This window comes from Emericellopsis atlantica (assembly GCF_019669845.1).
Source record: "Emericellopsis atlantica unplaced genomic scaffold F5Z01scaffold_14, whole genome shotgun sequence".
NCBI lineage: Eukaryota > Fungi > Ascomycota > Sordariomycetes > Hypocreales > Bionectriaceae > Emericellopsis > Emericellopsis atlantica.
In genome coordinates, this window is record NW_025764716.1 from 1 (window position 1) to 123,061 (window position 123,061).

Below are 123,061 nucleotides of genomic sequence, written 5' to 3' on the forward strand. Positions count from 1 at the left end.
CCCTAACCCTAACCCTAACCCTAACCCTAACCCTAACCCTAACCCTAACCCTAACCCTAACCCTAACCCTAACCCTAACCCTAACCCTAACCCTAGCTAAATATTATTATAAAAGAGATAATTATTAAGGCTCTATTTATATATTCTTAATTATATAAACCTATCCTCTTAGAGCCTTTTTCTCTAATTTCTTATATTCTAGGTCGTCTACCTCCGGTTTTATTAATTTCGGGTTCTTACTTTTCTAATATTACTTTTTCACTACTAACGGTAGAATCTCAATCGAGCCTAGCCCCGCTGTAAGGTGGGCTCATCATCACACGTTTCTACCCCGCGTCCTCGAGCTACACGCGAGACGAGCTCACTATGCAAACACAATTCCCGATGCGCGAAACAGAGCCCCGCCTGCATTCCAGTCCATGTGCTCCAATCCCGCCGCACTCTACGTTAGTGTGGAAGCACGCCATATTGCACTTCAAGTCTACACTGTAGCCCTACCGCTCGCGCTAGAGCAGAAGAGTCTGGACCATGATCAGCCCGGCGATCTTGTCCTTAGCGACCGCCGGGTCCTGTACGTCGCCCTGGACCGAGATACCATAGTTTTGTTGGGAGACGTGGCTACGGCAAGAGTGATGCAACTGGTACACTGGTTCCGTCTTCATGACCTTTCCGGCGGCTTACCGGTGGGGTTACGGCGCTTTTGTACGAGCGCGGGACATTTCGCTCATAACCACGGGGCGGCGATGCTACGGATCATAGGACAGCAGCTGTTCTCCGACGTCGACTACTTCGCATTGTCGATTGGTAGTGCCGCTATGGCGACGGCGCCTCCTGCCTCGTGGTCGGGCGGGCGATGTTACCTGCGTGAGCTTCAAGATCAGGTGGAGGCACAGGAGGATAACGGGGATTATAGGGAATTTCTGAACGGGATAAGCCGGCAGTTCAGACAGGGGAATGGTTGGATGAGGATAGGCAGAAACGAAATGAGGATTGTCAGTGTATGTTTCGAGAACGGGTGGTAGAAATAGTGGCAAGAAGACTAGAGGCAGTTCAAGGGCACAGCTGAATCGCGCGATGAACGCTGCATGGGCCTTTATCGTCCTGAAATCACCTGCTTCGAATAGTCGTGGGGACGGGAAAGGACGGCTTAGACACCACGACGGTATTACAGGAATGTCCGTGTGTATCGGTGCTGCACTTTCACTGGAAGCGAATCACCCTCGATTAGAGGAGCTTACTTATAAATTCTACACCTCTTATGACTTACATAAACACTTTCGCCCACGGTATCTTAACCGCTTGTCTAACGATGCTTAGCCACGGTGTGAGGTGAATGACTTGGAATTAAAATATAAGACATATTTATAGAGCCACGCATTACTAGTACACAGTACTATGTTCCCGGTTCTCGTGGGTTAGAACAGACTTAAGTAATATTTTACTTTACTAAGTATTATCTATCTATATATTCGTTATTTTATAATATCTTTCCGACTATCACGTTAGTAGTTAAGATATATTAAAGTTAAGACACGTCGGCCTTTTATTATAGTTAGGACCTATTAAGTCTATACTATGTATTATTAGGCAGACTTAAAGGCTATTCTCTAAATTTCCCGAGTTATATTTACTGCGGCTAAGGCGGCGCTGGCTAATAAGTAATCCAAAGGCGAGTTCAGTATAATACTACCGACGCCTAGGGCGTAGCCTTCTTCTCACCGATCTACGGACTCAGTTGCCTTAAACGGTGTACTTCCGGTTAAGATTAACTTTCCCGGGACTTTCCTTTTAGAGATTCGGATTTAACCGATACATAGTCGCGCCAATCAGGCAGTTAATCTAATTAATTAATAAACACATACCGAGGGGTAAGAGGCGACATCTTATCCTTGTCGTTAGTCATGGCGTAATTATATAAGAAACAAAGGGAAGTGGCACGTTAGAAAACAAGAGGGACCTTCGCGTATATGTTAGAGCTCCGAGAAGACCTTAACTTTTAGCGAGATGTCGTCAAACATTCGAAACGCACTCCTCATTGTGGCTACGGCTGCCAGCTTCTTCACTATTTTTGGTCAGGCTACAACCGTCGCTCCAGCATCCAAGCTAAACGGCATCACGATTCCCCATTCTGATAACGTTCGGGGTTACATCAACCTGCCAACGGAATTGCCTGGCGATCCTACTGTGAAAGTTAGCTGGAAGTCATCTCATCCAGATATCGTTTCGGATCGGCCGGATGGAAAGATCGCCGCTGGTGTTGTTCACCGACCTCCTCCGGGAGCCAAGCCGGCGGGAGTAAAGTTGACAGCTTGTGTTGATGAACATCACGACCACAATGCCTGCCGCGATTTTCACCTGCGGATCCAGCCTTCTGTTGAGCTGGCTGAGTTCACGCGCTACGGTATGGCCAACTTTGCCAGATCAAACTCCAACTCCGGCCAGCAAGTCTTCTTTGCCACGAGCGAAGCCAATGAAGCCACTACCTGGCACGAAACTAAGAACGGCGCGGCGACCCTTATCTCCCCGAAAGGCATGCACGCGACCCGCGATCCTGTTATTGTCCGTTCTCCAGAAGGCGACCGATTCTTCCTTGTGGCGACGGATCTCAACGTCGACAATGTGGATTACGGTTGGAAGAACTGGGACTGGGCACAGAGTGGTGCGAGCCGCTATATCGAGGTGTGGGAGTCTGATGACCTGAGGAATTGGTCTGAGCAGCGACACGTGTTGGTGGCGCCTGAGGAGGCGGGTATGACCTATGCTCCCGAGGCGATTTGGGATCCCGAGATTGGGGAGTATGTCGTGTACTGGACATCAAGCATGTATCCGAAAGGGACATACTACACCCCGAACAAGGAGGACCCTAATGGCCGATATCCCCTCACTGGAGGTCAGACGCTGTACGCCACAACTCGCGACTTCATCAGCTTCAGCCCTGCAAAAGTCATGTCTGGGCGCCCAGGCCACGGCACTCTCGACCCAGTGATTATCCCTGACGAACACGGATACTATCAGCGCATTGTCAGCGATCGCAATTCCACAGGCGTGAACCTGACTTGGTACGGCATGCCATGCTCCTCCGAAGATCTCTACCAGGAACGATCTCGCTCCATCCTTGCTCCTGGAGCCGAATGGGAGCTCATCGACACCTGCATCACTCACAAGACCATGAACACAACTTACGCTGAAGGACCTCTCGTCGTGAAGGCCAACCTGCGAGACCCCCGCGGCAAGGGCTATTACATGTACGCTGATCAGAAATGGGCGGGTTCGCCATCTGGACAACCCATGGAGCAGCAATACCACCCATACTGGACAAACGATGTCGGCCAGCCAGATTGGCAACCAATTGACTGGACTAGAAAGCCAAACTACAACGAAGCAAATGGCGTAATCCGCCACGGTCACATCTGGGCCATTACTACCGCTGAGCACGCCGCCCTTCGCGGTGCAGATCTCAAATCAATCTCCCTCACACCGCCTACGAAGACGACTTACAAGGTTGGCGAGCCCTTGGATCTAAATGGATTAAAGGTGTCTGTAGAGTACTTGGATGGAGTTGTGGATAACGAAGTTATGGAAGGCTACGGAGGTTACTCTGTAAAGGGGTATAACCCGAATAGGCTAGGAAAGCAGAATGTCGAGGTTGTATATAGGGTTGTGGATGTCGTGAAGAACGCAAAGTTCAACGTCGTGGTGGTCAAGGGGTGCAAGTCGCCTGAGGGATTATGAAAGAAGCTATTAAGGACGTGGATCTCGCAAAAGCCGCTCGTGAGCTTACTCACCCCGACGATAGTCTACCTCACCTTGAATTATTATCGCATGTGGCGAACTCTCTCGTACTTTCGGAATCAGTATTCCCCTTCACCCCCCTTGGGCTGCGCGACATAGAGATTGCCTGGTCTTCGTGGAAATTCTCATCTCGAGCACCAGCGACAAGCTCCGCCACACGTGGTCTCCTGGCTTGCCGGAAGTCACTCCACAGGTTTTTGCAAGCCGTCCGAGAAGTGACGACGTAGATAACGGCGTTCCAGAACCCCTGCAGCGGCAGGACAAAGGCGCTCATGATCTCTAGCGTCGGCAAAGTCCTAGGATGCACAAAGGAGTAGACACGATTGGCGCTGGAAGGGAGCCAAGTGATGAGCAGCGCGGTAAAGAAAAGTATGGCGCACTTTGTGTATGCCCATGAGGCGGTATTCACTTCGTGGTTCCTTCGCCTTGCTGAACCGACTATGGCGCCCGATGGTGTGGTAGTTTTTGAGGGTTGCGAAGGAGTAACCCCCGATTGTATGTGGGATTGAGGACCGCCAGTAGCAACTGCAACTGTATAACCTCTCGAAGCAACTTCGGGGCCCAGGGAAGACGTGCTTTGCGAAGGCAAGATGTCGGGATGCCCGGCTTCCGTGGAAGACACCGTTATTTCTGTCGTCTTAAGATTGGTCATTGTCTCTGCGTGGGCCACGGAGACAGGGTCTGAACTGGACGGACTGAACTCGTGCAATTGCTTGTGCTTGTAGTAAATGGTGCGACCGGCGCGGACATAGATAAACATGGTTGCAAGAATGAGGATCCTAGTTGTGTTAGTGTGATACTAAGCGGTAGCATCTTGTAGTGTTATTTTACTTACCACACGGGTGCATAGAATGTTACAATGCGCAAAATATTCCATTCCGTTGTCACCCAGCACCAGAGAGTTGCGTCTCCATAGACGCGATTGCCTTCGCGGGCTCCCAGGAAGATATAGACAAGGGCTGGGATCAAGGGAACGCCATAGCAAACAACCATATAGGGGATCTCCATTCTGCGAAGACGTTGTGCATCAAATCTGTAGTAGAAGGTGAGGTAGACGTTGATTGCCATGGCTAGAGTCCAGAAGGCATCTGCGGGCATGAACCTATTCATTTCACAGCGTTAGTGCTATGGTCCTTGTATGCGAACCTGCCTCGAAGGCGATGGAGTAACTTACATTTGAATCAAAAAAGCCTGGAACTGGCAGCCAACTGAGTTTGGCGATCTAGTATATGTGCGCGACATGAGGGTGCCGACATTGGTCAACATGTTGCCAAAGCTAGCGTAAAACACGAGGCGGTTGACAGGCTTGTGAAAGCTTCTGGACATGCAGAAGGTGACGATGACGAAGATGGATCCCACAAGCGATACGGCCGAGCAGGCTCTCTCAATGCTGCTGACAGCCTCGAGCTGTGTCTCGGTGAGCCCACCGGGCATGGTGCTTGTTTAATGACTGTCGACTGGTGAGGTTCTCGAGGATTGGTGTGCAATTGTCGATTTAGGACGCGACTGGCCACATACAGGCAAACTATGCGGTTCAGTTGCAAAACACAGAAATAAAAAAAGCAAAGAATAATTTGCAGAAATCATCACAGAAACAAATCTCCACGTTGCCTATATGTAGAGGTTAGTCAAGGGGTTGATTTTACCGCAGTTCAAAACAAGGGGCATAAAGGCGATCCAGAGCGGTGGGCCTTGAGGGTGGTGGGGGGATAGTGAGCTAACATGCAGGCTAAGAGGCGAGCAACCAGGGTCGTGGGGATTGGCGGTCGAGCTGAACAGCCACCGGGTCCAGGAACGTGTCATGACTCGGTGACTGGAGATTACCTCCGGCAATCTACTGCCTGCAACCCAAAGCTGGCCCCCTATACCGCCGACGTCTCCTGCTTCGGCTTGTGTGCAATGTGCATCCATCACTTCCATAGTTTCCTAACGCAGCGTGCCTTAATCCGTATTGTATTTCTGCACAAGAAAAGCCCTTATGTCGAAGATCGGATAGTGTACCTCGTGTAGTTAACGTTTTTATGGATCTTCACCTACAGTAGCCCAGCTAAGCCGCTATTCCCCGCAATGTCAAGAAGCAGACCACAGGGCTTGGCCGGGGGTGCCAAGAGTTCCAGATGTGTCCCGTGGGCCCGTGGCGCCTGTCCCCCGCAAGTAATTACTCGATGTAGACGATCTCAATGCAGCCAACGTCGCTAGCTGGTTCTCGAGTAATGAAGAAAAAAGTCTTCATTATTACAGCAGACGTCTCATTTCCTGTGTTATCATGTGCCTAACAGTCGCGCACTTAGAGACATCTCTCTTAGCTATCATAAGGCGAACCCCTTCATTTTGAGGGGCCGAGGCTCGACCCCTGTAGGAGGCGACTCATATGGCGTCTAGGAGGGAAATGACCCAACAGGGGAGAGCGAGGAGAGGTGGGCGGTCACATAACTCGCAGAGCTTGATTAGAACTCCGAAATTCATTTTGCCTGTTTTCCACGTCTATGTGGGTGTGGAGTGGGCTTAGTGATTTCAGTCTTTATCAGGGTCTACCGTGCCTGACATCAAATTACCCGCAACTCCCACAGGACCGCAGTTTGAACGAGGACTGGGCCAGGTGCGATTTTTGAGTGCTTGCTAGATTGATAATCGTGTTGAGCTTTTCGCGGCTGCCCTGCGTGGTGCGCATGCAACATGAGCCATACATCTCGGGTGCAGCGGACCCAATACTAGACTGGGGTCGAAGAAAGGTGTTGTCGAGCCAAGACTAATGATTATTATATTTTTCTATGCTTCAACCACATTTATGGTATATTTCCAGATCTTGAAGGGTACATGTACTTGTTGTCCCAGCCTTGCAGCTCCATTTCTCAAGGATAACGAAATCGTGACGTCAAGTAATATCTAGGCTCTATCACTACGCTGCCCCCTCTCGTACCCGAGAACATTTGACCCTACGCTGTCTGACCCTTCCACTGCCTGATTCGTATCAAAATCCTTTGCTCCGCGTAGTTACGTGCGACCCCATACCATGTCCAACCTTCTCAGCGGTCGCTGTGTCTGCGACAAGGTCCAGTTCATTGTAAAACTGGGCCCGTCAGACGAGCCCAGGACGACCCTATGTCATTGTTCCAGCTGCAAGAGGGCTTTCGGGACGAACTTTGGGCTTACCACTAAGGCAAGAGACACTGAGCCTCTGCATCCTATCGTGTTCCGCAGTGCTGATACGGAATGAAGATTCCCCTGCAAGCCTTTAGCTACTCCTGTGGCGAGATCAAGACGTTTAAGCAGGACAACGGTGTGACGCGGGAGTTCTGTGCGGAGTGTGGCACACACCTTTGCGAATATGGGGTGTGTAGCCTGGCCTTACAGGTATCAGACTTTGCACTGACAGGTTGCAGGAGCGAGCCGCGGATAAGTTCCGCTATATCCTTTGGGGAGTATTCGATCAAAGGGAAAAGGTTCCCCCGAAGGGCGAGTTCTTCTGCTCCCAGCGGGAGAACTGGATGCCAGAAATCCCAGGTATGACTACATTCCTGGCTGCACGGTGGTCGGATGCTAACGGCATTGAAGGAACCTTTCGCAAGAACGAAATCATTGAATAACGGGACTATTTGTACAAAGCATGGAACTTTGGGGCACTACATCAAGCCACTGGATTCTGGGTGGGATCCATTAGTCACACGTTGTGAACGGTCAGACGCGTTATAGCAAGGCTTTTTCTTAACAGGAGCCTGTTGAACCCAAATTCTCCTCCAACTATTAACACGCTTTGTTGACAGTCCATTACCGACGACGTCGAACCCTTTACTAATCACCTTGCTTCTCTGCTCAGTCAAAGATGTTCGAAGACAAGGCCACTCCACCCAGGGTTATTATTATGGTACTTTTCGGCAAAGAAATCCAGGAGCGTGACTATCGGATTGGTCTTGGGATCCTGGTCACTGTCCCGTAACCTCTGCAACCTCTCCCGCTGGCCGACGATCTCGAAGACAAGTCCCGCAGAAGGGAGTGCAGGCAGCACATCTTCGGTCCAGCGTCCCATCGTCGGGTTCTGCACGTGGTAAACGACGTCAGGGCAGTCTCTGCGCTCAAAATATCCATCGATCTTTGACCCCGGCTCTGCTAGCCTAGTGAGCTCTAGCACTACTTGCGCAGAAAGATCGACCGGCAACCAGGAGGGCGTCTCTTGAAGCACTGGAAGAGCTCCTATGGTAACAGTTACCCGGAAAATCAGGGGGATGGCTTGAGTTTCGTTTCACTTGCCTAGGACTGAGTCGCCCACAATCTGACCAGAACGCAAAACACGCACCTCCATGCCGGTACCCACTGTCGCAGCCTTGACGATGTGTTCAGCAACCCATTAGCTCCGTGCATAGCCTATATTCTGAGCATGCGCAGGATCCTACACCAACTTCCTGGCTATTCGAGCTGGAGAAGGGGTATGAGCGGCAACGGAGATTGAAGAGATGGATTTCAGGCAGGCAGGCCAAGCGAACGGGACCGACAAGCAGAGATCGAGGAGGTGGCGAAGACCAGCATTGTGCTGCGTTTCAAAATTGCGGACAGAAAAAGTGAAGTTGACCGCCCAGGCAAAGTGAATGACTGACGAGACTAAAGAGCTCAGTGCTTCAAAAACTGTACAACCGAGACCAAGATCGGCACAGCTCAGGTCTGAGGGGATGGTCGTGAACTTAGCAGACGTATGGGTAGAAGCATGGCCAGACTCTACCAGAGATGAGATAATGCGACCATGGGCGGGAGACGCCACGGTCGGCCAGTGACTGGAGGACGCGCTCCTTGGCCGACTCAGGCGATGGAGCGCGGACTAGGCAGTAGGCATGCTGTATGTGCGGCATGGACAATAGCTGTGACAGAACATGAGCCCCAAAAGAGCCAGTGGCACCAGTTCAGACCTCAGCATACCAGGGTAGTCAAAGCCATACGCAGACAGGACATGTGTTTACTTACAACAACCTCGCCGTCTGGTGCCGGGGTCGAACTACGCGAAGACTGAGTACTTAGCAACGAGCTCCCGTACAATATCCTCGTCGGTTACCGGCTCAAGCGGTGAACCTTTCCCAAGTGAAACCAGGTACGCCGCTAGTTGAGTGATTGATGCTTGGATGTTCGAAGGCAACATTCTATCCGAGAACGTTGTCAGCGAGGTCGAGCTCGCGCATCAAGTGCACCCGAGCGGTGATGGCCTGCAGCGAATCCATACCAGCTGCGAAGAAGTCCGTGTTCGCTCATAGACCCTGCACCACCGACGCGCGCTCCAAGAGTAGCTTACCTAGGTACTCCTGTAGAGTAGGGATCTCAAGCACCAAGCGGTCGCCCTTGCATAGTGACTCGAATCTCTTGTAGATATTGTCTATGGTATATGTAGTCGGTAAGTAGTTATAACTCGGGGCGCGGCTGACGGTGCTTTTGTCGATACGTGTGTACTCGGTGCTGTACGGTAAGATCTAAATTATATCGCGAGATAAATAACTAAATAGTTTCAGTACGCTTGTGAGCAGCGGTGTGCTCGCTTAAAATAAAAAGGAAACTACGTAAGAGTATATAAATACTAAGTACTAAATAGACCTAAACTAAAAAATTCTCGCTTATATATTATTTAAATAAAATAAAGAAATATAAAAAGTTTCTTTATTATATTAAAGGGAATAATAATAAAATAAAAAAATAATTATAGCCGCTATACTATTATTAAGCTTAAAAAATAAAAGCTATTATTATTATAGAAAGTCGCCTTATATAACCTTAGTAATTAAGAATAATTATGTTACTAGATACTAAGGCTATTATAAGGAACCTCTATATATAATAATAATATAATAATATAAAGTATTAATGTTTTATAAATTACTAAAAGAATATTATAAAATACTTAAATAAATTATTCATTACGTTTATAAACGCGCTTATTTTATAACTAAGTATTATTATAAAATAATATAAAATATATATTATAAAGATAATATAAATTAAGTATAATAAAGAAATACTGATAAATTAAGATAATAAAATATAAGGTTCTATATAAATAATAATAATATAATAATTATAAATAATAAATGATTATATTTTTATACTAAATAATAAAAACCCTTAGGCCTAATTATACTAATTATATCTTATATATATTATATTTCTTTCTTAAGTTACATCTTTTATATATTATTTATAATTATTATTAAAATAGAATTATTTTTTTAAAATTATATTTAATAAAACTTTATTAATTAAATAAAAATTAAGAATATTATAAATTTAAAAAAAGAAAATTATTTATTTTAATAAATTAAATAACTTTAAATGAAATAATATACTATTTAAGATAAATTTAAAAAATAATATATTAAATTAATTAAATTAAATAATATATAAGAACTAATATTATTTATATATTAAAATAGATTAAGATAAAAATCTTTTTAACTTTATAAATATCTTATAGCTATATTAAATATATTCCTTATATTATATACTAAATATTATATAATTATATAATATTTATTATTTATCAATAAATATATATATCCCTTAAGAGAAAGAACTTAATTTAAAAAAGGAATTATAACTTTATTTAGTAGGACGATTAGTAAGAAAGTTAAGGGGCACGTGAGCGGCTCAAGCGGTAGTATAACTGGTCGCAACTCTTTTTAACCTTTCTCTCTTTTACTCTTCCCCCTCCTACACCTTCACGTCGTGATGCCGTATCGTAGCCACGGCTGTCTTCGCTGCCGTCAGCGACGTGTAAAGGTTAGTTTCAGCGCGCGAAACTCCCAGTCGTACCACGAATGTCTTTGCTAACACGTAATTGCAGTGCGATGAGGCCAGGCCATCATGTCAGCGGTGTGTCGCACGGCAAGAGGTTTGCGTCGGGTATAGGGACGACAGCGATCTGACTTTCCATGACGAAACCACTAAAGTAGTGCAAAGGTACAAACACCTCGACGATAGTTCTTTGCCTCAAGTTGCCATCCCTCGCCGCGCTTCCGTGGGGCATCCCATCTCACGCTCAACATTCCGTGTCCACAATCGCTCATTTCCGCCTGAGCCTGGGTTCAGTGACTCAGTGAAACACCACGACCAAAACGACCTTGACAATCAGCTTGCATTAGACTTCATGGATAATTTTATTATCCGTCCATGCGACGAATCTTCCACTCCCGGCTTTCTCGAACACCTCCCGAGCCTGTTCAATGAAGTGAACGTGAAGGGACGGTACGCGCTACGGTGGGCCGTTCAAGCCGCTGCTTTCGCGAATTTATCGGGGAGAGGTGGGAGTGGACACTTCGAAACGAAAGCGCTTGAATCTTACGGACACTCCCTTGTGGCTCTTGAAAGGTCGCTGGCCAAACAGGGTAAACAGCCGGACGACTACGACTTAATGACCGTCGTGATGCTTGACATCTTCGAGGTATGCTGCACCGCTGTTTGCGAACTGTCTTCCCAGAGTACTGAATGAATTTCAAGTCGCTGTTTCTCCCTGATGAGACCCTTCGCGGGTCTCACGCGCAGGGCATGGCCCATATTCTGAGGCTCCGAGGTCATCATCAGTTCTACGAACCGCGTGCCTGGGGGCTGTTTCGCCTCGCCCATCATCGGCTGGTATGTGGCAGTGCCCTTGGGATGAGTACAAGCATATTGACATTCTTCTCTCCACAGCAAAAAGAGAGGTTGGCAAAACATTTCAGTCCCCTACCAGAATCTCAGGATTGGATAAATGCACTAGATGATGATGCTTCATTCTCTCGCCTCGAGAAAGGCGCTTTGCGGATATCTGAGGTCTGTGTTAAAGCAAGAATGTTACTCCAGCAGCTTACTTCCTATACTTCTTCGTCTGAAGAGGTATTACAACTCGTTCGCGAGATGTACTGCCTTGACCAAGAGGTCTCTGAATGGCGCCGACGGCCTGAATGGTCGTTTAAAACAGTCTCGCGCAGTGAAATATCTAGCGAGGCTGAAGTTTCAAACCACTTGCCCGAGAGGGTAGAGATTCACCGCGATATCTGGATGGCTTACGAATGGAACTACCACCGCACTGCGCGGTTGATACTTCACCAACAGCTTCTTCAATGCCTCGAGAAGTTAGCAAGTAGCTCCAGCACCATTGAGTCGGGACACCTTGACAGTCAGATTGCGTGTTGGATGGAGAGATCAGTCTCAACCATTCATACTCTCGCCGATCAGGTCCTCGCCACGGTCCCTCAGAGCCTGGGCAATGTCAATTCTTTGGGACAATACAGACGCAACCGGACAGCTCAATCAAGCCATCGGGCCATCGGGGCATATCTCTTGTTATGGCCAATCAGGGTCATTGGCAGCGAGACTAGCAGGGCAGCCGAACGTCAAATTCGGAGTGCGGTGGTTGTATTAGACGGAATTCGAGAGCATACGGGCATGAAATCACACCTCGGTACATTATCCACCAACATAGCAAATATATAACTACTGCGCTCTCTGATCCTAGCCTTCTGAAGGTGGATGTCTTTCTTCTTAGAGGAGAGTGCCTTCCAATAGTTCTCCATCCTTCATCATAATCTTTTCCGAAGCTATCATAACGAATCCCAGCCGGCAAACTTCCTGCGTCTTGTTGATCCACTGGTGATTGACTCCCTGCTGTACGATAAACTCTCCCGCCTTGGCGGTCCTCTCCTCGCCGCTTTCCAACTTCAGTACGACTTGGCCGCTTAAAACGACACAGTAGTCGATGCTCACGGTCCGGTGCATGGGTGAGCTGTCACCGGCCTGTAGATCCGTGATGCAGAATATGACGCCCTTCTCAGGGCAGCGGGGAATCTGAGGCGCGAACGCTTTGATCGGTGCCAGGTTGTTAACAGGGACCGACTGGCGAGTGTCGAGCACTGTGAAGACAGTCCGGCCTGGCCCCATGGGTGCGAAGGGTGCTAGTTCGTCTTCAGGGGCGAAGACGGAGGTCCCGTCTTCCTTATGAATGGTGCGTATGAGACGGGTGCTAGACATCATTGCAAGATCTTGAGGCTTGTTGTTGATGGTAGACGTTGGCGTTGTGATTCAGCGAGAACAGAGTCTAGAAGGTGTATAGTCGTACGAAGTTTGTTTGTAGCTGTTGGAGAAGATATAGACAAAAGTAGTGTGCCTGACTGAGGGAACAGAGGATTTATATACTTCGAGAACCTCTGACATTCAAATCCTCTCTTTCGGCTTTGCGTTGAATTACCACGAGGTTCTGGTTGACGCTGCGTCGGTGACAAGCGACTGTCTTGCGAGCAGGGATGTTCGCGGCGCTAACCAGCTTCGGAAACAGCCACGAGAGGCCCAGTCTGACTCTGACAGTCTGACAAACAGAAGAACTCAGCGCTTATCGGCCTAGTTTATCCGTAGCTTGAATTTTTTCAAGCCAATAGAAGGGAGCCCTTATCAAACAATCTTACGTTAGAATCCAACGCAGCAACGCCGAGCACCCCGAAGTTGCGGTGATTGTAGCTACGTTCATCGGGGCCCAGCCTGCCCCCGCAACATGAGTCGTAAACAAGCGACTTTTGCAGCTCAACAACTCTTACAAACAACCAGCCCGAGCTGGTCTCAGCGAACCCCATGGCGTCACTTGCACCTGACGCAGAACCCGTTGCAAGAAGGGACCTGGGGACTGCGACGTCGAGCCGCGGCCAGGCTGTCGATCCTGTATTCGTGAGGCAGAAGCGCAAACAGGTTGCCAGAGCATGCGATGAATGCCGCGCCTGCCGCATCAAGTGCGACAGCGGCCGCCCTTGTGCGAATTGCTCAAGAAAATCACGCGTGTGCAGCAATGGCACTCGGGAGAGACCTTCGGCGTTGGCGATTGCAGAGAAGAAGATCAATGATTTGGAGTCCAACATCCGTCAGCTTCGCCAAGAATTGGAACACGAGCGAGCAAAGACAGCCCAGCGAAAGCCTCTGACTCCATCTTCAAGCTCAACGTCACAAGAAAGCAGCGGCGCAGCTGAGGACTCTTGTTTGGCACCGAAGCGTGCTTTCAACTATGGCGTCTCCCTTCGGCCCCCGAGATCGTCCAACGACTCTTGGTTTGGCCCGTCATGTCTCTACTATTTCATCACTCGCTTGGCGCAGCCCCTTGGCCTGATGTCGCAGCCATCTACCTCTCTGGAGGGCCTGTTGACGATGCCAAGCGCAGCCGATACCTCAAAGCTGGTTGGAGAAAAGGGACCACACGATGGCCCTGAGGATACAGCCCAGCTGGTGGAGTCAATGACACTCGGGGGTTGGAACTCGATGCAGGAGCAGTATTTCATTGACCGTTACTGGGAGGGCTACCACACTGCGTACATGCCCATCATCGATGAAGCGGAGTTCAAGGCGCATCACCAGTCTCTGTGGTCAGCTTCTGGGGGCGCTCGCAAGCCATCTGCTCTGGTCGACATTGTCGTCGCTGTCTGCATGCAGCTTGGCGACCCGACTTCGAATGCTAGCAACGGGGAGATGAATTTGACACGGACGGATGGCGCAATGGCCGGCCGCCGGTACTATCGTCGCTGCCAGGCGCTACTAACCTACGAGATGGAGAGTCCCTCGCTTGCGACTCTGCAGTGTCGCTTACTCTCTGCCTTGTATGTCTGCGCCGGTTCGTTCCACAACATGATGGATGCCTGTGTCGCCCTGGCCGTGAGGACAGCTTATGTTCTTAAGCTGCACCTTGATCCGCCCGAATCAATGTCTCCCAAGGAGAAGGAGAAGAGGCGGCGCCTGTGGTGGGCTACCTATCTTCTGGAGACTAAGATTGCAACAAAGCTGGGACGGCCGTTCTCCATCGACGATGGTCATGCAATGCCCCAATTGCCCAGAGATGACATGGAAGCCGCTGCGCTCTCTGGCTCCCTCTTTGCTCCGATCGGACCTAACGAGACTTGGCTCAGCTTCAACAGGCACCATATTGCACTGTACAAAGACGTCAGACAGGCGCACATTGCCTTTTTCAACACTTGTGCGACAGTGAGTGAGAGTCAATCAATCTGGGACAATGCTGGTACCCTGGAAGTCTGCGCCAGAACTCTTATCCCGCATAGGAAGCGGTTGCGGGAGTGGAGGGACTCTGTGCCCAGTGCTCTGCGACAGAAACGTCGTGATGGTGGCGTCGCGCTGTCGACCGATGGCACGGCCATTCTGCTGGAGCCGTTTGCACCACTTTGGCTCCAGCGACAACGCTTGCTTCTCGAACTCGCCTACCATCATTTGAGCATCAACATGCTCCGCCCTCTGGTCTCTTTTTCCTCCAGGCCTCAAATTGGCGGGCACGCGGAAGCATTGGCCAACGACTGCGCATCTCATGCTATTGCATTTACAAGGATCGTACATCAAGTTCTCACAACCGAAGAAACGCTCACGGGCTGGCACGAAACCTTCCATTGGCAATGGAACGCAACGATAACACTTGTGGGATGTCTACTTGCGAAGCACAACTGGCCAAGTCCCGACCTGCCAAGGGAGGCTAGGCATGCTGTCGACCTGGCGGCGGTGGTCTGTGAAGAATTCGCAAAAACGTTTGCAGTCGCCCGCCGTGCCGCGAAAACCATCCGCGAGCTCTGCATCAAGATTGACGCGCTGGCATTACAGCCAGACAAAGTTCCACGACTTGAGAGCGAAGCAGCCGCAATGGAGAAAACCACGAATGCCGCGATAGCTGTACCAACGTCAGGCGAAGTCGTCTTTGATGTTGGGACTTCTGTCACTGGGGCTTGTTTCAACTGCCATGAAAATCCAATCATTCACAATGGTCCAGCTCCTGAACAGGACTTGTTCGACATTGTCTTGTCGGTTGACTTCTGGAACGATATGGATGTATGGTGGCCTGATTCCACAATGGAGATGTGAGCCAATGCTCGAAGTTGATAAACATATAGTAATCCACGGAGTCTATAATTATTCTATCAAAATCCATTAGTATGGCACTTCTCTATTGAGTCTGGACTTCGCACAAGTGGCTGCGGCTGCAAGTCTGCCAAGGCTCGGGAGGGAAGATGTGTCGCAATCGCATGCATCGTGAGGACATGAAGGCGTGGATAAGTGGGTGTTTGACTACCCGGGACGACAGTGGACACCCCTCACTTTCACACAGACATAGAAGGTTATACTATAAGGCTAGCTTATAAATAGTGAAACATGAGCTCACAGAGCTTGTCGGTTCTATTTTGCTCAATGGACAGGCTGCCTCCACAATTTAAACACCAAGTTATCCAATGAGGCAGGAGCTGGAGTCTCTTAAGCCTGTTTGAGGTTGTCTTAGAGAGTGTTGAAGACATCGACAACTGCTCTAGCAGTGGAAGCTGCGCTAGCGGGATTTTGGCCGGTGACAAGACGGCCATCAATAACGTGAAAGTCATCCCAGATACCCGGCGAGCGCTTGTCTAGCAAAGAGTCAGTTTACAATATTAAATCAGTATTTACACGGAGAGACTTACACTCCGCTCCAAGCTTCTCGGCGAGCTCCTCGACCATATCCTGACCCCAGCTCCGGAGCTCAGCCATGATACCCATCGTGTTCTCGGCCTCGGTTGTGAAACCAGTTATCTTCTTGCCCTTGATAAGAGGCTCGTTGGTTGCGAGGTCGAGGACATTGGAAAAGATTGCGGGCCCGTGACAAACAGAAGCGACAATGCCGCCGTTTGCCCAGATCTCGGATGCAATTCTCTGCAGGTTGCTTGCAGTAGGATAGTCGATGAGGGCAGCGTGACCAGCAGAGGCGTAGAAAACACCATACTTGGAGCCATCGAGCTCGGAAGCTCTAGGCATATTGTCAAGCTTCTGGCGGAAGTCACTGCTTTTGTCATTCCACATTTCCAAATCCTCCCCGTTGAGGAAATCAGGCTGCTGGGAGAGCCAGTCGGGAGTGTAAGAGCCAGACTCAGAGGCGAAGTCGACCACAAAGCCAGCGGCGGTGAGGACCTTGAAAGGATGGAGGGCTTCGCTAATGAAAAGGCCGGTCGTTTCCTTGCCTTGGAAGAGAGTGGCTGAAGCGGAGGTGACGCTGATCAGGGCTCGGCGAGCTGGAGACATGTTGGGAGATGTATGTAGGGGGGCAAGTGAGGTAATAAATAGTGAGACAAGAGGAGTTTAATGAACCAGGCTGGAGCAAATGAGGCGATGTTAAGATCAGTTTGCTAGTTCGTAGACTTGAATGTAAGCTTTGGTGTAGTTTGCGATGATTGTGAAAGTTGCGGATGAGAGAGCACTGTTTAATGATGTGGGATAAAGCTGGGTATAAATACGCAATGCTCATGATCGGAGCCTCCGGACATTGTCCAATACGTAGACAGGCTCAGGTCGATCCCACAAGGCGTCATGTTCCATCCAAACCGGACTTATCCCCGAAAGGTCTTACAACGCTACGTTTAAGAGACCTAGAACATGCCGCGAGAACATGCTGGGTTAGTGTTAGATGCTCAGAATAACTCGGAGTAGTAGCCCAGAAGACAGCGGCTGAGGAGTAGTCCCGATTGGCCCGAAGCTGTGTAGACCCATAATTAGCACGGGAGGGGCCGAGCCAGACTCGGAATACTCCGTGCGGGGTTCGGGCCGTGCGGTCCACAGACTACGGAGTGTCAAACGAACGGAGTGTACACGGAGCTGGGCTCTGTTTGCAGTTACGGACTGAGGCTTCCCAGTCTCATCTACGAGTCCTTCCTTAGGACTAACATTCCTCGCATTTGTAATAGTGCAGATTGTATTTGGAATAAGCTGACGTTTTGCTTCTATATAAGATACGAGTAGAAAAGATCACTGTCTCCTCCACATTCTAACCTCTAAGCCATCTTGCCTAGGGAAAAAACTATTCACAACCTTCCACTCTTCGTCGGTAGCTAGCTCAAAATCATATAACGTAATCAGCGTGGCCAGGACTTTGTAAGTTTGGAAAAGCCCCATGTGCTTTCCAATACAAAGGCGACTTCCCGCACCAAATGACAAATCAGCCTTGTTCATGCGGGTCAAGCGGACCTGGAACTCTTCCTCCGATTCACCCGCTTGCTCATCTCTAAGCCAGCGCTCAGGCCGGAAGACATCCGCATCCTCTCCGTAGAAGTCCTTGTTCCGGTTGGTAATGTAAGGGTTCATGCCGACAACCGTGCCGTCAGGCAAGTAGTCACCATTGGGCAGGCTGCAGCCCCCGCGTGGCACATACCGTTCAAGCGTCATGACGACGCCGGGGAGAATCCTCAAAGCCTCGCGAACCACGGCGTCAATGTATGGTATCGCTCGGACTTCTTTGTATGGAGGGGGTAGCCTGCCACGGAAACCGGCGGCGAGAACCTCGTCCGTCAACCGCCGCCAGACAAGAGGATGCTTCAGCGAGTAGTATAGGGCGCTGCGGATTGTGATAGCAGTAGTGTCAGCACCCGCAATCATATTGACCATGAGCCAGGAGACAATTTGACCGTCGTCGACATTATCAGGGTCTGCCTTCTTTGCTTCGATGAACTTGTCTAGGAAATCAGGGGTGCTCTGGTCGTGAGTGTCCTTATCCTTGCCTAAGCTGCGGTCGATGAGATGCTGGACCGATATACCAGTGATGACGTTGAAGCCCGGTGGCCCCATCCGGTAGACGGGATTCTTGTCAAAGACCCGGTCCAAGAAAGGCATCGTGCCCACGATAGAGAAGTAGTCCATGGCCTTGTTAGCGTTGTAGAGCGTGCCGTTGAAGTCTTCTCCCTTGTCTAGATAGCCGATGGGTTGCGAGAATGTCACCGCCCCTACAACGTCCCAAGTGTCTAAGTCTGGTCAGCCACTTGTCCACCCCTAGGTGAAGACAGCAAAACACACAGTAGAGGATCCACCTTCCTAGATTGAATGCTTTGTGGGTGTGAGGCGCGTCGATGAACCTCTTCTCTAGCTCAAAGCACAGTTTATCAATCACCTTGTCCATGTGTGGCTCGAGCGAGGTGGTCGCAGACGGGGAGTAGTGCTTCGCAATGGGTTTGCGTTCTTTGGCATGCTTGGCTGGATCTGTCTGGCTGAATAGATTCAGGACTATTTGCCCATTTACGAGAGCGCTACTGCCGTGGTAGAATTCGGTCTAATGCCACCATGTTAGCCTTTTGGCCAAGTCTGGACTGGATCTCAAAGTACCTTCGGCCAATCACCCTTTGTATTGTAGATTGTATGGATCAGCTCGGGCATGTCAATGTCGATGATGTGTGGCGCGATTCGAACGATTGGGCCATGCTTGTCGTGAAGCTGCTTAAGTTTCCGGTGGGAGTCGCCCGTGGACACCTGGTAGAGGTACCAAAGCCTCGTCCATCCTGGTGAAGAAGTACTGAATTAGCTTGAGCCATGGAATATTGTGGATTTGGGAATATGAGGCACGAGAGGTCCGGGAGGATCCATGCAGTGTCCGGATTAAAATCAGACAAACTCAATGGAAAATGAATAGCGCTGTAAGCGGCCACTGGGGAGGGAGAGAAGAAGTCAACTACTCACGCGCGAGAATTGGTCCTGGATACTTCCTCAAATGTGACGAGATGTACGAGAACAGCGACCACAGGCAATAGGTTCCTAGAGGAAGCAGAAGGAACGTGAACGCTGACAAGCCCGCGGGGAGAGTTTCAGACAAACTATCCATGTTGATTGAGGTAGGAAGTGACTTTGAATGTTACACGATGATTGAACATGTGCCTCGGAAGAGATAATTAGGAAAAAAATAAGTGCTCAAGTCCAATGGGAGGGGGTAGAACAAGCCAGCAGCAGCTCTACGTTTAATCACTTATCACTCCACTCCCGTGAACCCTGTGACGGTGTGATCTGTTGGCCTCGATCGATTGAAATAGCTTACCATGGGGTCTGGCCCGCCCATAACTGCCTTGAAAGCCACATCGTGATTTGTTGGGCTAACAAGCTGGGGGCTGGAAGTCCGGTTTAATGGTCCGCCTGCAAGTGCAGACCATCCCACCCACAGCTACCTTGCAGCGGCCACGTCTGGGCGTACCAAGAGCGACAACAGACGGTTGCTGTCGGCGATTCTTTCCTAGTCACGATCGATGAATTACGCGATTTCCGTCCCGCAAGCTCTGTAATTGTCTTCATCCGTATATGGAGTCAGCATCGATTTCAAGGCTTGTTATTCACCCCAATGACTCGACTAAGCAACCGAATAAGACATGTCGGAGCAGCAAACTGACAGGGTCCCATGCATGCTGCCAGCCCATAGGAACAAACCGCGGCGCAGGGATATGATAAGCGAGTGCAACTGCCTGAACCCTGTCCTTCGCTAATTAAAGGCCTAGAAGATATAACAGATCATACAAGGCCAAACAGTCACAGTGATTAATTTCGCTCACCGAAACATGTCCCTTGTACGTACGTCTGATCCCTCAGAAGAACCCGAAGACTATTGTCGACAAGAGGCGACACTTTGCCAAATAAGAGTAAGGTATATAACGAAGGTCTTGAGCAGTTCTATGCTGTCTATACTGCCAGATAATCTGTTATTCATCAACACCTCCCTCTTTCCATCGGAGACAGTCGCCACTTGAGTATAACTTCCGGCTATGATGCCTTCTAGTCAGGGACCGACGGCGCTCATCGTCATGTGGACGCTAACGGCTGTCACACTAATGTTCGTTCTTCTCCGCGTATATACCAGGCAATTCGTCATTCATATGTTTGGTGCCGACGACATTGCCTATATTATCGCTGGGGTACGTGTTTTGAACATATCTTGGGATTTCAATTACAATCGGACTGACTCCCTGTTTTACTTAGTTATTTTTGCTTCTGTATACATCGTTCTTCCAAGTGGCGCTTAATTTCGGCTTTGGTCAGTCAATTAGCGTGCTAGAGCTCGAAAATATTGCACTGGCCATTAAATGGGAAATGGTTGGACAGACGTTTGCGGTCCTGGGCATGGCGATATCAAAGGTCTCGCTCGGCCTCTTCCTGCTGAGGCTTATGGTCCAGCAGTGGCACAGAATCGTGATCTGGGCTGTCATGCTCAGCTTGTTTGGATGTTCGGTCCTTACGGCTGTGGTATTTTGGATCCAACGCGTTCCTGTGGAGGCAATTTATGACCCCCGTTTGAAAACCCCGGAAGCCTGCACAATCCCTATCACACCATTTGCAGTGATGCTCGGAGGTAAGCTGGTTTCTGCTTGTCGATGATTCGTTCCGTTGCGACATGTCTTTGCTAATCATGAGTCCTTCGCGAACAGTCTGGTGTATCGTTGCGGATTTCTTCTTCGCCATCTTCCCTGCAATAGTGATTTGGGGTCTCAATATGAAGAAGAAGAAGAAAATTATCATTGCTTCTAGCATGAGTCTCGGTGTCTTGTATGCCATCCTTTTCTGTGGTTTTACCTACAGACCAGCTGATTCTCACTAACTTCTCCAAGGGCTGGTGTCGCTGGTATTATCCGCACATACGAAGTGGCCGTTGGCTTTACAGCAAACTACACCGGTAGGAGTTGAATCACTCGCACCTATTTCGGTCCCGTTTCTAACACTTGAGCCTATTGCAGAAGACACTGTCTCCTTGATCATTTGGTCTGCCGTCGAGATGTGCGTTACCATGATATGCATTGGTATTCCGATTCTTCGCCCACTATATCGCCGCATCAGGTATGGATCCCGTTCATCAACCCGCGAAGGTTCGTACCAGAGGCAACGCGAAGACAGCAGCCTTGGTCCATACGAGCTGGGTGGTATGACATGGGCGCCTGGCAAGGGCAGGCCCTCGGCTCACGAATCGAAGTTGGGCATCCGTACCCAAATTATCACAGACATCCAAACCTCGAACGGCAATAACAGTGACGAGCATATCCTCTCTTCGGTAGAACGGCGCAACCTCAGATCTGGCAACGTAGTGCAGCCGAATAGGATCCAGGTGAAGGACGACGTGAAGGTAGAGTGGAACGATAGATAGCAAGTGCTATTGGTGTCGGGTTTCGGGGTTTTCATGAGAACAGAACATAATCAATGCGCGGACGATTGACTGAAACCGCTTGTGTGCTTGGTTTTGCGGTCACGAGATACAGAGGCCTCAATTTGTCAATTGACAGGAAGGCGACACCACTCAATTCAATTTATACCTACTAATCAGACTCTCAGAAACGGAATTAAGCTCTAGCTATCAATTAACCTTGCCGGTTTTTATGCCCCCTTAATATTACGTTAATTATTGGGAAATAAAGTACACTATCCCATGGGTCTAGGGTGACTGTGTGAGCCGCTCGGTAAGGCAGATGCCATAGGGTTGCATTCACGATTAGCCGTCGGTAAATACATAATGATCCTCGCAATAACCCAGCTTCCCCGCATTCCCATTATCCCATGTTTATTATAGCGTGCTTCGTGCACACTGCAGCCCCGCGAAGACACTCAAATTGTTGATCCGCACCAATGGATCGTGTTACTGACCTTGAGGATAAAGGCCGATGTATGGCATTGATCGTCAACTCGATGATCTTGTGTTCACCGAAGTTAGGCTAATCCCAGCGATGTGCGTGGTGAATTTCAGCCTAAATCACGAGTTACTGAGACGAGGATACGCAGACTTAGCTTTGGCAAACACGGCGTACTCTTGCGGCCGTATAAAAGAGCACTGATCTCCCGAATCCACCAGAGCTCTAATACTACACAAGGCAAGACGTATGTCTGCGCTACCGTCGACATGTTTTCACGATTGTCACCCTCGCTATTGGTCTCATTTCTGTTGCACTTGGGCATCATGTCCGCTCAGCAGAACCGGATTCGGACATTTCCAGATTGCGTGAACGGTCCACTTGCGTCCCATGCGATATGTGATATCTCGAGGTCGCCCCCAGAAAGAGCTGCTGCTCTTGTGGCTTTGATGGAACCCGAAGAAAAGCTCGAGAATCTGATCAGGTGCGAAATACGAGCGTTCCATAGTTCGTGTCATGTCTGAAACTCTGAACTAACACCCTTTTTTGCAATAGTCAGTCCAATGGATCCACGCGACTCGAATTACCTTTCTACAACTGGTGGAACGAGGCATTATACGGTGTAGCCTACGCACCTGGTATCCGTTTTGCGGATTCGGGCCCCTTCAGCAGCGCTACATCCTTCCCCGTGCCCGTTCTGTTGGCTGCCAGCTTTGATGATGACCTCATAGAAGATGTCGGGACAATCATCGGAACGGAAGCCCGCGCGTGGGGAAATGCCGGGTACTCAGGTGTCGACTTCTGGACCCCAAACGTCAACCCTTTCAAGGATCCCCGGTGGGGACGTGGCTCGGAGACCCCGGGCGAGGATGTGCTGCGCGTCAAGCGCTACGCGGAACGTATTCTTCGAGGTCTCGAGGGCACCGAAGAAGAGAGACGCATCATTGCAACTTGCAAGCACTATGCTGGCAATGACTTTGAAGACTGGAACGGGACCACGAGACATGACTTCAACGCCATTATCTCCCCTCAAGACATGGCTGAGTACTATCTGGCACCTTTCCAGACTTGTGCTCGTGATGCCAAGTGTGGTAGTCTCATGTGCGCCTACAATGCGGTCAATGGTGTCCCCTCGTGTGCCAGCTCATACTTACTCGAGGACATCCTGCGCGAGCATTGGGGCTGGACAGAGCACAACAACTATGTCACCAGCGATTGCGAAGCCGTTCTCGATGTTTTTGCGAATCATAAGTATGCAGAGACTAATGCGGAGGGCACAGTTCTCTGCTTCAAGGCGGGAATGGATACATCATGCGAATACACATCCTCTTCTGATATTCCTGGTGCCTGGAGCCAAGGTCTCCTCGATGAGGACACTGTGGACCGCGCTCTCGGTCGCTTGTATGAGGGTCTCATCCGAGCAGGGTACTTTGATGGCAAGGCGTCGATGTGGTCCGACCTGTCATGGGAGGATGTCAACACACCCCGCGCGCAAGAACTCGCGCTCCAAGCAGCAACCGAGGGAATTGTGTTGCTCAAAAACGACGGCACGCTTCCCCTCAACCTTGAACAAGATACGACAGTTGCTATGATTGGTTTCTGGGCTGAAGATGCGTCCAAGTTGCAAGGGGGCTACAACGGCCGCGCCCCATTCCTCAACTCGCCTGTTGATGCCGCGCGCGAGATGGGACTCAACATCAACGTGGCTGGCGGCCCCATTCTGGAGGACGTGAGCGCACCTGACAACTGGACAGTGTCAGCTCTTGACGCAACTGAAGACGCTGATTACATCGTGTACTTTGGCGGTTTCGACACATCTCTCGCTGGCGAAACCCTTGATCGCACTCACCTTGACTGGGCCCCCGCTCAAGCTGCTCTCATCAGAGACCTTGGAGCTCTTGGGAAACCTCTCATCATTGTTCAGCTTGGAGACCAGTTAGATGATTCCGAGTTTTTGGATGCCGACTGGGTGAGCAGCATATTTTGGGCATCATGGCCCGGACAAGATGGTGGGACTGCTATTATGAACCTCATCACCGGAGAAGCCAGCCCTGCCGGTCGACTTCTCGTCACGATGTTCCCATCCAACTACACCGACATTATCCCAATGACCGACATGAGCCTTCGCCCAACAAATGGTTTGCCCGGGCGCACATACCGCTGGTATCCGACCCCTGTGAGGCCCTTTGGCTATGGTCTGCACTATACTGAGTTTGACGCTTCTTTTGTGTCGTTGTGCAACTCGACTCTTGACATTCAGTCACTGGTCTTTGGTTGCGACGACGAGCATCTCGACATGTGTCCACTTCCATCCATCCCCATACGCGTGACAAACAGCGGCGAGCGGACCTCTGACTTTGTTGCGCTCATGTATGTTAAGTCTGAGAACGGGCCCGAGCCGCATCCAATCAAGACGCTGTCAGCATACAGTCGACTGCAGGAGATCAAGGCGGGTGAGACAAGACGGGCGCGCCTTGGTTGGAAGCTCGCCAATCTTGCTCGTGTGGATGAGCAGGGTAACACTGTGCTATATCCAGGAACCTACACTCTTATGCTTGACGAACCGGCACAGGCTAGCATTGAAATCAAACTCACTGGTGAGGAGGCCATTTTGGACGACTGGCCGGCGGACCCTGGAGTCTAAGTGCGTCTTGCGAGTCCTGGGCGCATCACCGACTTGCTGGCAGAGAGACTGCAAACGGACTACGAGGGCTATGCGGACAGAAAATTACAAATGTCAAGGACATGAGACAAATGGCTCTGCATTTCGTGTGGTGGATTGACGAATAACCCCCTTGTTGCAGCAAACCTCCAAGCTTGCCGTGTTAGAGATCGTAGCCAAGGTCGCGGAGAAAAAACGATATTAAGGTTAATACCAAACATCTGTCAGCCCTTCTGAAACATTAAGTGTAAAGTTATGTCTATATTTTGACTTCTACGGGTGGGGTTGGGTTGCACCTGTTTCATCTTCAAGTTCAAGACCCCGCGTGTTTTGGCTCTCAATTTCGCAGCGCCCCCTATCACAACTGACAGGTCTATTTTAAGACCACGCGCAGTGCTTTAATACACCCGCCTGGTAGGCAATACCTAGAACCATAAGTTTCGCCAACAGTACCCCTTTATATCCTCAACTTCTATTCAAGTCACCAACAAAACCAAAGAGTCACTTGTATACTCTACAACGAACCCCGTACACTGTTCTATCGAAGATGCTCATCCCACGACACATCCCTCACCGCCACGGCATCTTCCAAGGTGCCAAACACACAAATCCACGCCGTCTCATGCTCACAAGTCCCACGGTTCTCTTTTTCCCTGGGATCTCTCTGGCTCAGGAAGATGACGATGACCCGACGTCGTCGGCAGGACAACTCTCCGAGCCCTTCATCGACCAAGTCACTGGTCTCCAAATGGAGCGCTTCTTTGGTGCGCGGACATCTTTTGGATTTGCTTTCGCTCTGCCCGAGGCTCAATCTGCAGTAGGCAGTCCTGCGTCTTTCATCGGCCAACTTTCCTTTCCACTTGTCGATGGACAAGGCTGGGGAGCGTTTGGATTGACTGGAGACATGGAAGGAAATTTCATCCTCGCGGCCTGGCCCGATGGGAATGGTGGTGTCATGGCTTCATTCCGACAGGCTACCGACGAGGACAATCCTCCCGAGGTCTCTGGTGGCTTCAGCGTCAGGCCACTACCTGATGGTGTCTCTGTTAACGCGACATCACTTGTCTACACGTTCCTGTATGAGAATTGCCTTGACAGTACACTAGGCCTTCAGCTTCAAGCGACAGGTGAAGATGCTGTCATGGGTTGGGCTCTTTCACAACGCCCTCCTAGAGGAGATCCATCGGATCCGGGAGCATTCTTAGGGTTTCATGAGAAGGGGTTTGGGCCGTTCACAGCAAGGCTGGGTCAGGCGCGAGTTGCTGGATTCGACGCTGTCGCGTCTGGGGCGTTAGGCGCTGTTCAGGACTCTGGAAATGCTGTTCCGGCAGTGCCAGGGGTTTTCGAGGATGACAGCGGTGATGAAGCGAGTGGCGACGAAGATGAGGCAGGCGGCGAGAGCGGCGATGAAAGCGACTCTGACGATGACGACTGATCTATATATTCGGGGTCAATGTTCAGAAGACGTCAGGGCATTATTGATTCATTTCACGACGCAATCTATAGGCTAGGCGAGCTCTGCTTCAATAATACTTTCAACCGCCTCCACAGTCTTCCAGATTTTAATAATGCGAAGGCCGGCTTCTTGGAAGAGCTTATCCCATTCCTTCTCTGTCCTCTCCTTCGCGGACAAGCAAGCCATGACAGTAATGTCTGATACAGTCACGAGTGGTGAAGGATTGAGCGTGCTGATCAAACTCTCGTGCACCAGAATCAGGGAATACCCTGTTTCCATGGCACCGGGTATGTTCTTCAAGACCTGAATCACTTCTGGATCTGCCCAATCATGGAGAACATTATGCATAAAATAGGCTCGGGCTCCCTTGACCAGCTGGGGCTGGAAGAAGTCGTGTGGTTGCACCGAGATGTGTCCAACGGGCTTCATATCTTTGAGGATGTCTGGCACGTCCTGTAGAATGAGGCTACCTTGGGGCGCATCCGGATGCCGGACGTTGAATTTGGTGAGGTCATGGCCTTTTCCACCGCCCATATCTACAACGAGGGCACCGTCAGGCTTGGCGCCTTGGGCCAGAGAGTCTGTCGGAAACACGTCCGGCCATGGTGTGAGGTTGTACTTTGAGTGGCACTTTATTGCGTCGTTGAAGGAATTTCGCAACTCTGCATTGGTGCCGACGTCCTCGAAAAAGCTAGAGCTCTTCCCGGTCATGTACTGCCAATTGCTGCTGACGACGTCTGTGGGGTTCTTGAAACCATTCTCCCCAAGAAAGTACGGCAACGTGCGGAACATGGCGACATTGAGGTTTTTGTAAAACTCCCCATACATAGATGGGAAGGCGGGATCAGAAACAAGCTTCTCGACCCAAGGCGTTGTTGCGTATTTATCCTCGCCTACTTCGACAATGAGATGCTGTCCGGATATCTGTCGCATCATACGCTCTGCCGTCACCGGTCAGCTTAATTGCTCGTTAACGATGCAGATGGTGGCTAACGCGGTAGACTCACTAATGAGAATTTCGACGGCATTTACGAGCTCAGCCAGGTTTCCAGCTTTGGCAGGCCTGCCTCCAATTTTAATCCATTTTGCGAAGATGCCAGCATCAATCAGCGTCTTAATGGATGCGTTTGTCGCTCCATTGACCCAATTCTGCTCCCAGGCTATATCCCACGGGGATTAGACCTTTCGAAGAGCCTGAAAAAGGGCATTTCTCACCCCGGACTCTCTCTGATTCGGTTGTGAAAGATTCAGGAGTGAGACTTTCTAGGCTGCCCACCAGCTGATCCGGTGATGCCATGGCGAAGACGTCACGGCATAAGATAGTAGGATCTGGACGCAGTAGCAGCGGGAGAACCTCTTGATAGCCCGGATTGAATCGCCCGGAAGATGTAGGAGGAGCATATGTTTTTTTCCTACTGGGGAAGAAACAATATTGTTGACTTAGTTCTGCCTGACGCCACAGATGCGGCATTATCAGCCCCTTGCAAGGGGGTCGGGGCCTGGGGGCCTCGGGGCGACTACCATCCATACAGGGAACAGATACACACGGCAGACATCGGATACGAGCAACTGCTAGTCCAAGAGGATGGATAATAATTAAATACTATATTTTGTCTCTGCGACTGTAAGGACTGCATATATACAAGGTAAGCTACCGGATTGACCTCGCGACCCGAGACTTGTTTGACCTTTGTGTCCGTCGTAGGTGGAAATCCCAGAGCTGCATAATTGATACCAACCCCTCCTCTTGCCACATGGATCTGTTTATCTTTACTAGGCACACATTATTACCGAGGCCGCTGTGGACGGGACGGCTCAGGACGTGGGCGCACCTGAATCCTGATCTGGCAAGCATGCATGTTTACGTACGGATAGCAGGGAATGCGATCATACAGCACAGCACGCACGGCTGGGGCCTGGTCCCGTATCTTGGGGTTTTTGAGACTAGGACTCGGGAGCATTCATTCATTGCCCAACAGACATGATTGACTTTTGACATCAATCCCCTGAGCACAGCAGCAGTGATCAAGTTTGTTTTTGAATGTTTTGTCTCCCTAGAATAATATATAAAGCAGCTCGAGATCGCTTATCTCCTAGTCTAGGATTTCCTCGACGGGCGGACAACATTTCCACTCATTGACGGCCCGCACGGTCGCCCGAAATGGATCTGTGGACAATTGATGATCATGGCATCGTGGCCGACAGAGCTTGTTGGGCGATATTTGCTGTCACTACAGGTTAGTGGGACACATAACTCACAAAAGACTACATCCAGTTTGGTTAACAGACACACTTGATAGTTATCGTCGCTCTGCGAATCTAGTGCCGGGTCGCCCACGGACACAATACATCGGGGACCGGGTTGGACGACTACATCACCGTGCTCTGTAACGTCGTGCTTCTCATCGCCTGTGTTTTCGTCACTATTGGTTCTCACCAAGGGCCCGGCAAACGAGGCGCCGCACTCGACCTAGCCAAATTCCCCGAAGCCCTGAGGTGGAACGTTATTATTTCTTCAGTTCCCATCTGGGTCTTCTCGTTGCCCAAATTTGCAATCGTCGCCATCATCAAGCGCAACCTCAACTACGGAACGAAAACAACCATATTGTTCTAGTGCTTAGCCATCACGTCGCAGGCGTCTATTCTGGCCACTTCGGTCTGGTGGTGTGAGCAATGCGACCCTGTCGAGTTTGGTTGGGACAAGACAATCGTGGGAGGTGAATGCGCAGACATCAATGTTCTAGCCGACCTGGGCTATCTCACATCGGCCTACTCAGCATTTCTCGATCTCTTTTTCGCCCTATACTCCATCCCTTTCATCAAAGGCTCAACATGGGCCTGAGGAAGCGCATCGCAGTGTCGATCGCACTAGGCTTGAGCACCCTGGTGTTTATCGTCTTTATATACAAGCTGGCCATATTCGACCAACTATTTGAGCAGCTGGCTCTGGACCCGACTTGTGAGTTCACAGGATTTATTAATCCACCTTGGGCTAGCTTGCGAGATCCGGTCCCGTATCTCGACATATTAGGCGTCGATGAAGGCTGCATTCTCATCATATGCGCCTCTCTGCCCACCTTGGGCCGTCAGGCACGGGCAACCAAGGGTAAGTTGAGTTCCACAGTCGGGGGGTCGAGCCGCCTCGTCCCCGGCGAAAGTGGCCATGCTGGGAGTAACTGGTCAAAACCAAAAGGCCACAAACTCGGCAACGACGATGCAGAGGGCGTCTCCAATATGCATTCCAGCGTTGGACATTCCCCTGGTTCAAGTGTCGACTCGGCACAAGATCCCACAAGGAATTCACAAAACAACGGAGTTTACCCTACAGACCGAAGAAGGACCTACCAAAACAACTATATAAATGCCGTAGGAGTAAGGCGCTGCTTGCCATCGTTTCGAATGTATATCTTTGCCACCCAAGTCATTTATTTATTCCCCCAAGTATGTGTTGCAATAACATGTATTTAATGATGCATAAATTCAAATGTCTCAGCGGTTGCCGGTTTGACTGGTTTTTTGCAGCACGATTCTACAGTAGACTAATAATCAGCTCACAAAGCGTTAAGGAAGAATAACCACTTATCACTACTATATAAATCACAAGAACACCGAATGTCTTAAGTGGTTTCAATGTTTAACGAACATTAGTCTAGTAATAGCTTAGAGCGTCAGCGTATATAAAGGACAAAATATACGAAGCGACATTAAATCAAATATAAAACATGCATTCCAATTATTAGACACAGTATCTTCCGCGCCTCGTCTCTCAGACACGCTAATTATGGCTCCAATTCCTAGTCCTTCAATGCTCAAAGCTCACCACTTTCCTTTGTTTTCTTCGATCCAGGCTCGAAAGTCCTTGATAGACGGGTACACCTTGCGACATTGCTCCACGTCGCCGCCGTAGCCACTCTCCCCAAACCAGCGAAACATGTCGCCCGCGGTATCCCTGAGCACCAGCTTCACCGCATTTGCTATCACGCAAGGGCCGATGGGCATGGGCTGGCCAGTCACCTCCTTGAAAGTAGCGTCGGCTTCGGACTGCGTCAGCTCATCTCCAGCGATCGTGATCGCAGATCCGGCATGGCCAGTGGGATCAAGAAAGCTGCTGGCAGCAAACCAGCCAATGTCAGCCGTGGCGACGAACTGGAGTTTCTTGGGGCCGAGCTGCTCCCACATGCGGGTGAATCCTCTTCCATGGATGTCAGGAGTCAGATTCTCAAAGAAGGTGACGGGGCGCAGGATCGTGTAGGTCATTCTCTGCGGGCTGAGCGTCGCCTGCGCGATGAGATGTTTCTCGATGTTGTACTTGGCCGCAAAGTTCTTGACGGTGGTCGGGTCGAAGTGGGACTTTTCGGGGCCGCCACGGTCGCCAGAAGAGTAGACAAAGTGCTGGACGCCGTGTGAGACAGCGGCATCGACCATGGCCTTGCCGGATCGTTCTTCGTCGTCGGAGTTAACTTGGACGCTGAAGACACCCCAGACGGGACCGACCTTGGCGAAGATGGCTGGAATATCGGAAAAGCTGCCCTCGACCACTGACACGCCGGGGAGGGAAGCTAGCTTTTTCGCCCCATTGCTGGTGCTGTCGCGGGTCACGCCAATGATGTTGAACGAGGAGGCTTGCTCGCAGGCGAGTATGCTGGCAACAACAGCGCCGCCCTGCTTGCCCGTGGCGCCCGTGATGAGGAGATTTTTCCGTGGAGATGAAGACATCGTGGGATGAATGTCAGTAAGTGATCGGTTCTGGTGTATCGATGAACAGGTTTGTTTGAACAGCGTGTTTTCTGGTTCGATTCTGTAGTCGTGGTCCCTTCTTAGGTTATTATATACAGACGCCTGTACGTAGTACGTATGGGTTCCTGAATCGCGTCGCGTCGCAATCGAATCTGCTGCGAGCCTTCTATGCGAAAGCGAGGCGCGTAATCAACAAATCCTCAATCCAGAGCTAAGCAGCGAGGCGGACAATTGCGCCGCACGCGCATGCGGAGCGATCGCTATCCCCTGTGATAATGAGGACGGCGTTGAGATTGTCCCGACAAAAAGTTGTGCAATCAGGCATTGTGATTTACGAATCGCCATGGGGAGGAGCTGCGAGAACGCCAACAGATACCGCGATGCGAATGCGAGGCGGCGGCGGCAAATCGGCAACGGCAGTCACGTCGCGTTTCAGCTGGCAGTCAATGTCGCCCGCTCGAATGAGTTAGAACTTGGCCCGCCAAAGCTCCTCACCAAAAGGACTAGCCTCATGCAAATGTCGTAATGGTCACTCCTTGTAGGAAGACGTCGGTCGATATGGATGGAGCTAAATTCACCTGACTGTACTGGAGTCGCCGCGTGAGATAAACATGAAATAGGTTATGGGTCAACAATCAGAAAAACACAGGCGGCTTATCCAGTGATTCCAGCCCCCAACAATCGACCGGATAGTGGACACGGCCTAATAATAGTACATAATTACCCCGCCCCCGGCCTCTAAGTTAATGGCTCCAGTGAGTCCACTCCCTATAACAGGCTGGCGGCAGATCCCGTCCCGCTGTCCTACTCTCCATGTCCCTGACTCCCTGTACTTGGATAATACGTAAATGCAATCAAGTTACACTGTTACACAGCGTCAAAACAGCCAGGCCTCAAAACTCCGTCAACACTCACGTCCCTCATTCCCGTGTCACGATGGCGGATGCGGGGAAGAGCACTGCTTCAGTGGCAGGGGAGCCTGAACCTGGGTCCAACTCCAGCCCCATCTGGAAAGCAGCTCTGGAGAGATACTTCGCAGAGACTCGGAGAGGAGGCATCAATGAGGCTGCAATCGAAAATGATCTCTGGGTCGTTCAAACGCCCGAAGAACTCCTCAGCCGGATTGAAACCACCGTCCCGTGTGATACTCAGTCATCAGCAACCTGGTCCAGGGCTCTCGCCGATCTGAAACCAGTACTGCTGGGGCTAAGTGATTTCGCAGCTCTTATTGCGTGGGCACTCGGCTTGGACAGCAAGGTGGCCGTGATACTCTAGGGCTCGATTCGGCTCATGATGATGGTAAGTTGTTTCCTGACGATGAAAGTACGCCCTTCCTGTCCTTGCGGAGCTTGTGGAGATGTTGAGCGAGCTGCAGCGCACTCTGCCTCGCATTCAAAAGTACGAAAAGGAGCTGCCAATGACATCCACTCTAGAAGGCGCTTTGCTCGACATGTATAGCGAGATCATCGTCTTCTGCGCCTACGCCGTAACATTCTTTCGCAACAATCCCAACATCGGGCGAAGTCCCAGTGCTTGGTCTCGGTTTAATCAAGACTTCGCCCAAACGAAAAGAAATCTGGAGAGGTATTCCAGGCGGGTAGATGAGGTTGCGGACATGATACGATTGTCTCGCGAATCAACAACGGCAGCGACAGTGGCCACTATCCGGAACACTAAGCTGCCGGAAGAACTTCCAGCCATCAACCTCCCATGCCACAGCGTCCCACACGGGCTGAACTTGCGGTTCTTCGGACGAGATGATGCCATAGACGTTTTGAGGGAAACTTTGAGCCCAGAGCAAGACAGGCACGAAATGCGAGCCATAGCAATGCATGGTATCGGTGGCGTGGGCAAGACACAACTAGCCCTGCAGTATGCCAATAAGTCTTTGGGGATGTATGAAATTATTATTTGGGTTCCGTCGGAATCACAAATCAAGTTCACACAGGCCCTCTCAGCTTTCAAAATCAAGCTAGGACTGATCGACGATAAGGAGCAAAGGGACGGGAGCCATGCCATACAGCGGCTCAAGGATTGGCTCAACACATCAAACAAGGACTTCTTGATGATCTTTGACAATGTCAACGACACACGAATTCTGGACCAAATTTGGCCTGCGACTCCACGTGCCTCGGTGATCATTACTACACGGTCACCCTCTGTGGCATCACGGCGCGCAAACAAAAGCTTCCGCCTGGAAAGCTTCGGCCTTGAGTCAGGGGCAGAAGCTATATACGCACTTTCAGGGAAGCAACCGTCCGGGGAAGACGACAAGGCTGCGGCTTTGGAGCTCTGCCGCCTACTAGGCGGACTGCCTCTGGCGCTGGCGCAGGTTGCTTCTTTCATCGCAGATAGGGACTTTTCATTCAGCGAGTCCATGGTGCTATTCAACCAGTCAGCGGAGAAGGTGTTCGCTCGGTCCCCCATATTGGATGAATACCAGCACACAGTCACCACAGTCTGGAACCTCTCGTTGGAACAACTATCGCCGCAAGCTAGAATCATGCACAACCTGTTAGCATTCTTCGACCCGGACCATATTGCCGAAAGCCTCATAAGTAAGACAAAGACACGATTTAATGACCCCGCATGGGAGTTCATCTTGGATGATTTTGAGTGGGCTCTTCTTGTTCCTGAAAGCGCCCGCGTCTGCTAACATGGGCAGGTTCAGTGATGCCGTGGCCGAGCTTACAAGAAGCTCCCTTATTACTAGATTGTCTCCCTCAAAAGCTTTGTCAATGCACCGCTTGGTGCAGCAGACTGTCTTCGCCCGTTTGTTAGCGGATGAAAAATTGCTTTATCTAGATCGTGTGATCGAAATACTCTCCTCAGCCTTCCCGAACACGTGGAACCGCCGTGGACCATACCAAGGACATGGCTACGAGACATGGGAGACTTGTGGAGCAGTGCTTCCCCATATCAGTCGGTTGATAGGTTTGGTGAGCGATCACGGTCTTCGCCCTAGTAATGCTGGCCTCTGGGCCGAGCTCGTCTTCCGAGCCGGCACGTATGGCTCTCTACACCACTACTTACATGGCTCTCCTTGCTGACTTCAAAAACAGGTATCTTTGGGAAAAGGACCAGCCATACCTCGCCCAAGTCTTTCTAGAGTTTGGGTTGCGCATTGACATTGGCGAATCGCACCCAGTTTCAGCGCAAGCACAGCGAATTCTGGGCCACATATGCCTCGACATAGCTCAACCACATGCTGCTCTTAGTGCATATAGCAAGACACTTTCACTCCGCCTGATGACCGAAAAGGCTGATTCTCCGCCTATCGCAGACATCTATGATTCTATTGCATGCAGCTATACTGAGATCCGCAACATGCCAAAAGCGTTTGAGTACGTTGAACGAACGACTGCGATTCACCTCGCGCACGATCCAGCGCACATGGCGCGCACAGAGGCGATTCGGGCGATGGCCTTTTTACGTGACAATCGACCCTCAGAGGCACTTTGTGCGCTACACAAGTGCTGGGAACTTCAAAATCTCTCTCAAGAGGATGTTGAAAGTTCCCGCTATCCTAAGCATAGTGGCGACATTATGCTCCTGGCCAGAATTCTCTGGGCACTCGGCCAGAGGTCTACCGGTCGAGAACTTGCTTCTCGAGCGGTGGACGCAAGTTCTCGACCGGTGGACATTCGCCGGGGTGTTTTCGGATAAAACGGTAGCCCTAGGGTGGCAGACTCCATGTTCCACCTTGCATTGATGCTGAACGAAGAGGAAGAACAATTGCTGTCCGCTAAGCTTCTGCGCGACATAACAAAAATCGACTCTAGCGTTCAAGAAACCAAACCACACCAAGCTCGAGCCTTCTGGTTTCTTGCAAAGTTTGAAGAGCAAATTGGAACTCCCCGGAATCTGTGCGACGAGATAAAATCCAATGCCAAAAGAATCAAGGACGCGCTGAAACAGAGTGAGGCAGGGCAGGATAATAGCGATAAGGCGTATATGAGCCTTGTAGGGTGGATGCTATGGTAAACAGCTTATAAGCCCATTATTTTAGTGTGTCTAGCTATATTTCCCTTTCCCAGAGAGTCCCGGCCGTGTAGTCCACAACGATTGCCTTCTCTATGATATCTCTAGCGCTTTTCACAAAAGGTTAGTGTGTTGTAATAATCGTTGCTCACTGTAGCGACTTTAGCAGGCGCAGATATCCTCGTGCCACGCAGGTCCTAATCTTGGACTTTGAGTTATTAAGTAGTGTGGTTTCAGCTAAGGCAATTCTCTGTACCTAGAGCTATTTTGGCTACCTACGTAAGGTATTCTTAAATACGTGTGCTCCTTAATTAGTAAAAAGTCCTTATTTCTTGACTCAGACTGGCGTGTTCGGTCGCGAATTGACCTGCGAGTAATGTTAGCTCGTACCATCATGTCTCTCAGTCCAAGGTGATAACTTGCCTTTGTAACGAACGGGCTTTCCTTGTTCTTCTTGATCGCCTTTTTGCGCGCAATGCTCCTGAGTTCGGCACTAGAAAACACACCCGAGCTGGGTTTGTGTCTTCCACCAATGCTACGTCCACCACAGCGTCAACACAGCCGTTGCACAATGTGCGTATCCCAGAGCGTACAAAGTCCCGCAGTTGCTGAACAGAGCCATGCCGTTTGAGGGTCTTGTAACGGCCCCAATCGGTCAGTAAGGCGGCACGGATGAATCCTAGGGTGATGCCAACCCGGTGCTTTGCCTCCTTCGCGGTCTTGACACCGGGTTGTCTTCTGAACTCTACCGTTCCGCACGTTGTCGTAAGATTTCCGAAGTTCCAGGACACGTATCTTTGACTCGTCATTACCTCCAACTGCACGTGCTGCTTCGATCTTTGCTCGTCAAACAATTGAAACAAAGGCGTCCAGCCCAAGGTGGGAACATCTTTAAATCTTTGTCGGAGCTTGGCAGGACTTGCCAACCCTGTGAAGCTTGATTCTGCGTAGGGATTGTTCTTCCTGTCGGCGGGTACGATTTTGGTGACAGCCTCATCGTAGTAGGAGATGGCTTTTAGTATTTGTTTGACTTCTGGCAGCTGGTACCTGAGTTCAGGAGTCGTGCCTGGAGAGACATGAACATGCATGGAGCAACCAGTGGTCAAGTGGATTTTCCATCTGCTGTGCGAGAAGAATGGTCGCACGTGGTAGCTCCGAACCAGCCGTGGCCGCCGGAGAGTCGCGCAGGGGCTGTCGACTATTACGCCAGAGCTATGAGTGCACCAAAGCGGCGGTTTGCTGTCGTGGTCGACAACGACAGAGGCTATCCGCTCAGCCTGGGGACACTGCGCGCGTTGGCGAATCTGGATGATGTGCCGCCAAAGGTCACCGCGTGGAGGACGAAAGGGGGACCCCTTGAGCCGGAGAATGAGCTGCGCATAGTTTACATCAGTAAAGCAGAGAAAGATTTGCTGAAAACGCGCCTCAACGGCGTCGAGGGGATTGTCTGGGTCCCAGGCGACAATGACACAGCTGAGCTCATACCAAAGGTCGCCATCCGGGCATTATCGGTCTATCCTGGCTGGGAGAATGAGAAATGAACAAATCGAATGGAGTCTGTAGGATAATGCTTATGTCGCTGCCATTGTGTTACGACCCAGCATGCGACCGCATGCGCCTCTCACGTGCACCCCACTTTTTCCTCCAATCATACCACCACGTATAAAGTATGGCTCGCGACCTCACCGTGAGCCTACGCTCTAATATCAACGCATGGCTCACTAGATCACAACGCTCCCGTGAGCCCTTACTTTCACAAACTAGTATATAAGAAGCTACGCTTTACTATAGTTAGTCTTTACCTAGCTCCTTAGCTATTAATATAATTATCTACGTAAGATCCACTATCTCGCATATAGACTATAACCCGACTACTTAAGTTAACGATATCCTAGTATACTTAGTTCAAACCTAACTTCTATTCTATCTACCCGGTAGCTAGTCTAGACCCGAACGTTATATATTAATAGCTCTTATTTAATATACTACCGTGTTAAGTACTTAAGTAATACGATACTATAGCCGATATAGAGAATAATAACGCTAGGGACCTTAGCGAGACGATTAAGCCTAAGTTACCTAGACCGTTCGATAGCAACCTAGGATAACTAAAGGGGTTCTTAACTTAGCTTAAGATATACTATCGACTATTCCTTACTAAGCTCGCCGATAATATAGATAAGATCCTTCACGTAGGAATATATCTCACCGGCACGGCCTTAGCATAGTTCGAACCACGTATAAGGGATTTTATAGAGACTACGGCTAACCTCTAAGACGACGAAACTCAAGCTATATTCGCAAGCTTCGAAGGTTTCGAGAATACTATTAAGGACGTCTTCGGGAATATAGATAAGAACCGGGTTAATATTAAGACCCTACGAACCCTAAAGCAAACGGGATCCGCTACGGACTATATATTAAAGTTTCGATAATTATCTAATAGACTCGGATAGGACGATAAACCCCTTATAACCTACTTCTTCAACGGTCTTAAGTTAGAAGTTTAGGAGTAGCTCTACGACAAAGATATACCTAATTCCCTCACGGAATATATTACAAACGCGATTAGGATCGATAACCGACTATACCTAAAGCATAAGATATTAGGAAAAAGGAGAAATATAAACTAATCGTACCCGAACTTTAGAGGCAATAATAACGGAGGACGTCGCTACTAACTAAACCAAGGACGCCCCCGATAGTAGAATATAGTATAGGCATATACGACAAACCTAGGACCTATAGACCTAGACGCTATATAACGATAACTCGCCGCGATAGATAATAATAAGAAAAACTCAACCTGCCATAACTACGGCAAGCTAGGATATTAGAAGCGCGAGTGCCACTTACTAAAGAAGGGGCGAAGCTAGGGCTAGAGACTAATGCCTGAAGGTAAGCTAAAGTAACTAAATATAACTAGGTCCGGCTACGATACGAAGTACCTAAGCTAGTCTAGGGTGCTATGCCCTAACTAAGTAGCTAACACGGAAAAAATACTAAAGAAGGTTAATAAATAACCTATGAACTAACTAGTAGCGCACGAAGCCCTATACTAGTTAGGATACTATAATAATAACTACTATACCTACAAAAGCAGTAAGGAGGAATCGGGATAGTTTCTAAAAGCCCCGAAGGCAAGGACCCTTACTATTATATAGAAAATCACTATAACCCCTAAGGATAGCGATAATTCGGGAAGCGATATAACCAATACCCTAGACTACGAAAAAAAACTACTATAGAAGAAAAGGATACTCGAGACTAACCTACTACACGGACGAGCAACCCCACGAGAATAAATAAAAGTAGCGATAGATCGATACGACCCCCTACCGCAAGGAGAAGACCTCTAGATAGTTATCCCCGCTTAGACACTAGACGGAGGAATTAACTAGGTAATAGACCGAAGAATAATCTTAGGAGACGACCCACGTATATACCTAGATACGCTAAAACACTACGAACTCTTATAGATCTCTTATATATATTACTTTTACAGAATATATATACCTAATAAAGGAAGGTATTAAGTCTACCCGATTAAGGGACCAGCTACCCGCGTTATTAACGACCTATACGAAAAGCATAAAGTAGAGTTCTACGAGTATATATACGCAGAATCTAGCATAGGATATATAATACTAAGGTAATTAGTAAAATACCCCGAAATATACGCACGAGACTAGAAGACATAGCGTAAATATTAGTTAGTAGACTATCCACGACACGTAAAGGCAAAGGTATTCGATTAGCATAGAACCAGGGAATAAAAGGAAATAGAAGAGCTCCGACAACACGAGAATACCGTAAAAGCATTGCTCGGCATTAAGGTAGTTAAGAGTAAGGAATACGCCTTAAGCTACGGGCAAGGGTATAAGGGATACGAGAAGCACCCTAACGGCATAAGATTACTACTAGACCCTACCGAACAAGCGGATCGAGACTATATTAACTAAGGCAAGACAAACCGCGAAAAATATACTAGAGCGAGAGAAACGCTACGCCTACGATATAGGATCGGGGCACGAGAATACCTTATTCCGCAAGGAAAAGCATACACGTAGTATATTATATATAGGCATTACGAAAGATACATATTAGACTACGGAGTCTACTACTACGGGTGCGTATATTACCCGTGCGAAGAGGAAGGGAAACGATACCCCTCGACGTACCTAGAGTCGTACGGTAGTAACTACGCATACGACCCTAAGGATAATAATATCGATATAGAATACTACCCGTTAAAAAACTATTAACGTCGCTTATAGAAAGGGCATAGGACGACGAAGGAAACCTAAAGACCCTCTACTCCGTAGAGATAGATAGAGGATAGAAAACGGTTTTAGAAGTCTAGATTAACGGATATTACTTACGAGTACTATTAGACAATAGGGCAATAGGCAACTATATCTCACTAGCAGTGGTTAACCGATACATACTACCATAGAATCACAAAACTCGGATATACAAGCTTTTTAATATCGAAGGACAAAGCTTCGATTATAATAGTAGAACTATCGACCGCGAGACCGATTATCTCGACGCAACGATATAAGGATACTATAAGATAATCGTCTTCGATATTATAGACTTATATAAATACGATATAATACTAGGTCACCTATAGTTAACGAGAAGTAATCCGGTAGTCGATTAGCGCACTAGCTAGTTAGCGTGGATAGACACGATAACGCGATAATTACTATTTAACCAGAAGAAAGCGAATATTCGCGACGACTTAGCCTCTAAAGGACCTTTACCGAAGGATATAAGCGAGCCGAAGTAGGCAAAAGCCATAGTACTAACCGAGAAGGCTATATAACCGGGTATACGATATAAATAAGGAAAACGAATCCTCGCTAATATTATACAAAAGATATTTAAGGCAAACCAAGCTATATAAGAAGAAAGAAAGAAGAAACCTATAATAGAAGAAGAACGAATAAAGAATATACCGCTAGAATACCGAAAGTATAGTAGGTTATTCAAGGAAACCCTCGAAATAGGTATTCCGTAATATAGTTAGTAGGATCACGAAATCTATCTCAAAACTAGAACCTCGACTAAGTTCCACAAGCTCTATAACCTTAACGAGAAGTAACTTAAAATATTATAAGAATATATCGACGAAATACTTAAGAAAGGCTATATTCGAACCTCTACCTCGGAAGTAGGATATCCCGTTATATTCGTGCTAAAAAAGAATAAGAAGCTACGACTAGTCATAGACTATCGGTAGCTTAATAACATTACGATCAAAGATAGGACACCCCTGCCGCTTATTAACAAACTCAAGGACAGACTTCACGGCAAGAACTAGTTCACCGCTCTTAACCTAAAAGGAGCCTATAACCTAATCCGTATAAAGAAAGGAGACGAATAGAAGATAGCTTTTCGCACTAAGTTCGGTCTATTCGAGTATTTAGTAATGCTATTTAGCCTTACTAATGCTCTAGCTACCTTCTAACGAATAATTAATAACATACTTAGGGAGTACCTGGATATCTTCGTTATAGTATACCTAGACGATATTCTAATCTTCTCGGAAAACCTTAAAGAATATAAGAAATACGTCCACTAGGTACTAAAAACACTTTAAGATACGAACCTCTTAATTAACCTAGAAAAGAGCGCGTTTTATATACAAGAAACCGTCTTCCTCGGATATACAATCCGACCAAACGAAATCCTAATAGAATAAACAAAGATTAACGTAGTTAAAAAATAGCCTATACTAACAACGCTTAAGGAAGTATAAGCGTTCGTGGGATTTACGAACTATTATCGACACTTTATACGCGACTTTACGAAAATCGCAGCACTACTCACGGGACTTACTAAGGGAAAAGGAGAATTTAAGTAGGAAACGGAGTAATAAAAAGCATTCGAAGGATTGCGAGACACCATACTATCGAATATAGTACTTACAACCTACGACCCTAAAAGACCACTCGAATTAGAAACGGACATATCGGACTACGCTATAGGAGCACAAATTAGTCAACGGGACGATAATAGTAACGTGCGACTAATTACATTCTTCTCGAAGAAACTCCACGGTACGGAACTAAACTACCCCATTTACGATAAGGAATTCCTAGTAATTATCGCAGCTATTAAGGAATTTAAGCATTATATACTAGGAACGAAGTTCACTACTAAAGTTTATACCGATCACTAAAATATCTCCTACTTCGCGATAATATAAGAACTTAGCGCACGATAAACAAGATACGCTAAATTCTTAGCCGACTACGATATTAAAATTATCTATCGGAAAGGTTCGGAAAATAGCAGAGTAGATATACTTAGCCGCCGACTAGACTACGATACCGAAGTACTAAAAGCTAAGGGCTAGATACTTTAATAAAATAACAAAAGAAACTACGTATAAATAACACTTAACCTCCTTATATTTAGAGTAGAAGCAGATACTATATACTACGATAAAATACTAGAATAAGTATTAAAATATAAAGAAGAAATACCTAACGACTACGCGATAGAAATAGGAAAAGGACCTACTAGGAATAGACTGCTCTAGATACTACCGCCGCTACGCGATAAAATCTTAATTAATATTCATACGCATCCCACGGTAGGATATTAAGGAGTTAGAAAGACTCTTAAACGAATACGACGAATATACGACTACTAAGGAATTAAGGCAGACGTCGCACGTATCGTCGGACAATATAAAGATTATGCGCGCAGTAAGGCTACACGGTATAAGCTATACGGAGAATTAAAGCCACTACTAGTACCTTTAAAGCCATAGGAATCGATAGCCTTCGATTATATTACGAAGCTACCTAAATCTAAGGAACTAGGATCTAACGTCGAATACGATAGTATATTCGTTATTACGGACCGGATAAGTAAATTTAGATATTTCCTACTATACTAAGAAGCAACGGATATAGAAATACTCGTATATATAATACTTAAATATATCGTGGCTAACCACGGCCTTCTAGAAGAAATCATTTCGGATCGAGGAACGATATTTACCTCGAAGTTCTAGCAAGTATTAATAGCTTAGCTTAGGACCAAATACAAGCTTAGTATAGCTTACTACCTACAAACGGATAGATAGATAGAAAGATTAAATTAGATATTAGAATAGTACTTACGGTGCTATATTAGCTATAAGCAAGACGATTAGGTCTCGAAGTTACTACTCGCCTAACTCGCCTATAATAGCGCACCTACGGAATTAACTAAAATCTCACTATTTTACGCGAACTACGGATACAAACCCGAGTTCGGCAATAAAACACCAAGGGATAGACCTCTTGCTAAAAAAGCTATGCTTAAAGTAGATTAATTACGCTTACTATATAAACACATAAAGAAACAGCTCGAATTCGTACGTATACGAATATCGAAGTACTATAATTAGAAAAGATCGAAGGGACCGATCTTTCGGAGGGGAGATATAGTCTACCTACTACGTAAAAATTTTATAATAACTCGACCTTTACCGAAGCTCGATCATAAAAAACTTAGACTATTTAAAATTAACGAAATTATCTTAGACACTAACTATAAACTTTTACTACCCTTAAGTATAAGGATACACCTAGTTTTTTATATTTTATTACTCGAAAAGGCACCGTAAAACGCAAAAATAAACTACGAACTAGAAGTTCTCGAAGAACTCTACGAACTAGAACGGATACTCGATAAATAAACTATCGACGGAGAAGTTAAGTACCTTATTAAATAGAAGGGCTATATAAATAACGAAAATATATAGGAACCCGCTAAATATCTTAAGGATTATCGGCACCTCGTGAAGAACTACTACTAGTAGCTCTAGCTCTAGATAAAAAGACTACGTCCGTAAAATCATCACCTAAACCCAAGGACGACTAGTTAGGATTATTAGGAAGACCTAAGAACCTTAGGTTATTCTTAATCTAGTACTTATAACTATCTAAAATAGGAATAGCTTTAGCGGGAGCTATAGACCCCGAGTTATCCCGCTCATCCTCCTTAAGACCGGCTAAACTACGGCGAACGGAGTCGTTAATACGCTCTTTTATACGGCGGCGAATCTTCCGTATCCGCGTCAAACGACCAATAGCGGCCGCGAGCTTAGTTTAAAGACGAAGGAGAGCCTCTTTAGCTTTCTCTTCGTCCTTCTCAAGCTTCTCACGCTATTCAAGCAAACGATTTACTAAAGAAGGTTAGGAAAAGGAGCAAGAAAAGAACAAATATATATATAAAGACGCTACAAACGTCCCGTCGCAAGGACGACCGCGACGAACATACTCGCTATATTTCGAAGACCTATTATTAAAACGATAAGGCTTCTGATTCTTAAAATAATAGGTGCACGGCATGTCTACGTTAGCACTATCACAAGCAATAGCGTAAGCAAGCTTTAGGCGTTCGCGAGTCTTTCGAGCAACGTTAGAAGAGCGACTAGATATAGCGTTAGCATATATAAGAAATAATAAAGGAGAAGGAATTAATAGGACTCACGAGTATAGACTAACGATTAGTTTTAATTGATTCTAGGGGCAGAATCTCGGGAGGGGAGATATTATATTACGACCTAGCATACGACCGTATACGCCTCTCACGTGCACCCTACTTTTTCCTCTAATTATACCACCACGTATAAAGTATAGCTCGCGACCTTACCGTGAGCCTACGCTCTAATATTAACGCATAGCTTACTAGATCACGACGCTCCCGTAAGCCCTTACTTTCACAAACTAGTATATAGGAAGCTACGCTTTACTATAGTCAGTCTCTACCTAGCTCCTTAGCTATCAATATAATTATCTACGCAAGATCTACTATCTCGCACATAGACTATAACCCGACTGCTTAAGTCAACGATATCCTAGTGTACTCAGTTCAAACCCGACTTCTATTCTATCTACCCGGTAGCTAGTCTAGACCCGAACGTCACACATTGTCGTTGCCTCCTCCACGCTTATTTTACCGGCCTTTCACGTACGTCCTCGCGGAACCATCAGGCATGTACGAAGCGCATCTCGCCCAATCAGGGCAGGTGAACCCTGAATAGCCGCTCATGCAGCTTCACCCTCGATTCCTTGGACGCTTGGACTTGGGGAATGGCTTGGGAAACGTGATTCTGGTAAGGTAGGCGCCGTGGCTGCATCGAACCCTTTCAGCTCTACGTTCAGAAGCTATTGCCAACTTGCTTCGTAGCATTGGGCTTTGTAGTCAGCCTAACGAGGCTAATTTGCTTGTCAGCATAAAGTCGCAATATCATCCTCGGTATCTCATGTAGCGCATGCGATCCAGCGGCTGACAGTACCAGTTCCATTATATATAGCTCGGAAACTCCATTAACCAACGGCCCAAGACGACGAGCAAGCCGTCTCCGCCACCTGGGAAAAGTTCCTTGGGATCGACGCACCGGAGAACGAGCAGTATTCAACAGATACACAGAGCTTTCTTGGAAGGACATCCTTTGACGCAATCGGGGAGCTTTTCCTTCCAATTCCACATCATTGACATATGGAGCCCAGTTTCCCCCTCGCGGTCCCTCCGGCCTGCCGCGACTGCGGAAAACCTTGCAAGCTCTACCATGCCAGGAGCACAGGGCGTCCGTACTACGCCTGCCGCCGTTGGGATGAGAGCGACTATCACCCGAAGTCTGTCTTTGCTTGCTTCGACGACTCGACCGGCGTATCCAGCGCCAATCCACCCTGCTACTGCGAGTACAGCAGTCGGCGAACCAAGAGAAACAACGGCGATTCACACTTCTTTTCCTGCCCCATCGGCAAGTGCAGCTATATTGTGTCTGATGACACGACAGAAAGTAGCGCCGATGAGAGTGACTCGAAATATACCACCATGTCATTGAGCACAGCTCTAAGAACCACAGCGAGCCCCGAACCCGGCTGGCTTTTCGGGCGCCCCCAATCGAACACGTCTCAGCCCAGCAGGGCGTTCACACTTGTGTCCTCCCCCTTGATCACAGCATCCTCCACACAGTCTGGTGCCTTTGCCGCCGATGATGTCTTCCGCGCCCCGGCTCCGGCTTCAACCGTACAGGGATCCATAGTGCCGGCGCCCACGGCTCCGCCCAGCGGACCCACGACCGATATGCCATCCAGGTTCGGAGCTACAGCTACTGTTTTCGGATCCCCTGCCGACGAATACGCGACACAATCCAGTATTCCTGCGGGCGGCCTCTCCGGGTCTGCGCCGGTCGTGTCGACAAGCCCGTCCACCACTCCCCAACTCCAGCCAACGTTCGTCTTTTCTTCGCCAACCACAGCGCCGACGTCACAATCCAATATCATCACCAGCGGACTCTCGGGGCTCTCACTTCCAGAATCTGCCAACAAGTGCACTATTCCGCCGACTACAGCAAGCCCACCACAACCCGCCGCGATGGTCGGCTTCACGCTCCCAGCAACTGCCACAGGAAGTCGCAGTGAGTGTGCGGCGGCTTCTCTGCCCAAATCCCCGCAAACTTCAATCGTCCCACTCGATAACAGTGGTGATCTTGGCGACACCTGTGAACCGATGAAGCTAGTTGTGCAGCCGCGACGATCTGTTTGTGAAAGCAAGTTTGACGAGAAAATGACCAGGTCGCGCAGGTCGCCGTTGTGCTGTTGCATGATGTAAGTCTGTTCGGTGCTATATACTTTATCATCAACGGATGAGAATTTGCTCTCGATATTGGATTCGAGCATTCCTCGTTCAGTTTGTTCGCAATGTTAGCCCAGGATTTTAAACACTTCTCTATTTCAACTAGACCACAATCGAACAATAGCTGCTACAAAATATCAGTATACGTACTGGAGCGGCACAACGTGCTTATATCTTGATCGAGTCTCGACAATATGTCGACATACAGTAGCTCTAGGGTAAGCACCAGATCTTAGTCGTAACATCCTGTAACTACCACCCGTTAGTCGCTTTAGGGCGGAATTCAGCTAGGGGGGGGCTTGTCGAGCAGCTGTCCTAGTTCAGCTTCGGCGTGCTAAAATATTCATAAGATTTTAGTGTAAAATAATTCCCATGACCTGGTTATAACCTGCACCACAACTAGGAAGTGCTTGGCGGCTGCCAACCTAACGCTAATTAGCGAAAGTACCAGTTCCATTGACAGGGCAGCCGCGGCATCCATCTGGTTTCTGTCGACATCCAATCGCATTACATAGGAGTGCTGTTTCCAATGTCTTACTCACTTGATGCCCATTATCCCGAGCCCATCACGAGGCGGTTCTTGCACAGCTCCGGCTCCCTCGACCAAACTCCGGGGCTAGTCCTGGGGTCCGGGCTCCGGACTCCGTACGGCCCCATTTATTAGCGGCGCTACTACCGGCGCATCATAATGTGTAGATCCGCGGTCAATAACTTGTTGGACGTGTACTTTGGCATGTGCCTGGTTCCTCGACCGCACTAGGATGTTCAATTGATTTCGCAGCATCGCCGTTGGCTCTCCCGACCTCCATCGGCTGCTTGAACTGTCGCATGAACGCTTCTAGACTTAGCCGGCAGACACTGGTAATTGCTATCTGGGTCAAAGACTGAAAGGAGCCAGACACTAGCCCAGACGATCTATCCCACACTCGCAGAAAAGGGGTGAAAAAAAAATATAGTGATTATAAATACAAACGACCGAAGTTGTGTATCCAAAAACTTGACAGAGTAACGTTCATCTCCGACTTGCAATTGCGTCGAGCCCGGAGTTGTCCGGAGTTGCGGAGACAAGGCGTAGATTCCACTGTCCTATACGGAGTAAGCAACGCGATGATTACTAAAGCCATGCTTGTATATATTACGTAGCGGTGCTGTTCGACGCCTTTCACTCCATGACGCAACACAATTTCGCGACAACGTTATATCGCCTTCTACCTCCAATCAGCCCTCTGTTGTGCGACGCAGCTCTGAACTTCCAATACCACGGCGACCCTACTACCCGCCACCCCTCCAGAAGCTAGGAATGAAGACCATTGGTGTTTTTCCTGCCTCCGGTGGCCTTGGAGGCAGCACGGCCACTCATCTGCTCAAGCATGTGCCGGGAGATCAAGTGACCTTGATTGCCCGCTACCCTGACAAGACAGGTTCCATTCCCGGGGCGGACAAAGCATGCATCAGACAAGCATCGTACGAATCGTCTCCAACGGAGTTGGAAGCAGCTTTTCGAGGGTTAGAGGTTCTTTTTCTCATATCCTACCCCAGCCACGTGCGGGACTATCGCGTCAAGGTCCAGCTGCCCGCCATAGACGCAGCACACAGGGCCGGGGTGAAGCACATACTTTATTCATCTCTCGGTTTTGCGCTACCTGACGAGAAGGAAAGCCTGGCCGAAGTCATGCTGGCCCATCTCGAGAGCGAGGAGCATCTGCGAAAGATTGCTGCGGAAGACCCTGCTTTTACATGGACAAGCGTCCGGGAAGGCCTCTACCACGAGTCGTTCCCCATTTACACGTCTTTCTGGTCTTTGCAAGCCCCAACTGATGAGATATGCATCCCCCACAACGGGGGTGGACCGGGGATCAGCTGGGTCAAGCGTGACGAACTCGGCGAGGCCACCGCCAAACTCATTACACAGTATGCTTCATTGCCGTCGGCAACGTCCTGGCCCCATATCAACAACATCGTCTCTCTCACTGGCCCGCGCGAGCTGACGCTTGCCGACACTGTGCAAATTCTTGGGAAAACGGTTGGAAGGTCGGTTCGCATTCGGGAGGTAGGCTTCGATGAGTGGATTGCTCAACCCCAGATTCTGGAATATTTCGGCGACAAGGAAAATGCAAAGACATGGGCCACGGCGTGGGATGCGATTCGCGCTGGGGAGACAGCGTTTGTTAGCTCCACGTTGGAACAATTACTCGGGAGGAAGCCTCAGGAATTTGATGTAGCGATCCAGGAAATGGCTCGTAGCTGAAGCTGATGATCATGTCAAATGTTGGCGTTTCTGAATGGAAGGAAAATGGGCATACGCGTATTTTATTGATTTTATAGAGGAGATCATCTTGCCGCCATCATTAACGTACATGCTTGCTCTAAATCAGCGGACACAGCCTCGCTGGCTCAATACTTACACTGCCACTGTCCTGTCCTGTCCTGTGGCTTGGGTGACCACCTCAGTGCAGCTTGTGATACGCTGTGCATGTCTCAGGGCGGCTGCCTGCCACGTCACAAGGCAGACGCAACTACATGTACATGTACGAAAGTGCATTCTAGGCTTTGGGCCCTGGCGTTTGCTTATATAAATACAGGCGAATCCCGGTCTTCGACTGTGAATCGCAATTGCACGTTCGTTCATGCCATAACCAACATACCCCCTCCTAGCCGATAACAACATGGCCGCATGAGACTTTGGTCGTTGTAACCACCAACGTGCCTGAAGCAAGTATGGTAGCCTTTTCATTCGGTAGCTTCGGCGACATCATTGCCCTCGTCGAGCTGGCTTCCAAGCTTCACGATGCCATCAATAGCGCAGGCAGCATTGCCAAGGAGCTTGAGGATTCAAAAAAAGAACTGCATTCCTTTCTGTATATTTGTAACTCAATTGAGAAAAGTGTCGAAAATGGCGTAACAATCCACCAAGACGACCTCGTCATGTTCAAGGTCTTGACCGACAACTGTCGAGAATGTTTGCAGAACTTCGAGAAGTACCTAGCTCGTTTTGACGATTCAAGGCAACTCGTCCGGCTCGCACGTCGGGCTCAGCTCAGTATGTCGAAAAAGGAAGAGATCAACCAGTTCCAGAGCAGAATGCGCGGCTTTGTGGCGGCTCTCGGCATCATACAGACGAGATATTGCTCGAGGGAGATCACAGCACAAATTAGCAGATCGCTGGACGAGCCATGGGATCAAAAACCGATGAAATTTCAGGACGCGCTGGGTCGTCGATATCCAGTTCCATTGGAGGTTTGCGGTACTTTCAAAGTGAGCCCTTGGACGAGTTGTCCCCTTTTCGTGCCATCAACGATACTTATCCTGGTATTAGGGCTTCATGAACTTCCTCCAATTCGCTTTTAAGAGCAACCCAATTCTTCATGCCGCAGTCCAGCAGTGTCAGATCTGGCTGTTCACTCCGGCCAACTCCAATCCCGGTCTGTGGTACATTGTTCTCAAGGATGACTGGAAGCACATCAGCAAGCCCGGGGTGCGACTAGGCATGTCCTTCGCCACCCAGCCCGAAGAGCAAAGCGGTGCATGCCAAGATCCATGGAGGGGGGTTTCAGCTACGGCACAAACGGACGCTTTTCAGGCTAGCCCCACGGCCAACGTCAACAGCCTCGGCGGTCGGCTGATGCTGGATGAAGACACAATTAAGGGTGTCAAGTTTGGTGAGCCCCTGCCACCTTGGGCGACGTACGACCCAAAGACAAATTTCAAGCTACTGTGAGAACACTAATAACACCGCTTCTGGTCTGGTATCAGTGGTAGAGAACATACATACTAACTGCCCAGTAGAAGCTCTCCATCATCTCGGCAACGCGTACCAAAGCCAATCCGCCCCGTCCCTCGCTCGCTTCAGGTTGCTCGATGCGCCTTCCAAAGCAACTGGCACTCATCGCACCCCGTCGCCACCATCGCCGAAGACCAAGACCAAGCCCAAGCCCAAGCCCTGGGACCTAAGCGGATGCGTATGCCCACGCATTCGCATTCCGTTCGTTACAGCTGGATCAAACGATCCGCAAAACATCCACATCCACGATTTGGTATGTCTCAACTGAAAGGTGCTACGTAAGCCGACGACGTGAAAACTATCAGTATTGGAGGAAATGGTGTTGCGCGACGAGTGGGATGTATCTTGCACGCTGGGCAGGTGTGTGTATAAATATTGGTCCAAGGACGTAATGGTGTTGCAGTCACGGCGGGAAGGATCATGGTAGTCAATGTATGTTTTGGCATGGCGCTAAATAGGTACCGAAGCACCATCGATGAAATTATCCAGCATACATACATTAGAAGTAAACGTCAACATCCGACCTTAAAACAGCAGAGCAACCAGGGCAGGCATAGCCAGAGCCATACCGACCTTGACCGAGCCAGCCGCACCAGCGGCAGGCTGAGTGGGCGTGACAGCAGGGGGGGAAACCCAGGTAGTAGGGGCGTGAGGGGTGGTCACGCTGGTCCATGTGCTGTTGACAGCAGGCTGAGTCCAGGTCTGAGGAATCTCGGTGGTGGGAACCTGGGGGATCTCAGTGGGGACCTCAGGAACCTCAGTGGTAGGGGCCTCAGGGGCCTCGCTGGTAGGAGCCTCGGGGACCTGGGGGGTGGTAGGCGTGGTGAGAACGGAGACTTGCGAGGTCGGGCTCTCAATGGGGCCGGTAGGGCCGGTAGGGGCAGGGACAGGGACAGAGGGAACGCCGGTAGGCTCAGGCATGTCCACAGTGCCGGTCTCGACGGGGCAGACAGTCGTGGAGTCCGTGATGGTGACGGTGGGCACGATGGGTGTCGTGTGGTCCTTGGGGGGCGTGTAGGTGCTGGTCGTGGGCTTGCAAGGAACGACAGTCGTCAGAGTCTCGGTGATGGTGTGGACAGGCTTCTTGGTCTTGGACGAGGTAGTAGGCTCGGCCGTCTGCTCAACAGGGCAGACAGTGACGGAGGAGATGATGGTCGAGGTGACAATCTTCTGGGTCTCGGAGGCAGGGCAGTTGGGCACCGAGGCGTGGCAGCTGGTGATTGTGTAGACCTTGGTGGTGGTGGCGGTGCTGGTGACGAGACCGTCGCTGGTGATGGTGGCGTTGGCAGCGGGCGTGGCAGAGGCAGAAACGGAAGCAGAGCCGGACGCGGAAGCAGAGCCAGAGCCAGAGGGCGTGGCAAAGTCAGCCTCAGAGTCAGAGCCAGAGGGGATAGCCTCAGTTGGCTCGTCCTCGACAGCAGGGCGCAAGAATTCACCAACAGTGCCACGGTCCTCGCGGCAGATCTCCAGGCCGAGGTTCTTGGCCAGAATGACAGTCACCTCGGGAGCAAGGCTGATGTCGAGGATGTCGAGGACCGAAGCATAGACGTCAACACCAACGCCGAGGCTGAGGACAAAGTCATTGGTGACGGAGACGAGGCAGTCGCTGGTCTCGACGAGAGTGATGGTGTGCGACAGGAGGTCGGCCCAGATGGCAATCTCGGCACCAGCGTCAAGGACATCGAGACCGAGCAGATCAATGCCAGCGCCAACGACAATGTGCGAACGGAGACGGAGGCCGAGCTGCACCTCGATCTCAGCAGACAGGTCAACCTCGGCGCCAACACCGACGGGCAGGGCCTTGGTCAGCTGACCCTCGAGGTTGGTGTTGACAACCTCCTTGGTGAGAACCGAGATGTCGAGGTAGTCGCCCTCTTGGAATGAAACGTAGAAGCCAGCAGACAGGTCGACAGCAGCGTTGACGCCGACAATCAGGTCGAGGGCAAAGGCAGCGCCGAGCTGAAGCTCGAGAAGGCCAGCATCGACGGACAGCTCGGGGGAGGAGACGAGCTCCACGGTCTGGTACACGGCAGCGGAAGCCGAGAGGTCGAGCTCAAAGTAGGCCTTGACGCCGGCGAGGTCGAGGCGAAGGGTGGGCTCCTTGACAAAGTCCTCCAGAGCCTGGATGGAAATATCGCCCTCGACCTGAGCCTCCTTGAGGTTGAGTCCGAAGGAGATGGCGGCGTCGGTCTCAGTCTCGGCGGCAACGAGACTACAGACTATGGTTAGTTCATGTCTTCATGCCATTCCGGATGCTCCTACCCGTCGAAGAGGACCTCGTTGTCCCAGCTGGAGCCGCAGTCAAAGGTAGCGGGAGACTGGCTGACACCACCGAGAAGGCCAGGGAGATGCGCGTGAGCGGCACCGACAAGGCCAGCCACAGCTGGCGCGAGGCGGGAGAAATGCATGTTGCAAAGGAATCAGCGAAAGACGATATCTGTAAAGAGTGGCTGGAGTCAGAAGATCTCCAAAGAGCTGCTGGCGATGAGCAATGAATGAGTGACTGCTGAACCTTGTGTTGGGATGAGAAGAGAAGGAGAGGACGCAAGAATGGACGTTCATGGGCGTCCTTTTAGTCTGTTAACCATCGTGGACGTGCGCATCCCCGTCAATCAGGAGCTTGACCAGGCTCGAGATGAATCCTCAGGGGCTGTCACATTGACAGCGCGGATCAGTTGTTAGCGACCGTCAACTCCGTCTCGAGGCCCTTGATGATTGGACACATGACGACCTTTCCCAAATCGTAGCAAATGACCACCGGGCATTTCTGGACCAAGGCTTAGCATGTTGGCGGTGCAGAGTGCAGACGCGTCCTCTCGTTGAGGCTTGTGGGCTGTAATTACCGGAGCTAGGTGCGGTGGTCAATGACTAGCCAAGACACGCCTCCCGTCGGCGATATCAACATCATCCACGAGTCTCGTCGGGTCACGAATCTTGTGCGATATCTGCGCGGCTCAGTGCTTGGCTCGATTCACGCGCTTCTCATGGAACTATTGACGGTCGAATTCAGCCCGGGGAATAGCCTAGATTCGATCCCAGTGAGGCTCTTTGTCGTTGATCCTGTTGGTCATTGCGTGCGCTGAGTCCACGGATTAAAAGCCCCCGGAGGCTTGAAGAGCTTGCGAGGCTCTCTGCACTCGGCAGATGAACCCCTGTTGAGTGGGAATAATGTCCGGGGTGAAGTGGGCGATCCCAATTTTCGGTCCCTTGGCAGCCATTCATAGTTGCGGACGAGATGGGCGTCTCTTGTTATCTCTGACTTGTCACAATGCTTGACAGGACCATGTGGGGAACTGCCCAGCTAATCAATCTTGTCTTCTCTCGACCGCAGTCGTTGCAATAACGGTGAGCTTCTTCTTAGCCTTGCCGAAGGCTGCGTCTGAGACCCTCTATAAACATCCTATTTCCGCAGCTTTCATTGCGCCCGAGGAAACAATGAAATTCGGCTGCGACCGTCACTCATCTTGGGCATCGATTTCGAATGCGCAATCTGACTGCGCCATGGCCCACGAGGCACCATCGCGATTTTGGTCTGGTCAGTGCCACATTGCCAAATGGACATGCCACGAATCCCTGTGCGACTGGGAATTGGTTGCAGAGTCGTGGACCATCGCGTCCGGTCGCTCCACGAGTCCACGACCCCTGAGTGACCGAGTCGTGCCTACCCGGGAAGGGCCGTCCATCAACGCCATGAATTCGACAATTCTGTCAACTGCCGTTGAAAGCCTGATTGACAGGTAGCACAAGGTCAAAAGTCGTCTAGTCGCAGACCAGGGAGACTCACTGTTGCCGATAAGGTTCTACAAAGTCTGTTTGCACTATCTGTGTGTTGCTTGGTGAACACTGGCGACCGGTTTGAACGCACCAGTCCCATCCACTGACGAGGGCCGATGACAGGTTTTCCTGGTTCACATACTCATAATCAGCGTGATTGTGTTTGTTCCGTGGTGTCCAAGGTTTGGGACCTCGTCATCTGCTCTCCAAAGATGCATATATTGTACCCAGTGCTGAAGGGAGTTCCCAGCCTTTTGGCATCTCAGATCCCAGGTCAAACGACAGTAAGCACCTACCAAATCAACAACAATCACAATAACATAGACAATAATCCATCGAAATGGAGCAAGTCGGACCCAACCACTACAAGTTCAGCGTTGCTGGCACTGGCTCCGCGAAGAAGATTCGTGAGCAGATGAAGAAGGACTCCGATAGGCAGTGGAAGGAGGAACAGGAGAGGAAGAAGCAAGAAGGCTCATCCAAGGATGCACCAGAGTCCAAGGAGGGAAAGGAACCCTCCAAGTGAGCCACGATATTCAGCAAGGCCAACGACACCTGTCAAGACGAGGATGAAATCAACTTCATCCTGGAGCAGGCGGCATCAGTCCGTATCAACGAGGAGAGACGAATCATGAAACAATGATGATTAATTAGTTTCTTCCATGCCATCTATTTGTATAAATGCCCCATCGTAATGCAGTGTCGCCATCGCGTACTCCTTTTGTCGTGATAAACCCGATTATGCCGATCCAGTAACGCCAAAAGCCGAGCGATCCTCTCGGCTGACTGTCATACACAATATACATTAAGTTAAAGACTCCAGTCGGTTTCGCCTAGTTGTCAGTTCATTCCCGCTTGACGCTGTCGGTTGACGTTTCTTCGGAAGGTTCCTCGGTGGGCTGTGGCAGAGTGTCTGAAGGCCGTTCTGCGGCGTCGACGAATGTATCTTCAGGCTGAGCAGCTTGTTGAGGGGGCGTTGATGGCAGAGAAGCCTGGGAAGGGTCAGGGGGATTCGTCTCCTCTGTGACCGGAGCCTCGGCCTCTGCAGCCATGTCGGTCGTCTCAGTACTGTCGTGTAGCTTCTCATCCTCAACTTTTCCTGGGCTGACTGGGGCTGGCTCAACCGCAGGAGCCTGTTCATGACTCGGCCTTGGACTCTTCTCGACGTCAAGGCCTAACACGTTCTGTCCACAAGGTACGACCCCGCCACCGATTCTGGCCCAGAACATTTGCTCTCTCAGGCGAACGCTTTCCTCCCAGGCCGCCTTCTCTTGGTCGTCGTCGTCCGCTCTCCAGTGACCGTCCTTGATCATGCGCAGGAAGCTAAGAAAGTCACATGTTGATCGCACACGGTTCAGACAGTACCGGCACAATGGATATCGTTGCGCTGATTCCTGCTCGCTGGTCCGAAAACGGTGGTTGCGAAGGTAGCGAGGATCTTTCCTCGACTCTCCGCACAGCGAACAAGGGTTGAACTGAGGTTTGGTGATGCTCATTAAGAATGAATTGCCCGCATGCGTGGTGACAGGGTCCACGACGAGTGAACCGTCGGCAATTGCGCTGATCACAGATCGACGTGCCAACCATGACAAGCCAGGGGCCGCATCGAGCCGCAAGGTAGGTTCAATATCCTCGGCCAGCGCACGCTTGAAGAACTTGGTGTCTCGCAGGTTCACGACGGGCGCCGTAGGTGACCCATTGCTAAAGGTCGAAACGGGCGTATTCGGGGACTGCGGCGCACTATTGACGTAATTCCCAGCTGCCATGCTGAAAGTCGTGGCTGCAGAGCTGTTGGTAGGCTGCGCATTCGCAGAATTGCTGCCGAGTCCCAGCGACGGCAGGTTCAGTCCACCCAAGGAACCAGACGAGACTCTGCTTCCCGTCGCTTTCCTGGAGAGCCTCGCAAGGCTGACAAAGTCGTCGTATGCGATAACATCTGTCCTTAGGACGGGCTGGATAAGATGGCTGAAGCTCATGGGGTGTGCCGGCAACACACCATCAGTGTCCGGAGAGGCAGTGGGCATGTCGCCGCCCTGGCCATCGTCATCGCGTACGTCGAACCTCGCGAGTGCAGGCGACGGAGGAGCCGTGTTGGTGTTCGTCTGGTCGTCTCGGTCCGATGTCATCGTCTCCATGACCACCTTCAACTCGGTGAGCTGATCCTGTTGCGACTTGAGCAATCCTTCCGAATCCGCCAATTGAGCCTTCAGCTGGTCGTTCTTTCGTTGCAGGGCATCGTGGTCCCGTTGCGCCTCTTCCTTTGCGCGGATCACCATTTTGTTTGCCTCCTCAAACAGGGCCGCTGTCAAATTCTCCAGCTCTTGCTCAATCTTCTTCTTGGCCCGCTCCGTTTCCAGCCGTTGCGCTCGCTCTTCGGCAACTTGTGCATGCAACGCCTTCTTCTCCACGTCGGTAGCGCTACGGCGAACCCAGACGTCGCCGGCCAGAACTTCGCGCTGCGACGCGTTCTGAGCCTCCAAATCCTTGATGCGGTCGGTGGCAGCCTCCAATTCGTGCCTCGTTGAGGCTAGCCGATCGTCCAGCGTCGTCTGGTGGTTGATCGCGTTTATCAGCTTTGTGCTGAGCGCGGTGACCTCTTCGTTGATATTGGGCTCGCGATTCGGTGTAATTGGTCCCCCGTCAATGACAGGCGTCATGGCGCGGCTTCGCGGGTCGGGTATTGTGCTCATGTCGTCAAAGTAGTTGTGCGTGGATCTTAGCGCCGATGTCGACGGCGCTTTGACGGGGAGTCGTCGGCGTGGTACGTCGAGACCGTCATTTGATGATGCAAGAGGCGAATCGGTAGAAGGCGCGGAGGTCGATACGGCGGCAGTGGACATGGAGCGAAAATGGCCACTGTACGGGCGGGTTGGAGGCTGTGCCCAGCCGGCAACGTGTATTAGGCTGGTGAAGATGTTAGCGGCGCCCATGAGAGGATGAAGCCGAGAGAGAGGCGCTTGTGAAGAATCTGGTGAAGCCCTCTTTCGACGAATATGTTGTGTGGGTGCGGAACTGAGACATGCTACACCGTGGCGTCATGGAGGAGAAACCATGTACGACGTGGCAAGTCAGATCCCGAGACAAACTCAAACGCAGCGCAGCGCAGCAAAAAGATGATCAAGGGTGAGACATACGAGTCCATTTCGAGGCAGTGCGAGGCTGTAGGACACCAGCCAGCAGCCCGAGTGTTGCGGCAAGTCGCAAATTGAAGATGTTGCTTTGTGGCAATGGGTTGACCCCGTCTCGACGGTATCGGTAGGTTCGGCTCGAAATGATGCGCTCGCTTTGGTAGCAGGAACCTCGGGTTTGCTCACCCAGCGAGTTCAATTCGAATAATGGGAGATTTCGATGGAGGAGGACTGCGCCAGGTCAGATGGTGACAATAATGGCGCGTCGCCGCGGTCGGATGTCGATTGTGGATGGAGGAAGCGAGAGCAAGCAGGTCTATGCAGATGCGGGAAGGATTCCAGATCTAGGTTCAGCTAAAGATCCCACTCAATAACTTTCCAACCATCACGATAAGTATCGAGTAGTCTTTTGGCGCCTCGCGCTTGGCCTCCCTCGTAGAGAATGCAACAAGAATGATGGACAGTCCAGACCAATAATGAATAGAGGTCGAGGTCCAGTCGTCGAAGAGGACCACAGGCGATGGATGGTGAGCCAGAAGCAAGACCAAGAGGGGGCGGGCGCTTAGCTCGTGTTCGCTCCTCCCCTTTGTTGCGCAAAGTTCGGGTACCTTGGCGACGACGTGGGCGGAAAGTCTGGAGTGCGATCATGGCGAATCCGGCAAGGCGCACGCCGCGACCCGCTTATCCGTTCTTGTTCAAGATTCTGCCCAATCAACGTGCCTCGTGCGTGTCGAATGAGGTCAGTGTACTCGATTACCCGGGGACTCAACAACAGGGTCTGGAAATGACGATGACGACCAGAAGTTAGTCACTGTCACCACTGACATCAATAATTTACTAGTTAGTTCATTATCTTGCTTTTTTGACTAACTCCAATGGGTGCAGATATGTGAACAGCAACAGCGCGTGGCAATCATGTCGCAATGTTAATTGAACACCGGCAGAGTGAAGGTCGGACTGTACTCACTCGACAAAGTCGCTCGCGCTGGTGCGTCTTGGCGAGCAACGTCCTCATCAGGGGTGGTGCCAATGTTGAGCAACAATTACAGCATCTAGGCTTTAAGCATGATAGACATGTTGAAGGCTACACAGGGGGAAGGGCTGCACCTTACACTATAATTATATAAATTACTAACCTATAGGTGGCTAGATTCTGCTCACCAGCGCTAGCGACTTGTCGAGTGAATACTATATATATGCCTGACAATGCTATTCTAGCATGTTTACATGCGAAAGCATTTTTCCCACAACGGGAATAACAAGAAGAGAAAGAAATTGGTATCTGGAACTGCATGTACACCGGACCTAAGAAACCCAAGTTGAAAAAGTTGTGACTTTGAGATCCTCATATCCAACGGATCAATCCTCCTTCCAATCCCCAAACTCAGGCTCGCCGTATGGGTTCCACTCCTGGCCAGGATAACTAGTGGCACTCATCTTCGGCACGTCGCCCTCGGGGTCGTAGAAGATTTTCTCTTCTTGCGAATTCAGTCGCAGAGTGCGCATGCGTGCGTCCGCCGTGTCCTCGAGCTCCATCATAGGAGGATCATCCCTCTTGGCTTGCTCAGCGTCCTTGACAGAGGTCACAGGCACCTTGTGGCCGCTCATTGCCGATCCCGACATGGAGTTGTCCGAAGCGCCAGTTCTGTTCTGATCCAGTCGAGGTGTTGCGTCGTAAATGTTCTCCTCGTCCACCTTGTTCGACTTGGCCACATCAACGTTGAGATCCTTGGTATTCCGTTCATGCTGGTTGACAATGTCAGCATCAGGGCTTATGGAGACCGGCCTGGTGATTTCAGAGGTGTTGCCAGGGGTTGTAGAAGAGATTTGACTGCCCTCACGCGAGGGTTCCTGTGTATTCAGGCTCCTGTTGCTGGACTGGGGCTGCAGGTGATGACCAAACTGAGGCTGGCCAGGTGGCAATAGTCGTTGTCCGGAGCCGCCCATGACTCCTGACTCGACACTGCGGCCGCCATCGGTCATGATTGTGTCATGGCGCAGAGCTGGCGGACGCTGAAGAGAGTCCCGTTGCTGCACAGCCTCAATGGGGACCTCATCGGGTGTTCGAGCTGGTGTAGACGTACTTGGGGTAATGCCACCTTGGATGGGGAGATTGAAGCTACCATTATCAGGGGGCGAGCCAGTGGCCGCGCTGTGGCGACGTTGATCCTGGCTCTGAACTTGCTGGGGGACCAGAGTATCGTTGTGAATCGTAGACTGCTGAGTCTGCCCTATCTGCTGGACAGGCACCTGTCTCCCATACGGGGCAGCGGGCGGCTCATTGAAAGCGTGTGACGCTGAAGCCGGAGCTTGTCCTTGATAAAGCATTTGCTGGTGTTGCAATTGAGGCTGGTGACCCTGCAGATACTGCTGCTCTTGGGGAGAGAAATGGCCTTGGGGCTGCATAGGGCCACGCGAGACGTGATAGTTGGTGGGGGCTACCATACCCTCGCCATGAACGGCAGTATAGCCCTGAGGAATAGGCACGTGGTCATACTGCGGCTCTGATGGGCGGTGCGTAGCCTGCTGGGTATGGTGCATGGCCATTTGCTGACCATACGAACCATGGTGAGGTGCGTGGCTGGGTTGAGGCGGTCTATGCTGGGGAGCAGTATAATGGGTCTGCCCGGGCTGCCCAGGAAGAGGATCCGGAGCGTGTTGCTGTTGTTGAACATACTGACCCCCTTGGCGGTACTGCTGGGGTTGCTGATAGAATTGAGGAGGACCAGCGTTAGGAGGCGGCCCCGGCTGACCTCGGCCCTGCTGGGTGTACTGTCCGTACGCGTTGTGAGGCGCAAACGGATGCTGCGCCGATGGTGGAAATCCTTGAGCTTGTTGCACAGGACTAGGTCTCCACTGGGGCTGCTGTGATGGCTGTCCGGTCTTTGGTGGTGGAGGCGGCGGGTTCTCGCTTGGCTTGGCCACTTTCTTCAAGGCACCAAGCAACTTCCCGCCGGTCGAGGGCTTGCCAGGCTGTGACTGGGCTGGCTTTGGCTGGCCGTTCTGGGGCGCGGGTTGACCCATTGCAGACATGCGGGCCTTCCATCCCTGTTTCTCGGGCTTGGGCTGGTCAGCAGCCTCGGTATTGAGCTGCTGCTGGCTGGGCTGTGATGTGATGGTTGCCATCTGGCTAGACACGCGGTTCTTCCAACCCTTCAGTTTCGACTCGCTGCCGGCAGTTGGCTGCACAGGCTGCTGTCCAGAGAAGGGCAGGCTTTGGGGTGGCATTCCCTGCTGCTGTTGGCTCGGGACCTTGCCCTGCCGATTAGGCGCCTGCATCCGCTGTGTCTGGGGAGGATATCCAGATTGCTGAGGCCCTGGCCCACCAGGCTGGCCATACGGTGCCTGGTTGCTGAACTGAGGCTGCTGGGGCGCGCCTTGCTGTCCACGTTGAAAATATTGTTGCTGGGGGCCTTGAGATGGGCCCTGAGGTTGCCGCGGCTGCTGGAAGGGTTGTTGGGGAAGTGTTTGGCCCAGGCTTTGCCTTGAGCCAGGCTGGCGTAGCGCATCAGATGGTCCATTGGTAGGCAGAGCGCCTGCTGGAGATGGCGACAGCTTCGTTGCATGCTGTGCCGGAGTAGGGGATGTCTGGTGCCCGGCAGGAGGAGGGGGTGGCCGGAAGCCCATTGGTGATTGAGGTTGAGAGCCCGGTTGCTGGACAAGTGCCGAGACAACCCTCTCCCGTGCAGGTGATCCATTGTGGGCGGATGGCGGCACAGCTTCCATGTGTACAGGAGTGCTCCCACGTGACGGAACAGACGTCGCCTGTGGGACGGGCTTCCGGAGTGAGACGTTCCGACCAAATTGCAATGACGGTGGCTGGCCAGAGTCCGGTCTTGTGTGTTCCTGGTATCCGGATCCCCTGCCGTCTTGGATGAGGGTATTATTGGGTGCAGCGCCTTCGGCTGGCAGGGTAGTCGCAGACGACTGTCCTGGGCCATTCGGTGGTGCCATTGATGACAGCAAGGCGCTCGCATGAGGAGTTGGCAAACGTTTGACGGGAGAAGTTGGCGTGGCCTGGGGGTCGTCCACCGTTCGCTGCGACAAAGATCGCTTCACGCTGCCCTCGGTTACCGAAGCACGGTTGCCTTGCTCAGTAGTGACGGACCCTACAGGCGAAACCATTGATGCTCTGGATACCTCATCCTGGCCTGCGTAGCCAGTGACGGAGGGACCCGCAGAGTGCACAGAGTTGCGTTGCTGGTTCTGATGTCCCATCAGCCCAATTGAAGGTGCGCCAACAGGTGATCCTGCGCGGCCATTGTTGCCGTATGCTGCTGGGTCTTGCAGCGAGTGAGAAGGCTGGTACTCGATGGGCGACGAGGGACCGTGAGCTGCTGACTGCTGGGCAAGAGGAGATGGGCGAGCAGGTAGAGTCTGGGTAATGAACTGCCTAGACGCTCGTGAACCAGCGTCCATCGAGTTGCCTCGGTCAGCGGGGCCTTGCGAGGAGCCGGGCGGTCCCATGAGACCTTGTCCATCGCCGTGCAGTGATCTGGGTGGACCAGCGTATGGCCCTGGTTGCTCTGGCTGTCCTGTTTTCGAGGAAGATCGATTGCTCCCCCAGAGATAGTTCATGGCTCCTGTGAAAGAACCTCTCCTACCTTGTCGGTCGCCTTCGGCGTCTGGACCAGATGGCGGCACCATTGTCTGAGAGCCAGTCGAGTCAACCGTGTTGCTGCGGTCCCTCGTCCGGGAAGGTGGTGGTTGAAGGGATTGGTGGCTCATCGCACCGGGGGCCTGAGGCTGAGGTAGCTGGTTCATGGAGGAAAAGCTCGAGTGAGATGTGCTGGGCTTTGCATGTTCTTGACTCGGTCTGTGTAGCTTGCCCGCAAGGCCAGCAGCCTTGTCAGCAAAGCCGGAAAACCGCTTCTTCGGGGGTCCTATGCTTGAAGTCTCATTACCAGTGGTGCTGCTTGAGTCAACAGCAACGTCGGAAGTGGACGCACGATTGATACCAGGGAGACCGCCAGGGATGTACTTTTGCTGCGCAGCGGACACCCGACCCGCCGCAGATCCCAAGAGTGACTTCTTTTTCTCGGACTGTGGCGTACCCGTCTGCGCTCTCTCCGGTGGCTGCATGGTCTCCTGCGTTGCTGGACGGTGGTGATCTCCAACGCGAGGCTCATTGACCGCATCATGTGAGGGTCGCTGTTTCAGACTGGGCAATAAACTCGAGCGCTTCTTCTTGGGCTCCTCTGATGGGTGCTGTGCTTGGACGCTGGCATGAGACCCGACTGGCTGCTGTCCATTGGCGGGAGTGCTCTGCTCGGCGAGGGAACTGCGACGCTCGTTCGACTTGGCACCGGACAGGCGATCGCCTAGACCCTTGAAGATGTTGGACGACTTCCTGCGGCCCTCGCTTGGTGCAGGACTACCCTCGAGCCCGGCCCTGGAACAGTGTTGCGCAGGGTCGACTTGGTTGAGTGTCTGGTAGGGTCCCTGCATCGGGGGCGACGTGGGTTGGCCACCAGAGTCGGCGCGGTCACGCTGCTGCTGGTTTGTAGGTCTGAAGAGGTCCGGATAACGTCGAGCCGATGACGGAGGCACATCTGATGATCTTCCACGGGGTGGGTGCGGTGAAGGCGTCGGCAGCTGCTGCTGCGGCTGCTGCTGCTGCTGAGACCCCGAGGCAGGGGATGAAGGAGACATGGGCAAGGTGCCGCCCGTTTCTTTCTCGAGAGAGCCATAGGTGACCTGCTGCTGTGAGCTGCCGGTGCCTGCCCGACGTCTGGCGACCTGCAATGGTTCACTCAAGTGGCTCTCCTCGAGTTGCCATCCTGAAGGCGGCTGCGGACTGGCATCAGGCTGGCCGGGCGATTGCTGGGGTTGTGAAGTAGCCTGGCGTGGTGCGCCGGTGTTGGGATCGGCTGGCAGTGGTTGTTGGCCCTGTGGATGCTGATAAAAACGCATAGGCTCTTTGCTTATGCTTATGGAACTGCGACCAGTGCGGTTGGTGCCTTCTTGCCCGACGAGAGTCGCGTTACTGTCGACGCCAACGGAGCGATGAGTGGCCTCTTCAATCGGCTGTGTGGAGGCGCTGACAGGAGTCTGATGGGCAATGGTGCCATCTTGAGATTGGTAGGGCTGAGTCTGACTTTGAGGGTGAGGGTGAGGTTGAGGTTGATGAGCTGGAGCTTGGTGAGGCTGGGCAGGCGAGTCGCGTCCAGGAGCAGCAGACTCGTCTTGCTGCTGACCATCGGCCGTGATAAATGCAGCCAGGCCAAATGACGAGTTTCTTCGCAACGGCGGCAGTCCCTTGAAGGACGAGTGGCGCTGGGCATCCGGCCTCGCGTCTGATTGCGGTTGCGACGCCATGCCAGTGCCAATGCGACGACCCTCAGCAGCAGCCTGTCCAGCGACAGATTTTGGAGAGAGACATGGAGCGACGCGCGCGTCAGAGCCAGCGACAATGTCTTGCGCGGCAGTGGCCTGGCCCTGGCGGGGAACGAGCACCCAATCCGCTTCGCTCAATGGCATCTGCCCTGCCTCAGTTGCTGCTGAGCCTGCTGGCACTGGCAGCCGTTCTGGGTCTGGATCTGGGCCTTGGCCGGGCCCCCCCACAACGTGCTCATTTCCATTTGGGTGCGGAGGATTCCTCAGCCCTGGCGCAGGCGCAGGAGCCACGTCAATTTGGGAGAGCGAAATGGGGTCATTGCTTGTGTCTTTGCGTTCGTTTGTTATCGTCGTCGCCGTCGTCGCTGTCGGGGGCGCAGACAACCCTCCAGGCCAAAGGTCGCCTTGTCCACCAACGTCCAGAGGGGACACACGCGGTGGCTCCGCTAGTCGCGGCGGCTCGGTATTTAGCGACAGTCTCGGACCTCCACTAGCAGATCTCGTATCGGCCCCAGCAGCGCCGGACGACGGCACCGGGTGGGAGCTCGTGTTCTCGCGGGACTTGGGCCCCAGGCTAAACGCCCACGACATTCGACGGTCGCTCTTCGATAGGCCCTGGGGCGGTGGCTGCTCGGGCTTTCGGTCCACCGGCGGCGGAGAGTGTTCACCCTATTTAAATCCAAGCTGGTCAGCCCTACTGGTCTTCACCGTGTCATCATGTAGCTCATGAGGGTTGTTGGTCTGTAGAAAGGGAAAAGTGTCTCATGCATTCCTATCTTTCACGCCCTGCCCCGATCATCATTAGGCCCAAAACAAATGCAAGAAAAGAAAATTCTGTCTTGACCAACCGTCAAGTGCAAGCCGACGAGAGTACTTCTGTCCGGTCCAATGCGTACGTGGGCGTGTGTGTGAGATGGGCATATGGGAAAGCGACTGTGTCAGTGTGTTTGCATCAGTGAAATACCTTGTCCCCTGTGCCACGAAGCTTGCTCTTCCCTTTGCTGAACAGCCCCTTGCCCATTTTCCCGGCCGAGTGCATCAACTCCTTGCCCTTGGTGCCGATCTGGTTACCTGAGCCCCCAAAGGCGCTTCCGGCAGCTTGTTGAGCTTGCATCGGGAAGCCAGCGAGGCGTGACCGTGTTGAGCCTCCTGGTGCCGATCCAGCAGACGGTGTGTTGGCATTTGCATTCAGGTATTGCTGGTAATAGGGTTGCTGTGCAGAGGGCGTAGGCCCTGGAGCGGCCGACGCATTTGCAGGCGACGGTGGCGCGGCCATGGCCCCCGAGTAGGAGCCGTTGGCATTGGCATGCTCGGCGTGTTCATTCTTGAGCGTCGCGAGCCAGTTGCTCAAGCCCGATTCCTGGTTCGCAAAGATGCTGCGAGACTCCTCGTACTTGGCGATGCGGTCTTGCGAGCTGGCCATGTTCATAATCTCGCGAAAGGTGAGCGTCGGCTGGCTTGGGACACCACCAGCAGCCGGCGCATGAGCATCGCCTGTCGCCAAATCGCGCGCTGCCGATGGAGGTTGCACGTCGAGGGGAGAGGCACCTTGCCCTGGACCGTTGCCTGCAAGAGGCGTGGCGTCCCGGTTGCTCAAGTCAGAGACAGGCGAGGGCGGTCCGCCTGGCGCATGAGAGGAACTGGCGAGCGAGACCTGGTGCGAGATGGAAGGTTCTCCCGACACAATCTTAATAGTCGGTGACGCAGGATTCACGGCTGGCTGCCCGGTCCCAGCTTGTGCAGGGACTGGGCTGTCTTGCATACTGGGTTGCGGCGCGGCTGCAGTTGGTGTGGTGTCTTTGGGGGGCGCGGCTGGCTGCTGCGCCCGCGCCTCCTCCGCTTCCCACGAGAAACGTCGCCGTAGTCCAGCATCCGAGCCGGGCTGGCTCGACTCGGGGCTCATGGGAGCGAATTGCTGACTGGCGGGTGACGCCTCATATGCTGGAGGCTGAGAGACACGTACTGGCTGGTACGCAGGAGCGGGATCAGCGACAGGAGGCGGACTCGAAGTCGGCTCTGGGACCTTTGTGTCCACGGACGTAGCGCCAGCAGCAGTCTCGTGGGCAGCAGGCGCTTCAGGCACGGCGTCAAGAGTCGGCTTGCGCTGAATGCCGTCGTTGGCGTCGCCTGTCTCGTTCCAATAGTCGTCATAAGCACTCAACGCGTAGCTGCTTTCACGGCCGGTGGCGGAAGCTGGCGGCTCGTGCTTCTCGTCTGGGTGTTCATGATGGGGACTGAGTCCTCCAGGCGTAAGGGACCGCATAATTTCATCGCTCAACACGTCACTCTCCTTGAGAGGTGAAGACGTCGTGGAATCATGGGTCTGCTGCCTGCCCAGTGACTGAGGCTCGTAGTCTGACGGAGTGTACTCTGGCTTCCTAGGGTGCAGAGGCTCGGTTGGAGGGATTCCGCTGGTTGGTTTTCCGCTCGGGGGCTCTGTCGATCCTGCTGGGACAGTGGCAGATTCATGCGAGCTTGGTATGTGCAGAGGTGGAAGTGTCGCGGCGTCTGTTCGCACGCGATCTGGCTCCTCGGACGACACTTTGTTAGACGAAATTGTGGAGGCACTCTCCTCATGTTCACGGACTGATGGGACAGCATCAGCGCCGGGCTCTGCTGCGGAAGGCACTCCATCTTGGTCATTCTTCTGGGGCACATCACTCGCCGAAGCCTGCTCAGGTTCGGTGGCATGATCCGTTAAAGAGGTTGGAGAAAACGCGGTTGCGCCAAGGCCTGACCCTGGGGTCGTGTCAGAGTGATTCTTGGCCACAGGCGCAGTCGTCGGGCCCGTGCTCAGCGGTGCTGGCGAAGGCTCCCGCTCTTCTTGAACGACTGGCTCCCTCGGTAGCGACAGCTCTGAGCCACTCGAAAACATGTCCACGCCAAAGGCACTCAGACGTGCCACGTTGGGCAGCTGGGGGCTGACCGAAACGCGTTTCCCATCCTGCGCGAGATCTTCCCGTGGGTCGGGTATGGTCTCGTCACCGTGGACGCGTGGTGCTTCGTGTTGCTTCGCCTCAGGGAGCTGAGACGTTGTTGGCGCGGTCTCCCGCTCGTTCTTCTCGCTGGGGACCGGCGCGTCTGTCGCAGCGGATATGCCCACCTCGGGGCGCTCGTACGCGGGCTTCGTGGGCGCTTGCGGCTGCTGGAGGATCGGCGCCTGCGGTGCTCGTCCAGCCCCGGGGATCCTCGATTCAGATGGTAACCTCGTGCCACCGACTGGTGCTGGTCGAGGAGCTGGCAAAGGCACCTCCGGTGAGTCGGGCTCGTCTTCCGATTCGGGGGCGCCCCAGTCGTCGCCGTCGTAGTTTTGCACTTTCGCCTCGACCCATTTCCGTGTCTTCTTCCTATTGATGTTGACTGCGTAAGAGGAGGGCGTGCTGGGCGACCTGGAGACGATTAGCTGAGATGGGCAAATTGGAATTCCGGGGACGCACATGACAGACTGGCCTTGGTTAGGCGCTTGATTAGAGGAACCTTCCATCAGTTCTGCGTCACGGCTTCGCAGGGTGCCATGCGACCATGTCCCCCTCTTGGACAGAACCAGTGCTGGAAGTCGGCTGACCGAGGGACGCGCGCCGTCGGGTTGATCGCTGGGGGGTGGCGCACAAGTTGAATGAGTGGCAACAGGACAAAGCAAATTATGTGTAGAACGCGATGATTGATGGGAAGCAACAAGTGTACGGAAGCGAAGATAGAAATGTCCTTGTGATTACGACCAGACGAGGGCAATCCTCAGGGAAGCTTCCTCGGGTCGGCTCGTTGGACTGAGTGATGGAACAATTTCCAGCGTCGCGCAGCTCGCTGGGGCCACTGTAGCAGGCCTTATCAGAGGAAAGGCGATCGATGTATCTTCTCGCGTACACAATGCAGCAAGGTACTTGTCGCGCCCTAGATCCTGCTAGCAACCGGGCGGGGGTCGAGGCGCGAATGCGTGGCGCAGCGCTCCCGTCAGCCGCTCGATCTCCAATGATGACATTCGCGATCCCAATTGCGGATGAGGTGAGCCAAATTTAACTTGGGTGCGGATCCTGCAGTTCCAGGCCTGCTACTATAATTAATTCGGCGGAAGTCATCACTTCCACCGTGCAGAATCTTAGAGCCTAGACGCGAACGCAGAGTTGTGGCACAAGCATCAGTGGTCAATAACAAGTAGGAATCCCAGGTTTATTAGTAGACTTGAGATTTGTCCCTGGGAGCCGATCAGATGTCAGCCTTCGTCACTAAGAATGGTGCGAATCGTTGGTCTGGAATATGCGATTGATGGTGGTTTATATTGCGTCTGCGGCGGAGAAAACACAGTGTCGTAAAATATAATTACGCGAGCTCTGACCCCTCTAGGAGTCAACACAACAAATAGTGATAGAAAGATCCATTGAAACACATTATATTGTTTCTTCATAGATAATTATAAAAGCAGCGTCCAGCGTTCCTCCAGCTCCTCCTTGTGGTCGCATTCTGTGTGGTGCAGGGTAGCCTGTTTTAGAGCACGCCACAGTGGCTGAGGCCGCGCATGAGGCTGCGACATACGTTCCCAGAAACCACGTTTGCGACAGATTGGCCTCAACAACCCTGTCTTCTTCAACCACTCGCTAATACTTGCTCCTCCCCGTTAAACCGTCGAAATCTTCCTCAAAGGAGCCAGAACAACCGCCAGAAGTCGCGCGCCAACAGAAATCGAACCCTGGTTCCTCAGCATTCGCACGAAAGCCCTCGCTGCCATCCATCCCCTGAGTCGTCAGTGGCGCAATCGCCTCAAGCGCCAACGCCTCGAGCCCCCCTGGGAACGTCGATTGTCATTTCGCAGCCTACACAATATATCAACGTAATACACGCGCTGGTCGCACCAGAACCATGGCCGTCGCGTCGATACAAGATCGAACCTCCGAGTTCAAGTCAGTCCTCGCCCAGGCGCAGCGTCGGCAGGCGAACTCGAAGCCCAGCTCGCAGAAGCGGTCCCTCCTCACAGAGCAGCAAAAAGCGGACGCGAGCGGCGATGGACGCCCGAGAAAGTCAGACTTTGCCAGGAAGGCGGCCGATATTGGGAGGGGCATCTCGGCGACGATGGGCAAGTTGCAAAAGTTGGCACAGCGTACGTGGACGAGCACGTCATGATGGAAACGGAGGCACGAGTATTGCTAACAATGGCAGTGGCAAAACGCCGCACAATGTTCGACGACCGGCCGGTCGAAATCAACGAGCTCACCTTTGTCATCAAGCAAGATCTCTCGTCGCTGAACCAGCAGATTGGCGAGTTACAAGCATTCACCCGCCAGAGCCGACCCAACGCCGACCAGGAAAGCGAGCACAACAAGAACGTGGTGTACCTCTTGCAGGGCAAACTCACCGACGTGTCGGTCAACTTCAAGGACGTCCTCGAGGCGCGCACCAAGAACATACAAGCCTCGCGCTCGCGGACGGAGAACTTTGTCTCGTCGGTATCGCAGCACACACAGCCGACCTTGCAACAGAATGCGTCGCCCTTGTACGGCACGCCGAACCGCGCGTCACCAGCCCCGGCGAACGACACGCTGTCGTTGAACCCGGTGAGCGACCAGCAGATGCTGATCATGGAGGAGGGCCAGACATCGAATTCCTACATTCAGCAGCGAGGCGAGGCGATTGAGGCTATTGAGAAGACGATCAGCGAGCTTGGCGGTATTTTCGGCCAGCTGGCGACCATGGTGTCCGAGCAGAGCGAGATGATCCAGCGGATCGACGCAAACACAGAGGACGTCGTGGACAATGTGGACGGCGCGCAGCGGGAGCTGTTGAAGTACTGGTCCCGGGTGTCCAGCAACAGATGGCTGATTGCGAAAATGTTTGGCGTTCTCATGATTTTCTTCCTGTGAGTATCTCCATGACCTTGTCTTCGGGCTTCTGGACTGTTTGCTGACGATCATGACACAGACTTTGGGTTTTGGTCTCTGGTTAGACGAACGATGACTTGGCGCGCGCGTAAATGAACATTGCGTGCTCTGACGGCACCTCCTTTGTCTGAAAGCCCGTCGCTGCGGCTCGGCCGACATGCAGGCCCATGCATATACCACCTAGATTAATTCATGGCAACATTCACTTGTCGAAGTCATCGTCATCTCGCATTGACCCCAGACAATAGCCTTTTCGATTGCATAGCTGGTACACAGGCCAGAGGTTTGCAAAAGGCTGTAAAATGGTCAGCCCTGTCCTATACTGATTACAGAGATCTACCTCACTTGTCAGGCACTGGACTGCGAGGTATAGCCAATGCGTTGCAAAGATCGCCCAAGATGGCATCCCTCGCCGAGAAGCCACTTGTCAATCGGGCCAAAGCCACCCCGACAGTCGGTTTAATTCCTCCGTGGAGAGCATCACCCCACAGGGCCCCCCACCAACGTAACTCGTGCCATCTTTACCCGCTGGTGATGGACTCGGCTGGCGGGGGAATACTTGGGGGCGGAGGAAGTGCTTAATTGTGGTATAAGAGCGCGTCTGCCTGGGGTCGCAAACAGTCTTGCCCCTAGCTGCTCTCTGCTTTATACTCCAGACTATTGACTCTGCTCTCTTTACTCACAATGGCTGACAAGACATTCAAACTCAACACCGGGGCGGACATCCCAGCCTTCGGTCTTGGTAGGTCACTTCCCTCACAGACACTGTAGAACGTGAGCTGACAAGGCAAGGCACATGGCAGGGTGAGCCCGGCAAGGTCAAGACCGCCGTTTCGCACGCGCTCAAGTCGGGTTACAAGCTCATCGACGCGGCGTACTGCTACGGCAACGAGGATGAGGTGGGCGCTGGGTTGGCGGACGCCTTCGCCTCGGGCATCAAGCGCGAGGACGTCTTTGTCATGACCAAGGTCTGGGCCACATACAACACCCGCATCGGTCTCGGTCTCGAAAAGTCGCTCAAGGCGCTTGGTCTGGACTATGTCGATCTCTACCTCATCCACTGGCCCCTGCTGCTGAACCCAGACGGCAACGACGACCGGTTCCCCAAGAAGGAGGATGGATCGCGCGACGTGATCCACTCGTTTGACCATCGCGAGGCGTGGAAGGAGATGGAGAAGTTGGTCGAGACGGGTAAAGTCAAGGCCATTGGCGTGTGCAACTACTCCAAGCGCTACCTGGAGGAGCTGCTCCCCGTGGCCAAGATCGTGCCGGCGATCAACCAGCTTGAGAACCACCCCTGGCTGCCGCAGACGGAGATTGTCGACCTCTGCCACGAGAAGGGCATCCACGTCGTTGCGTACTCGCCGCTCGGCAGCACTGGCTCCCCGCTGGCGAGTGCGGAGCCCGTCGTCAAGCTGGCCGAGAAGAAGGGCGTGTCGCCGTACACCATTCTCCTGAGCCACCATGGTGAGTTTGGGCAAGGCCTTTGTATGGAAAAGAGTCAAGCTAACAGAGACCTAGTGTCCCGTGGCCACACTGTGCTGGCCAAGTCTGTGAACCCCGACCGCATCGACGCCAACAAGAACCTTGTGGCTCTCGAAAAGGACGAGCTGAAGCTGCTGGACGACTATTCGGCCGACATTGTGGCCAAGAAGGAGTGGAAGCGCTACGTATACCCGCCCTTTGGCGTAGAATTTGGGTTCCCCGACAAGTCATAGACAGCGTTCTCTACAAAAGCAATAGACTCTTTTCGATGCTCTTGGCATTTGTCAATTATATGCGACTCAAGATTATGCCAGTTTCCCTCAGCTGGCGTCACTACCGGACAAAAAGATGTATGGTAGCTTCTATGACATGTCCACCACGACCTTGAGGACCAGATTCCCCTCGTCGTCCTTGACCTTGCCAGCCATGGCAAAGGCCTCATTAATCTTGTCCATGCCCTTGAACCGCTGTGTCACCATTTTCGTGAGATCCGGCATCGCCTTGGGCGGATTCGACAGCATGGCGATGACCTCCTTGTAGGTGTTCGCGTAGCGAAAAACACCCACCAAGTCGACTTCGCGCAGGGCGGCCGCCGAGATGGGCAGGGTCAGGACGGGTGTGCCCATGCCGATGATCATGATCCTGCCGCCAGGTTTGGTCGCGTAGATGGACGCCTGCAGGCACGTCTCGACACCGGTGCATTCGTAGACGGCGCCCACCTCGCCCACCTTCTCGCCCCTGATCTCTGCGTCCCCGACGAGCCCAGCGACCTCCTTGGCGTATTTTAGCTTGTCCTCGACGGTCTCCGGCCTCGCCATGGGCACGACGACGCTCACATCGGCAAAGCCGTTGTTCACTGCAAAGTCCAACCGGTCCTTGTTGATATCCGCAATGACAATCTTCTCGTGGCCGGCTGCCCGCGACACGGCTGCGACGAGAAGACCCACGGCACCAGCGCCCAGCACGAGTAACGTAGTGGAAGGATCGAGCGCAGCACGATTGCGCGCATGCATCGCCACGGAGAGGGGTTCCATCAACGCGCCAAGGTCGAGTGAGAGAGCGGGAGGCAGCTTGTGACACCATCTTGCGGGGTGGTTGATCTTTTCCTGTAGTGTGCCCTGCGCGTGAGGGTTTGCCTTGGCCGAGCTCCTAAACTTCATGCCTCTGCAGATGTTGTACCGTCCCGAAGAGCAGTACTCGCATTTCTCACATGACAGGCCTACTTCGAGAGCGACGCGGTCCCCGACGGCGAGGTCTGTGACTGAGGCACCTGTAGCCACGACTGTGCCGGCAGACTCGTGGCCCAGGGTGAGGGGCTCGCGCACGATAATGTCGCCATTGCGGTAGTGGTTGAAGTAGTGGAGGTCAGAGCCGCAGAGACCTGTAGACTGGACTGCGATCTGGACCTCGTCATGAGCCGGCGTGGGCAGCTCGCGTGTTTCCTATGGTGATCAGCGCATCGTCGAGATCAGGACTGGCCAAGGGCCCAGGGGAGCCGTACTTGGCGAAGGTCTTTGGCGCCGTGAAGAACGGACGCGGCGACTTGAGTACATGTAGTAGACATGATGGCGACTCGTTGGTGAAGGAGTATGGAGGTCTTGCTGTCCAGGCGAGCTCAGAGTGAAAGCGAGAGCAAGTTGGCGAGGTTGACACGGAGCATGAAGCCCGCCACCTCGATGGGTGATACCCCGAGAGCGATGAACCACCCCACCTGGAATAAAGTAAATTAGCAGCTCCAACGGTCAACCCCACAGAGGAGATGGATATTTCTTCGCTCAAGCTTGGTCGTCATTCACGGATCTCTCGCTTGAGCAGTTGAGGGGCATCGCCGACGATTGCCTCATTCGGACTGGGCGGCACGTCTCCAGCGAGCGCGGGGCAGCATTTACCGAGAGAACCCCCACCATCATATTCCCCCAACGTCCAGCGTGAGCTTGTTGAAGACTGAATGCGAATCTTGACTGTAATCATCTGTGCAGACCTTCATCAGACTTGCCTTCGAGGTGCTTGAAACCGCGCATCATGAGTCTCTTCAGCTTAAAAGACCACACAGCCCTCGTCACGGGAGGCACCCGGGGCATTGGCCAGGCCGTCGCGCTGGCCCTCGCCGAAGCCGGAGCTGACATTCTCCTTGTCCAGGTGCGTCTGTCCGTTCTCAGGAGATAGATGGTCATCACCTATCCTGTTCTGATCTGACTTGATCTGACCCCAATCCAGCGCGATACGTCCAACACAAAGACCAAGGAGCAGATTGAAGCTCTAGGGCGCAAGGCAACAATCTACACCTGTGAGCTGTCCTCGCCGGAATCTGTCGCCTCGCTCGTCCCCAAGGTCCTTGCCGATGGTCACGAGATTCGTATTCTGGTGACCTGCGCTGGGATCCAGCGACGTCACCCCGCCGATGTGTTTCCCGACAGCGACTTCAACGAGGTCATGCAAGTCAACCTCAACTCCGTCTTCACAATGTGCCGGGACATTGGCGCACACATGCTCACGCTGGAACCTTCCCCCGTGACGGGTCGCAAGGGCTCCATCATCAACTTTGCCTCGCTGCTCACCTTTCAAGGCGGCCTCAACGTCCCAGCCTACGCTGCCTCCAAGGGTGCGGTCGGCCAGCTGACCAAGAGCATGGCCAATCAGTGGAGTGACAAGGGCATCACCGTGAATGCCATTGCGCCCGGCTACATTGCGACAGACATGAATGAGGCCCTGCTCAAGGACGAGAAGAGGCTGAAGAGCATCTCGGAGAGGATTCCAGCGGGCCGATGGGGCACACCAGAGGACTTCAAGGGGACGGCAGTGTACTTGGCGAGCAGCTCAAGCGGGTACGTAAGCGGGCATGTGCTGACGGTTGATGGCGGCTGGATGGGTCGGTAGGAGACAAGGTGTTGGAAATTGGACTGTTTTGATATTGTCTGCTTCGAACAACTGTCCAAGCCTGCCTACAGGCCCGGGTGACTGGGTGCGTTGCCTGCAACGTGCTCATGTTTGGCATAGACCACCTTTCTCTTACTGATAGACCGCAAGAATCTGCCATCCAGGGCAGTCACCCTGCCCACTTGAGTCTTCTGCCTCCGTACAAGGGCCCTCCTTGGGGATAGTGCTTGCATGGCCCTAGAGTCAGCCAACTTGCCATCATCTATCGAGGTGTCCTTGAACTCACTCGGACCGAGTCGCAGCGATCCGAATGCGCGCAAGAGATGAATGAATGTCGTGGAACATGTTGGAACTGATTTCTGTAGAGAATGAATTCGCAATGATTTGCGCCAAGGTGGTTGGCAAGATGGCTTCGGTGTATATTGTGTGGACCAAGTTTCGTAGCTGTCGAGACCAGTACCTGAGTACGTCTCAAAGGCCTTTTCAATCTGCGGGCGAAGAGTTAAAGCACCTCACTCGGCTTGCTCCAGGGCGACAGGGTCCAGATGGGCCGTGAAATTATTCGCCACCCAATATAATTGTCCGAATTGTCGGGAGGTTACTCGAATGCGGCACATCCTTCGCGATGCTCTGTCAGCTTGGCGTGGAGAAGCCTCTGCGCCCCGAGTCGAGTCCATGTCTATTGTCTATCGTTAATGTACCGTATCTATCCAACCATTGAACGCCCCTTTCTTCCGCAGCCGCTGGTGTCCCAGTCCGTCCTGTCGCGCATCGGAAGCGTCCTATTTCTTCTCGTAATAGTGCGCCATCTGCAAGCCCGCTCGCCGAAAGCCGCACTTGATGTAGAAACCCTCGTTCGCCTCGCTGCAGTCGAGGATGCTCTTGTAGCAGCCCACCTTGTCGGCGACAAAGTCGAGCGCCTGGATCAGGCGGAGACCGAGTTTTTTGCCTTGCTGGTTGCGGGCGACCGCAATGTCTTCAATGTGTCCGACCGCTCCGAGGTTGTGAATGCTGTCGTTGATTGTTAGCAGCGAACGGATATTGGCAATGGCGTCGTGGCCGCGCATGGTGTCACGCACAACTTCCTCTCGACGATCAGCGCGCCCGTCGCAACAACGGGGCTCTCCGTCAAGCTGGTGTCCTCAATCACAATGAGGTAGTAGCCGCCCTGCTTCTCCATGGTGTCGAATTGTTGCTGGAAACCCTCCTCGGTGACATCGCCCACCGTGGTGAGGACGCGCAGGCAGTCGAGGAAGCCCGAGGCGTGATCGTCGCGACGCAAGGCGCGCAGGACGTAGCCCTCAGGCAGGGCAGCCTGCACCTCAGGCGAGAGGAGGTCGGACGAGAAGAGAGAAGCGGCCATTGTGCTGAGTTGGATTAAATTGAACGAGTGTGAATTAGAAAGCGTGAAGGATAAATAGGTCAAGGGCAGAACAAGGGAAAAGGCGTCACCATCAAAGGCTGGCCGTCATCTTTGCCAAGCTCCAGTCCATGCGAGCGACTGGAGCTGAGGGTCCTGCGTCTCGTCCCAGGGGCCGGGGCGGTGTGGCGCAGCAGGGGCAGAAGGGTGGTGGGGGCGCCCGTATCGAGCCACCAGCCACGCGCCTATTTTTGGATAACCATTCACCATCATCGTTATCCATCATCCATCTAATTATTCACACCACAACATGGAAACGAAGCTCACGTCGATTGAGTAAAATCAGGTAATTAATGATCTAGAATCAAACTTGAAAACATGGCGCACGCCAGAAAGCCGGGCGCCACCCTCGTCTACTACCTCTCGCACCCTCGAATGAACACCGCGATTACACGCTCAGATGCGAAGGATGGATCTCGCCTTGAGCCTGGCGGCCGAGCTGAGACACTGCGAGTACCACTCGTTATGAGCGACGCACGAGAGACCAGCGGCGCACTTTGTCGACCCAGTCCAGTTGTTGCCGCCGCACTGCTGCCACTGGGGAACCTCTTCAGCGGAGGGCGCGGCTGGCTCCTCGGCTTCGGCCTCTTCCTCGGCAGGCTCATCATCAGCAGGAGGCTCTGCGGCTTCAGGGGCTGGATCAGGCGTGGCGGCGCTGGAACCAAGGTTGGCAGGGCCAGCGTTGCTGCTTACGAGGCTGGCAACCTCGCTTGCGGCAACAGGCACCACGAGAACATCGGTCAGGCTGGAGAATGGCTGAAGAGCGCTCCTCGAAGACATGGGCGTCAGGGAGCCACTGTCCGCATCAACGGCGTTGACAGCGCAGGAACGGCCAAGGACCGACTCGCAAGCACCGCTTGCGGCTGCGTCGGGGGTGTCGAAGATGGTGGCGATGGCGCTGCCGGAAAATGGGGTATTGACCGACTCAAAGGCATTGCCCTCGAGTAAGGCGACAGTGCCTTCATAGGCCTCGAAAGCGTGGCCATCCATGTTCTTGAAGTAATTGTTGGTGGCGTGGAAAGTGCCAGTTTCACCGAGCTTGGGGGCGCGGCCAGAGACGTCGTGAAAGTAATTTCTGTCCAGGGTGGCCCGGTCGCCCTCTCCGATGAGCATCATGGTCCAGTAGTGGTCACCGTTGCAGGTGGCCGAGGTCTTGGTCACGCCGTCGAACTCGTTGTTGGAGATGGTGAAGCGCGAGCCGTCGTAGTGGCTGACGATGAATTGGCGGCCAATCTTGGAGAACTTGCAGTGATCAATCCAGACACCGTCGTTGCTGCCCTTGAGATCAAGGCCATCACCGCCCCAGACGATGCCAGGGTTGAGGTTTGTGATCTCGATGCCCTGGATGATGACATTGCTGGAACCAGCAGACACGGAAAGGCCCTTGCCGTTCAGGACTGCCTTGCCGCCAGCACCCAAGATACTCTTGTTGCTGCCGACAGCGAGGGGCTCTGTACCGGCCACATCGTAGGTGATGGAGCTGACAGGAACATTGTCAGAGCTGCCGCAAGACAGAGTCCCGAGGTAGAGCTGGCCACCATTAGCGGCGGAACAGCTGTTCCGATCGCACCCAGAATCAGTAGCCGTCTGGCCAGTAAAGTCATATTCGCGGTCGATGACAATGGTACGAGGCGTATCGTCGGATAGCCACGCGGCCAATTCCTCGACAGAGGAGGGAGTCTCGGCAGGCGCATCACCACCGCCAGTGACACCGGCTGCGAAGCCGTATGCGGCGCCTACAACCGACTGGGAGGAGACTGTAGTGGCAGCAGCCAAGATGATGGAGACTGTCGAGAGATGCATCTTGCAGTATTCGGGGACGACGGTTGAAGCTTAGTGATGTGGGTAACGATCTGTTGGTACTAGATCAAGTATAAGGAACGAACAGTGGTGAATAGAGACAATGGTCAACGCGCCAGCGCGAGAAAAAGAGTGAAAGCTAGCGGTGACAGGATGGAATGGTGGAAAGGAACGACAACGACATGCTCAGAAGAATGTCATGAGTTTGGCTGCCTCAAGACAGAGCCATTATATCTATGACCGTGCTTCCATGGGTACGGAGCACAAAAACCCGCCATGGCAGCTCAGGCTTGTGAGAAGCACCCTCGGAGATTCGGAATGCCGACACTGTTTCTGAACATAGTAGCGCGTTTCAATACTATGAAGGGGTCACGGGTCAGGGGGTTGCGTACTTTGGATAAACGCACAACGCACCAATCGCTATCTCATCCGAAAGGGGGCGTCCCATCTGTCAACTGAGCAACCGCATAGTATTCAGGTGAACACTGGCCTTGGCGCTCAAAATCGACAATACTCGGTAGGGACATGCATCCTTCGATTGAAGGTACAAGTTGTCCATATCGGAGAAGTGGAGGTACGAGGAGAACGAGCGAGGATCTTGAACTTTGTTCGCGCAGGAGCCCCTGACGTCGTCTCTGCTGCTGAGTCAAATAACCTCTTCGAATTCGGCCTTCGAGAAACTTTTTGACCTATAAACTTGTTCTCAATTATCAAGGGGTTTTAACTTCTGGCCCCTGGCCTGGGGGTTGTGTTGAGTTCAGTAGTCCATGGCCGAATAAACGCTGAATCACATGCAAATCGCCCGCCCCTCCATCTCGCCCGCAGCCAGCCATGTGGCAATTAATCCATCGACATTCGACACCACCATCCATCGCATTCCAGCCCATCGGAATGTATCTCAGCCTCATCATCTCACTCGCTCCCACGCGCAGATTGGTCGAAATCACGTAGCGACAAGATAAACATGTCGCGCACCCCGATCTCTTCGCACCTGGAAGCATTGCCATCGCCATGTCTGGAGACCAACACGCCATCGTCATGGCGGGACCCCAAGCAGGTTCGACGCTGCTCCCAGCGCCCATCGCACAGGCCATCAGTCTAGCCACGAGATCTACGCAGCTCGCCATCCGCGTCACATCCATTTTTGGTACCTATACGCTCTCGACGGCCAAGTTCACCACCCTCTCCAGCTTGGAGCTCGCACGAGGCATCGTCGAAGGTGTCTTGATACGCGCAGGCGGAGAAACGACACTGGGGTCGGCATATGCTGTCACGGACGCGGAGGGAATTCTGGAGCGCAGCCTAGAGGCTCTGCACCTTGCAGTCAGCCACGCTGCCTTTTGGACATCGGCGTCCTTCCAGCTGACAGGCACGACGCTGTCTGCCGTGAGCGACGTCTCGACCCTGATCTTGAGCTCACTGGATCAAATCCTCGGTAGTACCGACTCGTCTCGAGCCATCGCCAGTATTGTCACGCTTATCAGGCGTGAGTTCAACAATGGCCAGGAAAAAGTCGGTGTGACAGATCTGGTGCTCGCGTTGAGTGCACTCGCCTACCTCCAGGGTGCTTGTAGGAAAGAGCTGGACAGCGAGAGGAAGATTCATGGCTTTGAAGAAATCATTTGGGATGTGGTCGTTGTGGATGACGGGTTGCGAATCGACGTGCCAGCAAGGGAGGCTCCGAAAACCCCAGCGACGAGCCCTCCTACAGAGACTGCCCTGCTTGGCGCCGAGGACGAGGATGAGAAGACCTTGGAGCGGCTGAAAGACGAGATCAAGTCCTCACTGAATCCAGGCACCTCAGTCACCATCTCGAGCTCGGTGTCCACTACGCAGACCATCACTCTGGATGTGCGCGGTCCTCAGAACGTCGCTCTGCCAACAGTTGCTGGCGCTGAAATTGTAGAGGCGACCAAGGCGAATGGAAACGGACCACACAGCACGGATACGTCGTATCGAGTGGTCTACAAGATCCAGCGGAACAAACTTAGGCAAACGGAACTGGAGCACAAGGACGATGGGATTGTCGCCAGCCCAGCCCAAGTCATTGAACTGGACGACGCTGGGCCTCCAAGTCCGGCCCTCTCTGTGAGCACAACGGAGGGCAGCGAGCCGCGTTCCCCCACAGCCCTCAGATCGCCAGCGGCTGAGCGAGAATCACTGGCCCTGCCCAAGCCAAGAAGTAAAGTCAGTCGAGATCTGACGCGGCCAACGCAAGCAAGCGCGCGACGAAGCTCGCCTACCATCGAGCATGTGCAACGCCGACCCTCGTCACCACAGTTGGCTGGCCAGCCGAACGAAGCAGCAAATCAGAAAAAGACTAGGATACCTTTGAGCAAGCCTGTTACGCGTGCGACGTCCGAGACATCATCAGCCGCTGGAAAGCACAAAAAGAAGGCGCTGCCATCTCCTCCAAAGGACGCCGACAAGAGACCCGGGTTCAAACAAGTACTCAGAGGCGGCAGTCAGTCAATATCCAGCATCTGGAATCGTGAGACATCGACAGCCTCCAACCAAGCCAGTGCATCACGCCCTCAGTGGAAGAGTGTTGGGGCCAACGTGCGAGGGTCGTCCGCTAAACTCCAACCGCCGCCGTTCCCACGTAACTATCGACCTTCTGAGCAGCGACCGGCCTCACGCAGCGGTCACGACATAGACCCGGAGCTGATCCAGCGAAGTTCGTCGCGGGCCAGCTATGTCTCTGTCCATGAGCGTCGTCGCGACTCCATGGTATCACAGACCGATTCCTACTCAGTACACGCTGGAGGAGACTTGAGGCCCGCCTCACCGTCGATATTGAGGACGGAAGTGCGTGGTGGCGAGACGATATCAAGGCAATCCAACGATCACCCGCCATCGTCCACCTCACCGCCGAGGACGCACCACAGACGCAACGGCTCCCACGTGCCGAGCCTGTATAGCCTTGCGGCGAGCGACTCGCAGTCGTCTCTTGTTCTCTCGTCGTACTTTCAGAAAAGTGCCTACCGAAGTACGGACGCGATGCGGACTCTTCGTCAAGCCGGCGCCGTCGAAGGCACCTTTCCCTCGACACATCTGCTCCGCAACATCTCCCGCTACATGCGCTTCTCCTCTGCATCGTACGGGTCCAACTTTCTCAAACTACTCGGCATCTCCAATGACATGCCTAGTCTGCAAAAGGGAGACGAGCCACACGACGACATTCGCCATTTTCTGCATCACACTGATTCGGGCATGGGCAATGTGCTCTTGGCCTCGTTTGTGGATGCAGGCGGTGGCAGCGACGGTCAAGGGCACACAGCTTCCGGCATGCCTCTGGTCCACTACATCTCGCTAGACCACGAGGCGAAAGCCGTCGTGTTGGCTTGCCGCGGGACACTTGGATTTGAAGACATCCTCGCAGATCTGACGTGCGACTACGATCAGCTCCAGTGGAGAGGACGATCGCACCGAGTGCACAAGGGTGTGCTTGCGTCGGCGCGCAGAATCCTGTACGGCTACGACGGGCGAGTTCTCGTCACCCTCCAGGAAGCGCTGAAGGAGTTCCCCGAGTACGGACTTGTGCTGTGTGGTCATTCCCTCGGCGGTGCCGTGACTTCGCTGCTTGGTGTCATGCTGTCCGAGCCGAACCCGCATGGTACGGGGTTTGTGACTACCACCACGGCGCAGGCCAGATACATGTCTGGCAATCCTGTCGACGATAAGCTCAAGCTTCCGACGGGAAGACCGATCCATGTTTTCGCGTACGGTCCACCGGGAGCCATGTCTGCCACTCTTAGCAAGTTGACCAAGGGGCTCATCACGACCGTCGTGCATGGATCAGACGTTGTTCCTCACCTCTCCCTCGGACTGCTGCATGATTTCCAGGCCATGGCTGTGGCCTTTAAGAAGGGGGACAATACGGCCAAGACAGATATACGCCAACGCATCTGGCAAGCATTCCAGACCAATGTCACAGGCAGACTCTACAACACCCCGGTCCCGCTGGAGGTGCCAGACACCGATCTCTTCCCGGCCCTACAGGCCCTTCGGGCAACGCTTTCTCACGAGAAGCTCCTACCGCCGGGTGAGGTGTTTGCCCTCGAGACGCAGCGCGTTCTTCGCCGTGACGCATTTCTTGTGCCTCAGGAGAACGATTTTGGCCAGCCGGCCAGGCGGATGGTGTTGACCTATGTGAAAAACGTGGAGGCTCGGTTTGGCGAGGTGAGGTTCGGAACTGGCATGTTGATCGACCACTCGCCCAAGAAGTATGAAGATGCTTTGGAAAGATTGAGGCGGGGCGTGGTCGAGTGACGCCCCCCCCTTTTGATAGATACTCGTAAACGTAGATACCCCTTTAGCATACTGAACTTCATTTTGTTACGCAACACTGGGTCGCGGAACTAAACCGTGAGATTTATCCAACACACTTGCTACTACGTAGCTACGCGCAAGTACGTATGTCCTGCGGATACGTACGCCACTTCTTGAATTAACCGACGATCCATTTTATCATGCCGCCATGCGTCGTCCAACATTGGCATCGCCATCGTGAAGCGGGTGGGTGGGGTTCACACATGCAATTCAGCCTAAACGCTGAGCGGGACAGTAAGTGAGCAACCCAAAGGCAGTGGGGTCTTGACGAACGCCTACGTCCTCTCGGACGATATATAATGCTCAGTCTCGGCTCGTCACGTCTCGGTTGAAGCAGGACGCGTTGCCCCTTCATACATCCATCTGCCCATACAATACCGTCATCATGCCGCCCCTCATCACCTCCATCTACACAGCTGATCCCTCAGCCCACGTCTTCAATGACAAGATCTACATCTACCCGTCTCACGACCGCGAGACGGACATTGCCTTCAACGACAATGGCGACCAGTATGACATGGCCGACTACCATGTCTTCTCCACGTCGGACCTGAAGGAGGTGACTGACCACGGCGTCGTGCTCAAGACAGAGGACGTGCCGTGGGCGAGCAAGCAGCTCTGGGCACCCGACGCTGCGCACAAGAATGGGAAATACTACCTCTACTTCCCGGCACGAGACAAGGAAGGTATCTTCCGGATTGGCGTTGCTGTTGGTGACAAGCCCGAGGGCCCATTCACCGCCGACCCAGAGCCCATCAAGGGCAGCTACTCCATCGACCCGGCAAGTTTCGTCGACGACGATGGCCAGGCCTACCTCTACTTTGGTGGACTCTGGGGTGGCCAGCTCCAATGCTACCAAAAGGGCGACGACCAGTACGACCCCGAGTGGCAAGGACCCAAGGAGGTCTCTGGCGAGGGCGTCGCAGCACAGGGCCCTCGCGCCGCCAAGCTGACAGACGACATGCACCAATTCCAGTCGCCGGCCCAGGAGCTGCTCATCCTGGACCCGGAGACCAAAAAGCCAATTCTCGGCGACGACCACGCGCGCCGCTTCTTTGAAGCCGCGTGGATGCACAAGCACAATGGCAAGTACTACTTCTCCTACTCGACGGGCGACACCCACTTCCTCTGCTACGCCGTGGGCGACTCACCCATGGGACCGTTCACGTATGGCGGCAAGATCCTGGAGCCCGTGCTGGGCTGGACGACGCACCACTCGATTGTCGAGTACAAGGGCAAGACGTACCTCTTCTTCCACGACTGTGAGCTGAGCGGGGGCGTGGACCACCTCAGAAGCGTCAAGGCCAAGGAGATCTTCTATGACGACAAGGGCGGGATCATTACGACGACGGCAGATTAAAGTTGATTCGTGAATAAAGTGGTCATCCATCCAAGAATATGTCGTATGTTGTGTGAATGATGATTGTAGCTTGGAGTGGGCGATGTTGTAGGACAGACAGTAGGAGGCAGATGGAAGGGGAAAAAGATGAACAAGCGGCCAGTGAGTGGGTCGACGTCATAATAGCACGCAACACGCGACGGGTGAATTTACATCAGATAAGTACTATTGCCGCGACTACAACTTTTTGATTGCCAATCTACAGAAGCGAGGTATTGTCTGGACCCTGAGAACCATGAACTCTCGCGCAGATTCCAGTCTGGAACGACCACTGCCCCGACCGCCGAGGTCACCAGCCCACGCTCAACGGATACGCAGCCAAAACCGACGGCGACAGTATCTACATCGTCACCCATCGTATTACAGCTCACTTGACCATGAGCTAACCAGTCTGTCATGTCTACTCTGTGTTTCTGTTCCAAGATAGAAATTGACATGCCCCTCAGATCCTGTGCTGTATGAGAGACTCGTGAAGCGCTTCCAAACTGCGGCGGAGAGGACGGCAGACGCAAAAGACAAGGGGTATGGGCGCACGTTGGAAGCATCGCTGCTGCGAGGTGAAGATACCCTCGCGGGGCTACGGTCCCAAGAAACAACGGCTACGGACACACCAAGCCAAGGAGCAGTGATGCCGACTGCGCAAAGCAACGCCATGCCAGATAGTGCGTGGGACGCACCAGCGCGCGACAAGGAGCACGGGTCATCGTTGTGGAGGGAGTACCTCGAGGACCGTTTTGTCCGGGGAGGCGACGAGGATTTCGACTATAGCACAGTCGACGCAGATGAGGATCTGGATGTCATGGCGAGAGACGAAGAGGAAGAGCAATGGTACGAGGAAGAGGAGCCGCAATGGGCGCTAGAGGACGACTCTGACTCGCCCAAGAAGGCGCTGTCAGGCCAGACGGGAGTACAGGATTTCTGAGCGCTGAGACAATCCAAGGTTGAAGCTCTCGCGGACGTGAGTGTTCGGCAAGGTGAACCATCGCAGCATACGTGGTGTTTGTAACGTTGCCGACGAATTCATCCAAGCTAAAAAAAAACTCAATTACTCGTACCCGCCAGTGGGCGTGGAAGCTGTCATGGTCGGCTGAATGTGAGGCTGTCTGACAATGTCGCGATCCTTGGCCCCCACCAACGCGGTCGGCGGCGAATGAGACGCGCGGCGACGCGGAAATCCATCTGCGTCAGTGATCCTTGGGGCGGATGGGAGAGCGCGAGAAGGAGGAGAGCATCGATTGACGGGGCGAATGCCCATACTGGTCGAACGGGAAGAAAAGAAAACATCAATGCAGGGCAGCAATAAGACTTGGTATGTCCATTGCATTATTGTCCCTCGGGTTGGTGTGCGTATTGGGCTCAATTGCAAGTCAAAGTCCTCTGCCTTGTTGTTGCGTCCATGTCCAGGCTTGCTGTCCAGGCTTGCTGTGCAGGCAGGGCCTGCAATGAATCGATCAGATCGGGAGCACAAAGACCGGATTCCTCCTCCAGCATCATTTCGTCCGCGCCTTGCTTGACGTTTTCTTGATCGCCTGTCACAATGATGGCTGCCAATCTAGTTCTGATCATCTCCAACATAGTATAATCATTACATCAACCGGTGCCACAGTCTTGGCGGTGCGAGGACGCCCTGAAGCAAGCACCAGCACCAGCACCAGCACCAGCACCACCAGCCGTGAACACTGACGAGCAGCGACGAGCGGACGACTCTCTTCAACATGGCGCCCGACATTGCTACGCGCATCAAGTCCAAACTCCTCAGACGTCGACACTCGTCGTCGGCAGCCCCGTCCCTGATTTCCAGCAGTCGAAGCATCGCATCGTCCACCGACAACCACAGCCTGCTAACGCCCCAGAAGCCGGCTGCGGTGCAGGCGTCGCGCGAGGCCTCGACAGCGTCTGCCGCCAGTCGCACGCAACCGAGCGCGAGTGGGCGCAGTAGCTTTCTCGTGACGAACAAGAGCGATAACTCGAATAAATGCAGTTCCGACAGCTCGAATGCGGACGAGGAGGACAGGGACGAGGATGGCGAAGGCGATGGCCCAGACGCCAAGGACCTGCACAATACCTTGGGCACTAGTGAACCCAATGCTGGCGACCCGCAGCCGGCGGCAACACAACCACAACCACAACTGTCACATGAACCACCATCACCATCGCCATCACAATCACAGTCCCTCCCGCTCCCATCACCACGGCCGCCTCAATCGTCGGCAGGCCGCCTGCAGCGCATTGAAGAGACCTCTCCCACCTCGCCCACCAGCGACCGTGCACACCAGGAGCTCGCCGCTGCCGCCACAGCAGCTTTGAACCGCAGCAAACGGCCAGGCCCTCTCGAACTCGACCCCATCCCCCGCGCCCCAGCATCCTTCATCCAACTCGATCCGCCCTCTCAATTCCCCTCGACTTCGAATACACCCAATACTGCCGCCTACATCCAGCCACCCCCTCTTCCCCGCCGTCAGAGCCTCGTCTCCCATCGCCAGATTGGCATCGCCAAGGCCCTCCTCAACGGGCCCTCGACGCATGACACTGAGGACGCGCACCTCGATCTGGACGCCGTGATGGTGAGCGCCACGCGGAAAATCTGGGTCAAGAGACCGCATGCGTCGCCGACCCTCGTGACTATCAACGAGGACGATCTGGTCGACGATGTGCGGGACATGATCCTCCGGAAATACGCAAACTCATTAGGCCGCTCCTTTGACTCGCCCGACATTGCTCTCCGAATCGCTCCCCGCGACCAGTCACAAAATGAGCGGTTCCTCGGTCCCGAGGAGCACATGGCTCGCATCGTCGACGCCTACTTCCCCGGCGGCCAGACCGTAGACGAGGCCCTGGTGATTGACATACCTCGGAGAACGCCCAAGCCATCGCCGCGACCGGCAGGCTTGTATCCTAGTGAGGATGGGCGTCCGTCGGAAGGAGGTGAAGGCTACTTTCCCCCCGTCAACGGCAGTGCACACTCACCGAATCATCAGTTCGCCGTCCCCGTCCCGGCACCTAACGGCATACCGCACTCGATATCCGTACTAGGGACCGGCCACATCCCGGCTATCCCGTCACCAGGTAGCTCACGGACGGCGCGACAGTATCGCGAACGCGCAGATCGACCTCGTCTCGGCCGTACACACACATCCTCACCCAACGTCCTCTCCGACCCCAACACTGGGGCACCGCCCGTACCGGCAGATTCCTCATCCCACGCGTCGCAACAACACGGCCACCGACCTTCGCACTCGCGGGCACAGTCCAACTCGTCGGAGCAGAAACCAGCGGTGCCTGCTGGGGCAGCACCAACGTCGCCCGTAGCCTCGACGTCGCACGCTCGAGTGGCGACTCCCCCGCCACGCATCTCCTCTCCTCGCCCCTCTGCCAACCGGGTGAAGAAGGTGAAAAAGCCGGCCGAGTTTCCGTCGAACATGCCCGGTATCCTAGGAGGCAGTGTCCCTCCCATCAGCGTCCTCATTGTTGAAGATAATCCTATCAATCTGAAGCTGCTCGAGGCTTTCGTCAAGAAACTCAAGGTGCGATGGCAGACCGCTATGAATGGAAAAGATGCCGTGGATCAGTGGAGGACAGGCGGCTTTCACTTGGTGTTGATGGACATTCAGCTGCCGGTCATGAGTGGCCTGGAGGCGACGCGGGAGATCCGGCGGCTGGAGCGTCTCAACTCCATTGGTGTCTTCTCATCGACATCTTCCTCGTCCGGCAGCCAGCCCGAGGAAGACAAGGAGGAGGTGGCCGATGCCGATCGACTGGAGAACATTGGTCTCTTCAAGAGCCCCGTCATCATCGTGGCCCTGACGGCTAGTTCGTTGCAAAGCGACAGGCATGATGCGCTGGCAGCCGGTTGCAACGATTTCTTGACAAAGGTAAGTCCTGTATCCTCTAGGTATGCGCGTCAGTAGCTAACAACGACAGCCCGTCAACTTTGTTTGGCTCGAGCGCAAGGTTATGGAATGGGGCTGTATGCAAGCTCTCATTGACTTTGACGGCTGGCGCCAGTGGAAGGACTTTTCGCAACCTGTCGAGGAGAAGGGTAAGAACACTTCGACCAAGGCAAAGCCCAGGAAGAAGTCCTCCCTGGCCGTGGAAGCGTGAGAACATGAAAGTAGGAAGGCGGGCATCCAGGGCGCGCCGCGCAGTACATGACATTGGCTCGGAACATACGGGAGGCAGAGCGGAATCCTTTTCCACATGTACACGGCAGATTGTTGTCGTTTGGCGTGGTGTAGCATTGGTAGACAACGGCTTGGGGGGTGTTGTAATGTTAGTTCCGGGCGCGACGGCGAGGCTGCCTTGCTCTCTGTACTTGCAGCATTTGGCGGCTCAAAAGCTGTGGAACACACCCAGAGGTTGAAAATACACACATCAGCCACCTGGCTTGATCTCTTACTTCCAGGCTTCCAGCTTTTGCAATGGCGATGTTTATGGGCACGCCTGGTGATCCTGAGTTGCTGGTCACACGTACCATGGGCATGGAGCTAATAACGCAAGTCTTTCCAACCATTACTCACAACAGCTAGCTCATTCAACCAGCCAAGCCAGAGCCTCAGAACATTGCAATGCTCCGAATACAAAAATATTTTATGGCGCGGATCATAGAGCCAGCTATTTGCTGCTTGAGCCTGGTGGGCCTGCTCATACAAGTACAGCGCGGCGTGCTGTGAGCGCTCGCGGCTGGAACAACTCTCTTCCGAACACCCGAAAAAAACCTGGGAGCTCCAGCCCTCGCGTTGCCAGCCAGCACCAACACCACGTCGCCCGGCCCTGCAACAACCCATCCAACTTCATCGCAGCGGGCACGAGTTCTTGGACCGCCGCATGCAACAATTGAGCGATGCCGCCTAGGGTACCCGGTGCGAGCGGCTCGCTCGCGTCTCTCGACACGGCCCTCCTCGCGTCCTCGTCGTCTACCTCGCAATGTGCGCGACGCACCTTTTCGACAACGCCGGCGACATGCATGTCGCGTCGTCGCTATGAGATGCACAAGTGGCTGAACGAGAACGCAGCCCGGCTCTATGACCAGAGCTCGCCTGGGCCGCGGTACCTCGGTGCCTACAGCGATCAGCCCTTCCCCAACAACTCGCTCTTTCGGAGTCAACCTGTCCTGTCGGACATGCTCAAGGAGGAGATCTACAACAGGATTGTGGTCAAGGGCGACGCCATCAAGAGTGTCAGTCGCGAATTTGGCGTCGACGTGAGGAGAGTGGGCGCCGTTGTCCGGCTGAAGGAGGTGGAGAAGCGCATGATTGCAGAGGTAAGCCTTGCCAGGTTCTTTTCTTTTCTGTTCCTGCTACGTGATGACACAACAAATTTTTCGATTAGTCTTGAAGACTCATACCTGGTTAAAAACATTTTCAAAACCTGACAGCAGCAAATTCTCTCCGATTCTTCTCATCTACCTCGGGTGAGGACGCACCTGCTAACATTGTTCTGCAGGGCAAACCGCTGGCTACCCCCTATGCGCGTGCAATTAACTCCATGCTCCCCCAGACGCGGTTGCCTACACCTGGCTCTGACGAGAAGCCGATTCCCCACGAGTCCATCAACGAGATTCCTGTGCATCGACACACCCGACGCCAGCTCTTTGTCCCCGTGTCTGAGTCACGGCACTTTACCCGTGCCGACGCCGCGCACGCGTTTGACGAGAACCTCCTACCTGTCGACGAGAGATCGTTCCACCAGGAACTCATCACGGCAGAGCGCAAGATTGTCACAGGCGAGCAGGATCGCGGCGAGGCGATGAAGGCGTGGGAGCTGGACGTGCAGGCCACGGAGGAAGCACACGCGGCCAAGGTGGGCGAGCAGCTCGAGAAGGAGAGGAGCCGCGTCAAGAGCTACGAGACGGGGCGGGCGGCGTACCGAATCAAGGATGTCAGCGTGGACGACGCGGGTCGTGACGGCAAGGGCCCCAGGGCGAGTGGCTGGCGGTACGGCGCGCCGCACATGGACCGCAAACGGGGTGCGGTCAAGATTCCGACGTCTGTCCCCTGATTGTCCTGTGCGTACTGCTGAGCGTGTTGTATTATGAGTGTATCACTATACTGTAGGGCGCTGTCATGTCTGATGGTGGCCCTGAATCACTTATGGCCTGGCGTGGCCTGTACAAAGGTTGTTTTTGTATATACATAATGTGTACGCGTGCCAAACTCAGATGCAGGTGATGAGTCCTCAGATGATCAGGGAGTCGCGAATAATATTCGGCTATAGGTACTCAAGGTGAATCTGATGAACAGCTGTCGACATTGGTCTATCATCGTCAACAGCCTCTTTGCCTGGATTATCTGCGCGCGAGTCACGGCTCACGGACAAACACCCCTGTCGATATCGTCCCCCCTTGGTCACGCACCGTATCGGTCCAATCTGCCGAGCGCAGCACTAGGCTACTGGACGCCAAGATCTGCCAACAAACACGCTCTACGTCATCGTGTCTTTTAGACGCCCATCGTCGAATCCAGGAATCACAATCAGGGGGGCCCTCGCCCACATTCCTGCTCTCATGCTGCATGACTGCATCACCGTGTGATCTGCATTTATAACCCCACAGACCCTGCTCTCTATTCTGCATTCGCCTTTTCTAGACTCCAATACGACTAGAGCACACGCGCACAATATTGAAATCACAATCGAGACGTTTCCAAGTGTGGTCCTCCTCACCTGCCAGCACAATCACAATGGGTCTCCCCAGCATGTCCAAGAGCTACCTGTTCTTCACCGTCATTCATGTCTTCCTATTCGCCCTGGCTCTGGCCGTTTGCGGCCTCTATGGCCAAGATCTGAAGAGGGCCATGGACAGCAACGTCGAGGCGGACTCCAAATGGGTGAGCTATGCCTACTCTCCTCGTGAGTGATCGATTTACTGACCGTGTGCGCAAAGATATTCGCTGTCGTCGTCGGCGCGCTCTCAGCTGTGACATGTGTCATCTACTTTATCCCATTCATTCTCCGCGTCGGCGGTATCTTCATTGCTGGCTGGGACTTCATCCTGTTCATTCTCTGGATCGCCGTCTTTGGCGTGTTTGGCAAGGTACGCGTCTCGCTCTGCTGTCATTTTGGAAGGATACAAAGCAGAAGTTAACCACGCCGCAGATGTACATTGGTGAGGACCCCGAGGGTGTCGGCGCCATCCGTCGCATGAAGAATGCGGTCTGGGTCGATCTCGCCAACGCGCTCCTCTGGTTCATCCTGTCCATCGGTATGGCCTTGTACTGGTGGAGGAGCGACCGCCGCTCGAGGTTCACTGGACGCGCGCACGTGTAGGATGATGCGCCACCCGAGGGACGAGCAGACGACGGAGCGGGTGTCGCAATGGGAAGCAGGACGTGAAGGCGTGCGTCGTGTGAGAGAAGCGAGGATGTCTTTGTGGTACGGGGGGCGTTGAGTGAGCAGGGCTTTTGGAGTGATCACTATTAATACCCCAGGATTCGGAGTTCTTTCTCTTCAATACCAATTCAAGTCGTATCAAGCCGGCGTCCGATCAAAGTACTCGTGCACTTGGACCAAGGGCTCCTCGTCCTCGCCGTCGCCGTACGCATCACCCCCATACTCGAGATAGCCGCTCACATAGGGCGGTTCACCAAGAGCCTTGAGCACATCCTCCCTCTCACCAAACACCCACACAGTGTTCATGCCCATGACTGCATGTTGTGCGATGTGGCAGTGCATCATCCACGCGCCGACATTGTCCTCTGTGATGCGAATGCGCCAAGCGCGCCAGCCGGCTGTGGTATGAGGTGCTCCCTCGGTGGTGTATCTGTGCAGAATGGACGTGTCCCGTCGAGCAGGGACATATGTCGAGTTTTGGAACTTAACCTCGTTCATCGCAGCGTCGTATGTTCCGTTGCCCCCGCCGAGATCGTACACGTGCTCGCCGTGGACGTGCATGGGGTGGAAGTCGAAGCCACCGGTGGGTCCGCTGTTGCTCTGCCAGACAATGTCAATCACCTCGCCCGGCACGGCGGTGAATGTTCGCGATATAGGGTCAAATCCGTCGTTGAGAAGGGCGCGCGTGTGGTTGGGTGCGTAGTATGGTGACGTGTCGGTGTAGTAGGAGATGAGGTAGGGTGCGTGACCAGGCGATGCCTGGACGTTTTCCTGCCAGGTTTCGTTGTTTTGTCTGTTAATATGGATTAGTCTTGGCCATAACTTGAAGAGAAGAAAACCTTACACCCAAACAACCGGACCCTGCAAAGTGCCGTTGACAAACGCGCCGTGTGTCAGCTCCTGATTCACTTGGATCGTGACTGTTCGGGTCACCTCCTCAAGACGAGGAAAGTTCTCGCGAACTACCGGATTCAGCGGCTGCAGCACATTCTCGAGATAGTCGTTTGTCGTTTCCGGTAGCTCCACGGGCGATTCGTCTGGCAGATCTGGCAGTTCCCCCGTGTCGTTGCACGACTTGTATCGCAACAGGGCATAGCCAGTGATACTAGCCGGGCGCTCACGCGACGCGTACCGGACCCAGAACTGCCGTTTCCCCGCGTCCCTCAGCTCATCCTTTGACTTGGTCCTAAGCAGATAGCTCTGCCGCTGTCCGGGCGCCACTTGGATGTGGTCAATATTCGCTGGCTGTGTGTACTCACCATCTGCCTCGATCACTGTAAGCTCATCATGACCCTCGATGCCAATTTTGACCAGTGAGATAGCGGCACGACCAATGGCACGGATGCGGTACGTCTTATCAGGCTTGACGTCGATGACGTACGGTAGACACGACTCGTCGGTGGCATTGTTGGATGAGGCATTGCCACTCTTGCCGTTGACGAGGACAGCCTGGGGCTCGCCGGACCACTTGAAAGGGTCCGCCAAGAGACCCTTTTCAATCTCGCCGTCTTCAGCTTCGTAAAAGTCCCCTATGCTGAGCAGGATCTCGTCGTCGTAGTCGTAGGGCGCGGGGCCGGCATCGCGGACGATGAGCGCGCCGTGAGCCGTGGATTGCTGGAAGCCAACGTGCGAGTGGTAGAAGTACGTCCCTGCATCGCCAATCTCGGGATGTATCTCGTAGTCGAAGAAGCGACCTGGTGGAATGGGCCACTGCGAGACCAGAGGTGTGCCGTCAGAGAAGGGCGCTGCACGCTGTGCTAACCCGTGCCAGTGCTAATACCACCAAGTCAGCACACATTCTCGTATGCGAGGTGTCCCCTCAAATGCCAATTGTTGCTTGGGCAGCTAGGGTGCTGGCTTACCAGGGTGAAATTCTGATCTGGGATGTTGTTGTAGACGCGGATCCAAGTGGTCTGGTTCTCGTGAAGATCCAACGTTGGACCTGGTGACGTCCCATTCACGACGATGGAGCGGCGCGTCTGGCAGTTGATCTGAATGTCCTGCTCCGTCGCGAACAGCGTGTAGTCTGGCGTGAAGTGCTCGTGGTCGTGGACGACAGCAGCTGCCGTCGCTGCGAACAGTAGAGCAGCCCTTGGTGGCACCATGGCGACAGACTTGAATCAATCTCGACGTAGCTGCACATTCCGTCCCTGAGAGTCCCTGGGGGGAGCAGCGGATTTTGTACGGCACAGCCATTCCTCAGTATGCGGCTGTCCGCGCGAACCGGGTGATCGACTGATCGTCATTTCATGTGGCACGGGGCCGTGCAAAGGCGCAGGCACTGACGTTTGGGGGAGAATAGAGGATGACGACGCATGATATGGTCGCAGTGGTTGGCCGGAGATGAAAGTAAGCGAAAGTAAGTAGCGGCCTGCAGACTGCCGAAGGATTGTTTGGGCTCTTGCGCTCGGCTCTTCAGCGCATGCAGACAGTAGGATAGAGTGACTGGAATTGTTATTTGTTTCATGTTTGCATTGGGCGCCCGTTAACGCTGTATTTATACGACCTACCCTAGACAAGTGCGGAGGAGCTTTCTATCATTCAATCAAATCACAGGGATGCCACGTCTTAATCAAGGAGGGAGATATCTGTTGGGATAGAGATGCGGTACAGATCTGCGCGAATATCATACAAGCTACTGTGACTGTCAGCAGGTCGCGACTGTTGGTGCTGTTCGATGCAGTTCAGCTTTTGAAACCTCCACCTCGAAACGGAGATTGATGAAGCAACCATGCCGATAATAACAACTCCCGTTGTTCAACCCCGCAACCCCAATCTCAACCAGTGGTTCAAAGGTCATATATACTCATTATATACTGAACCACCGTGTCCTGCAACTACGCTCCAGCAGCAGCATCGGTCAGCCCAATAATCGATCAGGTGTGATTTGATGTCAATCGTTGCCACTCGCCTCTTCCACTTAGAAGCCACCAATCTAGTATTAGATGATGGAGTGCTATACTACTGTAATTAGCGCTATGAGCAAGCTCTGCCACATTAACACATTGTAGTGGAGGAATCATCGCAGGTAATTCCCCAATCTTATGGTGTTGCTGTTTGGGCCGAGCGTGTACAATAATAATTGGTTCAACCACCACGCCTTTTCTTCTGCTCGTACAACACATATATTTTATAAACCGCGAGAGCACACATGATTCTAGAGACCATTGCTCAAGGGAAAGATTCTAATTGAATTATGATTAGCATGGCCATGTTTGTATTATTAAATAATTTGTAGTACTGTCCCGATCTTAATGTTGTCACTTGGGCGCCAAGGGACACTTGTAGACTTGGCTTCATGCACATGGACCCTTGCCAAGCACCGACTACTACACTTTGAGCCGGCGCTCTCGGTTGTAAGACAGGGAAGAGCACGTCAATGGTTTCTCTTCTATGGGAAAAGTGGCCTTTAGAAGGTTCGTATCGTTGTCGCATTGTGGCCTTCCTTGATCCATGAAGTTATTGGGGCTGCACAGTGACCTGGTATTATCTCGAGACGCCCCTGGGACATCGACTCTGACGAGTAATTGATGAGAGCCCCAGCAGGTGCCGTCACACAGCAGCAACGCGGCCAAACGAGTCTGCGTCAATCCAATAGGAACAGCCGAAGAAAAGCTTCCAAGAATCGACAATGAGCACGCTCTACGGCTCCGTAGACTCTCGCTTTACTCTAGCGGATCACGGATAGCGGCCGAATCCGAACCTCAGAGGCTCAGACAGAACAACTGCAAGCTACTAGCGAAAGTCCGAGCAGGCTTCATGTTGCTGCGCCAAACCGCCCTGGGGGCTGGCCGGGAGAGCCTGTGAGCCAATCATTTGACCACGAGGGCGGCATCACGCGCAAAGTGCCGACACGGAAAGTCGGCACCGCAGCAGCCACACGGTCACACCACGGAAAACACCTCGGCGACTTGACGACTGGAGCGCCATCATCAAAAGTTCTTGGTTGTGCTGGATGCTCCACTGTGTGTGTTTGCTGACTTTCCAAACAGGGAGTCCTGTCGCGTGCTCTTTTCTACATATACCATCTCAAGCACGGCATCGCTATGAAGCAGCGCATCGACAATCGACCTATTAATGCTGCATTGGACGCTGCTTTTTAGCAAACATGAAGTTACCTACGACGTGCGGATTGGCGAACCACAAGCGCGGACTGGTCAACGTGGTAACCTTAAATTCAACTCTGAGAGCCTAAGGGGGTGATTGTCCAACCACAGGGCCGTCCGACTGGCAAGCTTAACATTAAAGATGCCTTGATATCCGAGAGATCAATCCCATTTCCACGACAAAAAGCTCAGAAAATCAGCTTCTGTGTCTGCACGGCACTGGATCGCCGAATTACGGGGTCGTTCTGCCGGGTATTTCGGCCAAGTCAGGGCCCAGGCACACGGGCAGACAGATCACAACGCTGCGCTAGGCTTAAGTTAGACCTCGAAGCTTATCCTTGATTCTACTGCGGATGGAATTCTCCAATCAGGCTTCTAGTCCGTGATCGATAGCCGCGATTCCATCCACGTGTGTTCTGAAATGCTTCGAAGAAGCTGGTCTGGACTCTGGAGAGGGAGTTAGTTGGCTCAATACGGCAAACTCTGCCATGGGAAATGACGAGGGCCTTCTCGATCTAGATCGGCACAGCATCTATATGAAGCGGTTGCTCAGCTGCACTCTGCCTGCTCTTGGCTCTCCTTGCTCTGCAGCGGTACACAAAGACAACAGTCTTACTCAACAGTCCGACAACTGACAACGGCCTCTCGAGCACCAGTCAAGACAAGAACAGACGAGACCAGCTCCCTGGTCTCCTACCGCCACCATGGTCATGTCCCAGTTCGACTATGTCTTTGCCATTGGCACCTGTTTCGCACTCCTCGACGCCTACAACAACGGTGCCAGTATGTCTCGAGAACTTCATTTCCGTTTCAGATCCCGCTGACCACGCTCGCAGACGATGTCGCCAACTCGTGGGCCACCAGTGTCTCGTCCCGGTCCATCTCCTACCGCTGGGCCATGCTCTGCGCCTTGGTCTTTGAGTTTCTCGGAGCCGTTACCGTCGGTGCCCGCACCGCCTCCACCATCAAGGATGGCATCATCCCCCTGACTGCCTTCCACGGCAACGCTGGCGTGCAAATGCTCGCCTTTACCTGTGCCCTGGCCGGCGCCTCGTCCTGGGTAATGTTCTGCAGCAAAAACTCCGTCCACGTTTCCTCCAGCTACTCGCTCATCTCCGCCATTGCTGGTGTCGGTGTTGCTGTCGTCGGCGCCGACCAGGTCCAATGGGGCTGGAACGGCGGCAAGGGGCTGGGTGCCATCTTTGCTGGTCTCGGCATGGCACCCGTCATCTCGGGCGGCTTCGGTGCCATCATCTTCATGATGATCAAGCTCGGCGTCCACATTCGCAAGAGTCCTGTCAAGTGGGCCATTTACACCTCCCCCTTCTTCTTCTTCGTGGCGGCCACCGTCTGCACGCTGTCCGTCGTCTACAAGGGCTCCCCCAACCTTGGACTTTCCGACAAGCCTGTGTGGTACATCCTGACAGTCACCTTTGCTTGCGGTGGTGGTGTCGGAGCCCTGGCTGCCATCTTCTTTGTCCCCTTCCTGTGGGTTCGTGTCGTCAGGAAGGACGCTGCCGTTCGTTTCTACATGCTTCCCATGGGTCCTCTCCTGCTCAAGCGTCCCGTTCCCGTCGAGTCTGAGGTACCCACCGTCCCCGACTACGCCGTTATCCAGAAAGAGGACCTCCTCTTCGACGACGACTCGACCGCCTCGCCCAAGCTTCACGACCAGGGCGATGCTCCGGGCGTCTTGAGCAAGCAGCCCGTGGTGGACGAGAAGAATGCGTCCATCGACTCTGAGGGAACCCAAAAGTCTTACAAGGAGCTGCAGGCCGAGGCACGCAAGCGCTTTCACGCCCGCCTCTACCAGCGTCGCGGGCCTCTTGGCTGGGCCATGCGCTTCCTGCGTGACAACCCCATGCACGACGGCGAGTTCTATGAGCTCAAGAACCTCAAGACGGCCGTCATCCGCCTCCCCGCTCTCCTGACCGTCGCCCTGCTGTACGGCGTCAACTACGACATCCACTCTGCCCAGACTGGTATTGCCGGCACGCCCGAGGGCAGGCGCATGGAGCGCGTCTATGCTCAGGCGGAAAAGTACTCCAACGAGGTCGAGCATACCTACTCCTTTGTCCAGATCCTTACTGCCTGCACCGCGTCCTTTGCGCATGGCGCCAACGACATTGGCAACTCTGTTGGCCCCTGGGCTGTCATCTATGCCACCTGGAAGACGGGCGTCGCCGTCGACAAGAAGGCCACCGTGCCCGTGTGGCAGCTTGCCGTCCTCGCTCTGACCCTCTGCGCTGGTCTCGCGACGTATGGGTACAATATCATGAAGGTCATGGGAAACAAGATCACCTACCACTCTCCTAGTCGAGGTAAGCTACACAATCGTTGACTCTCTGCTTCCACAAGTTATTGACGCTGATTCTTCACCTTGCAGGCTGCTCCATGGAGCTTGGCGCCGCCATCACTGTGCTCATCTTCTCTCAATACCATCTCCCCACGTCGACGTCCATGTGTATCACGGGCGCCACCGTCGGCGTCGGTCTTTGCAACGGCAAGATCCGCGCCGTCAACTGGCAGCGTGTCGGCCTCTTGCTCACCGGCTGGATCTTCACCATCCCCATTGCTGGCACCCTCGCGGGCTGCCTCATGGGTCTCGTGATCAATGCCCCTCACTTTTAGACTTTGAGATGGAAAGAAGGGACGGTGATATTGGTCGCGTGGCTAGCATTTTCTAGAGTACTAGAATACAAGCGTAATATCCAGCCCTTGGCAGGCACGCCTATAACACGGAAGGGACCTGCTTCCCCGGGAAAGGGCATGTTGGGGTGATTGTTATTGCATTCAGCACACTCGAGATAGAAACCCTTCTCTTGATTCTTCATCATCGTCAGCTCCCTCTATTGACCCAGGGGCCAGGCCCCAACCACAAGCTTGCCACATCCTGCTTGATGCTTCATGCCCCTTCAGTATTATTTTCACTCAGAACATGACTAAATACGGCAGCGATCAATGGACAATTCACACTCCATACAACAATAAGACCAACTATAACAAAATCAATAACAACAACGACAACAACGACAACAACAACAACAACAACAACAACAACAACAACGACGATGACGACGACGATGGAGGACTCAACGGAAGTCATACAGGTTTCGGCGGTGGTCTGAGCTGTGTTTCTCTGGGGCTGGACTCTAGAGGCTCCAGTAGCCACCAGCATCAGCGACGGCAGCAGCAGCAGCACCGCCAGTCCCGCCAGCGCCAGCGCCAGACGCCGGGCGAATAAATAAAGGGCAAGGGGCTTGGGAAAAGAAACCCCGGGAATATGGTCAATGTCATTGGGTAGCGTGCCAGTGGTAACATTCTTCTCGACGCCTACAAGGCTACAACAGTCAACAACAGTGGCCAGCAACGACATGGCCTTATCAATATCACCCTGGCGCCAAGACTCAAGCAACTATATCCGCGTTTGGGGCCCTAGAATTCCGTCCCTTTTGCTGCATGGGAAGTAATGGACGTTGTCAACTTGGATCGGTGCCTTTGGAACATTCGCAGCTGTTGCGAGTCGGAGAGTGACACTTGCTCGCTCGACATTGAGCGCAAAGAGACTGGCTGGCTGCCTGACAGATATTGGAAAGGTCGAAATGTATCTCTGAAATCCTTTACAAATAGAACTCCAGTGGCGTTTGCATTCATCGCGCACTTTGAGGGAACCTTGTTGTCCATAATAAGCTTCGCGAGGGTGCAAACTCACTCAGAACACCAGAAGAGTCTATGAAGGACTTAAATCAACAGCACCGACTTCGTAAAATTTCTTCTCATTTCTTTTCACGAACAAAAGTTGACTAGAACAGAACGCCAAGAGCTCTTGAATCGATATCCGCCACAGCAATGTCCGCTCACTGTCCTTGGTCTGCCCATGAGGGCTGTTGCCGTGCTCATCCTTCGACGCGAGACCAACCGCCGCAGCCGCCCATTCACCGCATTGAAATACCAGAACAGAAATTGGAGCCCAGTAATGCCGCTTCCAATGGAGGTCAGCCTCCTCCTCCCTATATCGACCCCCGCTCTTCCTATGCCATTACGCCGATTCATCTGGCTGTTGAGCATCATCTTTCCCTCCAACATCTGGATTGTGTCCGTCGTCGCCTTGAGGAAAAGCCAACTCCCCAGTTGGTTCCCGAACTTTCAGCCAAAGGCAGCATTTCACGTTCGGACGGCACACGCATTGAATGGAACAGTTACGTTTACTTCGAAAGGGGTCGTTTCCTACAAAGGCAGCAGACCTTATACCTTAGGAAAGATGGTATGGCAAAACGGAAGGAAAATTTCATCAGCTGCCCTCATCACAGCATCGAGATTGATGGGCCAACATTCGGATTCCAAGATGACCGCTTGACCGCGAAAACCCTGATTGTGAATAACCCGCCACGATGCGAGGTGCATTTTGGAGGTACGGAGTGGAACAGTCTGCACGGCGATTACCTTCAGATGAACGTCTGTCAAATCTGCCACTGTGATGCAGAGTGTATCATTGCGCTAGAGATTGACAACCTCTTTGTTTGGTACACATGCTACAAAGATCTTGGCACGGGCGACGCGAGCAATCCAGACGCAAAGTGGATTGCCCTCCTCACGGGTCGGGGGACTCCATGCAGGGATACGGAGAGCTTCGAACTGTACGCTCGCGTCTGGGGAGCCGCCAAATCTCTCGACCAAAGGGGGCTCGAGGATGTGACGCACCGTAACTCTCGTGGCGTTTTCAATGTCTACAGTCATTGGATGCAAAGTCAAAATACTCAAAACCAGGAGACTACGGATCGAGGTACCTGATGTGAACAGGCCGCAAATCGGAGGAGGTTGGATAGGAGCGGTTACCATGGACCTGGAGGCTGGACCAGGAAGCTGGACCTGGACCTGGCTTTATCTTGGCACGCATGGATGCTACTGTCGATTACTCCGGATCGATTAGGAAGGAGTTGGGTTTTATGCAGTTGGTTCTGTTCAAGTGTGAACGCTGCAGCCAACACGCAGCAAGTCGCACATCACCAACATGAATTCGGACATGTCGCATTCCACGCCACTTTGGCTCGCCACCAACGAGACTCGATGGCACGAACCAACAGCCGTGTTCAAATACCTGGGCTCGACTCTCGTCTCGAGGCTAAAATGTCATTTATTAGCCCCTCTCGCCCACCATGGCTCAAGAAAAGCATCGTGAAACCATGCACTTCTCGCCGGATTTCGTCGTGCGGGCGACTGCGCGCGTGGCGTTCCTGCTCGCCCTTCCCGCCCTTGCTGTGCTGCATCAGTGGGTCGCGCTGCTGCTGGTTGTTGCAGTAGGCTGGTGTGTCAAGGAGTGGGATGAATCGCCATTGCGAGGCATTCCAGGCCCGCCCGTCGCCGCCTGGACTAGGTTTTGGCATATCATACACGTCCTGCGAGGCGATCAGAACACAATCCTTGTGGATCTCCACGAGAAGCATGGTGCGACTTGGTCCCTTGAGCAAGATACGTAGTCTTCTCATTCACTAATGCATACCGAGCAGGTCCGTTCGTCCGCATCGCCCCAGACGAAGTCTGTGTGAGCCATCCAGATGGCGTCAAGAAGATTCTACTGGCGCCACTGGCCAAGGCCTACTGGTACGAGGGCTTGACCATGCCAGACTACAGGTTTCGATCACCCATGTCCTTGACCGACATGAAGCGCAAGAGCGAGCTGGCCAGGTGTTGGTCTGCTGGTTATACGCTGAGCAACAGCCTTCAGAGCGAAGGCGCGATTGATGAGGTGATCAAGGTCTGGCTCGAGAAGCTGGACCAATTCGCCGAGTCGGGAGAGGCGTTTGACCTGGACAAGCATCTGCACTTTGTGGCGTTTGACATGGTCGGCGAGTTCCTCTTCTCAAAGCAATTTGGGTTCGTCAAGGAAGGTCGCGATATTGGCGGCATCATTGGGAATAATATTCCTCTGAGCGCCTTCGCATCGATCTTGGGGTTCAAGCCCATGCGTTGGCTGCATTTCGCAGTGCTGGGCAACCCTGTCGTAACAACCCTCAAGCTGCTGCCGGCGGGCCATGTCTTCGAAACGGCCATGAAGGCGCTCGACAACCGTATGGATAATCCCGACAGTCGCTACGACGCTCTGGCGCACTGGATGCAAGGGGTGGAGAAGAACCCGAGCATAGTCAACAAGCGAGATTTGCAAGCAAACGTGATTAGCGCCGTCGCCGGAGGCAACGACACAGTCTCGTGCGCTCTTCAGGCATTCGTATACTATATGAACCGCCATGCAGACGCCTGGTTTCGCGCGTGGGAAGAGATGGACGCCGCCATGAGCAAAGGGCGTTGTCAGGACCAAGTGGTTAGCTTTGCCGATGCGCAACAGCTCCCGTTCCTACAAGCGTGTATAAAGGAAGCGCTTCGCATCTTCTCGCCCGTGCCAATGGGCTTACCGCGTGAGGTCGGCGAGGGAGGTCTTTCCATCGGCGACCGCTTCTTCCCCAAGGGCACAGTGCTGTCCATCCATCCGTGGGTCATCCACCACAGCAAGCAACTATGGGGAGACGATGCGCAAGTGTTCAACCCAGATCGATGGTTTCAGAGGGACATTGCGTCTCGCGAGAAGTATTTTCTGCCGGTAAGTGCCCTAAGAAATCCGATTCTGTAGACATACTGACTATCCGTCACAGTGGGGACAAGGATCCGCGTCTTGTCCTGGGCAGCATTTCGCACGCATTGAGCTGTATAAAGTGACAGCGACACTTGTGAGGGACTACATTGTCCATCAAGCTGATCCGGCGCAGGGGTGGCGGTGGAAGGCGTACTTTACGGTGGTGCCGCACAGCTGGCCGTGTCGCATTCGGAGACGGGATCAGGCATCGGCGAAGTGATGCAGCATGCTCAATAACAGGTATGGTATGCTTGACAATATCTCCCGCTGCATTCTCAATAACAGATATGGTATGCTTGACAATATTGAGGGCTTGGTGGAGCTGGCTGGAAGACGTGATCATTGTTGATGAATGAGATGAGAGAGGCTTTTTTTCTGCTCTAGAGCTGGCTGGCTCACGTGACTGCACCTCCGTCACAGCCGTAGCGCTACGTCAAAATCGACGTTTCAACTCAAGTCGGGTCTGCATGTGAGCTGAGCTCACGACGACTTGACAGAAGCCAGACTTGTGCACAGTGAATAAGAAGATCCAAATCGCAGGTTTTTCCGCTTGACTTTGTATCTTCTGAGGGCTCCCTCCCAGCAGTGTTTCGTCGAAGAAGAAGTTGCTGTAGGCCCCCGGTCTTCTCGGGTTACACAACGTCTCATCACATGATCACAAGCTCCCACGCTCATCATGTCGCAGCGCATGGGTGAGTTACACACGAGGCTCAACAGTGGTCGGAGGATAATAACGCACTGACAGCTACCCAAGAGAAGCCCATCAACACTCAAGCCGGACGCCAGTATTGGCAAGCGAGCAGCGCTGACGATGATGGTATGCTGGGAGGCGTGCTTTCGCAGCAAGGCTTTTCTTCCGTCTCCCGAATTGATCTGCAAGGCTCCCGAACATTCTTGGCAAGGCTTGGGGTCGGAACCAAGCGTGGTCGCAAGTCACTGGACTGCGTGCTCGAAGGCGGTGCAGGGTAAGCCAAGAAAAACGCTGTGCTCTACTGTAGGCACGTTGATGTTGACAAACCCGTTGGCAGCATCGGAAGGGTGACCAAGGGGCTGCTCCTGAATGTGGCAACGAACGTTGACATTGTGGAGCCTATTGTCAAATTCACAGACCAGATCAAAGGACATGAAGGCGTTCGGCATATCTTCAACGTGGGCCTTGAAGAATGGGAACCTCCTGCGGATGTCAAGTACGACTTGATCTGGATGCAATGGTGCCTCAGCCAACTCACAGATGCGCAAGTAGTCAAATACTTGGACACTTGCAAGAGAATAGTCACTTCACCGTCGACCTTGGTCGTTGTCAAGGAGAATCTCAGTACAAGTGATGAGGATATCTTCCACGAAGAGGATAACAGTGTCACAAGGTATGTGCAGTCCTCTTAACAATGATGCAGAGACTGAGTAGGACATGCAGAACGGACGCGAAATGGCGTCAAATCTTCACAGAAGCGGACATGGTCATTGTCAGCACAGAGCTGCAAAGAGGGTTCCCCGAGAGTGGGGGCCAAGCGCTGCTTCCTGTGCGAATGTATGCGTTGAGGGCAAAGCAGTCCAATCTCTGATTCACTCGTTGGGGAGATTTTGAGACTGATGAGTGACTGCGGAGGTTGTTGCAAACTTGCAAAAGGAATGAGATTGAGAACATCAGATTCCTGTCGATCGCGGAGCTTTCTTTCCGACTCACAATACGACGGCCACAAATTCACAGCTCGAATACTTCGCCCCGTGTTCCGTCTGGGTCATGCGTAATTATCCCGTGCGGCTGCCCAAGACGGCGTGACTTTTGTCACTGACTCTATGTTTCATCGATTGTTATTGGTACAATAAATTTGCCCATGTTGAGGTTCGCTTTTCCGTTGACGCCGCTCGCGCAAATGACGTATCATGCGCGCTTCACTCTTCACGATATATCACTTATCGCGCCAAGACCGCCAGACCCCCCTCACCAGCGAGACGCGCAAAGGGCCGCGACTGAAGGTTGGGCCGCTGCCTTCACTGCGCAAAAGGCTTTGTCCTGGTGAGCCTGCCTATTGCGTGTCCCTTCACCCACGCATACTTGCGTATCAGGCGCAAGAGACGACGTAGTGAGCGTCTCTGGCCGGTGTGGTCAAGCGAGATAATGTGACTGGGCGGTGTCTGAGTGAGTTGCCTCTTGGCGAAGGTTTTCCTCCCCCATGCCCACTGTTTTGGCGATAAAGTCAGGTAGCAACAGGGCCCGACGCCGCGCTGTCACCTAATAATATTGCAGCAACAATGAATCTAGTGCAGTCCCTTTCCCGTCCTTGCTTCACCTGTGCATTGGATCTGCCTTTCTCTTGCCTGAGTGGAACAAAGGGCAACAGCGCACGCTGCTGATCTCGCCTCCCCACCATCAACAAGCCCGCCGCCTTGAGCCAGACCGCCCGCTCAACAACAACTGATAACGAACGAGCAAAGTCTCCAGTCAGGTTAGCTTGGCTTCAGATCTCGGTGTGCAAATCCGGATCTCTCCTTCTCACATGCTTTTTCTCTCCCACCACACGTTGTTCCGAGACACTGTGCGACGAAGCAATTTCGCCTTGACGTCTTGGGTGGTCGCACAAATTCCGATTGACGTGCCTAATCCTTTTGGTGGCGCGCGCCTGGTTGCAACCTTTGATAAAGCAATCGCCCACCCACATTGAGACGACATCGAATTTATCCAAATTGCGATACTAACAGCCCTGCGGCCGTATTTCCACCTCGGGGCCGCGCGCGCAGAGCACTGCTGCCAGCCATGTCCAGCTTTTCGCGTTCCGTGAGGTCGCCCTCATACCTCACCTCGTGCGGCTCGTATCGCCGCCCAGCCATGCCAGGACGAACCATTTCCAACTCGTCCGAGCGGTCAATCACCTCGGACGACAATATCGAGGACCGCGCGCACTCGGGCCGCTCGACCCCAACGCCTGGGTACCAGCTGCGACGATATCCAACCTCGAACAGCATGCAGACGCATCAGTCATGGCATTCCAGCGCTTTGCAAGCCCCTATTCTGGTGGCCGAGTCGGCAGCAGCAAGCCGGGGTGAGTGATCTAATCTTCTTGGGTGTTACTTTGTTTGTCCGCGCCCAGACTTGTGCCCCTCCTCGCGCTTGGCACATCCTCGTATCCCTGTCGGATTGCTCATCACACGGGGGGCTACGCATCATTGGCGACTTGGCCTCTCGTACTGGCGCTGGATTGCATTCCAGAGACTTGCTGTTCATTCCAGAAGAAGACAAGAGAGGTTCGTCGGGGCCCGGGCCAATGCTGATGTCGAGAGCATCAAAGACAATCAATACTCTGTCCCCGCATTGGACCTTTGCTAGCCCCGATCAACCGGGATCATCGTGGGGTAGCACGACTTGATGGACGCCATGGCGCATGTCACAGGTGCGTTGGCCTATCACGGTCCAAGGCATCCCCTCCTCTTCCTCTCGCCAGTGCGGCCAGTCTCGTGCCTTTGCAACCCGGATCAACATCCCATTATTCCCTTAAATCTCCTAACAACCCGCCCTTTAGCGCCAAGTGTTCCTGGGAACCCACTTGAACCTCGGACTGACCTTTGTCTCGCCAGAAGCCTTCTCCCTCAACAACCACTCTTCTACCAACAGCCGTCCCATTGCAATCGATCTACCAGCAAAGACAAGGAAAATCAACTCGGCTCCCGTGTACACGCCTCCAGAACCTCTTTCCGCCAGAGGTGACTTACCTGGGTAAGCCTCTCCTCGTCCCGATTGACGTCAGACTCGATCACTGACCGCACCAGCGGCTACTTTCCTCTCCACGAAGACCCAGGACGCAGAGTTCATCAACCGCATCCCTTCCAAGCAGCTGGAACAGACCCTTCTCGCACCCTAGCTGCGAGCGAGCCACAACCAATCCATCATCAACACATCAATCCTTCCAAGATGAGCGCGACAGACATTCCAATCGCCTCCTACTTCCCCTCGGGATACCACGACAACCCGCTACCCATGGGAAAATACTATCCGTCCAACTACGAACGGTCAACGAGTCATACCAGAAGAAATTTGTCAGCAACACCGTCATCGCCAGCCGATGCTCGATCGCCCGGCTTTTCCGGCCTAGACGGCCCCACCAGCCCGTCGTCACCCTATCGCTCGTCGGGCTTGGAGCCGGAAGCCAGGCGCCAGCTACAACTCAAGCAGTACCAGCGCGATATGATGGCGCAGGCCACTCGGGCTGCGAGCGAGGTCACGAGCAGGAGCGCAGAAGGACAAGGAGCGGGAAAGGTCCAGCCGAACGCTCCTCGGTTCGGTACGCTCACCTCACCTGGCATTCCCACAGTAGAGATGCGGTTCGCGCCGCACAAGCCTACCTCGCCGCGCCTGCAACCTCTGGGTAGCCCAGGCCCTGTCACACCCATGGAGCTCGAGTCATCTGGGAGCAGCTACCTCGAAAAAGGCAAAGACCAGGGCCAGCGGACAAGCCAAGGTCTCGCACCGCCATCAAGCGCATTTCATTAGAGGCCAACGCAAAGCCATGATGGTGCTCGACCCCGATTGAGGGTCTGAGACAAATTGGACCCTCAATTGTGCCGGGCTGGAAGTTGGGAACTTGCTGCGCGGCATCCCTAGCGTCGGAAGGGCACGATGACGACATTGTTCGTTTCGCGGGGCCGCCAAAATCCCAGAGACACGGAGATACGAGATACTTTGCATCACCATGGCTTGGCATTGGAAATTTCTTTCACTCATTGTTCATCGAAGAGGCCTGGCATGCATGTGCAGGCCTCTTCCCGGAGTACAGGCATCGTTTTGGGGGCATCGGAACATGGCACAGCGTGTTGCATCATTTTGAGGGTACCTTACTGATACCTGGAAGACCTCTGCAACAGAGGCGTCACAGCATTCGCAATTACATTCATATTTATCAAGATCTGTGCTCGCAGCGCCGTGACATGACACTGAGGAACTCGTGCCAGCTTTGCCTTTTACTAATGCGACTCATATTGGGGCTCACTGCATGTACCACCGTACTCGCTCGACAAAGTTGCTGCCAGACCCACGTGATTTGGCGCACGGAAGGCGCACCCCACCACGTCGCGCGTCGACCTCTTTACGCGTCTCCCGCATGTTTAGGCACCAGCTGTGAGGTCTACGCGGCCACGAAAGAGAGAGACCAAGGGACGATGGCGATGGTTGCCCAGCATGTCGTATCCAGTCCACCGCCCAGTAGCTCCGACAACGACAACCTCCTCGATTGTCGAATACATCTGCCTCTACACACACGATCTTAAGCGCAAAACGAAACGATGGCAGGATGGCAAGCTCAAATTCCACGCCTTCAACAACCGGATAATGGTCTACGACGATCGAGGCGGCAACGTGGGCGACGCACATTTGTCCTCCTATCAGACCTTGGACGAGGGGGAGGAAATCAATCTCGATCGAGGCGGGGCCATTGTGCAGGTCTGTAAAAGGCTCGGGGCGGTGGAAGTTGACCTCGGGGAGCTGGTAGACAAACGAGCCCGCGAGGTCGAGAAGAGGAGGAAAGAAGCTGCGACAAAAGCGCCGGCTGCCTCAAGGGCCCCCCAGCAGACACCGGGGACTGAGCGATCAAGTGGTGCCAATGTGCACTTTCAGCTGCTTCAGCGGCCACTGGGCGAGATTATGCAAACACCTGGTCGCATCGGGCGAGCGAATATCCCGAAAGAATCACCGTTTGAGCAGAGACTACAACGCGAGCGAGAGGAAGCGCCGCCGGCGGCAAAGAGGAGGAGGAGAAGCCCGAGTCCACCGAGCAAATCGAGCCATGCGAGATCGCTGTTCGGCACATCTTTGACGCTTTCGGCACGGCCGGTTAGTACGTGGAGTGGTCGTAGACGCAGCCTTGCGGGCAAGACAAATAACGAGCCGGTCGAGATAGAGGATGACGAGGACGGCATTGCTGATGAGGCGCGCGAGAGATCGCGGCAAAAGGAAGTCCGGAAGCTTAAGGACCAACCAAGCGAACCCCCGGCACCCATTTCCCGAGAGCAAGGGGCAGCAAAGTCCTCGAAGTCGACCGAAGCGCAGCCACCCACGAAGGTGGTCGACGTTGATGGCTCTGCGGAGGCGCATGGCCAAGATCTTATACCGAAACCCAGGCGGAAAGCTCCGAAGCTCACACCTGCTATACCTAAGCCTGCTGCAGAGGAGAAGGAACCCAGCAAGCCTGCAGTCACAGTCAAAGAAAAGCATCAAGTTGCTGCGGGCCGGATTGAGGATCAGTCGGCGGAAGAGCAGCTCGCAAAACCCGATCCCCAGCCTCGGACTGAGCTTCGCATCAAGTCGAGGAAAAGAAGAGGCTTGCTCATGCTTTCTGATTACAACGATAATGCAAAGCCCCACGATCATCCCATAGACGAGGTCAAGGCCAAGACTCGTCCATCAGAGGTTAGAGATACCAACGCCTCACTGAAGACAGCTTCCAAATCGAATGAGGGCATAGAGGTCGAGGGGGTTGAGAATATTGAGGCAGCTGAAGAACTGCCCGCTGATCACCATACAGTAGACGTGGACGCCGTTGTCGATTCCGGCGACGCTGCAAGTCACTCATCCAATAAGATAAGGGAGGCCACGCCTGACGAAAATCATGGCGGCTTTGAGCAGTGGCTATCTAAGGCGCAGTCTGCAGAAGCCGAGGAAGAATCTGATGGAGATCAGGGACTCTCTTTCAGCCACAAGCCGATTGACAGAGACGTCACAGTGTCGCCCGTGAGAACGCCCACAGAACCCCAAGCTGGATCACCCCTACTTGTCCAGGCGCCCGACCCTGAGCCTCGGTCCCCGAACCACAAGACTCGCAATGATACCAGCAAAGACTGGCCAGCCAAGCGCAGAAATCCATACAGCATGGTGAGCGAGAGCGAAACCGACGCGCCAACTACGCGCAAGCGGCCACAGCGCTCAAAAACCAAAGTCACAGCCGAAGAAAGCAAGGCCAAGCCCTCTGACTTGCCGAGTGACGACTCCCAGACTGAGGATGACTGGGTGGGTCCGCCCCCTGCGCCTTTGCGAAGCAAACAATCGCGACCCAAGGAAGTCACACGAGGCAGCACAACGACGACCAAAGTCCGCGTCTCTCGCGTGAGCAAAAGCTCAAAAAGCAAGGAGCTCATTGGTTTCAAGTTGCCGGACAACTTGCACTCAATCCCGGATGCCTTGGCTTGTGCAGCTACCCGGATAGGATGCACCTCGAAGCAAACGAGTGTGCCACACAGCTTCAGTACGGCAGCAGACGCCCTCGCGGCAAAGGACACTGGCAAGGACCAGCCGGCTGCCGATTCTCATGGTGACGATTCTATTGATGCTGCCGATGGTGTCTCGGGCGACGACCCACCAAAGGCTGCAGGCACACTTCGTCTCGCTAATCCTGCGACGCGTGGTCGGAAAGCGGCCACGAAGAACGATGCGGTGGGCAGACCACCCCAGGTGCTGGTGCCTTATGAGCCCGTTGTCGCGGGTCCGCCGCCACGGTTACAAAGAGCTGCGAGGCCACCAGTGACCAAGATGAACACAGAAGCCGTGGCGTCTTCCACCTCCAAGACGATAGCTGGCGAAAGGCCAGGATTTTCGAAAGCGAATGGCGGAGCCTGGAGCCATCATGCCACGGACTTGCTAGGCATGGAGCGGCCAAAGGGTAGACAACGTGCATGAATGAGATGAGATATGAAACACTATTTGCTCGAATAGTCTGTGTGTGTTTTGCATGCGTGTGGGCGCAATGAATTTGTGGTGGTGCTGAGTTCATTTCAAGCATATGCGTTCCGTCCAAGTCGTGGACATCCGACACAAATGAGGTCAACGTTTACACCACCATATACTACCATGAATCGTCCGCAAGATGAGGCCGCGATTGAAAAATTGCTAGCTATTTAAAATGTAATACTTTACTTTCTCATCGGCTGGAAAGGCGCAGGGGCGAGAGCCTGGTCAGACAGCAAGGCTCATTCAAATCTTCCGGGTAAGCATTTTGGAATTTCCCCAGATGTGGATGGGTGTCGCTGGCAACAATGCCAGTGATCTGGACCCGACACTCCATGTTCTGTCCCTCATTGCTCAGAGGTTAGCAGAGTGCCGAATGGAGTCAGAATCTTGGCAAGAGTATATAAAGTCACCGTCCCCCGCTGGAACTTGTCCTAGAGTATCGTCGGCCAGGCGTCGTATGGCCACGAAGGTCGAGAGCAAGACCTCCTCGACTGCGGTAAAGCAGCAGTGTGATCCCCAGCGTTGGACCCAACGGGTATTCAGTACTTGTGATGCCCTCATGTCTGCCTAGGATACACAAGTATTGACTAACAGCTGTTGCTGGACAGACCTTTGGTGCTGCTTTACCACAGTTGACGCACCAGCTGAGATTCGGAACCTGGGGATGGCGGGGCCGTGTCTTTCGGCGTTGACTCACATTTGCATTTGACTAGGAATTGGCCAATCAAGGGACCTGTGGCTCTCGCCGAAGCTGGGGCTCTTCCCGTGCATCAAGAACCACAAAAGAGCCAATAGGAGCCCTGCAGTGGTGTCTGGTGTGGATATTGACGTGCTCTGATTGGCCGACTCGTCATACTTTGTCTGTGACGCTAGACCACTTTGAGCACGCCGAAAGACTCAACACTCCAAAAGTGCTGCGCCATCTCATGAGGCTTTCTCATCCATCAGCTGTCAGACAGTCAGACTTAAGGAAGAGTCATCCTGTCGCAACCTCAGGCCTGGCTTTCCCTCCTTTTCTCTCGCTTTCCACATCAATTGATCCCGATACGGAGAAACACATCAAAATCACCTCTTTGGTTCTCGACTGGAGCGTCGCAGCTCGGTCCCCCGCCTCATTAACACGACGTTCGCCTCGCGAGGCCAACGCGCAGCGTACGTTGCAGCACTAGATTCGCTGGAGGACGGCCCTCACTCACACGGTAGCAGGCGCCCACCTTGATCAAAATTCAGACGTTCAAAGAAAACAGACCATTCTCCACGTGCAACAACGAAATGACGTTCACGCATAATCTTCCCCAGGGCTTCACCGTCTTCCAGACGCAATTGGGCGCTCCTTTGCAGTTCATCCCCGCCCTCGGCACCCAGGAGCTCGACGACATGGTCAGCATGTACGTCCCCGGCAGCGCGCCTCTGAGCGACAAGCGCGCCACCATCTCCGTCGACTTCCTCGAGTATGCGCAGGTCACTGGACAGGCCTTCAAGTTCTACGTCGTCCCCGGCTACGTCGCTACCTCGCCTGCCGAGTCCCCCACCACCGCCTCGCTGTCGGCCTCCTCCATCAACGCCAGCCCCGTGACATCGAACTGGGACTGGAGCTCGGTGACCGGCGGTCCTTCGCGTCCCGCCGTCGCATCCCGCAAGGCGTCCAGCTCGGCCAGTTCGCGCCGCCCTGCCGCGACGACCAGCGACTTTTCGCACCTCCCTGGGATGAAGATCCTCACCAAGGACGGTCTGGATGTGACCAACGACGCGGCTCGCGGATCCAAGACCAAGGAGCAGCGCGACCACGCTCACCTGATGCGCGTCATCAAGGCTTGCGACAGCTGCCGACGCAAGAAGGTTCGTTGCGACCCCAGCCACAAGAAGCGCGCCGCCACGACCGCTTCGCCGTCGCAGCAGCCTGTCGTCTCGGGACGGGTCGCCAAGAAGGCTCGCATCAGCCAGGAGAAGACAGTTGCCCCCGCCGCAACAACCACGCCCTCGACCACCCCTTCGTCCGATATGCTGGCCGCATCATCATTCGACACTGAGCTGGACTGGGATGCCTTCCTCAACATTCCTGAGGCCGATGGCACCTTGGACATGACTGCTACTGGCGATGAGTTCTGGAACGACCTGAGTATTCCTCACCCCGGCGGCGAGGAAGGCTACAACTTCTTCCATAACCCTCAAGATGTGCTGTCACAATCCGTGTTTGGGCAAGACGCCTTTGCGACATCTACTACCAGCTCCTTGTCGGCACTGGGCGATTCGCTGTCCTCTATCCTCTCGACATCGAGTAGCGACCAGAGCCCCTCGCTCGACGTGGTGGAACAATGGTGGTCACCGGCATCGATAGAAGGTGATCTGGGCAGTAACGGCGAGTTACAGCTCGCGACCTCGCCCGGCCTCGCCGACGAGGAGACCTTCACCGCCCCTGCTCCCATGGCTGGGTCGTTGGTTAGTCTGAATGTGTGGTCACCCGACCCTGGCTGTGCACCACTGTCGTCACCACTGCCCGCGCCACTACCCGCACCATCGCAGACCATCCTGGGCGATAGCTCTGGCCGCTCCGGCGGCCTGTTGTATTACGCAGCTATGGCAATGATGAGTGCTACGAGCAGCAGCAGCAGCAGCAACAGGAAGCAGTTAAGGTCCCATGGCCGCGTGGCGCATGGCGCTTTGTCTGGGTCCCTGAAGACTAGCCTCGCTGCGGTCGTGCCGATTGTGGCAATGTCCTTTGTTGCAGCGACGTCTTGGTTGACCTAGTGCAGCCCGTCTGGCGATGCGTGGTGGTTCTTGAGCGTTAGCGGGATTTGAGCGTTCTTTGCATTTTGACAGCATTCTAATACAACAGCAGCCCGAGCAGTGGCTTGCTATTCTACCACACTACTATGAGTTACCAGTGCTTAATGTGTCCAATTATTTGTCTCCAAGTTACCTCTGTCGCCTTAAACCGTTGCCTTGTCGTGTAACCACAAGCCATGTTCGCTGGTCATGTGACCCCGCAAACGGCATCTTAGAATTTTCAACAAGAAAGTATTTTGCCATGATCCGCATCAAGTACATTGTCAAATACCACAATACTCCCGGCGGCAAAGAACAATTGATTGATGGGTTCGTAAGGCCTGAGCTATTGTCGCGCACGGCTGAATTTGCACCTGACCAGTGTTGGACGCACAGAGTCACAGCTGCTCACGGTACCACGTCAAAGAGACCAGAGGTGCAGCAGGCCGTCATTCCTTGCTGCCCACGTTGCATCTGGGCAGCAAACAGAGTCGCATTCTCTTTCTCTCAGTGTCTACTGCCAAACCTCGTCATCAATCAAGCCTTGTCTAGCGGAATTCCCCAGTATTTGCTGATACATCGATTGCGATATACGGTATTTGTCTACGGGTTGGACTCGAGTGGCCCGCTCGAGTTCTGGGCTGTCAAAGCGGGAGAAGCGTGAACGAGGCAAATAAGTCTGCGACCCATTGATTGTCGCGATTCCGAGGTTCAGGCCCCGGACTTGTTGCCGATTCCGTATCGCAGGCCATCAGGTACTGAATCTGGGGTTGAGTCTTTCCTCTCTCCGTAGCAGACGGCTTGCACAGCACGCTAGGGCTCAAACACCCGCTGCTGCGCTCTTGCAGCTTGTCAAGATGAAAACAATTTCGTTGGCAGGTGCCAAGCGGGCGGGCGAGGCAACCAACAAGGCTTTGCGCAAGCTCTTCGGCCGCCAGAATTCATCAAAGGAAGGAGCAGCTTCAGCTGAGGGGGAACAGTCCGGGTCAGAGCTCACCCAGGACTCACCTCAGCCTGACAAGCAACTCGTACGGGATCACAACGACGATACCGGTATCAGCAGCAGCGCCCAGCTGGCCAGGGACGTGAAACCAGACGAAACCGATGACACAATGAGGGTCAATCAGAAACCTCTTCCTCCCATCGCAACGCCCGACTTGCGGCAACTGCAGAACAAGATGGCGGCATCACAGCAGAAGCCTACGCCTGTTGGCAAGGAGAATCAACCACCTGCTGCTGCGTCTGTCGTCAGCAAAGAATCCCAACCACCCGCACAGCTCATTGAAGATCTCATCGATCACACCAAGCGCCTTGGAGTGACCGAGGTGCAACAGCCCGCCCTCGAAGAGTCCAAGCCCGAGGAACCAGCCCTTCGGCCGCTGACACCCGATGAGCTGCTGTCAGAAGAGGAGAGGGCGTACCGAGCGGATAGAAGGAAGCATCTCGTGTTCATCGAGGAGGCGCTCGATATGGTACGTAAAATCTGCCCACTCTTCTGGAAACATTGTCTAACACACCTAGGCCCGGCTCGCCCTCAGGATCAACGAGACGCCCGTAGGCTGCGTGCTTGTTCACAACGGTCGGATCATTGCCCGGGGCATGAACGCGACCAACGTAACCCGCAACGGCACACGACATGCGGAGCTCATGGCACTCAACGCGCTGCTCTCGAGGCCAGGCAAGACCGGTCCGCTCACGACATCACTGAAGCCCAAGGTCGAGCGCAACGACGAAGACAGCGACGACGGCACCTCGACAGCGGCCACACTGCATTACGAGGGTAACGAGGATGGAAAGAAGGGACACTTGTATCCCTATGGCCAGAAGGAGATTCCCGACGAGACCTTTGACCGGAGCATCATCAAGGAGTGCATACTGTATGTTACGGTCGAGCCGTGCGTCATGTGCGCGTCGCTGTTCAGGCAGCTGGGGATCAAGAAGGTGTTTTTTGGTGCCGTGAATGACAAGTTCGGCGGCACTGGTGGTGTGTTCAGCATTCATGCCAACTCGCTCCCCGTTAGAGAAGATGGGCAGACGGCAAGTGCGCACCCGGCACCACCTCCCATGCGTCTACCGGACGGCAAACAAGTACTGGGGCTGTCATTCCCACCTGGTGGTGGGGATGGCGGCAACGTCGAGCCAGGGTACGAGATTGAGGGCGGATGGGGACGCGACGAAGCCGTCGCGCTTTTGAGACGTTTCTATGTGCAGGAGAATGGGCGGGCCCCGGTCCCACGCAAGAAAGAGGGCCGTGCGGCACGTCTGGCAGCTATTGAGGGCGGCGAATTAGACGGTGCCTCCGTCAACTCAGGCTCTGGCGTTGGCGGCAATGGGACAATGGCTGATGAGGACGAGGACGAGCGTGTCTCCGGGTATGGTGTTTCTGGCAAGAATGGATCCATGGAGGACTTGAACTCGCCATCTGGTGATGGCACCGCCCTCGGAGACGCGAGCGCCGGCTGGAAGTAGAGTGTCTGCGCTTGAACTCGCTCAAGGGAGAAGTGGATGGGTTGTACGAATATGGTAGAGGCATAGACGTGGGCGAGGTAGAGACGCCGAGATGGGACCCAGGGACATCCATATCTTGAGCATTGTCAGATCTAATTGAAGCAACGGCCAACATCGGCGTATGTCCTTTCGTTATCAAATGGAGAGGAAGCCAATAATGTCAGTGTCGTTCATTCAGCCCATTTCGTGATCATCGACATCCATAAATGCATGCTGTTGAGCCGCACTCCTGCCTCAAGTCGTGAGTCCTGACCCCTGACCCACCCACACTTGTTCAGGTTGACTGGGCCGTTCTTCAGGCGGCTGCCTGATATCCAACGGCAAGAGCCGACAGTGACCGGCCGAGTAAACATTAGTCCTTCCTCAGTTTCCCAGAAGACTGGAGGCAGCGACGAAGGTAATCGAAGCTTCTACCGGACTGTTGTCTCCGAATTCAGGCTGGAATTGCAAGGGGTTCTGGAGTAGGTAGTACTGCCTACCGAGATAGTCGAGTGGCTGGAAGAAGCCATGTGTTGTCTTTGAACAGCTCAGTTCTCCACGAATAACCAATCGGTCAAGGGCAGGAAGACTCCTCTTAAACTGCTTAATGCCATGACTGATGAGTGTCCAGAGGGTATTCAAGTTTCTTTGGAATCGGAGATGTACTCCTGCCTCACATGGGTTGCCGAGAATATCGAACCTTGCCCTTGCCCAAAGGCTTGATGGCTGCAGTCCCATGTCATTGTCATAATCCTACTGTAGGAAGGTTCATCTAGGCAGCCAAGTTGCCAGGCCCACCATTGACTTCGAGGTTTCTGTTCATATCGTCAGCGAGATTGGGAAATGAAAGCTTTCTTCAGCAGTTGCAGCATCCTTCCTGCTACTCCAGGCGTGCAATTACGCAATGACGATTCTCAGTATAGCAGCTCCTTGCCATCAACCCCCCCGAATTGCGGTATTCAGTACCTGAGATTCGGCGTGATTTTCTCCTTCCTTGTGGCCAAGTCTTGGTCAACATCAACATTGTGACTGCCCATAACATTAGTATGGCAGCACCCTCTCCTGCCTTGGACGTGTGAACAACATCCCGCAACCCCCCTTATTGTCAAAAGATGCTCATGCCGACCGGGGGAGAAAGATGGCTGTTTCCTCTGGCGGATGTCGCCGCGTCGATTAATTGTGCCTGTCGGTTCTGGCTCTTGTGACACCAGATGACCATGAACCTTCCTGATCTTAGATACGAAGTGGTAGAAATTTCCTAGAAGACGGCCCAAAGGTCTTGCCGCATCCAAACCATCATCGCCAGAAAGTATGCTGCCTTCCTCGAGTCCAGTAAACAAACCAAGAATCACTTCAAAGGGAACAGCCACATCGAGCAGGGTTAAATACTCCCACAATCACCTCTGCCAGTGTTCTCCTTTCTTGTTCTTCTTCTTCTCTTCTTCATCATCATCACCACTCCACTTCGAACATTCTTACATTCGTTACTCTCCTTTGTCCTTGTCTGCGTTCTGGAGTCGTCTCCCACGTGCCCCTTTTCTCTGTTTGGTGTTGATTGCTTGCCGCCCTCAAGCCGCTGTACAGCGACACCACCCACTGCTTCTTCTGCAAGACTCATGTCGTTGTCTGCATCACGGCTCCCCAAACCAGATCACACGGCCGCAGACACGCGTCAGCTTCTACCATCGCGTGGTCTCAATATGAGCAAACAGCCTGTCCCCGGTGAGTTGGCCCCGTGTGTGCAGTACTTGTTACGACCTGAAAGGGTTCAGAGCCCAATGATGAGACAACAAGACGTGAATGGGGTCCTCACTCAGCTTAGGCTGACCATACCAAATGGAATACTCGATAGGAACAACGACGGCCGCAGTCTGGCATCATGCTACACATCGCCACAAGAAGTGAGTCATGTTTCTCCATTCGAAGACGATCATCATCGGCTGACACTTGCCCTTAGTTCGCCCGTCAACCTTTGACTCGATGTTCTCCGGAATTCATCCAGACAATTTCTCCACACAAAGAACAACCACTCGATGCCTGCTCCTCAGTCATCCATCCTGTCGGCAAGAACTTCGCCTTTGTTCTACAACTCCACAGCCTCAGCGACTGTTCCTCGGCACCCATCCTTCACCTTCGTTCTTCAATTCCACAACCTCAGCGCCTGCTCTTCTACCCGAATATCGGCTCCTGTCAGATAGAGCTTCAAAGCTCTTGGAGTTCAACAGCCACTTGGCGTCTGCCACACACACTTCTGTCACTTCCATGGCTTGGAAGCTTTCTTCTTCAGACAACCACACAATGTCCGTCATCTTCTCTGACACAGTCACCAATGCAAGACTTGGTCTTTATCCACATTCGTTGGAAGCCTTTTCACGAACATACTCAAGCACTCTGGCCTTGGGCTACGCATGCCTCGATCTCAAGCTTCGGTGAGTCTCGGTGCCATGGATACCTGAACCAAATCAGACTGACACATCAGGAATGACCAGGAATACAATCGCTAAAGAATCTTTTGAGACAAACTGGGGAGAGGAGAACGGCTTTGGGTTGACCGTGAAGATTGGGCTAGGGATGAATGGCATTTGGTATGGTGCTATTGCGCTTTTGGTAGCGATTCGGATCCGGTGAAACGATCACAAGCGGAATTTCAATACAAAGCAGACTTGAAAACCCGAAACAACAGGTGCTGACTTTCTTGTGATGCGTCCCAAGGGCATGGCACTTGCCTGCTTACCTGGTACTTGGCTTCAGGAAGTCTTGATGCTGTTCTGCTGCCTCAGACACGCCTTGGCGTTTGCCTTTGCGTGGTTTCATCATGGGCAGCTTTAGACCCGGTGAATCTGAAAGGCCTGGGAGCCCTTTTGGGAAGTGCTTCAACGTGAGTACATCGTTGAAATTATGTCCATGACTCTATGAGTCGCCCCACTGTGTAGCACTATTGTAATCAGTCCCAAGGGCATGGCGCTTGCCTGCTTACTTGGCTTCGGGAAGTTTTGGTGCTCTTCTGCTGCCTCAGACACGCCTTGGCCTTGGCCGTTGCGTGGTTTCATCATGGGCAGCTTTCCTTGTTACGACTTAAAAGGTCCTGGAGCCCTTTTGTGAAGCGCTTCAACGTGAGTACGTCGTTGAAGTCATGTTTATGAGTTGGCCCCGCATGTGCAGTACTTGTTATGACTGAGAACAAGAAATTCGACAAAGGTGAGAAGAGGGAGCGACTTAAATAGGTTTTTGGCTCGCTACTTTAGCATTGGCCAGACTCTTTTTTCTGGGTTTGTGCGCGTCGCTCAAGGTGAGCCCGTGATCACTTGATGGAGAAGCATCACCTTGAGGGACTCGATTGCCCAGACAAGCTTGAATTCTAATCAGCCGCGATGGAACTTACTAACAGGCCAGTACCATACTACGACTTGTAGCCAATGTTCTTATTGAGGGCAGTGCTAATATGGATCACTACTTACAGCCTGTGAGCATCATCATACGCAAAGTCCGTATATATGCTATAGGGAGGTCTGCACCTTGGCATAGGCACTCAGCCATAGCACTAAGCCATAGGCGGCTCGATTTTGCTCACCAGCAGTGTGCTATTATAGGCACGGCTCTGATTTTCGTGCCGGACATGGAAGTGCTCGGAAGAGCGGCCGCTGCCAAGCAAAATAACCATGACCGCGGCCAATGTGGCGCAACCAGCACTTATAATTAATATCACTCTTATTATAGCGCATGGGTTACTCGAATACTGAAGCGGCCTCTAGAGTTCAAGACGCTCGACATTGATCCGACGTTTGTGGCTTGCTTGTACGCAGTGGTGGTCAGCATCGCACAGGACAATCAATGGCAGCAATACCCAATGACGGACAGGCAGCGAGTGGCACGAGGTATCTCGTGCACTGCAGTATGGAGTACTGCATGGAGGCTGGCGAGGGCGTTGTCTGCTGATGGACCAAGAAGGCGGGGATGATGAACAGAACAAGGGGCAAGCATGCGGGACCGCGAAAAAGAGGCCTTTCGTGATGTGGGCCAAAGGCGCAACCCGGCTAACCGCAGGTGGTTTGGCTGCTTGGCACCACTGCGCACCAGTCGTCTGATACCACAACCGTTACATACGGCACAACTTGGAAATGACAGAATGCGGGACCGGATAATGGAAATCAAAATACGTGTATACAAGTGGAAAAACAAGGACCGTGTCTAGAACAGGGTCCCCGTCCCTCTGCCCCCAGATATCCAATGAGCTGGTCCCTGGGACATCAATAGACTCGGCTTAGCCGTCTTGGCACTGTCTGGCATGCGCCGAGCCATCAATATTGACCAGCAAAGCCGCACAGGACAGGAGAGAACCTCAAGTCGCCGTCGCCATTGGACGCCTTCATCTAGGGCTGACTTCAGCTCTCTGGTGGCGCTACACTCTCTCGCTACACGGCAAACCCCATGCATGATGCACGCAGGCCCTCACCACTCCGTAATTACACTTGCCGCTTCTTTCCATAGGCCAAGTCTATGCAGTCATTAATTAGGCAGCGGGTTTGAAATGAGCCCTACTGCTTTAGCTCTCCTGTCAACATCGTCAGTTTCCCGTTCCATCACTCTTACCCCTGCCCATGTGTGTGTGAAGCCACAGCATGGATCCACGGGCTGCCTCACCATGTGGTGGTTAGCAGTCTCCATCTTGGGGACAGTGCCCCAGAAAGATGCATGTGGTGACAGCTGCTATAAGACCCGGGCCTCTCGCCGTGATCTGCTCAAGGGAAACTGGAAGATCACTCCAGGTGTCAGCGTTGCTCGCAGACGATCTGAGAACCACACTCACTCACTCGATTCCGCATCTGGAATTGCCTCTCTTTTACTTCCCTTCTATTACCCCCTATTTCTTCTTCGCGTCCATCACTAATAACCCTGTACCCCCTTGGACACCATGAGGGCGTCTCATGCTTTGCTGTCGGGCCTTGTGCTCCCAGCGTTGGCCGAGGTCCATGGTGCTGTCCACAGCAAGAGCACCACATGTGATCCCCCCGTGGTCTCTGAGGTCGAGGAATGGGTCACCGAATGGGTGACAGTCTCCTCCACCGTCACCGTCTGTGCCACGACCACCGGCATTCTTGCTTCAACCACCAGCGGCAGCGGTAATGGCGACGGCAACGGCAGTGGGAATGGCAGCGGCAATGGCAATGGCAATGGCAATGGAAATGGCAGCGGTAGCGGCCATGGAGGTGACTGTGACGGCGGCTGCGTCGACGGTGATGGAAATCCCATCCCGACTGCCACCAAGACTGACACCGCCACCTCGACTACCTCGACGAGGGTCACGGCGACCGAAACCAACAGCGGAAGCGGCAGCGGAACCGAACTTGCCTTGAAGAGGGATTGGGACATTGACTGGACCGACCTGAGCCAGCTCGAGCTGAAGAAGTCCTGCCGCATGCTGTACACCAAGGAGGAGGTCCCCTCTGGCACAAGTACGAACCAGACACATACCCCTGAATTCACATCGAGAGCCTGCGCTGACTTGACAATCATCTAGAGCCCGAGGAGGGTGAGCCTTATGCCTGGTTCAACGCCAACGACACCGAATATGCCAACCTGCAGACGGTCAACTCCAAGTACTTCCAAAAGGTGTGGTGCGACATTGACGCCGGCTGGATCAAGATGAAGTTCAGCAACTGGGACGCGTACAACCACGCCTGGGACAACTGGCACGACGTCTCCCGCCCGAAATGGGGCGACTATGTGATCATCACCCCAGAGGAATCGTGCCGCAACTACGGTGTCAAGGACCAGCGCAACTTTGTCCTGGCCACGGACGAGAAGCGCGATGATGGCAGCCAGACCATCACCTGCCAGATCAAGAACATTACCATTGCCGACACGGTCGGCGACGAGAACCCCGTCGATATTGAGTTTGAGAACTTTAACCAGCCTGGTGTCTCGGCGCAGGCCAACGACTCTCCCGGCGCTGACGGCTTCGATGACCTTGGCGGCGAGGTGCTCGCCGACCCCAGCGGCGACTCCGACTTTGACTGGTTCCTCGACAACACGATTGGCAAGATGGACGTGGAGACACTGAACCAGAGCGTCGTCGCCCAGTTTGGCTTCACCCTGGACGACTTTTACGGCGAGAACGATCTGCCCGATCTGGCCACCGCGAACCTCGTCAAGAGGAGGTTTGGGCGTAGGCTCAGGAGGGCGTTCAAGAAGGTCAAGGCGGCTGTCAAAAAAGCCGTGGCCGTGACCAAAAAGGTCTTCCAAGATGTCGGGGACGCCATCAAGGAGACGGCCCAGCAGATTGGCGACGCCATTGCCGACTTCACCACCATTGACCGCAGCATCTCCAAGGACATCAACTTTGACACGACGACGCTGGGCAATGTTGTCGAGACGCCCTTTGACGGCAAGACGGGCTACGAGCTCTTCTCGGGCGAGTTTGGCGAGGAGATTCGCAACGGCGCCGAGCTCTCGGGCTCGCTTGACATCTACTGTGTCGACTGCGGTGTTGAGGGCGACTTTAACATCCGCGGCAAGGTTGTCTTTGTCTTCTCACGCCTCAAGTTCGAGGAGGGCTTCGTCGAGGTCTCGGGCTCGCTGGGTGCTGGTCTGGGTCTGGGCATCGTCGCCGAGCTGACGCTGAACAAGGAGTTCAAGAAGCAGATCACATCCCTTCCCCTGACGCCCTTCTCGATCCCCAACGTCTTCGTCCTTGGCCCCAAGTTTGATCTCTCGGCCGGTGTTAACTTTGAGCTGGACGCCCAGGGTCAGCTGCTCGCTGGTGTCCGTGCCGACTGGCCCAGCATCAATGCCAGGATCGACGTCGTCAACTCGGGTTCCTCGTTTGCCAACGGTTTCACCCCCGAGCTCACGCCCATCTTCGAGGTCGACGGGACCATCAGCCTCACGACCACCTTCTTCCTCGAGGGCGCCCTGGGCATCGGCATCGACATTGCCAACGGTCTCTTTGACAAGTCTGTCGAGCTGATTGAGAAGCCAGGCATCTTCGTGTCCGCCGGCGTCGGCGCCTCCTTTAGTCTCGAGAACGGCGTGGGCGGCGCTGGTGACAACGACTGCTTGGGTGTCGAGATCGCCACCGGCTTCACCAACGAGGTGTCGGTCAACGTGTTCGACATTGACGCCCTTAGCGCTGTCATTGACACGCGCTCCTTTGACATTGCGCGCAAGTGCTTTGAGGTCTTTGGCAAGCGTGACGATGTCTCCAGCTTCCCTCTGATCGAGGCCCGCCAGGACGATGGCGGCATCGGCGCCACCACCTTTGACGGAGGCATCATGTCCAAGATCACGACCCGCGACGAGGCCCAGACGCTGCGTCTCCGCTACTCGCCCAACGGCAACATCTACGCTGTCCCAGACAGCAAGGTGCCCCAGGCGGACAAGGACAAGGAATGGTCGGGCTGGTTCGCCACCGACGAGTCTGGCATCTTCATCTATGGCGACTCGCACGCCCGCTTCCTCCACGGCTACCACGACACGCTGCTCGAGCTCGGTGTCTCCCGTCTCCGCCTGCACGAGCCCAACGCGATGCCCAAGACGTCACAGCTCATCGTCCTCGCCACCGTCCAGGACGACGACGCCACCGTCGAGACCCCCGGTGTCTCGTCCGAGGTGCCCTACCTCATCAGCAGCGACCTGGGCGGCGACATTTACTACCCCATCCTGTGCTCCTACGCGAGCGGCGACGTGTACCCCAAGATGTTCCTGGCCAACGACAGCCAGACGGGCGTCGAGCGTCTGATGAGCAACGACGCTGACATTCTCGACCAGATCACGGGCGCCGAGGTCAAGGATTGCAAGTACGCGCCCCTGACCAACTGGAAGAACGTGGACGTTGGCGACCTTGTCGAGGAGTAAGGGAGATGTCGTGCGAGGGGCTGTGCTGGCTGGAGAGGCGCGCGTTTATACCTTTGATTCTAAGCAATGTACATATACATACACTTTGGTTCCAAGAAATGTACATATATATACGTAATTAGAGGGCTAGTTCAGCCAGCCTCGGAGCATGACGACTCTATCTTCAGTGCATGATGTGAAGAATATGTTCCATTGCGCAACAAAGCTATATACAAGCGAATGGTCCTCAGTGTCTCTATGTATCCGGCACCAGGTCCAATGCTCCTGCATCTCACCCGAGATGTCATGAAGATGCGTCCACTGCCAATCAAGAGATGTTTCCGTATAGTTTACTGTCACTCCCTTATGCAGACCAGACATCAGGGCCGGGGATGGGGTAGGAGGAAAAGCTCTGGTAGAGGTTGAAGAGGATGCCAGGGTCCTGGGGTGTGTAGAAGGTGGTAAAGGGGGCGCCACCGCTGGGTGTGGCGGAGCCGGAGCCCGTGACCTCAATGTTGATGCACTGGGGGTAGAGCTGGGCGCCGTTGACCTGACCAGCGGAGTGGAGGGCGATGATCTCGTGGCGGAGGACGTACTTGCCCGGGGCGAGGCTGGCGGGGATGTCGACGGTCCATGCATTGCCATTGGCGATGAGGTCGTCCGAGGCCCAGTCGCCCGGGTTGGAGCCCGAGTTGAGGCCAGCCTCGTCGAGCTTGACGAACTGGAGGGATGTCTTGTCGATGGAGGCAAAGTCACCCGAGACGGGGGCGATGTAGTCAATGACGGGCCCGTGGTGGGAGACGGGCCAGGTGTTCCACTGGAGGGTGAGGGAGGAGCCAGCCGAGACGACGGCGGCGTTGGAGACGGGTGTGGCGCTCTTGTGGCAGATGATATCGGGGGTGTCGGCAGCGTTGGGCTCGACAAAGCCGTTGTCTTGGTTGGCGGCGGCCCAGCCGACAGCGTCTGCGGGCGCGTTGTGAGGGAGACCGCCGGTGTACTCGACGCCGTCGGCGATGATGGTGGCGACGTGGCCGTGGGCGCTGACGGCCGTGGCGAGGGCCACAATGGAGAGGGTCTTTGCGAACATGATGGCGGGATGGGACTGAAAACTGGCTGGCAGTTATGGGTGGATGAAGAGTCGAGTGAGAGACACTTGAGAAGAGAAGAGAACGGTTGAGGATGGAGAGGACAGGAGGAAGGAAGGCTGGATGAAGAGTGTCCTGGCTTCTTATATACATGTCCAAGTCGGAAGTGTCGCCCTTCTCTGGATAGTACGTGGCCAGCATAGACGCATCCTGGACGTTTTGGAACAGACGTTGAAACGAGCACCAGGAGATGCTGGTTGGCTGGGCCCGTGATGTGTCCCACCGATCACAGTAGGGAGCTTAATCTATCTGCCATCCAAACATGGACGACGGCGCTGCTTCCCGTGGTGCCGACTGCGTAAACGTGGGGATCGAGTTCCATGTTCGGGGGAATAAGCCCTCGTGCGCCGCGATCAGCCCGTCAACTGCCAGAACAGGATCGTGGATGGAGGCTCACTGCCGGTTTGGGGGCCCGCTGTGTCAGGGCTGGCCACGGCTATGCTGACGCGCTCATAGGATCGTCCTAGGAGAAGCATGGATGCTGGTGGGAGCGGTGGGTATGTTCCTTGGATGCTGTAACAGAGCCTCATGTCCATGAATTTGTGTGAAACAAGCTGGTTCTGTGTTTTGGACAAGAGAGGAGAAAGCATGGTCGATCCCCAGAACGTCTGTCTATCAAGGCAAACGACTGAAGGAAAGGAGGCGAGTGGTGAGCTCAGAGTTGACACGCTTGGGCTGGCTTGAGTGGCTTCCTGTCCATGGCATGATGTTTCTGGCCAGGGTCAAGGCAGGTCAAACAAACAAAGTTGCAGAACAATGTTGTGGGGTGCATCCCGGGCGTCTGACCTGCGATTATATCGCCTTTATGATTGGCGCGAGGCCCCTGACTCTGTGGAGAGAGCGTCGTCTCCTCCCGGCAGACAGACGCCACCATGGCGGGCGGAGCGTCTTCCTCCGCGATCGAAAACCGCCTTTGGCCTTTGAGATTCTTCCTCTCCATTCACCCGGCCACGTACTCCTGGGCCATTTTGCATGGAAACGACATGGAGGACGCCCCCGCGTCGGAGGTGCCATGCCGTCGCCAGCTCACCGTGTCACCTCATTATGCGCCGTGCTGCGTGGACGCACTACATGTACATTGCTTCGAATCCCACGGACCTGCAATATCCTGCCTGGTCAATGATGCAATACTGCGCCAGCAGGAGGACTCACGGACATCACAATACCACCAAGGCACTCGAATGCCGTCTTGGTTCGACGTGGACGCACGCTGGACTTCC

At 53.4% G+C, this 123,061-nt stretch overlaps 48 protein-coding genes across 48 annotated transcripts; 31 read left to right on the forward strand and 17 right to left on the reverse strand.

Moving 5' to 3' along the window:
* Window positions 1-166: 166 nt before the first annotated feature.
* F5Z01DRAFT_655611 (uncharacterized protein) lies at window positions 167-1,356 on the forward strand. The gene has a single exon (XM_046263518.1). The coding sequence runs from the start codon at window positions 420-422 to the stop codon at window positions 1,020-1,022; it is 603 nt and encodes a 200-aa protein (XP_046117883.1). The 5' UTR covers window positions 167-419; the 3' UTR covers window positions 1,023-1,356.
* Window positions 1,357-2,004: 648 nt separating this feature from the next.
* Window positions 2,005-3,732, forward strand: F5Z01DRAFT_723873 (putative arabinosidase; the record flags this gene model as incomplete). The annotated part of the gene is made up of 1 exon (XM_046266619.1): window positions 2,005-3,732. One exon carries the CDS (start codon window positions 2,005-2,007, stop codon window positions 3,730-3,732), a length of 1,728 nt encoding a protein of 575 aa, XP_046117884.1.
* Window positions 3,733-3,802: 70 nt separating this feature from the next.
* F5Z01DRAFT_674287 (putative G-protein coupled receptor protein) lies at window positions 3,803-5,226 on the reverse strand (the record flags this gene model as incomplete). The annotated part of the gene is made up of 3 exons (XM_046265024.1): window positions 3,803-4,571; window positions 4,628-4,894; window positions 4,967-5,226. 3 exons carry the CDS (start codon window positions 5,224-5,226, stop codon window positions 3,803-3,805), a joined length of 1,296 nt encoding a protein of 431 aa, XP_046117885.1.
* Window positions 5,227-6,742: 1,516 nt separating this feature from the next.
* Window positions 6,743-7,541, forward strand: F5Z01DRAFT_655613 (Mss4-like protein). The gene is made up of 4 exons (XM_046263519.1): window positions 6,743-6,952; window positions 7,012-7,125; window positions 7,176-7,296; window positions 7,348-7,541. The coding sequence occupies exons 1-4, from the start codon at window positions 6,806-6,808 to the stop codon at window positions 7,377-7,379; spliced, it is 414 nt and encodes a 137-aa protein (XP_046117886.1). The 5' UTR covers window positions 6,743-6,805; the 3' UTR covers window positions 7,380-7,541.
* Window positions 7,542-10,478: 2,937 nt separating this feature from the next.
* On the forward strand, window positions 10,479-12,270 carry F5Z01DRAFT_655617 (uncharacterized protein). Its single transcript, XM_046263520.1, has 4 exons — window positions 10,479-10,542; window positions 10,607-11,203; window positions 11,260-11,394; window positions 11,452-12,270. Exons 1-4 carry the CDS (start codon window positions 10,492-10,494, stop codon window positions 12,232-12,234), a joined length of 1,566 nt encoding a protein of 521 aa, XP_046117887.1. The 5' UTR covers window positions 10,479-10,491; the 3' UTR covers window positions 12,235-12,270.
* Window positions 12,271-12,979, reverse strand: F5Z01DRAFT_655618 (uncharacterized protein). The gene has a single exon (XM_046263521.1). The coding sequence runs from the start codon at window positions 12,769-12,771 to the stop codon at window positions 12,283-12,285; it is 489 nt and encodes a 162-aa protein (XP_046117888.1). The 5' UTR covers window positions 12,772-12,979; the 3' UTR covers window positions 12,271-12,282.
* A 184-nt stretch (window positions 12,980-13,163) lies between these two features.
* Window positions 13,164-15,871, forward strand: F5Z01DRAFT_655619 (fungal-specific transcription factor domain-containing protein). Its single transcript, XM_046263522.1, has one exon. The coding sequence runs from the start codon at window positions 13,363-13,365 to the stop codon at window positions 15,631-15,633; it is 2,271 nt and encodes a 756-aa protein (XP_046117889.1). The 5' UTR covers window positions 13,164-13,362; the 3' UTR covers window positions 15,634-15,871.
* Window positions 15,872-17,138, reverse strand: F5Z01DRAFT_723878 (IgE-binging protein). Its single transcript, XM_046266620.1, has 2 exons — window positions 16,221-17,138; window positions 15,872-16,166 (listed from the first exon to the last, which is right to left on the reverse strand). The coding sequence occupies exons 1-2, from the start codon at window positions 16,813-16,815 to the stop codon at window positions 16,042-16,044; spliced, it is 720 nt and encodes a 239-aa protein (XP_046117890.1). The 5' UTR covers window positions 16,816-17,138; the 3' UTR covers window positions 15,872-16,041.
* A 389-nt stretch (window positions 17,139-17,527) lies between these two features.
* Window positions 17,528-19,436, reverse strand: F5Z01DRAFT_723880 (cytochrome P450). Its single transcript, XM_046266621.1, has 4 exons — window positions 19,234-19,436; window positions 18,883-19,055; window positions 18,577-18,829; window positions 17,528-18,524 (listed from the first exon to the last, which is right to left on the reverse strand). The coding sequence occupies exons 1-4, from the start codon at window positions 19,373-19,375 to the stop codon at window positions 17,536-17,538; spliced, it is 1,557 nt and encodes a 518-aa protein (XP_046117891.1). The 5' UTR covers window positions 19,376-19,436; the 3' UTR covers window positions 17,528-17,535.
* Window positions 19,437-20,162: 726 nt separating this feature from the next.
* Window positions 20,163-21,733, forward strand: F5Z01DRAFT_687388 (uncharacterized protein). The gene is made up of 5 exons (XM_046266008.1): window positions 20,163-20,450; window positions 20,515-20,884; window positions 20,961-21,078; window positions 21,141-21,205; window positions 21,267-21,733. Exons 1-5 carry the CDS (start codon window positions 20,301-20,303, stop codon window positions 21,668-21,670), a joined length of 1,107 nt encoding a protein of 368 aa, XP_046117892.1. The 5' UTR covers window positions 20,163-20,300; the 3' UTR covers window positions 21,671-21,733.
* A 656-nt stretch (window positions 21,734-22,389) lies between these two features.
* F5Z01DRAFT_687391 (glycoside hydrolase superfamily) lies at window positions 22,390-24,786 on the forward strand (the record flags this gene model as incomplete). The annotated part of the gene is made up of 2 exons (XM_046266009.1): window positions 22,390-22,632; window positions 22,704-24,786. Coding segments are annotated over exons 1-2 (2,298 nt in total), but the record flags the coding sequence as incomplete, so codon positions are not given.
* Window positions 24,787-25,259: 473 nt separating this feature from the next.
* F5Z01DRAFT_736803 (uncharacterized protein) lies at window positions 25,260-26,245 on the forward strand (the record flags this gene model as incomplete). Its single annotated transcript, XM_046266793.1, has 1 exon — window positions 25,260-26,245. Exon 1 carries the CDS (start codon window positions 25,358-25,360, stop codon window positions 26,243-26,245), a length of 888 nt encoding a protein of 295 aa, XP_046117894.1. The 5' UTR covers window positions 25,260-25,357.
* Window positions 26,246-26,317: 72 nt separating this feature from the next.
* Window positions 26,318-27,563, reverse strand: F5Z01DRAFT_674295 (O-methyltransferase-domain-containing protein; the record flags this gene model as incomplete). The annotated part of the gene is made up of 3 exons (XM_046265025.1): window positions 26,318-27,207; window positions 27,274-27,426; window positions 27,482-27,563. 3 exons carry the CDS (start codon window positions 27,561-27,563, stop codon window positions 26,318-26,320), a joined length of 1,125 nt encoding a protein of 374 aa, XP_046117895.1.
* A 1,535-nt stretch (window positions 27,564-29,098) lies between these two features.
* On the forward strand, window positions 29,099-29,843 carry F5Z01DRAFT_687397 (uncharacterized protein; the record flags this gene model as incomplete). The annotated part of the gene is made up of 1 exon (XM_046266010.1): window positions 29,099-29,843. One exon carries the CDS (start codon window positions 29,099-29,101, stop codon window positions 29,732-29,734), a length of 636 nt encoding a protein of 211 aa, XP_046117896.1. The 3' UTR covers window positions 29,735-29,843.
* Window positions 29,844-29,935: 92 nt separating this feature from the next.
* On the reverse strand, window positions 29,936-30,982 carry F5Z01DRAFT_723883 (uncharacterized protein; the record flags this gene model as incomplete). Its single annotated transcript, XM_046266622.1, has 2 exons — window positions 29,936-30,142; window positions 30,198-30,982. The coding sequence occupies 2 exons, from the start codon at window positions 30,980-30,982 to the stop codon at window positions 30,076-30,078; spliced, it is 852 nt and encodes a 283-aa protein (XP_046117897.1). The 3' UTR covers window positions 29,936-30,075.
* A 957-nt stretch (window positions 30,983-31,939) lies between these two features.
* Window positions 31,940-34,987, forward strand: F5Z01DRAFT_743372 (uncharacterized protein; the record flags this gene model as incomplete). Its single annotated transcript, XM_046266895.1, has 5 exons — window positions 31,940-32,260; window positions 32,328-33,619; window positions 33,669-34,010; window positions 34,066-34,655; window positions 34,692-34,987. 5 exons carry the CDS (start codon window positions 31,940-31,942, stop codon window positions 34,985-34,987), a joined length of 2,841 nt encoding a protein of 946 aa, XP_046117898.1.
* Window positions 34,951-36,547, reverse strand: F5Z01DRAFT_687403 (uncharacterized protein). The gene is made up of 3 exons (XM_046266011.1): window positions 35,408-36,547; window positions 35,241-35,351; window positions 34,951-35,192 (listed from the first exon to the last, which is right to left on the reverse strand). Exons 1-3 carry the CDS (start codon window positions 36,070-36,072, stop codon window positions 35,147-35,149), a joined length of 822 nt encoding a protein of 273 aa, XP_046117899.1. The 5' UTR covers window positions 36,073-36,547; the 3' UTR covers window positions 34,951-35,146.
* Window positions 36,548-44,449: 7,902 nt separating this feature from the next.
* Window positions 44,450-45,613, forward strand: F5Z01DRAFT_750436 (uncharacterized protein; the record flags this gene model as incomplete). The annotated part of the gene is made up of 1 exon (XM_046267021.1): window positions 44,450-45,613. Exon 1 carries the CDS (start codon window positions 44,495-44,497, stop codon window positions 45,611-45,613), a length of 1,119 nt encoding a protein of 372 aa, XP_046117900.1. The 5' UTR covers window positions 44,450-44,494.
* A 1,145-nt stretch (window positions 45,614-46,758) lies between these two features.
* Window positions 46,759-48,231, forward strand: F5Z01DRAFT_655634 (uncharacterized protein). The gene has a single exon (XM_046263523.1). The coding sequence runs from the start codon at window positions 46,938-46,940 to the stop codon at window positions 47,883-47,885; it is 948 nt and encodes a 315-aa protein (XP_046117901.1). The 5' UTR covers window positions 46,759-46,937; the 3' UTR covers window positions 47,886-48,231.
* F5Z01DRAFT_687413 (uncharacterized protein) lies at window positions 47,950-49,686 on the forward strand (the record flags this gene model as incomplete). Its single annotated transcript, XM_046266012.1, has 3 exons — window positions 47,950-48,892; window positions 48,954-49,296; window positions 49,424-49,686. Exons 1-3 carry the CDS (start codon window positions 48,356-48,358, stop codon window positions 49,684-49,686), a joined length of 1,143 nt encoding a protein of 380 aa, XP_046117902.1. The 5' UTR covers window positions 47,950-48,355.
* Window positions 49,687-49,943: 257 nt separating this feature from the next.
* Window positions 49,944-51,826, reverse strand: F5Z01DRAFT_636645 (uncharacterized protein; the record flags this gene model as incomplete). Its single annotated transcript, XM_046262226.1, has 2 exons — window positions 49,944-51,630; window positions 51,681-51,826. 2 exons carry the CDS (start codon window positions 51,824-51,826, stop codon window positions 49,944-49,946), a joined length of 1,833 nt encoding a protein of 610 aa, XP_046117903.1.
* A 2,051-nt stretch (window positions 51,827-53,877) lies between these two features.
* Window positions 53,878-56,504, reverse strand: F5Z01DRAFT_110134 (uncharacterized protein). Its single transcript, XM_046257399.1, has 2 exons — window positions 56,327-56,504; window positions 53,878-56,096 (listed from the first exon to the last, which is right to left on the reverse strand). Exons 1-2 carry the CDS (start codon window positions 56,332-56,334, stop codon window positions 54,038-54,040), a joined length of 2,067 nt encoding a protein of 688 aa, XP_046117904.1. The 5' UTR covers window positions 56,335-56,504; the 3' UTR covers window positions 53,878-54,037.
* Window positions 56,505-57,427: 923 nt separating this feature from the next.
* On the reverse strand, window positions 57,428-63,642 carry F5Z01DRAFT_655644 (uncharacterized protein). The gene is made up of 2 exons (XM_046263524.1): window positions 63,621-63,642; window positions 57,428-63,325 (listed from the first exon to the last, which is right to left on the reverse strand). The coding sequence occupies exon 2, from the start codon at window positions 63,245-63,247 to the stop codon at window positions 57,680-57,682; it is 5,568 nt and encodes a 1,855-aa protein (XP_046117905.1). The 5' UTR covers window positions 63,248-63,325; window positions 63,621-63,642; the 3' UTR covers window positions 57,428-57,679.
* Window positions 63,385-66,427, reverse strand: F5Z01DRAFT_110363 (uncharacterized protein). The gene is made up of 2 exons (XM_046257400.1): window positions 66,094-66,427; window positions 63,385-66,045 (listed from the first exon to the last, which is right to left on the reverse strand). Exons 1-2 carry the CDS (start codon window positions 66,138-66,140, stop codon window positions 63,609-63,611), a joined length of 2,484 nt encoding a protein of 827 aa, XP_046117906.1. The 5' UTR covers window positions 66,141-66,427; the 3' UTR covers window positions 63,385-63,608.
* A 665-nt stretch (window positions 66,428-67,092) lies between these two features.
* Window positions 67,093-68,660, forward strand: F5Z01DRAFT_110439 (t-SNARE). Its single transcript, XM_046257405.1, has 3 exons — window positions 67,093-67,760; window positions 67,808-68,504; window positions 68,567-68,660. The coding sequence occupies exons 1-3, from the start codon at window positions 67,511-67,513 to the stop codon at window positions 68,589-68,591; spliced, it is 972 nt and encodes a 323-aa protein (XP_046117907.1). The 5' UTR covers window positions 67,093-67,510; the 3' UTR covers window positions 68,592-68,660.
* A 411-nt stretch (window positions 68,661-69,071) lies between these two features.
* Window positions 69,072-70,309, forward strand: F5Z01DRAFT_110399 (D-galacturonic acid reductase). The gene is made up of 3 exons (XM_046257401.1): window positions 69,072-69,268; window positions 69,319-69,993; window positions 70,048-70,309. Exons 1-3 carry the CDS (start codon window positions 69,211-69,213, stop codon window positions 70,242-70,244), a joined length of 930 nt encoding a protein of 309 aa, XP_046117908.1. The 5' UTR covers window positions 69,072-69,210; the 3' UTR covers window positions 70,245-70,309.
* F5Z01DRAFT_110422 (chaperonin 10-like protein) lies at window positions 70,041-71,687 on the reverse strand. The gene is made up of 2 exons (XM_046257403.1): window positions 71,513-71,687; window positions 70,041-71,453 (listed from the first exon to the last, which is right to left on the reverse strand). Exons 1-2 carry the CDS (start codon window positions 71,573-71,575, stop codon window positions 70,374-70,376), a joined length of 1,143 nt encoding a protein of 380 aa, XP_046117909.1. The 5' UTR covers window positions 71,576-71,687; the 3' UTR covers window positions 70,041-70,373.
* A 147-nt stretch (window positions 71,688-71,834) lies between these two features.
* Window positions 71,835-73,054, forward strand: F5Z01DRAFT_110434 (uncharacterized protein). The gene is made up of 2 exons (XM_046257404.1): window positions 71,835-72,150; window positions 72,229-73,054. Exons 1-2 carry the CDS (start codon window positions 72,034-72,036, stop codon window positions 72,886-72,888), a joined length of 777 nt encoding a protein of 258 aa, XP_046117910.1. The 5' UTR covers window positions 71,835-72,033; the 3' UTR covers window positions 72,889-73,054.
* Window positions 73,055-73,352: 298 nt separating this feature from the next.
* Window positions 73,353-74,367, reverse strand: F5Z01DRAFT_110418 (glucosamine 6-phosphate N-acetyltransferase). The gene is made up of 2 exons (XM_046257402.1): window positions 73,968-74,367; window positions 73,353-73,899 (listed from the first exon to the last, which is right to left on the reverse strand). The coding sequence occupies exons 1-2, from the start codon at window positions 74,249-74,251 to the stop codon at window positions 73,671-73,673; spliced, it is 513 nt and encodes a 170-aa protein (XP_046117911.1). The 5' UTR covers window positions 74,252-74,367; the 3' UTR covers window positions 73,353-73,670.
* Window positions 74,368-74,704: 337 nt separating this feature from the next.
* Window positions 74,705-76,111, reverse strand: F5Z01DRAFT_622446 (pectin lyase fold/virulence factor; the record flags this gene model as incomplete). Its single annotated transcript, XM_046261269.1, has 1 exon — window positions 74,705-76,111. The coding sequence occupies one exon, from the start codon at window positions 76,109-76,111 to the stop codon at window positions 74,705-74,707; it is 1,407 nt and encodes a 468-aa protein (XP_046117912.1).
* A 754-nt stretch (window positions 76,112-76,865) lies between these two features.
* F5Z01DRAFT_655663 (lipase) lies at window positions 76,866-80,492 on the forward strand. The gene has a single exon (XM_046263525.1). The coding sequence runs from the start codon at window positions 77,120-77,122 to the stop codon at window positions 80,378-80,380; it is 3,261 nt and encodes a 1,086-aa protein (XP_046117913.1). The 5' UTR covers window positions 76,866-77,119; the 3' UTR covers window positions 80,381-80,492.
* Window positions 80,493-80,502: 10 nt separating this feature from the next.
* Window positions 80,503-81,944, forward strand: F5Z01DRAFT_110654 (glycosyl hydrolase). The gene has a single exon (XM_046257409.1). It carries the CDS (start codon window positions 80,826-80,828, stop codon window positions 81,798-81,800), a length of 975 nt encoding a protein of 324 aa, XP_046117914.1. The 5' UTR covers window positions 80,503-80,825; the 3' UTR covers window positions 81,801-81,944.
* A 1-nt stretch (window position 81,945) lies between these two features.
* F5Z01DRAFT_110671 (coiled-coil domain-containing protein-domain-containing protein) lies at window positions 81,946-82,823 on the forward strand. Its single transcript, XM_046257410.1, has 2 exons — window positions 81,946-82,228; window positions 82,286-82,823. Exons 1-2 carry the CDS (start codon window positions 82,075-82,077, stop codon window positions 82,759-82,761), a joined length of 630 nt encoding a protein of 209 aa, XP_046117915.1. The 5' UTR covers window positions 81,946-82,074; the 3' UTR covers window positions 82,762-82,823.
* A 731-nt stretch (window positions 82,824-83,554) lies between these two features.
* F5Z01DRAFT_674314 (uncharacterized protein) lies at window positions 83,555-85,940 on the forward strand (the record flags this gene model as incomplete). The annotated part of the gene is made up of 2 exons (XM_046265026.1): window positions 83,555-85,711; window positions 85,761-85,940. 2 exons carry the CDS (start codon window positions 83,555-83,557, stop codon window positions 85,938-85,940), a joined length of 2,337 nt encoding a protein of 778 aa, XP_046117916.1.
* A 563-nt stretch (window positions 85,941-86,503) lies between these two features.
* On the forward strand, window positions 86,504-87,953 carry F5Z01DRAFT_110636 (eukaryotic mitochondrial regulator protein-domain-containing protein). The gene is made up of 2 exons (XM_046257407.1): window positions 86,504-87,099; window positions 87,282-87,953. The coding sequence occupies exons 1-2, from the start codon at window positions 86,680-86,682 to the stop codon at window positions 87,834-87,836; spliced, it is 975 nt and encodes a 324-aa protein (XP_046117917.1). The 5' UTR covers window positions 86,504-86,679; the 3' UTR covers window positions 87,837-87,953.
* A 223-nt stretch (window positions 87,954-88,176) lies between these two features.
* F5Z01DRAFT_110767 (uncharacterized protein) lies at window positions 88,177-89,203 on the forward strand. Its single transcript, XM_046257411.1, has 3 exons — window positions 88,177-88,663; window positions 88,720-88,869; window positions 88,932-89,203. Exons 1-3 carry the CDS (start codon window positions 88,517-88,519, stop codon window positions 89,100-89,102), a joined length of 468 nt encoding a protein of 155 aa, XP_046117918.1. The 5' UTR covers window positions 88,177-88,516; the 3' UTR covers window positions 89,103-89,203.
* F5Z01DRAFT_110645 (multicopper oxidase-domain-containing protein) lies at window positions 89,112-91,501 on the reverse strand. Its single transcript, XM_046257408.1, has 3 exons — window positions 91,028-91,501; window positions 90,010-90,938; window positions 89,112-89,958 (listed from the first exon to the last, which is right to left on the reverse strand). Exons 1-3 carry the CDS (start codon window positions 91,268-91,270, stop codon window positions 89,304-89,306), a joined length of 1,827 nt encoding a protein of 608 aa, XP_046117919.1. The 5' UTR covers window positions 91,271-91,501; the 3' UTR covers window positions 89,112-89,303.
* Window positions 91,502-93,975: 2,474 nt separating this feature from the next.
* On the forward strand, window positions 93,976-95,902 carry F5Z01DRAFT_622623 (putative sodium/phosphate symporter; the record flags this gene model as incomplete). Its single annotated transcript, XM_046261279.1, has 3 exons — window positions 93,976-94,054; window positions 94,108-95,592; window positions 95,658-95,902. The coding sequence occupies 3 exons, from the start codon at window positions 93,976-93,978 to the stop codon at window positions 95,900-95,902; spliced, it is 1,809 nt and encodes a 602-aa protein (XP_046117920.1).
* A 168-nt stretch (window positions 95,903-96,070) lies between these two features.
* On the reverse strand, window positions 96,071-96,773 carry F5Z01DRAFT_687453 (uncharacterized protein). The gene has a single exon (XM_046266013.1). It carries the CDS (start codon window positions 96,645-96,647, stop codon window positions 96,177-96,179), a length of 471 nt encoding a protein of 156 aa, XP_046117921.1. The 5' UTR covers window positions 96,648-96,773; the 3' UTR covers window positions 96,071-96,176.
* Window positions 96,774-97,024: 251 nt separating this feature from the next.
* Window positions 97,025-98,475, forward strand: F5Z01DRAFT_111046 (uncharacterized protein). The gene has a single exon (XM_046257412.1). The coding sequence runs from the start codon at window positions 97,121-97,123 to the stop codon at window positions 98,060-98,062; it is 942 nt and encodes a 313-aa protein (XP_046117922.1). The 5' UTR covers window positions 97,025-97,120; the 3' UTR covers window positions 98,063-98,475.
* On the forward strand, window positions 98,455-100,119 carry F5Z01DRAFT_681571 (cytochrome P450; the record flags this gene model as incomplete). The annotated part of the gene is made up of 3 exons (XM_046265702.1): window positions 98,455-98,716; window positions 98,779-99,866; window positions 99,919-100,119. 3 exons carry the CDS (start codon window positions 98,455-98,457, stop codon window positions 100,117-100,119), a joined length of 1,551 nt encoding a protein of 516 aa, XP_046117923.1.
* A 456-nt stretch (window positions 100,120-100,575) lies between these two features.
* F5Z01DRAFT_687457 (DUF858 domain protein) lies at window positions 100,576-101,622 on the forward strand (the record flags this gene model as incomplete). Its single annotated transcript, XM_046266014.1, has 4 exons — window positions 100,576-100,591; window positions 100,654-100,864; window positions 100,928-101,263; window positions 101,314-101,622. 4 exons carry the CDS (start codon window positions 100,576-100,578, stop codon window positions 101,459-101,461), a joined length of 711 nt encoding a protein of 236 aa, XP_046117924.1. The 3' UTR covers window positions 101,462-101,622.
* Window positions 101,623-102,726: 1,104 nt separating this feature from the next.
* On the forward strand, window positions 102,727-104,385 carry F5Z01DRAFT_674322 (uncharacterized protein; the record flags this gene model as incomplete). The annotated part of the gene is made up of 3 exons (XM_046265027.1): window positions 102,727-102,940; window positions 103,473-103,611; window positions 103,665-104,385. The coding sequence occupies 3 exons, from the start codon at window positions 102,727-102,729 to the stop codon at window positions 104,383-104,385; spliced, it is 1,074 nt and encodes a 357-aa protein (XP_046117925.1).
* Window positions 104,386-104,988: 603 nt separating this feature from the next.
* F5Z01DRAFT_655702 (uncharacterized protein) lies at window positions 104,989-107,702 on the forward strand. Its single transcript, XM_046263526.1, has one exon. It carries the CDS (start codon window positions 105,070-105,072, stop codon window positions 107,557-107,559), a length of 2,490 nt encoding a protein of 829 aa, XP_046117926.1. The 5' UTR covers window positions 104,989-105,069; the 3' UTR covers window positions 107,560-107,702.
* An 806-nt stretch (window positions 107,703-108,508) lies between these two features.
* Window positions 108,509-110,585, forward strand: F5Z01DRAFT_111142 (uncharacterized protein). The gene is made up of 2 exons (XM_046257413.1): window positions 108,509-108,809; window positions 108,858-110,585. Exon 2 carries the CDS (start codon window positions 108,883-108,885, stop codon window positions 110,356-110,358), a length of 1,476 nt encoding a protein of 491 aa, XP_046117927.1. The 5' UTR covers window positions 108,509-108,809; window positions 108,858-108,882; the 3' UTR covers window positions 110,359-110,585.
* A 552-nt stretch (window positions 110,586-111,137) lies between these two features.
* F5Z01DRAFT_111472 (uncharacterized protein) lies at window positions 111,138-113,276 on the forward strand. Its single transcript, XM_046257414.1, has 2 exons — window positions 111,138-111,848; window positions 111,898-113,276. Exons 1-2 carry the CDS (start codon window positions 111,234-111,236, stop codon window positions 112,843-112,845), a joined length of 1,563 nt encoding a protein of 520 aa, XP_046117928.1. The 5' UTR covers window positions 111,138-111,233; the 3' UTR covers window positions 112,846-113,276.
* A 4,499-nt stretch (window positions 113,277-117,775) lies between these two features.
* F5Z01DRAFT_674327 (uncharacterized protein) lies at window positions 117,776-120,717 on the forward strand (the record flags this gene model as incomplete). Its single annotated transcript, XM_046265028.1, has 2 exons — window positions 117,776-118,316; window positions 118,382-120,717. The coding sequence occupies 2 exons, from the start codon at window positions 117,776-117,778 to the stop codon at window positions 120,715-120,717; spliced, it is 2,877 nt and encodes a 958-aa protein (XP_046117929.1).
* Window positions 120,718-120,888: 171 nt separating this feature from the next.
* F5Z01DRAFT_111552 (glycoside hydrolase) lies at window positions 120,889-121,943 on the reverse strand. Its single transcript, XM_046257415.1, has one exon. It carries the CDS (start codon window positions 121,781-121,783, stop codon window positions 121,061-121,063), a length of 723 nt encoding a protein of 240 aa, XP_046117930.1. The 5' UTR covers window positions 121,784-121,943; the 3' UTR covers window positions 120,889-121,060.
* Between the last annotated feature and the right edge of the window lie 1,118 nt (window positions 121,944-123,061).

What these genes read in the sequence shown, in the direction of transcription:
- F5Z01DRAFT_655611 (XM_046263518.1), top strand. Translation starts at nt 420, where the DNA reads ATGTGCTCCAATCCCGCCGCACTCTACGTTAGTGTGGAAGCACGCCAT.
- F5Z01DRAFT_655613 (XM_046263519.1), top strand. Translation starts at nt 6,806, where the DNA reads ATGTCCAACCTTCTCAGCGGTCGCTGTGTCTGCGACAAGGTCCAGTTC. An exon ending in ACTTTGGGCTTACCACTAAG is followed by an intron (nt 6,953 to 7,011) that starts GCAAGAGACACT and finishes TACGGAATGAAG; the next exon opens with ATTCCCCTGCAAGCCTTTAG. An exon ending in CACACCTTTGCGAATATGGG is followed by an intron (nt 7,126 to 7,175) that starts GTGTGTAGCCTG and finishes GACAGGTTGCAG; the next exon opens with GAGCGAGCCGCGGATAAGTT.
- F5Z01DRAFT_655617 (XM_046263520.1), top strand. Translation starts at nt 10,492, where the DNA reads ATGCCGTATCGTAGCCACGGCTGTCTTCGCTGCCGTCAGCGACGTGTA. An exon ending in GCCGTCAGCGACGTGTAAAG is followed by an intron (nt 10,543 to 10,606) that starts GTTAGTTTCAGC and finishes ACGTAATTGCAG; the next exon opens with TGCGATGAGGCCAGGCCATC. An exon ending in TGATGCTTGACATCTTCGAG is followed by an intron (nt 11,204 to 11,259) that starts GTATGCTGCACC and finishes ATGAATTTCAAG; the next exon opens with TCGCTGTTTCTCCCTGATGA.
- F5Z01DRAFT_655618 (XM_046263521.1), bottom strand. Translation starts at nt 12,771, where the DNA reads ATGATGTCTAGCACCCGTCTCATACGCACCATTCATAAGGAAGACGGG.
- F5Z01DRAFT_655619 (XM_046263522.1), top strand. Translation starts at nt 13,363, where the DNA reads ATGGCGTCACTTGCACCTGACGCAGAACCCGTTGCAAGAAGGGACCTG.
- F5Z01DRAFT_723878 (XM_046266620.1), bottom strand. Translation starts at nt 16,815, where the DNA reads ATGTCTCCAGCTCGCCGAGCCCTGATCAGCGTCACCTCCGCTTCAGCC. An exon ending in CGAGAAGCTTGGAGCGGAGT is followed by an intron (nt 16,167 to 16,220) that starts GTAAGTCTCTCC and finishes ACTCTTTGCTAG; the next exon opens with ACAAGCGCTCGCCGGGTATC.
- F5Z01DRAFT_723880 (XM_046266621.1), bottom strand. Translation starts at nt 19,375, where the DNA reads ATGGATAGTTTGTCTGAAACTCTCCCCGCGGGCTTGTCAGCGTTCACG. An exon ending in TCCAGGACCAATTCTCGCGC is followed by an intron (nt 19,056 to 19,233) that starts GTGAGTAGTTGA and finishes CTTCTTCACCAG; the next exon opens with GATGGACGAGGCTTTGGTAC. An exon ending in CAAAGGGTGATTGGCCGAAG is followed by an intron (nt 18,830 to 18,882) that starts GTACTTTGAGAT and finishes TGGTGGCATTAG; the next exon opens with ACCGAATTCTACCACGGCAG.
- F5Z01DRAFT_687388 (XM_046266008.1), top strand. Translation starts at nt 20,301, where the DNA reads ATGATGCCTTCTAGTCAGGGACCGACGGCGCTCATCGTCATGTGGACG. An exon ending in TTGCCTATATTATCGCTGGG is followed by an intron (nt 20,451 to 20,514) that starts GTACGTGTTTTG and finishes TGTTTTACTTAG; the next exon opens with TTATTTTTGCTTCTGTATAC. An exon ending in AGCATGAGTCTCGGTGTCTT is followed by an intron (nt 21,079 to 21,140) that starts GTATGCCATCCT and finishes AACTTCTCCAAG; the next exon opens with GGCTGGTGTCGCTGGTATTA.
- F5Z01DRAFT_687403 (XM_046266011.1), bottom strand. Translation starts at nt 36,072, where the DNA reads ATGCATGTTCATGTCTCTCCAGGCACGACTCCTGAACTCAGGTACCAG. An exon ending in AAAGCCCGTTCGTTACAAAG is followed by an intron (nt 35,352 to 35,407) that starts GCAAGTTATCAC and finishes CATTACTCGCAG; the next exon opens with GTCAATTCGCGACCGAACAC. An exon ending in GGTAGCCAAAATAGCTCTAG is followed by an intron (nt 35,193 to 35,240) that starts GTACAGAGAATT and finishes AATAACTCAAAG; the next exon opens with TCCAAGATTAGGACCTGCGT.
- F5Z01DRAFT_655634 (XM_046263523.1), top strand. Translation starts at nt 46,938, where the DNA reads ATGAAGACCATTGGTGTTTTTCCTGCCTCCGGTGGCCTTGGAGGCAGC.
- F5Z01DRAFT_655644 (XM_046263524.1), bottom strand. Translation starts at nt 63,247, where the DNA reads ATGTCGTGGGCGTTTAGCCTGGGGCCCAAGTCCCGCGAGAACACGAGC.
- F5Z01DRAFT_110363 (XM_046257400.1), bottom strand. Translation starts at nt 66,140, where the DNA reads ATGGAAGGTTCCTCTAATCAAGCGCCTAACCAAGGCCAGTCTGTCAT. An exon ending in AACCAAGGCCAGTCTGTCAT is followed by an intron (nt 66,046 to 66,093) that starts GTGCGTCCCCGG and finishes AATCGTCTCCAG; the next exon opens with GTCGCCCAGCACGCCCTCCT.
- F5Z01DRAFT_110439 (XM_046257405.1), top strand. Translation starts at nt 67,511, where the DNA reads ATGGCCGTCGCGTCGATACAAGATCGAACCTCCGAGTTCAAGTCAGTC. An exon ending in GGCACAGCGTACGTGGACGA is followed by an intron (nt 67,761 to 67,807) that starts GCACGTCATGAT and finishes TAACAATGGCAG; the next exon opens with TGGCAAAACGCCGCACAATG. An exon ending in GTTCTCATGATTTTCTTCCT is followed by an intron (nt 68,505 to 68,566) that starts GTGAGTATCTCC and finishes ATCATGACACAG; the next exon opens with ACTTTGGGTTTTGGTCTCTG.
- F5Z01DRAFT_110399 (XM_046257401.1), top strand. Translation starts at nt 69,211, where the DNA reads ATGGCTGACAAGACATTCAAACTCAACACCGGGGCGGACATCCCAGCC. An exon ending in CATCCCAGCCTTCGGTCTTG is followed by an intron (nt 69,269 to 69,318) that starts GTAGGTCACTTC and finishes TGACAAGGCAAG; the next exon opens with GCACATGGCAGGGTGAGCCC. An exon ending in CATTCTCCTGAGCCACCATG is followed by an intron (nt 69,994 to 70,047) that starts GTGAGTTTGGGC and finishes ACAGAGACCTAG; the next exon opens with TGTCCCGTGGCCACACTGTG.
- F5Z01DRAFT_110422 (XM_046257403.1), bottom strand. Translation starts at nt 71,575, where the DNA reads ATGTCTACTACATGTACTCAAGTCGCCGCGTCCGTTCTTCACGGCGCC. An exon ending in GCGCCAAAGACCTTCGCCAA is followed by an intron (nt 71,454 to 71,512) that starts GTACGGCTCCCC and finishes TGATCACCATAG; the next exon opens with GAAACACGCGAGCTGCCCAC.
- F5Z01DRAFT_110434 (XM_046257404.1), top strand. Translation starts at nt 72,034, where the DNA reads ATGAGTCTCTTCAGCTTAAAAGACCACACAGCCCTCGTCACGGGAGGC. An exon ending in CTGACATTCTCCTTGTCCAG is followed by an intron (nt 72,151 to 72,228) that starts GTGCGTCTGTCC and finishes ACCCCAATCCAG; the next exon opens with CGCGATACGTCCAACACAAA.
- F5Z01DRAFT_110418 (XM_046257402.1), bottom strand. Translation starts at nt 74,251, where the DNA reads ATGGCCGCTTCTCTCTTCTCGTCCGACCTCCTCTCGCCTGAGGTGCAG. An exon ending in CTGATCGTCGAGAGGAAGTT is followed by an intron (nt 73,900 to 73,967) that starts GTGCGTGACACC and finishes AATCAACGACAG; the next exon opens with CATTCACAACCTCGGAGCGG.
- F5Z01DRAFT_655663 (XM_046263525.1), top strand. Translation starts at nt 77,120, where the DNA reads ATGTCTGGAGACCAACACGCCATCGTCATGGCGGGACCCCAAGCAGGT.
- F5Z01DRAFT_110654 (XM_046257409.1), top strand. Translation starts at nt 80,826, where the DNA reads ATGCCGCCCCTCATCACCTCCATCTACACAGCTGATCCCTCAGCCCAC.
- F5Z01DRAFT_110671 (XM_046257410.1), top strand. Translation starts at nt 82,075, where the DNA reads ATGAACTCTCGCGCAGATTCCAGTCTGGAACGACCACTGCCCCGACCG. An exon ending in ACTTGACCATGAGCTAACCA is followed by an intron (nt 82,229 to 82,285) that starts GTCTGTCATGTC and finishes CATGCCCCTCAG; the next exon opens with ATCCTGTGCTGTATGAGAGA.
- F5Z01DRAFT_110636 (XM_046257407.1), top strand. Translation starts at nt 86,680, where the DNA reads ATGCCGCCTAGGGTACCCGGTGCGAGCGGCTCGCTCGCGTCTCTCGAC. An exon ending in AGAAGCGCATGATTGCAGAG is followed by an intron (nt 87,100 to 87,281) that starts GTAAGCCTTGCC and finishes ATTGTTCTGCAG; the next exon opens with GGCAAACCGCTGGCTACCCC.
- F5Z01DRAFT_110767 (XM_046257411.1), top strand. Translation starts at nt 88,517, where the DNA reads ATGGGTCTCCCCAGCATGTCCAAGAGCTACCTGTTCTTCACCGTCATT. An exon ending in TCGAGGCGGACTCCAAATGG is followed by an intron (nt 88,664 to 88,719) that starts GTGAGCTATGCC and finishes GTGTGCGCAAAG; the next exon opens with ATATTCGCTGTCGTCGTCGG. An exon ending in TCTTTGGCGTGTTTGGCAAG is followed by an intron (nt 88,870 to 88,931) that starts GTACGCGTCTCG and finishes ACCACGCCGCAG; the next exon opens with ATGTACATTGGTGAGGACCC.
- F5Z01DRAFT_110645 (XM_046257408.1), bottom strand. Translation starts at nt 91,270, where the DNA reads ATGGTGCCACCAAGGGCTGCTCTACTGTTCGCAGCGACGGCAGCTGCT. An exon ending in CAGATCAGAATTTCACCCTG is followed by an intron (nt 90,939 to 91,027) that starts GTAAGCCAGCAC and finishes TGGTGGTATTAG; the next exon opens with CACTGGCACGGGTTAGCACA. An exon ending in CAGGGTCCGGTTGTTTGGGT is followed by an intron (nt 89,959 to 90,009) that starts GTAAGGTTTTCT and finishes CCATATTAACAG; the next exon opens with ACAAAACAACGAAACCTGGC.
- F5Z01DRAFT_687453 (XM_046266013.1), bottom strand. Translation starts at nt 96,647, where the DNA reads ATGTCGTTGCTGGCCACTGTTGTTGACTGTTGTAGCCTTGTAGGCGTC.
- F5Z01DRAFT_111046 (XM_046257412.1), top strand. Translation starts at nt 97,121, where the DNA reads ATGTCCGCTCACTGTCCTTGGTCTGCCCATGAGGGCTGTTGCCGTGCT.
- F5Z01DRAFT_655702 (XM_046263526.1), top strand. Translation starts at nt 105,070, where the DNA reads ATGTCGTATCCAGTCCACCGCCCAGTAGCTCCGACAACGACAACCTCC.
- F5Z01DRAFT_111142 (XM_046257413.1), top strand. Translation starts at nt 108,883, where the DNA reads ATGACGTTCACGCATAATCTTCCCCAGGGCTTCACCGTCTTCCAGACG.
- F5Z01DRAFT_111472 (XM_046257414.1), top strand. Translation starts at nt 111,234, where the DNA reads ATGAAAACAATTTCGTTGGCAGGTGCCAAGCGGGCGGGCGAGGCAACC. An exon ending in TCGAGGAGGCGCTCGATATG is followed by an intron (nt 111,849 to 111,897) that starts GTACGTAAAATC and finishes TAACACACCTAG; the next exon opens with GCCCGGCTCGCCCTCAGGAT.
- F5Z01DRAFT_111552 (XM_046257415.1), bottom strand. Translation starts at nt 121,783, where the DNA reads ATGTTCGCAAAGACCCTCTCCATTGTGGCCCTCGCCACGGCCGTCAGC.